Source organism: Antechinus flavipes, chromosome 2 (genome assembly GCF_016432865.1).
Source record: "Antechinus flavipes isolate AdamAnt ecotype Samford, QLD, Australia chromosome 2, AdamAnt_v2, whole genome shotgun sequence".
NCBI lineage: Eukaryota > Metazoa > Chordata > Mammalia > Dasyuromorphia > Dasyuridae > Antechinus > Antechinus flavipes.
In genome coordinates this window covers 206,924,429-207,068,607 of record NC_067399.1, presented here as the reverse complement: position 1 = coordinate 207,068,607, position 144,179 = coordinate 206,924,429, and the positions used below count along the sequence as shown (strand labels likewise).

General features: G+C 35.7%; 1 protein-coding gene across 1 annotated transcript; it reads left to right on the top strand.

Annotated features, from left to right (window-relative positions):
• The first annotated feature begins 39,307 nt into the window (after positions 1–39,307).
• SRD5A2 (steroid 5 alpha-reductase 2) lies at positions 39,308–124,731 on the top strand. Its single transcript, XM_051976117.1, has 5 exons — positions 39,308–39,629; positions 105,983–106,146; positions 109,082–109,183; positions 121,873–122,023; positions 124,568–124,731. The coding sequence occupies exons 1-5, from the start codon at positions 39,349–39,351 to the stop codon at positions 124,632–124,634; spliced, it is 765 nt and encodes a 254-aa protein (XP_051832077.1). The 5' UTR covers positions 39,308–39,348; the 3' UTR covers positions 124,635–124,731.
• The last annotated feature ends 19,448 nt before the right edge of the window (positions 124,732–144,179 follow it).

Sequence of the window (144,179 nt, the reverse complement as noted above, 5' to 3'; positions counted from 1 at the left end):
TATGCTTGTTATATGACTGAGCAATAAGTGAGACTCAGAGGTTATATACTCTTGTCTCAGGAGTCACTCTTCCCTGTAGACCAGGAATTTACATGTTTGATTTCCAGATGATGACTTCTGATACTCTGTGGAAAGATACTCTTTGGTTTAGCTGAGACTGGATCAGAGCAGTATAATTTAACTAATTTAACATAAGGAGAGACTTCAGCTGAAAGGTATTAAAGGCCCTCCTTTTAATGTGAATGGCAATTTTTTCTTTCACTGCCTGTAATTTTTAGTCTCTCCTTTAGTCTCATTTGAAATGACAGACCTTATGAAACAACTAAATGGCACAGGAGATAAAACATTGGCCCTGGAGTCAGGAGGTCCTGAGTTCTAATGCAATATCAGACATTTAACACTTTCTAGCTATGTGATTCTGGGCACATCACAACCCCAATTGCCTCAAAAGGAAAAGAAATGACAAACTCTTCATCTCAAGATTTCAAAGAGTCCAAAGTTAATTTTTAACACATAGAGAGCTGAAAGGTAAAGAAGAAAAACTTCCAGGTGTGGAAAATTACATATATTGTTATTTTTTTTTTCAGTGAATTGATCAGTTTTCCTGAATTTTTCTTTTCTTTTTTTTTTTCTTTTCTAAAAAATAAATTCTTTATTATTGTTTGGGGCAATTACACCTACCCAAACTGACTACTCAGGAGTCACTCCAAATGATGGACAGAAAGAATTTATTAGAATCTCGAGAAGTGGACTGTCCTGGCCTGTGGGCCCGAAAGGACAGCAAAGATACCCACAGGAGGAAAGTCATTCACTTGAAGATGCTTACAACTTTTATACATTTCAGACAAAGAACCCCCCAAATCCCAACCTTTACAGGCTGTGATTGGTTACATAAACCTTTATCCCCCTATTTGGTCAGTGGAATGCAGTGAAAAAGGTGATATGCAGCTTCGGCCACTTAATTTCTTCTTTGGACAATGGAATGCAGTCCAGGTCTCATTTAAAATCACATGACTGGGGCCTATAGGCCTGATCTATTTTAGTTAACAGTCTCTGATCAATATGTGCTTAATCTGTAAGTTCTTCACTTTTCCACACATTATGAAGGATAGTTCTCTGGAAATGGGGATCAGTAGGGATATGAGGAAATTTAAGTAATATGAAAACAAAAGATAATCAATAAAAATCTTTTCAAAAGAAAAAAAAAAAAGGTGGCATCCAGAACTGACACAGTACTCCAATTGTGGTATAGCCAGAGAAAACAATATCCTTGCTTCTTTCTACTGTGTTTTTATTAACAAGATTAAGAGTTTCTGAATTTTTTTGTTTTCCATTTGACAATATTGGTTAATATTTTCCTTTGGGCACACAGATTATAAGATTTAGAGCTAGAAGGTAACTCAGAGAGTTTGTAACCCAACCCCCTATTTTATCAATACATAAATGCACAGTGTACAAAGGCCTAGAGAAATAAAGGGACCAGTCCAAATTCACACAAGTAGACAGGAAACTAGGATTCAAATTTGAATCACCTGATTCCAAATTGTTTTTCACATAAACACTTGTTGACTAGCCAAAATGTTTCCATACTGTGCTTTTGCATATGATATTTTATATTTATTGTATTATTCTTATTAAATTTAGACCATCATTCTGACCTAATGAAATTTTTTTTTTTTTTTTGCTTTGGTCATCTAAGGTGTTAATCAGACAAAAAACATTTATTGGATGCCATCCATGTGCCAGGCACAGTACCAATTGGGAAGGAGGAAATAAGCATTAATTAATGTGCCAGATGTATGCTAAGCGATTTACAAATATTATCTTATTTGATTTCACAACAACCCTGGAAGGAAGGAATGTAATTAAATTCTAGGAATACAAAAAATAAAGATGAAATCATTCTTGACCTTGAGGAATTTATATTTTAACGTGGGATACAGCAGGTACCTCTATATAAAATATATATAAAATGATCTCAATGTAATTTTGGGGAGAAGAACACTAGAAGCTGTGTGTGTGTGTGTGTGTGTGTGTGTGTGTGTGTATGTGTATGTGTGTTTGAGAGAGTGAAAGCAGGAAATCAGGAGAGATTTCTCATAGAAAGTTACATAAGTTTTGAAAAAAAAAAGATCCCCTTATTTTTTAAAAAAACATTTTTATTGTTTATTTTTTCCTGGTTATATATGTATATCCATTTTTAAAAATACACATTTCTTTATGTATCATGTTGGAAGAGAAAAAATCAGAACAAAAGGGGAACACCAGGAGAGGAAAAAAAAAAAACAGAAGAAAAAGAAAAAAGTAAGCAAAGCATGTACTGATTTATATTCAGTTTCCAAAGTTCTCTCTCTAGAAGAAGATGGAGTTTTCTAGCCAAAGTTTATTGGGATTGCCTTGGATCACTGAACCAAGTTATTCATAGTTGATCATCACACAATCTTGTTGTGTTATTGTGTACAATGCTTGTTTTGCTCAGCATTAATTCATGTAAATCTTTCCAGGCCTTTCTAAAATCATCTTGTTCATCAATTTTATAGAACAATAATATTTCATTGCTTTCACATACAATAGTTTATTCAGCCATTCCTCAATTGATGGGCATCTACTCATTTTCCAATTCTTTGTTACCACAAAAAGAGCTGCTACAAACATTTTTGCACATGTAGGTTTTTTTTCCCCACCTTTATGATTTCCTTGGATACAGACCCAGTAATGGCACTTCTGGGTCAAAAGGCATGCACAATGTTATAACTCTTTGGGCATAGTTCCAAATTGTTCTCCAGAATGGTTGGATCATTTCACAGCTCCACCAATAATACATTAGTATCCCAGCTTTTTCCACATCCCCTCCAACACTTTTCATTATCTTTTCCTGTCATCTTAACTAATCTGAGAGGTGTGAGGTAGTACTGCATTTAAAAAACTTTGCATTTCTCTAATCAATGATGAGTTAGAACACTTTTTCATATGACTACAGGAGGCTTTAATTTCATCATTTGCAAATTGTTCATATTCCAAGGTCCTCTTTCAACAAACCTGTCCTCATGATGTTCAGGAAGGAGTAGCACCTCTGATGTGAGGGCTTGCCTAACCCTTTTCAAGTCTATTCTTCCATTTTTGGTGTCCACCTGGCACTCAACTCTCACCTGTGGCTCCAAGAAACTGTAGTATATACAGCTGACACATCATAATAAAACCATCTTGGCAGACAGGCTAAGCTAAGTTGAAGGTAACCAATAGACCTCAAATCCATCAGTGAATTAGAAGGATGTCTACCCTAATCTTGTAAAGACTTTTCCTGGCAGAATAGGTGAATGAAAGCAATTTGTTCCAAAGGCCATGAAAGTAACCAAAGCAGGTGCTGTGGAGCACTTGGAGCTTAGTCAGACGATGAAGTCATGAAAGTGTCATGACTCTGGAAGAGAGAATGAGGCTGAGAACTTCATTCAAGTGTGCCTCACTTAAATCTAATTCACTGCTGGAGTCAACACATCATCCTCTGATATCACCGTTCCTCTTTGAAAAGAAAGGAACTCCTGACTATAGTTCCACAGATGGGGATGAAGAGAAAGCAGTGCACTTTTAACTGACTCTGAGTCATCCCGATCCCCTTATCATTGGGATTTATCGGGCTTTTCCAGTAGGAGCTATCTGCAGTGTAGAGAATGGGACCAATCCCAGGGTTACTACATTAAAAGAGGGATGGGCCTGACTAGGTCCAAAGATAGCTCCACTGAGGAACTCAGTAACTGTCTTAGAAAATTTTGCCTGGCAAGTTTTTGGTTCCAAGTTCCTAGCCCAGGTATGGCTATTCAAGGGCACATCCACTTGAAAGAAGCTGAGCACTGCTCTCACTCTGTCCTGTTACTTAGAGCAGTAAGGCTTTGGCTATTGGTGGGGAGAGAAAGAGAAAGTATGTAAGCAAGGGTGAGGAGAAGTGGCAGGAGAGAGGTACCTAAGATCAAGGAGACATTAAGAAAGGAGGTCACCTTCTGGCTTTTGGAAACTTTAAAGAACAAGTTCAACTCCAAAGATATGGAAGAAGAAGCAAGATCGCAGATGAGCAAAGAGGCAAGTGAGAACATTAGAAACTCTGTGTGTGAGAAGGAGAGAGACAGAGACAGAGACAGAGAAACACAGAGACAAAGAAAGAGAGAGAAACAGAGACAGAGAGATAGAGACACAGAGACACACACACATAGAGATAGAGACAGAGAAAGACAGAGACAGAGAGACACACACATAGAGAGACAGAGACAGAAACACACACACACAGAAACAGAGACAAAGAAAGACAGAAAGAGACAGAGAGATAGATACACACCGAGACAGAGAAAGACACAGAGAGACACACACACACAGAGACAGAGAGAGACAGAGAGACACAGAGACAGAGAGAAAGAGAGAGAGAGGAAGAGGGAGGGAGGAAGAGAGGGAAAGCTTCTAGGTTGGCTTGACTTTTGGTCACTTTAATGGGCAAGTTCAACTCTAAAGATATGGAAGAAGCAAGATGGCAGATGAGCAGAGAGGAGGCAAGTGAGAATATCTCATAAAGAAACTCTATGTATGTGTGGAAGAGAGAGAGGGGAGGAAAGAAAGGGAAAGGGAGAGAGAGAGAAATGGAGAGAGGGAGGGAAGAAGGAAAGGAGAGAGAAAAAGAGGGAGGGAAGAAGGGGAGAAACTTCTAGGTTTGCTTTTTCCTTTACCCTTGTTCTACAAGTAATGATTTATTGGTGGTGAGGTAGTTGGAGGAGCCAAATCTTTCAAGGATCCAGGCTTCTTGAGTCTTTAACTTAAGAAGAGAGATTGCAGAATAGAATCAATGTACATCATCAAGAGAAAACTGTCTTGTATTTTTATGTGCTTTTTTTCCCTTGATGAAGTAACCCTGAGAGAGGGGAGAGGAGATAGGCAATAATGAGCAAAATGGACTTGTGACAGGAGGTTGGAGGATTTAAGAATAACAGAAGAGAAGGGGAAAGATCAATGAACACTTGAAATTAAGAAATATGAGGCTTTTTTTTTTTTTGAAGAAGGCAACGACCCTCTGAGAAGTCTTGTCTTCCAGGGAATAATCATGTTAATCCCCAGGGGCTAACTAGTCAGATATTATCCAGTAAAAGTCAAAAGAGATAAGTAGTATGCTTTGTGACTCTTCAGTGAGTGAGATACTAATTATTCCCTCTCTGAAAATAATTGCAATAGAGAGGGCAGTGATCTTTCTGAGGTATATATTCAAAATTAAAAAAAAAAAGATTCTCCTAAGAATTTTCAAAACTGACGACTATTGACCATTTTGGGTGTCAAAAGAATATTAGAAATTGTTGCTAAAAATTGCAAAATCTGAGACAAGATACTTAAGATCTTAGAGAGACAATGTTTTCATCACATCTACAAATTGTAGGCAAGGGCTTGAGAACTGAAAAGCAGTTTTGGGAAATGAACAGTCTGCTACAAAAATGGAGTCTAAGATTTGGATTTGGATTTATGGGTCATGGTTTAGAATATTAGAATAATGAGTTACTGGTTAGAACTGATCTGGTTTGAAAATTGACACTAGAAATTGATCCTAGTTAGAAAAAGAATTTGAAAAAATATTTTCCTAGAGTCTTCAAATCTAATCCAAAGGGCTTTTAAGTGAAAAAGGAGAAAAAAGGAAAAAAAAACTCTGTCTCTGCACACACACACACACACACACACACACACACACACACACACATACACCCATATACATACATATATAATATCCATCAAATTTGACAATGCAGAGAGTATTCACAGTGTAGGAAGACCTGCAATGGAAGTTCCCATAAATTCACAAAAAAACCCCCAAAATGTTATATAATGTCATTTGCATATATGTGTGCTAATTATGGGTAATGTGTAAGATGCAATAGCTATCTAACTTGATGATACAAATTTACATGGTTGTCACTGGTAGAATGCTTATATGAGCTTAATAACTGATTTTCCAAACCAAAAAATAAAGAACTTTTAAATTAAAAGAAAAGTTATTAAAATTATTTGCATTACTTTCTTAAGTTTAGACAAACAGCAAAACAATAAATCAAACCCTAATTTATAGCGTTTGCTGATTTCTGAAGTATAAATTCTAATGCTGACAATTTAACAATCAGCTCTTGCAAGCCAGTTCAAGTTGGCTCCTTGACTTCTGGATATTTATCGCTAAGATTTGGCAAGATAGAACCCATGACTGGAATATGGCTTTGGAAATGAATCTTATTCAAAAGAAATAAGATAGAAAAGCTTGGAGGAAGGGGAGGGGACTGAAGGGAAAAAGAGAAGTGTGAGAATAGAATCATATATTTAAAAGATATAGAAATGAAAAGAATCTGAAGGCAGCACAGTGGAGAGCATTTGGCTGAAGATCAATGGAAGGAGAAACAAACATGATGTCATTGGAATATATTAAAAATCACCTCTGCAGAACAGAAAATAGATATTTGGGAAACTGATTGTATATCTGCCACAAAGACATGGCAATTATCTGAACATATCCTTGAGTTCTCTTTCTTTCTCTCAAAAGAAGAATAGTTAATTTTTTGGCTCGCCTTAATGATCATCCTATTTTTCAAAAGGCAAAAGGCAAAAAAAAAAAAAAAAAAAAAAAAGAACCAATGAAGACAATTTATGTTCTTGATCTAATTATAACCAACCCCAAAAGACAGCAAAACCTTTTTAAAGCTCCATGTGGATAGGGGTGGAGATTGGAAAAAAAAAAAAAGAGAATTATTCAGGGTGGGTGGGATGCTAATAATGGGCAATAGAGGGAAAGTAGAACTCTTTAAATCTTTTTTGTTGTTTTAATTTTCTCCATCAAAGAGAATGGACTTTGTTCTAGAAAGTACAGAACAAAAATTGTGATTAGGAAATTGATATTCAAGTTAAATAGACAAAGTTTGTCCAACTGTTCTAGATGACGTCCAATCTCCAGGCCCAAGTTACTGGAAAAAAAAAAAAAAAGGTACATATAATTGCTAAGTCACTTTGACCTTTGAAAGATAATGGAAAACAAGAGAGGTGCTGTAGGACTGGATATTAATATCATGCCATATGAGGATCAGAAGAAGGAAGGAAGCAGGCATTTATTAAGTGGTTATTATGGATACAAACACAAGCAAAAAGAAAGTCAGTCTATGTCCTTAAGAGGCTTATATTCTAAGAGGAGGAGATGATATATAAAATGGAACTGAAAAGTGAGTATTTGGGATTAATGAAGATAATCAATGTGGGAACATAATTTTGAAGCCTAGAAAATAAAGAAGACCAGCTATAAAGGTAGAGAGAGACCTGAACATCTTCTCAAAATATAGGTTCCAGGAGGAATTCAAAGAATAATTTGGCTGGTGCCTAGTATAATTGTAAGAGAGTAGTATAAGAAATGGTCATATTCCTCAGGTTATGGAGGAACTCATAATTCTAACTTAAGCAGGTTAGGAATTATTTGATAGGCAAAAGGGAGTCATTGGATGGTTTACAGAATAGAAATTTCATTATGATCTGATCTGTGCCTAAGAAAGATTAGTTTGATACTGAATGGTGTAAAGAATGTATCATAGAAACACCAAAGATAGTGTTACTTATTTAGAAGGCTGATCAAGCAGTCAATCAACTAATCAAGTAGAATTTATAAAACACCTACTAAGGGTCACTAGAGGTTAGCACTATAGATATTAAAAAATGTATATAAACTCTCCTTTAGGAATTTTCATTTTATTGGAGGAGACAACAGATACATATTAAAATAAATGGAAAAAAATAAATACAACGAAAAATAAATATTAATAAAAAAGAAATAGTATGTAATTAGGAAGAGAGAAGACACTAGTATTCAGAGGCATCAGGAAAAGACTGTGTAGCAGACAGTATTGATGTATGATGGTAACAAGGACCTTTATGATGACACTGGTGGTAAGGATGGAAGTATATGGGTATGGAAAATACTAAAGTCTTCATGACAGAAGTTGGTAACAAGATATTGGAGATGAGGAAAAGGAAATAAGGGAGTCAGATAATAGCAAAATTTAGTGGGAAGTTAAGTTCTGTTCTATATCTGTTGAGCTTGAGTTACAAAAGACAATGCAAAATCAATACACTGAAGTGAAATAGAAGTACTAGAAATGGAGTTGCTTTGAGACAAATGAGAAAGACATTTTGGATCAATGATCTCTGAGTTACTTGGCCTTTTTAAAATAAGAAAATACTTTTTGGGCAAGGTAAATATTCCTTTAAGACCTTTAAAAACAATACACTTATTTTAACCTAGTTTGCTTTTAATAGTCTTTTTAATTGTCATTCCTCTTTTGGACTTTTTTCAATTTATGTGGTGCTTTGCAAATCTGCCTACTGTGGATAAGGATTCTTTTCTACTTTAAAAAAGCTTCATACATAAATAAGCCATACACACAAAGATTTAAAATTGGTGGTTTCTTGCAAGTGTGTGTATGTGTGTGTGTGTGTCTATGTGTAAGAGGGAGCAGATTTGGGGTTTGGGGGAGATATTTCAGTCATTCACTCAGAAAGAATAAGCAGTCTTGTGCCAGACACTGGTACTGAGGATGCAAAAACTAAAGAAGAGAGCATATTCAAGAGGAGAAGGTGATCAAAAATAGCAGATTCTTTGGAGAGTTGGGTTGCAGAGAGAAGGTCATTAGATTTGACAATTAAGAGATCATTGGAAAGGCAATTTCAATTGAATGATGAGTCATAAGTTAGATTGAAGAATGTTTAGAAGATAGTGAAAGGAGAGGAAGTAGACACAGTATAAAATAGCAAGTGGACACAGTACAGATAACTTTCTTCAGGATTTTTGCGGAAAAGAAGAGGATGTCTATGGGATAATTGACAGTATTAAATGAGTTTTTTTTTTTTTTTAAGGATGGTGGAAAGTCAGTAGATAAAGAGACATTGAAGATAGAGTGGGGCTATCATAGGGGCAATTTCTTAGAAAAAAGAGAAGGGAATGGGATTCAGAATGCTTGTAAAAGTGTGACTTTGGCAAAGAGAAGGGTGACATTTTTAGGTGTAATAAGTATGAAGGAAAAGATTGAAGAGGAAGAAAGCTGAATGCTGTGAAATGATAACAATGGGAGGTTGTGATGACCTTGTTAGCACCCTGGATACTTTAAAATCAACTGGAGTCAGGATTAGCAAAAATCCTTAATCTTTATTCTTTGTGGAGAAGAGAGGAATGGCCATACGAAATGAGACGAATCCGGCCAGGAGTCACTCTGGCTTTCTTACTCCACCCCTTTTTTCTCTCCTCCTCATCTCCCTATACATGAACAGATCAAGCCAGCACAGAATGGTGCAGTGGGCCATTTTCCAAACAAATGCTAATAGAGTATTGTCCAATTGGTAAGTAGCCTTAAGTGGTTGGACCTCAGTGCATCTGCTCAGTTTCAGCCCATTATAGGAGGTCTCAGAGAATATTTAAAAATTTTTTTTGTGAAGGATGAAATCAGCTCCTCAGGGAATATGGATGGGGGAGGAGGTGATATGAAAGAGTTGAAGAGAAATGAAATTTGAAAATCCATTGTGGAGAATGGGTTAATAAATCAATTAGCAAGGAGTAGTGAGGGTCCAGTTGAGATTAGATAATATTATTTTGTAGTGGACCCAATCAACATAGTGTCATGATTTCCTCCATTTCTGCTCTGCATATGAACAAGAGTTAAAGATACATATGGAAAGAATAAATTGGGTCTAGGGTTTGAGAAGGCATGATTAGCAAAAGGGAAAGAGGGTGAAAGTTTTAACAACAGAAGTTAGTGTTGAGGATCCAGTGGCGAGTAGTTGAAGAACTGTTGTCATGGAGCTGCTTGGAGAATTTGTAGAATGGGAAGGGTAGCAGTAGCAAATCCGAATAACTTGAGAGGGGTCCAGTGAGTCTAGTTGCTTCCAGGGACTGCTTTCTGGATTGGCGCAGATGAGGGAGCGGGTGACCCAGCTCCTCAGTACCATGGAAGGAAAGGATGAGCAGGACCCAGCAGTGATTGGAGGTTCCACCTCAGTCTTGGAGGCTGAAGACCATGACACTGAAGATGAAGAAAGTAACACTCATAACAAAATTTACTCATCTGGACCATCTGCACAAGGATAAAACCCATACATTTTGACAGTAATCTTGAATGTAGTTGTGGAGCAAAAAACTTTGGCTAAATCTTGATAAAAAATATTTGATATATATTGACATCTTGCAAAATTTGTATGTTAGTAAAAATGCATCTGTTTTTACCCTCTTGGCTACTCTGTCAAAGGAAAGTGTTTCTTCTGTGTGTTGTCAACAACAAAAAAAATATGACCATTGTTTGGAAATAAAAAACAGTCCTCAAGGGTGAGGATACTATTCAGTCAGCAAGCATTTAAAGTTCTTGCCCTCAAGGAGTTTACATCCTTTCAAGGAGATATAATATGGATTCCTATGTAGAAGTTCAAGATATCTCTGCATCTGGCATTAAAAGGAACTTCAGAGACTATCTGAGCCAACTTCTTCATTTTACAGATCCTCAGATCCTCAGAAGATCCTCAGAAGAATTAAGAGACTTACTTGGCCAAGTCATACTTATAAGGTGTGAATCCAGCTCTTGATTCCAGAACCATTTCTCTTACAATTGTAACACATTACTTCCACATATATACAAAAGAATTTTGAGAGGAAGAAGAATAGATTAACAAGTGGGGATATAAGGAAAGGCCTCTTGAAGGAAATGGCCCTTAAGATGTACCTTAAAAGTAAGCTAAACAGCAAGAGTAGGAGCTGAGAAAGTAGAGTCTGTGCAAAGACAAAGAAGATGACATATGTATAAGGAAGAAAAAGCCAGTTTAGCTAGAATACTGGATACAAGAGTGGAGAGTCAAATGATCTGCTATAAAAGTTAGGGTGGATCTGTATTGTAACTTTTAAATTAAAAAAAAAATGACAGTATGTCTCACATGGTCTTTAAAATCATCTCAAATAGCAAGTTAGCATTTTTTCATTTTTTCTTTCTTTCTTTCTTTCTTTTTTTTTTTGCTTTTCATATTTTATTTTATTTTATAATAACTTTATATTGACAGAATCCATGCCAGGGTAATTTTTTTACAACATTATCCCTTGCACTCGCTTCTGTTCCGATTTTTCCCCTCCCTCTCTCCACCCCCTCCCCTAAATGGCAAGCAGTCCTATATATGTTAGATAGGTTGCAGTATATCCTAGATACAATATATGTTTGCAGAACCAAACAGTTCTCTTATTGCACAGGGAGAATTGGATTCAGAAGGTAAAAATAACCTGGGAAGAAAAACAAAAATGCAAATAGTTCGCATTCGTTTCCCAGTGTTCTTTCTTTGGGTGTAGCTGCTTCTGTCCATCATTTATCAATTGAAACTGAGTTAGGTCTCTTTGTCAAAGAAATCCACTTCCATCAGAATACATCCTCAAACAGTATCGTTGTTGAGGTATATAATGATCTCCTGATTCTGTTCATTTCACTCAGCATCAGTTCATGTAAGTCTCTCCAAGCCTCTCTGTATTCATCCTGCTGGTCATTCCTTACTGAACAATAATATTCCATAATATTCATATACCACAATTTACCCAGCCATTCTCCAATTGATGGGCATCCATTCAATTTCCAGTTTCTAGCCACTACAAACAGGTCTGCCACAAACATTTTGGCACATACAGGTCCCCATTTTTTCTTTCTAAAATAAGTTAAATTTGAACTTTATTTCATATATAACATATAATAAATGTTATAATCAGTCCCTACCCTAATATGGTTAAGCACTTGAGGCCTTATAATGTTTTTGCCTATAATATTTGTGTGGAACCAATTAATGATGTTAGGGAGGGTATTTTCTAGTTGTTGCTTTGGCTATATATAAAGAACATATTATATCATGCTTTGTGAGTGGTCACATTGTAAAGAGCTGAGGTCCAAAATTCACACTTGACTATTAAATATAGCAATGACAGGACTTTAGGACTCCTCTCTTCTAAACTGAGAGAAATGGAGAAAAGGGGAAACCCTTGGATGACAACCCAAGAAAACCCTGTGCTCCTTATGACTTACATTTTGTGATTAAATCCTTCTATTGCTTTTAGGACACATTTTTAGAGGGGATAACTCTTCTGCCATTACTTCTCAGATGCCAGAGATATGAACTTTAATTTATAAGCATTTGAATTGTGGATTTTGCAAGATCTCATTTGTTAAGGTCAAGCCAGCACTATATTGTAATAACCTGTTGGGGTATATTTCTGTGCCAGAATTTTATAAATTTAAAAAAAAAACATTAATGAAGTTTTTAGAACATATGGGGATGGACTGTCTTCATTTTGTCTTTGAATGTGATAAGCACAATTAAGAAACACTATATTATACTTTTTTAAGTTGTCAGTTCCATGTTTAACATAATTAAATAATTTAATATTAGGGATTGAATATAGTCTCTTAACAAATCTTTGTGAAATGAGTAACTTGTCCATCAAGTGTTAGGGTAAAGGAAATTCCCAACCATTTTTCTTTTAGGTATGGCAGTTATATAAATTAATGTGAAGTATATATGGAGGAGTTAAATGAAATTTAAAGAATTATAGGATTTTAAAGCTTAATGATTATACAAGATGACCATCAGCCTTTATTTTACGTCAGGAAACAAGTCATTATTTTGGTCAAGGTCACCAACACAAGGAAATCAATGTCTTTTTTTCCGTTTTGTTTTTTTTTTTTTCCCAGTTAGTTACAGATTGAGAGATGGAATATTATTGGGCAGTCTAGATGGGAGTGGTAGAGAAACCAAATAATGTAAACTTCTATACCTGTTGTTTTTCTAATTAGGAAATCTGAGTAACATGGTGAATTAACATGTTCTGAAATCTATACCCAAAGAATAGAGAAAGCTCCTGGAATCACAAACCTTTCTTAAATCACTTAAGGTTTATTTGCTTTGGCACTTTTACCTGTTGCTAAGTGCTCTTATATAATAATCAAAATAATAATACCAATTATTAAAAGCCCTTTTAAATGGTACAGAATATATTTTTTAAAAAAACTGATTAGACTTACTTTAAAAGAATGGAAAGGAAATCTAATGTCAAAACATAATGAAACATTTTTCATTTATAGCAATCTTTTAACCTAAAAAAGGATGTCTTCATTCTCATAGAATTTAAATATATATCATTTCATTATATTTAAAGTTGAATATGCAAATTTATTTCTGCAAATTCCAGTGTTCTGGCTTTGTCTAGTATGTTTAAAGTGTGTGTTTTTAAAGGCTACATCTCAATAAAGGTAATGTATTAAAATATATATATATATATATATATATATACATATATATATATATATATATATATATAGTGTTGAGTTGAATTGGTTCTCTCATGGGTCAAGCTATGGAAAAGAGAGTATAGCCCAGTGAAGAGTTGATGGCCTAGAAAAAAACTTAAAAGTGGAAGGAATGAAGGTCATGGGAAGGACAAAGTTTTAGAGTTGAAAGGCATAGGGAAAAGTGGAATAATAATAGATTATAATTTGATAAAGGCATTTCAGAGTTGATGAATGTGGAGGTAGAATACTTGTTTGTGATAGCAAGATCAGGGATAGGACCAAGTTTCTGTATTGATGAGGTAGATTGGAGAAATAGGTCATGGAAGTTGAGTATATTGAGGATTTGGGAAATTAGGATATTTAAGAGAGTATTATATGTTGAAGTCTCTAATTTGAAGACAGAAGTTAGAGTAGAGAGAGAAACTTTGAGTTAGGTACTGAACAACTTGAGGAAAGAAGGCTAGTTGATATATAATGACCACTAAGATCTGAACTGGGTAATATCTTTGGAAATCACGAATATCATCAGAAGAGTAGATGGTAGAGAGAGAATTTGAAGTGTCCCTGAGTTGCTTCTTGTCTCCTATTGGATGAGTGGAGGATGGAGCAAAAACTCCTCTTAAAGCTTTCCATTATAGAGGACTCAGAGTTTTCAGGTAACTCCATTTTCTATCAATGACTCTGCTTGGTTTTGATACCATTTTGTCCTTATACTGGGTACTCCTCTGGCACGATCTCCCCTTTTAGTTTCTTTTTGCATCTTGTCTTCCTCATTAGACTGTAAACTCCTTGAAGAAAGGGACTGCTTTTCTTTTTCTTTTTTGTATCCCCAGTGCTTAGCACAGTGAAATGGTGCAATGGATGGCGTGTTGGGCCTGGAAGACTCATCTTCGTGGATGTGAATTCTGTCTCAGACATTTACTGGTTGTGTTATCCTGGAAAAATCACAACTCTATTTTCCTCAGTTCTGCATCTGTGTAAGTCATACCACTATCTCTGCCAAGAAAATCCCAAATGGGGTCACAGAGTTTGGCAACTGAAAAAAAACCCCAAAACAACAACAAATAAATTTTGATTTAACTGAATTATCAACCAAAGATGGAGAATTCCCTCTAGAACTTAATTTATAAATGATTTTCCAACTTTTTATTGAGGATTTTTAATGAGGGAAGACTTATTTTCTTCTGAATCAAGTCTTTCCATTTCTGGATAGCCCTAAGTTTTTAGGAAGTTTCTTATTACATTAAATCTTCCACTTGCTACTAGCTGATCTACACTTGGGATAAGTAGAACAATTCTAATCCTTCTTCCAGGTGACAACCCTTCAGTTACTTGATGTTAGCTTTCATGACTCCTCTCATATTCCTTTTTTCCTAGGCTAAATGTGTCCATTTCTTCAACTAATTTTTGTACAACATAAGTGGAAGTTTTATTGTCTTGTGTATTTTTTCTGGATGCCTTCTAGCTAATCAATATCATAATTTAAAAAGGCACTCAGAATGAAATATACTACTGACACTATAGTCTGATCATGGCTGAGCATGTGAAACTATTACCTTCCCAACATTGGATATCATGCCTTTTAATGCAACCTGAGATTTTATTAGATCTTTTGTCAACATATCACAATGTTGACTCATACTAAGTCTGCTAAAACCACCAGATAGTTTTCAGACAAAACTGCTTTCTAGATATGTCTCCTCCTCCTCCTCTTTCTCCTTCTCCTCCTCCTTCTCTTCCTCCTTCTCTTTCTCCTCCTCTTTTTCCTCCTCTTTTTCCTTCTCTTCCTCCTCCTCCTCTTCCTCCTCCTCCTTCTCCTCCTCCTCCTCTTCTTCCTTCTCCAGTAAATGTCTGAGACAGAATTCACATCCACAAAGATGTGTCTTCCAGGCCCAACACTTACAGGCAGGAAAGGATTAAGTGGCTTGCATAGATCATAGAGCTAGTGAGTGTCTGAAGTCAGATTTAAAATCAGGTCTTGACTCCATGTCTAGCAGCCTCTCTGTTGCACATCATCTGCCTTTAGCAGATAATTTCAACTCATCTATAAGAATCTACATTTATCCTATTAAATTTCATCTCATTAGATTCAGCCCAACTTTCTATCAAGGCAAAGGTATTTGTGAGTCCTAATTTTGTCAACCAATGTATAAGTAATTCTGAATTACAATAGTATTCCTTCTAGATTTGTGCCATGTGCGAATTTGAATATTCTTACCTTGATTTATAATCTGTTGTTTTCAATGAAAGAAAGTTTTTAACTAAGGCTTCTTTAGTGGTTCTATAATTCTACATATTCCACTGTGAAGCAAAGAATTAATTTTATCTTGCAATGGGAACACTATATGTTCTCAACTTCTTTAGTCAATTGGTCAATTGTGATTGATGTTGTGAGATCAGTAAGTGATGATCTAAGATTGGTTCATTTATAACTGTAATATTTTTAGACAATAAAAGTGATGGCTTGGGACCAAAAACATTGGGTCATGAGGTACTATGAATACAAGTGCTACACATGTATACTCAAGAAACAGATTTATTAGATAGGTGTAGCCCAGTTTAGTGAGCATCATCTATTTACATATGAATGGTTAGCCCCCAAGTTCAGATGGCTTATATGGGAAAGGGAATATACTATTTTCACAGATAAGTAGGTTTAAAAAAATTTATTAAAAAGGTTTTTATTTACAAAACATATGCATGGGTAAATTTTCAGCATTGACCCTTACAAAACTTTCTGTTCCAATTTTTTCCCTCCTTCCCCCCAACTCCCTCCCCTACATGGCAGGTAGTCCAATACGTGTTAAATATTTTAAAATATATGTTAAATCCAATATATGTATACATATTTATAGTTATCTTGCTGCACAAGAAAAAGTGGATCAAGAAGGGAAAAAAAAAAAAAAACCTGAGAAAGAAAACAAAATGCAAGCAAACATCAACAGAAAGAATGAAAATGCTATGTTGTGTTCCATGCTCAATTCCCATAATCCTCTCTCTGGGTGTATATAGCTTTCTTTATCACTGAACAATTGGTTTGAATCATTTCATTGAAGAAGAGAGCCACATCCATCAGAATTGATCATCATATAGTCTGGTTCCCATGTATGTTGATCTCCTAGTCAAACCAGACAAAAAGAATTAAAGCCCGCATTCCTGAAATTAAGTGAGCTATTGTAGAACAGTTGCCAGAATGAACTCCTCTATGTAGCAAAATAGTGAGATGATTTTACAATAGGGGTGAAAAGCTATCGAACTTAATGATAGCTGGTTGTCCAAAAAATGAATTTAAGTTCAACTTTAAATTTAATTCAAGTACTGGTTCTGTTTATTTTACTTAGCATCAGTTCATGTAGGTCTCTCCAGGCCTCTCTGAAATCACCCTGTTGGTAGTTTCTTACAGAACAATAATATTCCATAACACTCATATACCATGATTTATTCAGCTATTCTCCAATTTATGGACATTCATTCAGCAGTTTCTAGACACTACAAAAAGGGCTGCCAAAAATATTTTTTCATGTTTCCCTCATTTAAGATCTCTTTGGGATATAAGCCAGTAGAAACACTGCTGAGTCAAAGGATATGCAGTTTGATAAATTTTTGAGCATAGTTTCAAATCACTCTTTAGAATCGTTGGATCCATTCACAATTCCACCAACAATGTATCAGTGTCCCAGTTTTCTCACTTTCCCTTCAACATTCACTCATTCAGATAAGTAGATTTAGCATGTGTGTTGAAATAGAAACTGAAAATTGGGTAAATTAAGAAAAGCATCTTTAAAGACATGGCACTTGATCTGGAAGTAGAACTTTAAAGAAGCAGAGGTAGAACATTTCAGGCATGAGAGAGTAAGTGTAAAGGCATCAAGATAGGAAGAAAAATGTAATTTATGTAGAAGAGCAATTGATAGCAATAATAATTAACATTTATTGAATGATTTTAAGATTTGTGAAACACTTATCTCATTTTTGTCCTCTCAACAACCCTTTGAGGTAGGTGTTCTTATTACCCCCCAATTTTTTTTATGGATAAGGAAACTAAGAAAGATGGAGGTAAAGTGATTTGTGCAGGGTGGGCAATAAGTGCTTGAGGTCAAATTTGAATTCAGGTCCTCCTGACTCTAGATCTAGCACTTTATGATGCCAAATAATTGCCTTGTACACACACACACACACACACACACACACACACACACACACATCTAACCTCATGGCTTGAGATAAAGCAAATATCTGGGTTAGAATTTTCTAGAAAATTTATATTCAGACAAATGATATAATACTCAGCTTTATGTGGTACAACCAGTAGACAAACCACATATGGATACTATATAACAATGTAAATAGAGATTCATTCCCATGATGCAAGAAACTTACCCAGCATGAGGGAGAGGAAAATGTGTCAAGGAAGAAACATGATCATTCTTGGGATTCATTACCCTTTTATGATTATATACCCTAGAACAGGCTTGGTTGATAAATTATTGATGGCAGATGATGAAAAGTGTCCCTTATTGATACCAGGCTAGGGTGAAGCTAGAAGAGTGGAAATTTCTGTAATGGGACCACAAATTAATGGGAGATTTCAAGTCTTATCTTCCTGATCCTAAGTTAACAGTGGAAAAATGCAAACTTTATGTTTCATCTATATGTTTCTATGGACATTAAGTCTATTTAACCTAAGTGACTCCATGTTGGAGTCTCATCATTATAATTGTAATATCAAGCAATAACTATGACATCAAACAATAACCATAACATCAAAAATATAAATTATAGAATCACCATCACATGTATGTATGTGTATATTATGTTTGTTAACATATACATGGTTAATTTGTAATCTCCTTAGAAAGGTAGATTAGAGCTAAATTTGGAGTCAATTTAAATGCCAAATGGACTCTCTGTTAAAGATAATGGAAACTACTAAAACAGACAAATGAGACAAAATTAAACCTGAATTTTGGTAATTTTAATATGGCAGTGGTGATTAGATTGGAAATGAGAGAAACTGAATGCAGAGATCTTATTCTCCATGGGAGGCAGGCTGAAGAAAAGATAAGAAAGACAAGGCCATTATTTCTCTGTCCTTCCATTGAACTTGTCCAGCCCTAGGCCACCTCAATATCCCATTTCCACTTTGTATTTTCACTTGTAAGAGATCATGGAGAAGCTACCAATATACTGCCTTCTTCTACCCTTTCATCTTCTTTGCTCTTTTGGCAGATGATTTCTTCCCTTCTCTCCAAAGTGAATTTTCTGCCCATGCTCTGTTATCTCACAGCCTTTTGCTGAGATCCTTTCTGCAACTGATTTCCCCCATTAAATCTTTGACTTTAATATTTACTATTTTTCTTCTACCTTAAGATATATACAAGTCCCCTCTATGTTTTTTTGCTTAAAATGTTTAAAATCCAATTTTATTTTATTTTCAGTTTTAAATTCTCTCCCTCACATTATCTCTCCCTCCCAATGTGGAAGGCAAGAAATACAAAACTCATTACAAATAATGTCATACTAGTTGATCAATGGAATAGGTTAGGTTCAAAGGACAAAACAGCCAATAACTTTAATAATCTAGAGTTTGACAAACCCAAAGACCCTAGTTTGGGGGATAAGAATGCATTATTTGAAAAAAATTACTGGGAAAATTGGAAATTAGTATGGCAGAAACTTGGCATTGACACACACTTAATACCGTTCACCAAGATGAGGTCAAAATGGGTTCATGACCTAGGCATAAAGAATGATATTATAAATAAATTGGAAGAGCATAGAATAGTTTACCTCTCAGACCTGTGGAAGAGGAAGGAATTTATGACCAAAGAAGAACTAGAGATCACTATTGACTACAAAATAGAAAATTTTGATTATATCAAATTGAAAAGTTTTTGTACAAACAAAACTAATGCAGACAAGATTAGAAAGGAAACAATAAACTGGGAAAACATTTTTACAGTCAAAGGTTCTGATAAAGGCCTCATTTCCAAAATATATAGAGAATTGACTCTAATTTATAAGAAATCAAGCCATTCTCCAATTGATAAATGGTCAAAGGATATGAACAGACAATTCTCAGAAGAAGAAATTAAAACTATTTATAGCCATATGAAAATATGCTCCAAATCATTATTAATCAGAGAAATGAAAATTAAGACAACTCTGAGATACCACTGCACACCTGTCAAATTGGCTAGAATGACAGGGGAAGATAATGCGGAATGTTGTAGGGAATGTGGGGAAACAGGGACACTGATACATTGTTGGTGGAATTGTGAACACATCCAGCCATTCTGGAGAGCAATTTGGAACTATGCTCTGTGCATACCTTTTTTATGCAAAGGTGGATCATGGTTTTCATTATGAATACATTGGAAGTGTATCTTGAAAAAAAACAAATCAAACCAAAAAAATCCAACATTGTTCTTTCATTTGTTTTTTCAACTAAGTGTTATAACAATTCTTTTTTACTGTTAGCATCAAGTCATAGATGTCAGGAAATAGGGCAGACTAGGAAGGGCCAGGACTAGGAGTGGGGCCAGGTTGATATAGCATTGTGGGCAGTATGGCAAATATTCTAGAAACTGTGAGATGCTCAGCTAAGAAGAGTCATGTGGGTTTCATGAATTGAAATGACAGAGCTGAAGTCAAGGGCTAGAAGCATCAGATCAAACCAGAATGCTAAATCAATCAGTTACGTCAGATCTCTTGAGTCTTAATATTAGAAACATTTCTCATGAGTATCTGGTCCATTCCCTATTCCAAATAGAAGTTAGTATCTTTGAAAACCAATCTTTGAAAACCTCTTTCTAACTTACCTATTTCTGTATTTATTTAGTTTTTTATTGATCAAAACCAGCCAGAAGCCCACTAGCTCTATTCCAGATATAGTGCTCTCTCTCTTTTGCCTCAACCTGACACTTCTGGTTCAAAAATTATTATAGCAGCTTCCTGGACAATTTCTTGATGTACAGTTTGAGTCTGGTACAATCTAACCCCCAAACTAATACTTGAATGATCTTTCTTTTTTCTTTCTTTCTTTTTTTTTTTTTAATAATTTTTTATTGACAGAACCCATGACAGGGTAAATTTTTTACAACATTATCCCTTGCACTCACTTCTGTTCCTATTTTTCCCCTCCCTCCCTCCACCCACTCCCCTAGATGGCAAGCAATCCTATATATGTTAAATATGTCGCAGTATATCCTAGATACAATATATGTATGCAGAGCCAAAGAGTTCTCTTGTTGCACAGGGAGAATTGGATTCAGAAGGTAAAAATAATCCGGGAAGAAAAACAAAAATGCAAGCAGTTTACATTCATTTCCCAGTGTTCTTTCTTTGGGTGTAGCTGCTTCTGTCCATCATTGATCAATTGAAACTGAGTTAGGTCTCTTTGTCAAAGAAATCCACTTCCATCAGAATACATCCTCATACAGTATCATTGTTGAGATATATAATGATCTCCTGGTTTTGCTCATTTCACTTAGCATCAATTCATGTAAGTCTCTCCAAGCCTCTCTGTGTTCATCCTGCTGGTCATTTCTTATAGAACAATAATATTCTATAACATTCATATACCACAATTTACCCAGCCATTCTCCAATTGATGGGCATCCTTGAATGATCTTATCTTAAACCATATTTTCTTTACTTGGAACATGACAAAAGTACTCTATTTATTTGTTCTGTTGCATCTTAATTAAATTGATCAGTATGCTTTTGAAGGCTTTGTTAGATGGCACAGAGAATAAACTGCTGAGTTGGTGTGATCCTAAGCAAGTCACTATCTGACTCAGTTTCTTCAACTGTAAACAGCACCTACCTCTTGGAATTGGTGAGAGGGTCAAATGAGATATTTTTAAAGCACTTACTATAGTGTCTGGTATATAGTAGGCATCTACGAATTGCTTGTTCCTTTCTTCCTTTCCCTTTCTCTCCTTATCTTTCATTTGATATCTCATGAGTTCCCTAATTGGGCAGCTAGATGGCAAAATGGTTAGAGTGCTGGAAGTCTTCTCTTCCTGAGTTCAAATCTAGCCTCAGATGCTTATTTGTTGTATGACTCTGGTCAAGTCACTTAACTATGTTTGTCTCATTTTCCTCCTCTGTAAAATAAACCGAAGAAGGAAATGACCAAGAAAGTCTCAAAGGGAATCACTAAGAGTCAGATCAGACTGAAAAATGACTCAACAAATCCTTAACTCCTTTCCCAATGCAAGCCACATAGTATATATTGAATACATGCTTATTGGATGAATGAATCTGACAAGATAATTTAGCTCATAGTCCCAATCAATCCAAAAGCAAATTTTTATTAAGGGTCTAATACATGTCAACCATCCCAGGTTCTGGGGATACAAATTCCAAAAATGAAACAATCCTTCATTGCCATTGGCTGGCAAACCAAGGGAAATGGATCTTGGGAGTCCCATATCTTGTCAAAATCTTTAACTTGCAGTTATATACTTCATTACAGGAGGAACTCTTTTCATCAATGCAGATTGTAAACCATTAATTCTTCTCCAGGTATCTTATGTGATTCTTGTCTATCTTCTTCCATAGAAGGCCCACAAAGTGTCTACCTGGCATGTTGGAGGGCTTCCTGTAGTTTCTTTTATATTTTATGGACACCATCTGAATATTCACAGATACCATTTGTGATGCCTTGTCTATGCCTGTCCACTGTTATTGCTTCTACATTTTCTCAATGATATCCCTTACTATATTGTCACTTGAACATAGGTCATCAAGGGATCATGCCAAATCCTATTTATGCCCCCCAGGTGCCTCTTAATCTGTTCCTTTTGGATTTCCCCTAACTTTGATTCTTTGAACATTAAATGTTCCAAAATTTGTTATCACACAGCACCATCAGAATATGTTTTCCAAGGATGGATCTCTGCTCTAGGGAGGAGCTTGGTACCTTATTGGTGATAGTTTTCTTCTACAGTGGAGTGTGTGACTGAACAATGACTGTGGAAAATCTGCTATTTTGCTTTGGAGATATGAATATGATGAATTTCCATGTGTAATTTGTAATGGAAAACAAGGAATATGTGGTTAAATTTCCAATAATTAGGACTATGTTTGATACAATCTCTAATAACCACTGACTAACAAATCTCTATCCCCATATTGTCCTTAGTTATCTTGTACCTTTATCCATTGTGAATTTACACATTCATGAAAACTTTTTTCACCACTTTGTACCTTCTTGGTGGGGTGTATTGCTGACCTGAGGGCTGCCAAATCCTTTTCGGGGCTGCTTTCCACTTTGGTGTCCATTTGATCAATCTAACTCTCACCTGTGGTTCAAGAAGTTGTAGCATGTATAGTGACCACACTCTGGTAAACTGTTTTGGCAGACAGGCTAAACCAGGTTGAGGGTAACCAAGAGGTCCCCAATGGTGAGTTAAAAGGGAGTCTATCCCAAGCATGTGAAGACTTCCTCTAGTGGAACGAGCGGATGAGAACAATTTGTTCCAACAGCCAGAAAGGCAGCTGAAGCAGGCACTGCAGAGCTCTTAAAATGTGGTTAGACATTGAAGACACCAAGGTCATCCATTGCTTCTCAAGCCCTCCCCAGTCATCTGGATTTTGTCCTGTCATTGGATTGACAATGAAGAAAGAGTGAGACTGATGATTTCATGCAGCTCTGCCTCACTCAAATCCAATTGATGCATGAATCAAAAAGAACTCCCCTGTATCATTTTACTATTTCTACCCATCTCAAAGGTTCGTGACAACAGACAAGGGACAAAGTAGCAGCTGTGGATACATTAGAAGCTATAGTCACAACCCTGAATACAAGTGGCCCAGACTATAGGGTCGCCTTCTCACTGGAAGCAGCGGTAGAATTTGGCAGCCTCCTGGGTGTTGAGCACTTTCTAAAGGATAATTCTGCTTCCTTCCTGGTGTGAGGAAAGGGCTAGAAAAGGTTCTATAAAAATTATCTGCTTATCCAATCTTCGCCTCTGCAGAGATGATTCCACTCACCACCAGTACACTGAATGTGCACATGCTTATAGACAATACAAATTCAGTAGAACCAAAAAATGAACAACTCTTGTTACAAGAGAATTCAGTAGGTATCGAGGCTGACAAATGAAGGCTAAGTTACTGAAGGCAGTGCCGGAAAGCTGCTTTTCTGGAGTGGCTTCAGTGAAGGGGAGTGCATGAAGCTGGTGGAGCTTTTGCAATCAAAATGAATCTAGTTAACCAAGCTGTGTGCCTCCAAAAGGAGTGAATGACAGGTTTGTGACAATTCAGCTGCCACTTGTAGGAAAACGCCATCCACCTTCATCAATGTCTATGTTCCCACCATGACAAGCTCTGATAAGGTCAAAGAAAAATTTTATGATGACCTGGAGATCCTTATCACCCATGTGCCCAAAGAGGATAAGCTTATAATTCTGAGTGATTTTAATGCTAGAGTAGGCTCAGACTACCCAACATGGCAGTGAGCTTTTGGGAAGAATGGAGTCAGAAAAGCAACAGCAATGATCATTTACTACTAAAGACTTGTGCATGTTATGACCTTCTCATCACTGTGGTGTTCTCTGCTTTTGTATAATATGATGGTTCTCTGGGAGCAGGTTTCTTGGGGAGGTTTTCTGGAGGCAGCCTTAGTTTTATTTCAAAGTAATAATCATCTCAAACACAGCCAGGAGTTAAAGTACAGTCTTTTATTGTCTCTTCCAAAATAGCCCAGTTAGCTTTCTTTGGTTCCGAGAGCTCTTGTTGCTAGTCTTTTGTCTCTGCCAGACAAAGAGCCAGAAGCTCTTTCCAACTGACCCTCGCTGAGACTGAGAGCTTCTTATATATGATCTCTTAAAGGTGTGAACCCAAAGGTTGACTTCTCCTCTGAGAGAGTAGTATTGTGGGAGGTGTAAACTTGGATATCTCCCGACTTGCCAATATGTGAGCCAATGTGTGAACTCTCAAAGGTAAAAACATTGTTTCTATCAATTCTAGTGAAGGATTCTAACACATCACCAACATTCTTTTTCATTTACCTAAATGCAATAAAATACATGGATGCACCCTCGTAGTAAACAATGACATTTAATAGACTATGTGATTATAAGGAGAAGAGACTTATAGGATATGAGAGTGTTGCAGGTAAGGTGTGATACAGAATGTTGGACTGATCATAGACATCTTCTTGAAAAGAAACATTTTTATGTAACAATTCACAGCTTTACCAATAGTGTTTTAATGTGCCTATTTTTCCCACGGTCCCTTTAACACTTACCATTTTCATCTTATGACATCGTTGGCAATATAGTGAGTGTGAGGTAATTTCAATTTGCATTTCTTCTATGAAAGATTAGCAATTTTTATATGATTGTTGATCATTTGTATTTCTTCTTTGAGCATCTACTAGTAATATCCCTTCACCTATTTACTGGGCAATGGCACTTGCACTTAGATATTTGGTCAATTCCATATATATTTGGAAAATTAGAACTTCATCAGAGAGATTTGTTATAAAGATTTCTTTCTGAGTCATCAGGTTTTAACATTGCATGGCATTGATTTTGTTTGGTCAAACTTTAAAAATTTTACACAATGTTATCTTTTGTAGTTTTCTTTAGCATTTGATTGTTAAAAATTTCTCTCAGTTGTGTTTATATGTTACCTCTTTTCATCCTCCTAATTTTGCAATTATGTGACTTTCTCTTTGTATAGAATATTCATTTGGAGTTTATTGTGGTACACAATGTGAGTCCAAACTGAATTTCTGTTAAATTCCTTTCTAATTTTCCCAGAATTTCAGTACAGTGTTATTCAAGAAATAAGTGACTATTTGACGGATTTATCATTTCATCATAGCAGGGAACTGGAATGGAAATTTCCTCCACCAACACAATTCTATGACTCAATAGATAAGATTTAAGGAGTTGCCTGATGTTCAGATAAATTAATTGATTTGCTCAAGGTCATCCAACTAGTAAGAATCAGAAAACCTGGATTCAAATTCTTCTTTTGTCTCTTACTATCTTTGTTATAGTTGGCAAAGCACTCAGTTTTTCTGAAACTCACTTTCCTCATTTGTAAAATGAGTGCTGAACTAGATTACTTCTCAGATTCCCTCTGGCTCTTAATCTATGTTCTCAAAGCATCAAAGATAGAGTGTAATTGTTTTCCTTAGTACAAGCTTAGGACTCTATCTATCAGGTCCTTCACATGATGTATGCCTAATAAAAATTTGCTGAATCATTGAATTGAAGGACTTTGTGATGTATTTTGTCTATTCACATATCTTCTTTGCTTAGATCTTGGGTTGCTGCTGTGGTCTGCATAGGTGAGCTTGCTAAATGGCTCAATTATGTCTAGGCCAGATATTATTATACTGGGAAACAAGGAACTTTAGTTGGCACAAATATGATTGCCATTACATTTGTCTTCCATGATGAACATCTTGTATCTCATGACTGACTGTCATTTTGGAGTTAAGTACAACCTTATTTTTCTTATCCTAGACTTTGTTGTTGAGTCATTCAGTCATATATGACTCTTTTTGACCCCATTTGAGGTTTTCTTAGCAAAAATACTAGAGTGGTTTGCCATTTTTTTTCTCTATCTCATTTTACAGATGAGGGACCAAGCCAAGCAGGGTTAAGTGACGTTCCCAGGGTCACAGCTAGTGTCTTAGGGTAGATTTGAATTCAGGTCCTCCTGACTCCAGATTTACTGTACCACCTAACTGCTCCTGATTTTATATTTCATATTTCCATTGGTATAGAACCAATGACTAATTTCATAATTAGAACTTTTAGTAATACTATTAGATACATGAGCTTACTTCATAGAGACCTAGCTATTCATTATCTAGTCATTGTCTTTTAGTATAAGGATTTTGACTAGTTTTTTATTTCATTTGCTTTATTTTTGGCTTTCCAACATAATTTAAAGCACTTTAAGAACAGGGACTATCTTCTAATATTCCTACTGTCTTACCTAACAATTATGAGTTATACAATTTGCATTAATGTATAACTTCAAGGAAGTTCTACAAATCTTCAACAATGTGTTAATGGGTCTATCTTCCAGCAATTCTTCTAACATAGATAGTTGACATTTCCTATCATTTTTGCCACTTTTCAGGATGTAAAGTAAAACCTTTTCAGGGTGTTTTAATTTGCATTTTTCTTATGGTCATTTGAAGCATTTTTTTTCTTGTGGTTGTGAATGTTTTATATTTCTTTTGAGGATTATTTGTTTATATGATTAAAATTATCCAATTTATATTTGTAGTTGCTTTTATTTCTTGTTTAAGAATCCATCTCTTACACATACCTATGAGAAATACACAATCTGTTTCTCTTCTAAACTTTTTATAGGATGATCTTTAAAATTTAATATTTAATATTAAATATATCTATTTAGTATATATTGGAGAGTGTGATATGAAGTATTGGTATAAGTCTTTCAGACTACTTTCTAGTTTAATTAGGAAGTTTTTCTCTAGGTAATTTATGTTTTTATTTTATCAAAAACTGGGTTATTGAGTTCTATTGTTTCTGAATCTTCCGTGTCTAATTTGTACCACTGACCTCTTTCTCTATTTTTTAACCAAATAATAGGTGGTTTTGATGACTGCTGCTTTATAATATGATCTGAGGTCTCTAAATGCTATCCTTCTTCATCCCTTCTTTTTTTTTTTTACTATTTTTCTGGATATTCTAGATCTTTTGCTTTTCTAAATGAATTTTGTTATTTTATCAAGCTTTGGAAAGTACCTTCTTGGTAATTTGGCTGGTATAGCATCAAAGGTTTAAATTAGTTTTGGTGGTATCATTTTTGTTATATTGATGCAATAGACAACCAGTCAATATTTGCATTAGAGATATCATTTTGTCTTGACCATTGGGTAAAGATCATATGATTTTTGGTTAATATGGATATGTTTGTCATTTTGTGGAAAGACCACTTACAAGATCTGAAAAGAACCTTGACAATCATCTGATTCAACCAGTTCATTAAAATATTTTTATTAATATCTTTAGTTTTTACATCACCTTTATTTTTGAATATCTTTCTCCCTTGCCCTAACAGTACACCATCCCTTTTGATAAAGAATAAAAATAAAAGAAAAAAATGAAGTTCAACAAAAATCAGCTGTTTGATATATGCAATGTTCTACAACTTTTGTCTTTCATTTCTGCAAAGAAGGGAAGGAAATGTATTTTTTTTTCATTCTTTTACTATTTCAAACCTGATCATAATCATTACACAGTGTTCAATTTTCTTCTTTTTCCATCTATCCTGGCTCCCCATCATCCCTCATATCCCAAGCAATTTCTTTTATAGATGAAGGACCAGAGATCTAGAAAGATGAAATGACTCTCCTTGGAACACTTAATGGCAGTTAGGATCAGAAATCTAGGTCTAGTTTAGTGCTCTTTCAATTTTAGCATTATCACTATCATTAAACATTTATTTAAGCAAATGAAAAATTCTGCACTGGGGATACAGAGAGATCTAAGGCTCAGTCCCTATTTCTATTTACTTTCAATCTAATTGGCAGGATATAAAGAATATCCATTAAAAAAGGACAAATATATTTGATATATCAAATTTATGATTTAGATAATAAGTTCTGCAGAAATTCAAAGCAAAAGGAAGTTTTCTAAGGGCTGGGGGAGAATTCTTGGAGATTTTGAACTTTGATCCTGAAGAAAGACTTTTAAATGGAGAGGAAAGAGAAAGACTCTCTACCCCTAGGGTAATCCACTTGCTATTTCCCAATTTATTTTGTCAAGACACATCAAGAATGTCATATTTACTTTTGAATGTCACCTCTGCAGAAGAGCACTGATAAGCTTGGAGAAGTCCAGTTGCCTTCAGACATCAGGGAGTGGAGAGAGCAGTTTGAAGTCTGAGTCCCTGATCTGGGGGTTATCAGTTCCATTAAAGATCCCCAATGGAGATCCTGGATATCCAGATAGAAGAATGAAAGTACTAAGAGTGGAAAAATGTCAGCTGATAACTTTACAGGAGAAAAGAAGGTAAAGATCAGATGCTATTGGGAAAGGCTAGAGAGTCAGTCTAGAGTAAATAGATTGGAATAAAGCAAAGAGGGCCTTGTTGAGACTGTAATGGCATAAGTCAGCACTCTTAAGTGGCTTCTTTCAGTAGAACTCTCAAAGGAATAGATTCTTACCATTAATTAGTATTAATATGAAGAACTGACATTGAAAGTTTACAAAGCAGTTTTACTTATGTAAATTGTGTCACTTGGACATTGACCTTGAAATGATTGACTAGCTTCAGTATTTTTTGTTTAGTCATTTTTTTAAATCATGTCCAACTCCTTGTAACTCCATTTAGTGTTTTCTTGGCAAAGATACTGGAGTGGTTTGATATTTCCTTCTCCAGCTTATGAGGAAACTGAGGCAAACAGAATTAAGTGACTTGCCCAAAGTCACACTGCTAGTAAATATCTGAGGCTGCATTTGAACTCAGGTCTTTCTGATTCTAGGTTTGGTGCTCTTATCCACTGTACTACCTACCTGTCCAGATTCAGCTGAGGGATTTCTTTTGTAAAGATAATTTCTGTAGACCAGTGTGACTTTCAGTTTACCTTAGAAAAATCAAGATCTGATATTTTGTATATATATAAAAAGCCATTCAGCAAATATTTGTATTAACAATACATTGACCATAGAACAAGTTTCATTCATTTTAATTTTTTTATTTTAAAAAATTATTAAAGTTTTTTATTTATAAAACATATGCATGGGTAATTTTTCAATGTTGACCCTTGGAAAACTTTCTGTTTCAAACTTTTCCCTCCTTCTCCTCACTCCCTCCCCTAGATGGCAGGTAGTTCAATACATTTCAAATATATTAAAATATATGTATATATATATATTTATATAGTTAACTTGTTGCACAAGAAAAATCGGATCAAAAAGGGAAAAAAAACCTGAAAAAGAAAACAAAATACAAGCAAACATCATCAGAAAGAGTGAAAATGCTATGTTGTGGTCCACACTCAGTTTTCACAGTCCTCTCTCTGAATATATATGACTCTCTTCATCAATGAACAATTGTAACTGGTTTGAATCATCTCATTGTTGAAGGAGAGTCATGTCCATCAGAATTGATCATTGTATAATCTTGTTGTTTCCGTGTATAATGATCTCCTGGTTCTGTTCATTTCATTCAGCATCAGTTCATGTAAGTCTTCCCACACCTCTCTGAAATCATCCTGCTGATCGTTTCTTATAGAACAATAATATTCCATAACTTTCATGTACCATAACTTATCCAGCCATTCTCCAATTGATGGGCATCCACTCAATTTCCAGTTTCTAGCCACTACAAAAAGACCTACCACAAACATTTTTGTACATGTGGGTCTCTTTCCCTCCTTTAAGATCTCTTTGGGATATAAGGCCAGTAGAAACACTGCTGGGTCAAAGGGTATGCACAGTTTGATAACTTTTTGAACATAATTCAAAATGAACAAGTTTCTTTTAGAAAATTAAAAAAAATAGGCAACACAACAAAAACCAGAATGACTATTTTTAACTTGAGCCATCACTATTTGGGAAAACTCTATTCCTCTTTCCAGAAGGTAACTCCTGCTCTGAAGGGGCTTATCTTCCCTTTGGAACTATGGAGTCCCAACATAGCTCTTGGTGGGTCTTCAAAGGACATGGTTTCTTGCTGGGCTGATCCTTTTTCCCTTTTTGTGGCCATAAAGATGATGCTAATGTCATCCTCTCTCCATGTCTTCTCTTGCTTTCTCTTATGGAGAGTCTGAATTCCTTTAACTGAAACTTGTCTCTGCTGTGTCTCAGTCTGGTGCTAGCTGCTCAGAGAACTTGCCTCCCTATCCTGTAATCATAAAACTAGTTAGTATCAGATGAAGAATTAGAATCTAGAATTCTCCTGACCTCGTCTAGGATTTGATTAGATGTTCTTCCCTCTTGCAATGATTATTTCGCAATCACTCACTATCCACTAGCTCATATTCTAGGCTATTAGAGAGATACAGATAAATAAGGCTTGATCTCTCCCCTAGGGAATTTATAATCTAGTATGGGAAAATAAGAAGGTATAAATATAACTATTTTATGGCAGCATCTGATAAATGTGTTGGAGAAATGAGAGCTTTTTACTTTTAACTGAATATTAAGGGAAGCTTTCTTCCTTAATCCCTCCCTGTTGTGCCCTGACAAGTCCCCAACTCAGGGAAGAAGGGAGGAAAGAAGGAAGGAAGGAAGAAAAGGAAGGAAGGAAGAAGAGAAGGAAGGGAGAGAGGAAAAGTAACTTTTCTCTCTTCCATCCTTTTCTTTCCTTTTCTATCTTCCTTCTCTTCTTCCCTTTTTCTTCCCTCCATCCCTTTCTTTTCCTTTTTATCTTCCTTATCTCTCTCCTTCCTTTCTTCTCTCCCTCCCTCCCTCCAACTTTCCCCCCCCTGACTTCCTCCCTCTCTTTCTTCTTTCCTTTCCTTCTTTTCTTCTCTTCTACTTGTCCTCATTTCTTCCCTTCCTATACTCTGGCTGCCAAACATGAAGACTTATAGATAGGCGTGCTGTCTTATATTAAAAGCCATAAATGTCAGCCTGGCATAGGTACCATTCATTCTGGTCTCCAGTGATTACCTCTTCCCAAAGACAATATATTATGTCTTAAGTCTCTCCTAGCTCCTGCTTGCCTCCTCTCCCACCCCACTACAAGACTGTCCAAGGAGAGAGAACAGCAGTAAATAAAGCTGCAAGACAGCTTACAAGGGTAATGCCAGTATTTTTCCATCCAAGCCTCTTGAGGGGTATAAAACTCTTCTGAATTAGGGAAGGATTGGTCACAATTAGGTCTTTCCAGTTGACTCCACTTGAGCTATCTATCCATAGCCCAAGGTGTCACCACTCCACCTTTCACTCTAATGAAAGAAGACCTCCTTCTCATAAGTAAAATAGATTTTTATGAGGCTGCTGATATTCTTCAGAAAATCCCAAACTACTGTGCAATATTTTGCAATTATTTGCAATAAATTTATAACTGTGAGTGGGCCACATGTTTCCCTTCTTGAGAACCCTTGAGCTCCCTGATGCATTTGAGCAGTACCAAGTATTGCTTAATATAAGAATAAACTTTTTCACAGGATTCTTGGTGATATTTTTCTTTGTACTCTATTGTCACCTGATGAAGTTTTGTTCATATTTCCAGGGAGGATTTTTTTTTTTTGGCAGAGGTTACAATGATAAAAACTGGAAATATCACCTTCCTTGTTTTGGGTGGCTGGGAATTCCAGGGTGGCACAGGGGTAGGGATAGGGGCAGAAAGAAATGCATTCTAATAGAGAAGAAAATATCGAAAATTATGTAAGAGGTTAAAAAGAAGAATGAGATATACTTCATTATATTCAGCCATTGATTTTTGGCATTATCTTTGCTCTTTTGCCTCATAATCAATCTCTGCTTAATATTATGGCCAATACACAGGACAGATAAAGTATGGGGTTGTGGATAGTTCCAGATAATTCTCTACACAAGGACATACTATGTTCATTTTTGTCTTTGAACTCTTAGCCACAAAATTAAGCATCCTGGGAACATAATCACACCAAAATAAAAACTTTTCGATCTTCTCAGCCCTTTTTTTCCTTTCTCCTTTTCCTGCATCATCAACCTCCTAAAGCCTATTCCATCAACTCTGGCCCTAATTGTTTCCTCTCTCTGTGACTCTCACAGGTACCTTTTAATCTGGCTTATACCAGACTGTAAAACACTCAGTGTCCACATGCCTCCAGTTTGCCTTCCTGTGGAGATTTAGCAAAGGAGGGAAAAAGAGCAATAACAACAACAACCAACTCCCCACCTCCCCACCCCCAAACCTTTCATATTTTAATTGAGTATTTGTTCCTTCTAAAACTGCTTACTGTCTGTACCACTTATTTTGCCTGGCACTTAATCACCTCCTTATCATCTTGTATTGTTAGTTTGAATTTTTCTGGAAGACCAGCTAACTGTTATACATTAAATAATTTCTCCCTCTCAAGTGTGTATTAGCATGCTGAACATGTGCCAGGTACTTGATAAATGTTGGAGAGAGAATGAGAAGGGAAGGGAATCAATATTTGTTAAATAATTACAAATATTATCCTGAAATGTTGAGAAAAATAAGGAGAGAAGGGGAAAGGAGAAGATGAAGAGATGTAGAAATAGGAGGTACAAGAGAGGAGAAGATGGATCAATAAATTTCAGTTCCACTTAACTTTTAAAATAGTTATTCAGTTCAAAATACATTGAGTATTTCTTCTGCATAAGATGCTGGCTAGACATAGGGGATGTAGAGTCAAGCACTACTAGTAATTTCCTTTGTGAAGCATACATTTTACTGCAAAAAACAGTATATATCCATGATGAATAAAAAATGAAGCATGTAGGAAATTATATAAAGTAATTTCGTGAGAGAGAGCATGCTAAAAGCTGAAGACACTTGGAGAACTCTCATACAATAGTGGTACCTGAGCAATGCTTTGAAAGAAACTAGCAATCCCAGAGAAGAAGGAGTAATGAGGGAGAACAATCCAGACATTTGGGATCCCTTGTGCAGAAGGGATGCATAAGGGATGTATACATGGTCTTGTATAGGAGATAGCTAGCTATTCTGGTTTGCTGGGAACACAAAGTAAGTAAAGCGACTAATAGGCATTAAGTCTGGAGAGATAGGCAGGAGCCAGACTGTGGGGAGCTTTAAATGCCAGATTAAGAAGTTCTGTCTTTTGTCCTCAAAATACTAGAAAATCACTAAAGATTTCTGAGGAGGGCATTGACAAAGTTGGGTCTATACTTCATGAATATCGGCTTGGCACCCATGCAGAGGATTCAGTGGAGAGAAAACTGGAAGGAAGGAGATTAGGAGACTTTAAGCCAAGGCTTTTTAAACTTTTTCAGTTGCAATCCTTTTTCACTGAGAAAATTTTACCCATCTATATAGGTATGCATATCAAATATTTATTGATAATAAATCATAATTTAATGACCCCCACATTCAGTTACATGGTCCTAGATAAAGTCATGACCCACATTTTAAAAAACTGGGCTCTAAGCAATAGTACAGATGAGACTGTATGAGTGAAGAAAAGGAGGTAAATTCACAATATATTGTGGAGACAGAATTGTCAAGATTTGACAACTGGTAACATTATGGAGTGGAAGGGAAGAAGTCAAGAATGATTCTAGGGTTTTCGAGGCACCTGTGGTGGTCTACTAACATGGCACTTATGCAAATGTTTGACCCTCAGCCAGTTGCTGCTTAATTACTTCCAGCTAACAATAGGAATTCACCATATCACTAGACAATCTATTTTGTTGTTGTTGTTATTGACTAGTCTTCATTATATTGAATTAAAAATCTATTTCCCTGACTTTCTCTGTATCACAATTCCCTTTGTAGCATTACTGATCCTGATTCTACCTTTTTTGATCTACATATAATAAATCGAATTCCTTTATGATATGACAATTCTTCAAATGACTTAGTCATCTTTTCTCCAAAATATTGGCTCAAGAAGAATCAAATATCTATATTAGCTGATTGGGGAAAATATCCTAAATTATAGGCAGAGGTAAAGGAAAAAGAAGTGGAGAAGAAGAAAAAAATCAGAATGAGTGATGGAGGATAATGATGAAAATAGTATAATTTTTAAAAAAAGACTATTGGACCTGGATCAGGAGAGCTGTGGCTTTGAATATTGTCTCCAGTGTTGAATTACTTTGTTAGTATTTGACACTTTAAGTCTGATCCTTAATTATATAATATGGAAGGAGTATAAGATTTAAAGTCAAAGGACTTAAAAATAAAAGAAATCCTGACTCACTTTAGGAACATTTGTTAAACTCTTTGACCTCAGTTTTTATCAACTGTGAAATGAGGATTGGATTCAGTAGTGTGAACATTAAATAGAAATGGGTCCTCTAAACATAAGGATTCCTTGCAGGTACAGTTGCTTAGAAAACTACACAATAACATTATTTATATCTTATTGTATTTTTTTTTCAAATTGTTAATCTAATTAGGAGGCTGTGATGTTTGACACTTCTGGATTAGATGATTTATCAGAATGCTATGATCCTTCTAGTTTTGAACATTGAAATCAGAGCACGTGGGGAAAAGTCTGAATAGTAGGGGATCAATCACTCAAAAGTGAAGAGCAAGAGAGCTTTATTTAGTAGAGAAGTGAGTTCAAATCTTGCCATTTAGTTTCTCCGAACTTCAGCTTCCTCACCTGTATTGTTCAGTTGTTTTTCAATCATGTTTGACTCTTTGTAACTAACCCTATTTAGAGTGTTCTTAGCAAAGAAACTAGAGTGGTTTGCCATTTCCTTCTTTAGCTCATTTTACAGATGAGGAAACGGAGGCAACAGAAGTAAGTGACTTTTTCAGGATCGTATAATTACTATGTATCTGAGATCAGATTTGAATTCAGGAAGAATCATCTTCTTGACTTCAGGCCTACCACTCCATTCATTAGGTGTTCCATTTAGTATGGTAATTTAGTAGATGTTAAAATATTTTTAACTTTTCTAAATCAGTGTTAAGTCTGAAAGACTGCTGGCAATTCCTTGGTCTGTGATAATTCTCTGGCTCTAGTAGAATTTATTGGTTGAATTCACAAAAAAATTTTGAGGTCTATATTTGTATAGATTTGTTGTCTATCAGTCCAGACAGTTTTTTTTTTTTTTGATTCAATCTTGAATCTTAGCCATGAGATAGACTTCATTCAGAGGGAAATAGAATATTTATGACAAAAATCCACTTACATAGGAGTTTTCATGGATAAAGAACATACTACTGAGGACCAATGGTGTTGATGGCAAAAGATTGTGAGTTTCTGATGTATAGAACTCTTGTCAATATGTCATATATTGTTAGGTATTTGATAGGTGCTGAATTTCTACAGCCTACAAAGTTATGTGTTGCACAGTGTCCTTGTTCCATCTACGAAGATCACTATGTGTGGCTTATTATATATAACCCTTTCTGTCATTTCTGGCCATAATGACCTGGTTCTGAAATGCCATAATAAATGACTCCATTTCCTTAAATAAGTCTACACAGAGTCGTTTGTTTGATACTTATTTGTTGAGCTTTTATTGGCTGTTTTCATATAGCTGTTGCCTCTGGGGGCTCAGGGGCCTGTTGATTTCCATCTTAGCTACATCATAGACCCCATCCCTAGAGAAATCATTTTAGTTAACATTTGACAAATTCAATAATACATACCTGTTGTCAGTTTTGACTATTGATTGGTGAAGTGATAGCTGCTTGTTCTAAACATATTTTTGTGTTTTTTTGGACTTGTTCATCAAGTGCTCTAAGAATGTTTATTAACCCGTTTCCTTCTTTTTGAAAAGGAGGTATTTAAGCTACTTTAGAGTAATGGACTTCATATTCTGTTAATATTGTGTGACTATCATAATCATCATCATCACAGCAGAATAAATGAAAACTAAATGAGAATAAGTTGAGGTATATGTCATTCTAGTCTTCCTGTATGCCACTAGAATTTTCCCAAAAAGGATTTTGGTGAAAATAAACTTATATTCTAATACTCATTTAATTATAAAAAGTAGTCATTTTATTTACATACACAATAGTCTACAGAACTTAAAATCATAAGGAATAAAAGGATAGAGTGTTGCCCTTGGCTTATTTCTGTTCCAGTCCAATTACAAAGTTGAGAAGAATGAGATAAGTGATAATGAAAATAAACGAAAATGAAAAGACTGGGTCAAATATAGGCTTCCCCTCTACAACAGATGTATTACTAAGGCACAATGAACTTTGGGGTGAAAAGTAAAGCTGCAATGGGCATTAGAGGAGATAGGATCCTTGACTTGAGTTTATTCATTGTTGTTGACAAGACATAATAGAAACTATAATCAGAGCAGGACTTACAGGTCTGAAGGGGCTGGGAGATTCTATTCTAGTACCTAATAACCCTCAGGGGCTATAGTCTGGAGCCTGTTGGTCTCCCATACTGGGGACAGGTTGTTCTATTCTTCTATCCAATGAACTCTCACAGGAAAGCACTATTCACTGCCATAGTCATTCAGGTTTGCCTCTTTCTGATACATTTAAAGATTGGGCAGATCCAATAGCTTGAGCCAACTAAAGGAGAGGTGGATGGAGGGTTAACAGCTCATCTGAGCTGGTCTAAGAGAATCATGGCAAAGATAGGATGAAGAGTCCAACTTACAAACCTTCATTTTATCATTGGACAATGTTTTGTTACTCAGGTCATCTTATGGGTTTTTTCCTCAGGTAAGTTTCTATGATAATAGTTCATTGTGCCTTAGCAATGAATATGTTGCAGAGGGGAAGACTATATTAGACTCAGTTTTTTCATTTATTATCATTATCATTGTTTTCTTATTCTTCTCATCTTTGTAAATGGGATTCATATAGAAACAGGCTGAAGGCAACATCTTCAAGGGTTGTTGAAAAAATTGAATGCAATGAAATGTTAAGTGCTTTGCAAACCTTAAAGTGCTATATAAATGCTAATTACCAAAGAAATATTAGTCACATAGAGTGAGAAAGCTGTATCCTGTCATTAGTGATCTGCAAGGGCCTAACACACACATGAGGTTAACAAGCAGTGGTCAGTTAGGATGCTAATTGTTATTGACTGAAGAGTCTTCCACTACTCCTGAGAAAGCTGCTGAGTACTTTATGCCCTGTGGAGGTTTAAAATAAAATTGCCTTTCTACTAACTGTGAGTGATTTATGTGTTTTTCTCATTGAGAAGCCTTTGACTGTCTCAGCTCCTATGGTTAGTCTGAGGATTATGGCAGAGTCTGGTAGTGATATTCTGATGTCTAACATGAGAGGAGGAAGAAACATTGCAAATTAGGGTGAGAGGTAGAGAGAGCAGAAGGGGCTGAGGATAAAAGGGGAAAGAGATAAGGTATATTGGGCTTAAAGAAGGAGCTAAAAGCAAAAACAGTGACAAGAAAAATGTTGAGAATCTGGGGTTTTTGAGGGTTAAAATAGCAGAGAGCAAGCAGGGATGGATTTTCATCCTGCCTCTGTCACCAACCAGCTATGTGGCAACTGATGACTAGGATCATAAACTTAAGACTGGAAGGGAAACACCTCATGACCTCAACTTTCTCAATTATAAAATGAAAAGATTCACTTAGATCTTCTCATTGAGGGATTTGGGGCACAGGAAAAATATCGAAGAAATCTAGAGCAAAAAAAATAAATTGGAAAGAAGGGGTAAGAGGTCTTAAGCAGGATTAATACTGGAAAGCTGGGGAGGAAAAGAGAAAAGGGAATCAAAGAGGAAGAGGATGGGAGAAGCAAAGAACATTGGAGGAAACATCTTGAAAGGACAAGGTGGCTGAACAAGGTTATTGGACTAAGGACTATGGGACTTAGAATGGGAATAGTTTTCATCTGTTTGTGAAAGATGAGAAAGAAGCCAGTGGAGAGCAACTTCATTAGCAAAGTCATGTGTGCCATCGTGAAGTGCAGCCCACTGAATGGTGCGTTATGACTTATAGGGAGATCCTCAGAGTTAATATTTCACACCCAGGGCTACCTATCAACTCCACAGGAACCTATGAAGAGACTTAGCAGAAGTATTAAAGGCTAGGAGTGGGTAAAATCCCTCTTATGGGACTTGTGAACTGTTTGCTTTACATTTCTCTGCATCTTCCGAGGGCCTAGGATAACATTCTGTCTATTGAATTTTTTTTTTTTTGAGGGCTGTGGGAGACTGGGGATATGAGGAAGGAGAGATGGAGAAGGATAAGAATTGGGGAGGGGAAGGACTAAAGGGTTTAGGGCAGAAAGGAAGAATGAAGAATGTGAATCTTAAAAAAGAATGGGAAACAATCTGACTTGAAGCAGCAGTAACAACGAAATGAAAAAGCTAATAGAATATGAATGAAGTAGGAATGAAGAGAAGAGAGAAGGATGAGAATGAAGAGGACTGGTCAGAGATGGAACAATAAGTGGGAGAAGTTGGGGCAGTAGCAAGGATGAGGGAAAATAGCGAGAAAGGGGGGAAACAGAGAAAGACACACAGACAGAAACACACCGGATAGAGACACAGACAAAGACAAGAGATGGAGAGAGACACACACAGAGAAAGACAGAATGAGATAGAAAGAGATACAGAGACAGCAATAGGAAGACAGAAAAAAGAAGAGACAGGAGAGAGAGAGAGAGAGAGAGAGACAGACAGACAGACAGACAGATAGACAGAGAGAGACAGAGAGACAGAGAGACAGAGAAAGTCTGGTCTAATCTCTTTTGAGACATTAAGAAACTTGCCCAAATCACACAGGTAGTAAGTAACAGAGTCGGGATGTGAAGCCAGATCCTCAGACTCCAAAGCCATATCATTTTAGAGTTCTGCGCCTCCTCTGGTGGTACCTTTCTAAGAAGAGACCCTATGGAGGAGAGGGGGCGTGTGGTAGGGTAGAACAGAAGCACCGGGGACGAGAGCATCCCTAAGGAGTTTTAGTGGTGGTGGGATGTAAACCCAAGTTCACGGTCAGCATCTTCACCCACGCATTTTCCTTCCCAGCCGGAGTCAGGTTACGAGGAATAGGAGCGGTCTTTAAGTAAAAAAGAAGCCACGAAAGAGCAAAGGGGAGGTGGTTGAAGGAACGAGGTCTCTTCTTTCTTTGTAGTGGCGGTGGCCGAAACTGATGGATTGGAGCCTCGGGGCTTACAAAAATTACTAGGAATGAATCCACTTTCTTCTCCCGCCTCCCACAGTTTCTGCTCAGCTGAGCCAGCAGCCTGGAGAGTGGGTAACGTTCTGGCTAGGGTTACCTCACTATTTGCCATACCCTCCGGACGCCTCTGATTGGGGGCGGGAAGGAGGGGGGAAAATGGAGGGGCGGGGGACCTGGCAGAAGGGGCGGACACGGGGAAGTGTCTCTGTCCCCATAAAGGAACCTTTGGGGGCTGCGCTCCTCACACCCGGAATGGTCGTGAGAGGCGCACTCTCGTGATGCCCATGACATGCCAACTGAGCCCGGTGCTGGCTGGCAGCGCTGTGATGATCGGCTTCGGGCTGTTTAGTGTGCTGTCTTCCAGCCCCTCAAACTATGGCAAACAGGCCAACAGCCTGTTGCCCTTGGACACCCGGTTGCCAGCCCGCATAGCCTGGTTCCTCCAGGAACTCCCCTCTTTCCTGGTGCCCGCTGGTCTGATTGCCTGGCAGCCCCAACCACATTTCGGCTTGCCGGGGACCTTACTGCTTGGCCTCTTCTGCGCTCACTACTTCCACAGGTACCCCACTCTAGCTTTTCCACTTCTTTCATTACCCCACCGCAAGCAACCCTACCATCTTGGGCTGCGTCTTCGCACTCGCGATTCTCCATGACAAATAGTCAAAAGGGGATGAAGTAACTCAATGCGAGTCCCTCTTCAATTCCCAGAAACTTGCATGCATTCAGTCGATCTGTGGGGCTGAAGCATCCCGGGACAGAATGGAGCAGCTGGGGCCAGGCTGGCCAAAGGGCAGGAGAAAACAGTAGCTAAACTCAGAAACTTCTGGCCCCGCCCTCTCACACCTGGCTTCTCCGTAGAAAGAGGCTCAGGAGCCAGGAGTCCTTTTCCTAGAACTTTTCTCTCTTGGAAACTAAGCCCGAGGCAAATCTGGAAGTTAAGCTGTGTGTCTAGAGGTTGGGACTGAAGGTTAAGGAGGGAGGAAGGAGAAAAGCAGACATAGACAGATAGAAAAGGAGAGAGGGAAAAGGGAGAGGAGAAAAGGGGAGAAAGAGCGAGAACGAGGGATGGAATGAAGAGGGGAACGGAATGAGGGCGAGAGAGGGGTAGAGACAAAAAGACAAGGAGAAAGACACAGAGTTTGCATAGCTCTTTAATAGAAATTAAAACTGCCTGATGATGATTCGGAGCCGGCGGAACGCATTCTTAGCCTTCTCACCCATCTTTTATAGAGTCTGGGTGGATCAGTGGATGGCTAGGGGAAAATTTTGGATCTGCCAGCCTGAGATTGTGAGCTGGAGTCTACCAAAAAGCACTCATTGATGCGACATAAATCAAGAAAAAAACATGCAGACCAGAGACCAAGATAGGATTTCAGTGGTGCAGAGAATTGCTGGTTGTACTTTCCTTGGACTTCTTTATTAGAACCAATTCAGTGGGAAATAATGAGAAGTTCTAATTCTTCCTCTCCCCACCTCCCCTCCCAAGCGATCACTCTTTTTTTCAAATTCCCTTGGGGAGGAGAAAGGGGGGAGGAGTGGTTATTGAAAAAAAGGGAAAAAATTTTTTTCATACAGAGGGGAATATCTACAATTGATAAGCTCCAATTCTCTTTGGAAAGAATATTTTCCTTTGAAAAGGAGCTCTGCTTCCTAGTGCAGTTCTCACAGTCAATAAAGGGGGGGAGGGAATTAAAAGAATGGAGGATCAGGGAATAAACAGAGAATGAAAATAAAGATTGAAAGGGTTCCCTGCTATCCCTAGTGCTGGAAAAGAAGGAAAGGGGATATAAAAAGGTCAGATGACTCAGAGAATTCCAAAAAGGAATACTGATCAGCAGAAACAGCACCCTGATTTGCTCAGTCACTGGCATCAAAAGACCCTAAATCTTAAAGGACAATGCTATTTTAGAAAGGAGAGAAAGTGTAAGGTTATTGGGGAAAATGGGAACAATGTGGGCTTGAACACTTGAAAACCAAAATGAGATCCTTTCCTTTACCATGATTTACTGTGATGGACAAAAGTAGGGGTGTCACTGGGACAAAAACAGTTGGGGAATGGGAAAGAGGTCAACAATGAAGAGGATCTGATCCCATTACTGTGAATTCAGTGGACAATTCAAATAAAGATACAGTACACTGGGAGAGGTTAATTTGTCTTTTTGGCCTATAAAAGGTTGAACAGGAAGGTGAGTAACATTTGAACAAGATCCTGAGATAACAATATTTAGTGATATTGCCCCAGGATGATTGTTCTCTGTTGTATCGCAAAACTCCAGAAGGTTAGGAAAGGATGGATGTGGGTGGAACGGCAAATAGTGCAAGGGTCATAGTACATCTATTGAGGAGAAAGTATGTTCTCTTCTGGGACAGAGTTTACCTTGTACTAGTTGTGTGTGGATGTATAGGAGCGTTTTAGCTTATCTGTGGACCTGAGGTTGGCTTGTGGAGAATTTTCTTACCATTCTGCTTTGAAGATGGGGAGGCTGGATGTTATATCTGCACAGGAGTAATTATCACCTTGAAATTATTCTTTCATCACCAGTATAGCTCTTTCAATGACAAATTTAATTTGATAAACTTTTATTTAACATCTATGTGTAGAGTACTGTACCCTTTCTGTAGTTTACTATCTAGGACTTCTAGGTGACTTTTTTTAATCAGTCAAGATAGCATTCATACAATTTAAGGAAATGTTGATCTTTTAAAAATTTTATAAATGTTCTAAAGTGACAGTAACAAAATAACTAAGAAATGAATTTTCAAAAATTGGAAACATTTTAGATAGGTTTTACTTTTTAATTTTAATTTGTAGAGAAAAAGGGACTTAATAGGATCATCTCTTTCTTTTCCAATTTATACTTCATGCAACCGCTGCCAAATCATTTTCTTATTCCTCAGGTTCCATTTTATTCCTGCCCTACCCAGAAACCTTCCATGTCTCCCAATTGTTTCTAGCACAAAATATCTATTCTTTAGCCTGGCACTTAAGGACTTTCACAATCTGGCTCTACTGTAAGTTTCCAGCCTTATTTCCTATTATTCTCCTTCATGTATTCTACATTCTAGTCAAATTGGAATATTAGATGTTCCTCCAATTTAATATACTGTCTCGATATACTATCTCGATATACTGTCTCCTGCCTCTGAGGATTTGGACAGGTGGTTACCCATGCCTGGAATTTACTTCCTCCTCATTTCTGCCTTTTGGAATCTCTTTCTTCTTTTGAGGTTTAGCTTAAGTAATTCCTTCCCCCCCTTCCCCAGTTCATGGAGTCTTCTCTGATTCCTCTAGCTATATAGATTTTCCTTTTCTCAACATTTTCCTAGAGCATTTGGTTTTTGCCTCTGCCCCAGTTATTCACTACTTTATATCATCCTTGTGTATGTTATACTTACCCTCCCAACTTAGCTTGCATATGCACTCATAGGCTGAGTTCCTTGGAGGAACTATTGTTACCTCCATATTCAAAGATGAGTCTCCTAAATTAAAACTCCTTGAGCCCCTATAGGCATGTTCTTCGAGTCAGTTAGTAAACCTTATTAGTTCAAAGCAAAAACGTTCATTAAAATGAAAAAGTAAGACTTGAAAGCTACAAAACAGATTTTTAAAAAATACACCAGCTACAAAACCTTTAGTAAATTTGGGATATACTTTCCCACAAATATACATAGTTTAAATGCATAAAGTAGGCTCAAAATTAGAGAATATACACATGCAGGGGACATATGTGGCCAAAGCAACTCATAATTTAGATACTACAGATCCCAAATTACCTTTCATCTTCTTTGCTATCCTCATGTTGCTTCCACTGAATGCCTAGCTCACTTACTTTGGCTTTGCAGACTGCTTTTTTTTCCTGTTGTTCAGTTCTTAAATGCCAGGATTAATAATTCATAGTCAGTTCCCTTCTCTACAGCTAGGGGTAATGTTCCTTGAAGTTCCTTCTTGACTTGACTCTCTTTCTCTTCTTGTCCCCAGTTAAAGGTTGAATACTTTTGGGAGAGTACTTGTACTATGACTAATTTGGAGAGAGGAAAAGAGAAAAATCATCCTCCTCCCCATTATCATTCCCTGTCCTTCATCACTTGGCATAGGCAAAGGGGATACCAACATTCCATAAAACTACTTTCTGCCTTGAATGCCAATCAGCTTACTTTTAAAGGGCCACCTAGATGGGAGACAGCTGAGATCTTTTCAAACAGGAGGGCCACAATCTCATGAAACATGAAATTCCCTTGTAGCTGGAGAATAAAGCTGGCAACTGGCACATACTGAGGCACACAGTTCTCTGTAGATCAGCAATTACAGACTCTTTAAACCTAATCTTTGTCTAATTACTGTTTCATCACTTGCTGCCATTGACCTTTTCACTTCTGTAAACAAAAGCCACATGATACAGAGATTTATTCAATACTTCTAAGTCAACATAATGTTGATTGAATTCGTGAACATCAGAGTGGAAAAGCCTTTTGATTCCATTCTCATATCTTAAGCATTTAATAGGCTCCACCTAGAAATAAACCATTTTCTGTTGTTCAGTTCTCAAATGCCAGGGTTAATAATTCATAGTCAGTTCTCTACAGCTAGGGGTAATGTTCAGGTAACAAATCTAGGAGTGTAGAACTGTTGTCTAGCTTTATCCTTACTTTGTGGAGTGAGATCTGTTTGTTCTCAAAGTCATTTTTATAAATTTTTAACCTATTTTATGGTGTTTTCTGAAAATATATCATTTTACTTTTTTTCCTTATTGAAAGAGAAAGGGCCATTCAGCTTTCTAAAACCATCTTGGAATAATGTATTTTTTATTGTTAGTATTTTATAGGTTTTTGTTTAGATAAGTTCTAGTATAAAAGTTCACTGGGAAGATGACAGTGAGCAGTGTGATGGACTTGGAATGAGGAAGATTTTTTGTTCAAATCATGCCTCAAAAACTTACTATGTGATCTCTTCCTATCCTCATTTCCCCTGAAAGTTTTTTAACCTACTCATCTGAAAGGTGTGGATAATAATAGCAACTACTTTCCATGTTTCTTATGAGGATCAACTAAAATAACATATCTAAAATGCTTTGAAAGCCTTAAAGCTCTATACAAGTACTAGTTTTTGTTGTTGTTTATATTATTATATAGCAAGACTAGTATTGCACAGATATTAATTGCTCTAAATATCTTCTTCCCAGGAGCCTATTATTGACCAACCATTGAGAGACAAAGTGATTTGGGTTTAAAGGCATAGTCAATCCAACTGGGCTTTATTAAAGCGTAATTTTTCAAAGATACATTTCAAAAATCATGTATGAAAACTATATGAGACAAAGGATCTTGATTGTCCTAGTTTAAAAAAAGATAAAATAAATGAATAGGGAAGAAAGTGAGAAAATTACACTTCAATTTCAGAGTTTATTAGTTCTCTCTCTTTCTCGAGGTAGATGGCATTTTTTTCCCCATCATGAATCCTTTGGAATTGTCTTGGATCATTATATTGCTCAGAGTAACCAAATTTTTCATAGTTGATCATCATTACAACATTGCTGTTATTATGCACAATGATCTCCTGGTTCTTCTCACTTCACTTTGAACTGTATTGGTTCATAGATTTCTTTTTTTTTCTTTTCTTTATTAAAGCTTTTTATTTTTCAAAACACATGAGTGTCAACATTAGCTCTTGCAAAACCTTGTGTTCCAATTTTCCCTCCCCTACCCACGCCCTCTTTTATATGGCAAGTAGTCCAATATATATTAAACATGGTAAAAATATATGTTAAATCCAATATATGCACACATTTATACAATTATCGTGCCACACAAGAAAAATCAAATCAAGCCAGTAAAAAAAAAAAAAAAAAAAAAAAAAAAGAGGGAAGCAAAATAAAACACAAGCAAACAACAAAAAGAGTGAAAATGCTATGTTGTGAATTATACTCAGTTCCCACAGTACTCTCTCTGGGTGTAGATCACTTTTTTCATCACTAAACAATTGGAACTGGTTTGAATCATATCATTGTTGAAGAGAGCCATGTCCATTAGAATTGATCATCATATAATCTTGTTGCCATGTACAATGATCTCCTGATTCCGCTCATTTCACTTAGTATCTATTCATGTAAGTCTCTTCAGGCCTCTCTGAAATCATCCTGCTGATCTTACAAAACAATACAATAATCTTTCAAAATAAAAGAATAATATTCCATAACATTAATATGCCATAATTTGTTCAGCTGTTCTGCAATTGATAGACATCCATTCAGTTTCCAGTTTCTTGTCACTACAAAAAGGGCTGCCACAAACATTTTTGCACATGTGGATCTCCTTCCCTCCTCTAAGATGTCTTTGGGATATGAGGCCAGTAGAAACATTCCTGGATCAAAAGATATGCACAGTTCTAAATTGCTCTATTTACAATTCCACCTACAATGCATTAGTATCCCAGTTTTCCAACATCCCTCCAACATTCATCATTATCTTTTCCTATCATCTTAGCTAATATGAGAGGTGTATAGTGCTATCTCAGAGTTGTTTTAATTTGCATTTCTCTGATCAATAGTGATTTAGAGTACCTTTTCATATGACTAGAAATAGTTTCAATTTCTTCATCTGAAAATTGTCTGTTCATATTTTTTGACCATTTATCAATTGGAGAATAGCTTGAATTCTTATAAATTTAAGTCAATTCTCTATATATTTTAGAAATGAGGTCTTTATCAGAACTTTTGAATGTAAAAATGTTTTCCCAGTTTATTGCTTCCCTTCTAATCTTATTTGCTGTTTGTACAAAACCTTTTTAACTTAATATAATCAAAATTATCTATCTTGTGACCAATAATGATCTCTAGTGCTTCTTTGGTCACAAATTCCTTCCTCCTCCACAGATATGAAAGGTAAACTATCCCATGATATCATTCTTCATGTTTAGATCATGAACCCATTTCAACCTTATCTTGGTATATGGTGTTATGTGTGGGTCAATGCCTCGTTTCTGTCATACTAGTTTCCAATTTTCCTAGCAGTTATTGTCAAATAGTGAATTCTTATCCCCAAATCTGGGGTCTTTGGGTTTGTCAAATACTAGATTACTATAGTTATTGATTATTTTGTCCTGTGAACCTAACCTCTTCCATTGATCATCTACTCTGTTTCTTAGTCAGTACTAAATAGTTTTCATGACCAATGTTTTATAATATAGTTTTAGATCTGGTATAGCTAGGCCATTTTCATTTGTATTTTTTTTTTTTTATCAATTCCCTTGAAATTCTTGACCTTTTGTTCTTCCAGGTGAATTTTGTTGTTATTTTTTCTAGGTCAGTAAAATAGTTTCTTGGGAGTTGATTGGTATAGCACTAAATAAATAGATTAGTTTAGGTAGAATTGTCATCTTTATTATATTCACTTGATCTGTCCAAGAGCACTTGATATTTTTCCAATTGTTTAGATTTGACTTTGTGTGGGAAGTCTTTTGTAGTATTTCTCATATAATTCCTGACTTTCCCTTGGAAGATCAATTCCCAAATATTTTATACTATCGACAGTTGTTTTAAATGGAATTTTTCTTTGTATCTTTGCTGTTAGACTTTGTTAGTGATGTATAAAAATGCTGATGATTTATGTGGATTTATTTTGTATACTGCAACTTTGCTAAAGTTGTGGATTCTTTCTTTCTTTCTTCTTCTTTTTTTTCTTTTTGCTGAGATAACTGGGGTTAAGTGACTTGCCCACACTCACACAGTTAGGAAATAACTGTCTGAGGCCAGATTTGAACTCAGGTCCTCCTCACTTCAGGGCCAGCACTCTTATTCACTGTACTATCCAGCTGCCCCTTTGTGGATTATTTCTAATAGATTTTTAGTTGATTCTCTAGGGGTCTCTATGTATGCCATCATATCATCTGCAAAGAGTGATAATTTGGTTTTCTGATTGCCTACTCTAATTCCTTTATTCTTCTTTTCTTCTCTTATTGCCAAAGCTAGCATTTCGAATACAATATTGAATGGTAATGGTGATAGTGGACAACTTTGTTTCATCTCTGATCTTATTGGGAATGGTTCTAGTTTATCCCCATTACATATGATGCTTGCTGGTGGTTTTAAATAGATGCTATTGATTATTCTAAGGAAAAGTCCATTTTTTCCTATACTCTCTAGTATTTTTAATAGGAATGGATGCTGAATTTTATCAAATGCTTTTTCTGCATTTCTGTTTCTCTGTGAAACCAAATATGTCTAATGTTCTCTTTTTGAGCCAAATTTAATGAGAGTAAGATTTACATAATGTTCATCCCCCTCCCTTCTTTACCTCTTTTATTTAGATCAAATTTTGCTTTGCTTGATCTGAGATCAGGATGGCTACCCCAGCTTTTTTTTTTTTTAACTTCATCTGAAGCATAATAGATTCTGCTCCAGCCTTTTACTTTACTCTATATGTATCACTCTGCTTTAAATGTGTTCTTTGTAAATGACATATTGTAGGATTTTGGCTTTTAATTCAGTCTGCTGTCCACTTCTATTTTATGGGAGAATTCACCCCATTCACATTCATTGTTAAGATGACTAATTCTATGTTTCCCGTCATCTTATTTATCTCAAATTATGCTTTTCTCTTTCCTTCCCCCCTTTCCCTCCTTTCCAGTATATTGCTTCTGACCACCACTTGCCTCAAGCAGTCCTCTCTCTTTACAGCCCTTCCCCCTTTCTTATACCTTTCCCCTATTTCTCTTTTCCCTTCTATTAGCTTTCCCCTTTCCTTTCCACTTTCCCCTCCCACTTCCTTATAAGGTGAAACAAGTTTCTCTGTGAAACCAAATATGTCTAATATTCTCTCTATGAGCCAAATCTAATGAGAGTAATAATAATGTTCATCCCTCTCACTTCTTTCCCTCAGTTATCACAGGTTTTCTGTGCTTCTTCATGAGATGTAAATTCCCTCATTTTACCTCCACTTTCCCCTTTTTCTAGTACAATGCCCTTTCTGCCTCTAGTTTCTTTTTTATATTATAACAATAAAATCAAATTATGCATGCACTCTATGTATACCCGTAACAGAGATACAGTTCTCAAGAGTTCTTTTCTTTTTGCTTTTTTATGCTTCTTTTGAGTTTTATATTTGGAGGTCAACTTTTTTTTTTGTTTAACTCTGGTCTTTCATCAGAAATAAACGGAATTCACCTTTTTTGTTAATTGTCCAACTTCTTCCCTGAAAGAAAATGTTCAGTTTAGCAGGGCAGTTTATTTTTGCTGCATTCCAAGTTCCTTTGTCTTTTGAAATATCAGATTCCAGGCTCCTTGATCCTAGGTGGAAGCTGCTAGGTCTTGGGTAATACTTATTGTGGCTCCTCAGTAGTCGAATTGTTTCTTTCTGGCTTCTTGCAATATTTTTTTTCCTTGGTCTTTTCTTAGTTCTGAAATTTAGCTATGATATTCTTTGGAGTTTTAATTTCGGGGTCTCTTTCAAGAGGTGTTTGGTGAATTTTTAACCTTCTGATTCTAGAATATTAGGGCAATTCTCTGGTGATTTCTTGAAAAATAATGTCTGGATTCCTTTTTTCATCATAGTTTTCAGGAAATCCAATTTGTCTCTCCTAGATCTATTTTCCAGGTCAGTTGTTTTCCCAAGTAGCTATTTTACATTTTCTTTTCTTTTTTCTTTTTTTGGTTTTCTTGACTGATTCTTGATGTCTCATTGAGTCATTCATTTCCATTTGTTCAGTTCTGATTTTTAACGTATTATTTTTTTTATTTACTTTTTAAAGTTCTTTTTGTATTTGCCCAATTGAATTTTTAAATGAGTTGTTTTGTTCTATGGATTTTTTCCATTTCACAAATTCTGTTTTTCAGGGAGTTGTCTTCTTTTTCTATTTTGTAAAATCTATTTTTTAAGGAGTTATATGCTTTTTCCATTTCACTAAGTCTATTTTGTAATGAACTTTTTTTCAGATAATTTATATGTTTCCTTTTCCAAACCCTCTTGCAAAGTTCTCATTTCTTTTCCCCATTTTTCTCCTAGCTCTCTTTTAAGATCCTTTTTAATTTCTTCTAGGAGAGTCTTATGATATGGGGACCAATTTATATTACCCTTAGGGGCTTCATCTGGAAACGATGTGCTTTTAATTTTCTTGGGGTTTGAAATCTGTTCTTACCTTTCACTATAAAAACTATCTATGGTCAGTTTTTACTCATTTTTTTTTTTAAGTTGAGATCTGCTTTTAGGGCAAGGAAAATTGTCTAAACTTTCTCTACAGCAGTGGGCTGCACTGAGTCAGTGCTGAACGATTTCTAATGCTGGGTGGGTGTGGCCATATCTCATAAAATTCTGGCATTTTGGGGTTCACTAGACACATGGAGCCTGCACCTTTCTCCCCTTTGTGCTACCTGTACTGGCTTCTGTGCTCAGCCTGCTTGCACTTGGCATGCCTCACTCCATGCCTGATTGAAACAAACCTTTTCTGGAGAGTTTCGAAATTATCTTCTGCTGTTAATTTGTTATACTCCCAATATTTGTGGGTTCTGCCAGTTTAGAACTAATTCAGAGGCTGAATTTGCTAGTTAGTCTGAGGGTCATGGCAAGAGGTCAGAAAAATCATGTGTTCTCTCTGCCACCTTGGCTCCACCTCCCAGTTTATATATTTCTTGCCATGTTTTCTGAAGCTACCTCCTTCAATTTCTTATAGCACAAGAGTACTTACAATCATATGCCACAACTTGTTCAACCATTCCCCAACTGATGTGAATTTCTTTAATTTCCAATTTTTTTGCCAGCAGAAAAAGATCTGTTATAATTTTTTTCCTACAAAAGATAGATCTTTCTTTCATCTCTTTGGGAGGTACAGACCTAGTAGTGGTATTGTTGAATCAAGGGATATGTACAATTTTATAACTCTTTGGGAAAAGTTCCAAATTATCCTGCAGAATTATTGGACCAATTCATAACTTCCATAACAGTTTATTCATTCACCTATTTCTTTATAGTCATCCCTTACAGCAGTGGTTCTCAAACTTTTGTTCTCAGTATCTTCATGTTATTAAAAAAAAAAAAACTATTGAGAATCTGTTCAAAGAATTTTTGTTCACATGGGTTATATTTATAGCTATTTATTATATTAGAAATAAAAAAAAATTTTGAATTTGTAGATCCTCTGAAAGGGTTTCAGAGACCCCAACAATTCTTTGGACTACACTTTGAGGACCATTGCTCTACAATATTAGTCATTTCAGATGGGTGTGAAGTGGTAGCTTGAAGTTCCTTTCATCTATATTTCTCTAATCAATAGTCATTTAGATTTCTGTGTATCCTCTATGTTTTCTTTTATTTCTTCTTTCTCTCTTTTTATCCTGTCCTTCTTCAATTCTATTGTGCTTCTAAGCACTGCTTCCCTCAACCTACCCTTCCTTTTATCACCTATTACTTTTTTTTCTCTTATCTCTTTCTCCCCCTGTTTCCTATTAGGTAAAATAGATTTCTAACCTAACTGAAATGTATATATAATCTTTTCTCTTTGAATCAATTCTATTAAGAATAAGGTTCAAACATTGCCCACCACATCCTCACTTCCCCTTCCACTATAAAAATACTTTCTTTTGTGTCTCTTATGTGGGAACATTTTCCCAATTCTATCTCTTTCCCTTTCTCTTCCTTTCTCCCTCTCCCCCATGTATCCTTCTTTCTCTCTTCTTCTTCTTCTTCTTCTTCTTCTTCTTCTTCTTCTTCTCTTCTTCCTCCTCCTCCTCTTCCTCCTCCTTCTTCTTTTTCCTTTTTCCTTCTCCTCCTCCTCCTCCTCCTCATTCTCCTCCTCCTTCTCTTCCTCCTCCTCCTCCTCTTCTTCCTTCTCCTTCTTCTTACCTTCTTCCCCCTCCTCTTTCTCTTTCTTCTCTTCCTCCTCCTCTTCATTCTTCTTCTCTTCCTTTTTCTTCATCATCATTCCAATATAATCAAGTCACACCCATGATCCCTATGTAGACTCCTAACTGCCATACTAATGATAAAATTCTTGAGAATTATGTATATTATCTTCCTAAATAAAAGTGTAAATAGTTTAACTTTATTGAGAGCTTTATGATTACTCTTTCATATTTATCTTTTTATGTTTCTCTTGAATCTTGTGTTTTAATGTCAATTTTTCTATTCAGTTTTGGGATTTTTATCAGGAATGCTTGCAAGAACTCTATTTCATTAAATATCTACTCCCCAACAGCCCTCCCATCCTGCGATTATTCTTAGTTTTTCTGGGTAAGTTATTATTGATTGTAATAATGGTTCTTGGGGGCGGAGTCAAGATGGTGGAGAAGGCACACACAACTCTCTAAGCTCCTCTCATTCCCCTCATGACCAACTATTTAATTCAGCCTAAAAAATAACTCTTCACTGCTTAAATTCATGAAGATTAGAAGTACTACAATAGGGATAATGTCAGAAAAAGGAAAAAGGGGAGATAAAAAGAGGGAAACTACATGCGACAATGAGGCAAAGGAAACCTATCATATCTGAAGGAACTTAGAGAGGGAAGGAACATTGTGTAAATCCTGCTCTCATCAGAGTTGGCTCAAAGAGGAAATAATTGACATATTTGTTTTACAGAGAATCTTCTCTCACCTCATTAAAAAGTGGGAGAGGAAAAAGGAAAAGGAAAAAGAGTAATAAGGGAAGGGTGCAAGAAAGGGGAAGGGATTCAAAGGGAGGAGGAAGGGATACTAAAGAGGGAGAGCTGCGTGATGCAAGTGGGACCAATAAGTTTAATACTAGGGAAGAAGGGAAGGAGGGCAAGAAAAAGAAAAGTATAATCTGGGGATATTATGATGGCAGGACATACAGAATTAGTAATTTTAACCGTAAATGTGAATGGGATGAACTCTCTCACAAAGAGGAAGTAGATAGCAGACTGGATCAAAAGTCAAAACCCTACAATATGTTGTTTATAGGAAACATATTTCAAACAGGGAGATACATACAGAGTAAAGGTAAAAGGCTGGAGTAGAATCTATTATGCTTCAGATGAAGTAAAAAAAAGCAGAGGTAGCCATCCTTATCTCAGATCAAGCAAAAAGCAAAAATTGATCTAATTAAAAGAGATAAGGAAGGAAACTATATCTTGCTAAAGGGTACTATAGACAATGAAGCAATATCAGTATTAAACAGATATGCACCAAGTGATATAGCATCTAACTTCCTAAAGGAGAAGTTAAGAGAGTTGCGAGAAGAAATAGACAGCAAAACTATAATAGCGGGAGATCTCAATCTTGCACTCTCAGATTTAGATAAATCAAATCACAAAACAAATAAGAAAAAAATTAAAGAGGTAAATAGAATATTAGAAAAATTAGGTATGATAGATCTCTGGAGAAAACTGAATGGTGACAGAAAGGAGTATACTTTCTTCTCAGCAGTTCATGGAACCTACACAAAAATTGACCATATTTTAGTACATAAAGACCTCAAAATTAAATGCAGGAAGGGAGAAATAGTAAGTGCTTTCTTTTCAGATCACAATGCAATAAAAACTACATTCAACAAACCTCTTAGATCTGTGGAAGAGGAAGGAATTTATGACCAAAGAAGAACTAGAGATCACTATTGAATACAAAATAGAAATTTTTGATTATATCAAATTGAAAAGTTTTTGTACAAACAAAACGAAGGCAGACAAGATTAGAAGGGAAACAATAAACTGGGAAAACATTTTTACAGTCAAAGGTTCTGATAAAAACCTCATTTCCAAATTATATAGAGAATTGACTCTAATTTATAATAAATCAAGCCATTCTCCAATTGATAAATGGTCAAAGGATATGAACAGACAATTCTCAGATGAAGAAATTAAAACTATTTCTAGCCATATGAAAATATGCTGCAAATCATTATTAATCAGAGAAATGCAAATTAAGACAACACTGAGCTACTACTACACACCTGTCAGATTGGCTAGAATGACAGGGAAAGGTAATGCGGAATGTTGGAAGGAATGTGGGGAAATAGGGACACTGATACATTGTTGGTGGAACTGTGAACACATCCAGCCATTCTGGAGAGCAATTTGGAACTATGCTGAAAAAGTTATCAAACTGTGCATACCCTTTGATCCAGCAGTGTTACTACTGAGCTTATACCCCAAAGAGATACCAAAGAAGGGAAAGGGACCTGTATGTGCCAAAATGTTTGTGGCAGCCCTGTTTGGAGTGACTAGAAGCTGGAAAATGAATGGATGCCCATCAATTGGAGAATGGTTGAGTAAATTGTGGTATATGAATGTTATGGAATATTATTGTTCTGTAATAAATGACCAGCAGGATGAATACAGAGAGGCTTGGAGAGACTTACATGAACTGATGCTAAGTGAAATGAGCAGAACCAGGAGATGATTATATATCTCAACAATGATACTGTATAAGGATGCATTCTGATGAAAGTGGATTTCTTCTACAAAGAGATCTAACTCAGTTTCAGTTGATCAAGGATGGACAGAAGCAGCTACACCCAAAGAAAGAACACTGGGAAATGAATGTAAACTGCTTGCATTTTTGTTTTTCTTCCTGGGTTATTTATACCTTCAGAATCCAATTCTCCCGTGCAACAAGAGAACTGTTTGGTTCTGCACACATATATTGTATCTAGGATATACTGTAACCTATTTAACATGTATAGGACTGCTTGCCATCTGGGGGAGGAGGTGGAGGGAGGAAGGGGAAAAATCAGAACAGAAGTGAGTGCAAGGGATAATGTTGTAAAAAATTATCCTGGCATGGGTTCTGTCAATAAAAAAGTTATTAAAAAACCAAAAAAACAACAAATAAACAAACAAAATAATGGTTCCTGCTTTCCAGAGTATTATATTTCAAGCCCACTACTCCTTTAACTTGGAAGCTGCTAAATCTTGCATGAATCCTGAGTATACCTCCTAGATATTGGAATTTTTTTTTCTAGCTGCTCATAATATTTTCTCCTTGACATAAGAGCTCTGGAATTTGACTATAATATTTCCAGAAATTTTTATTTTGGGATTCTTTCAGAGGTGATTGGTGAGGTCTTTTATTTTCTATTTTACCTTCTGGACTTAAGATATGGGATAATTTTCCTTGGTGATTTCTTGAAATACAATATCTAGACTCTTTTTAAAAATTAAGCTTTTTATTTTTCCACAGTTACATGTAAAAACAATTTTTAACATTTGTTTTTAAAACTATGAGTTCTAGATTCTTGCCCTTCCTCCTCTTTCCTCCTCATTGAGAAGGCAAACAATCCAATATAGATCAATATATGCAAAACATTTCCATAATTGTTAAATTATGAAAGAAACCATATATCCCTGACCCTTGAAAAACCCTCAAGAAAAATAAATAATCTTCAGTTATTTGTCTTTGCATGGATAGCATTTTTTCATCATAAGTCTTTCAGAGTTGTCTTAGATTATTGTATTGTTGACAATAGCTGATAATCTTATAATATTGCTTTTACTTTGTACAGAGAACATTTCACTTTGCATCAGCTCATGGAAATCTTTTGTTTTTTAACCTTTTTTTGGAATAAAGTTCTAGAAGTGGTATTGCTAGGACAAAAGATATTGCATAAGTTTACAGCTTTTGGGTATAGTTCTAAATTGCTCTACCGAATGGTTGAATCAGTTTACAACTTAACCAAGAGTTTATTAATGTCTCATTTTCCCCATATACCCACCATTTGTCATTTTCCTTTTCTGTCCTATTAGCCAATCTAATAGATATGATGTAGTACTCCAGAATTGTTTTAATAGTCACTTCTTCACTTACTAGTCAGGTACAACATTTTTTCATATGGCTATAGAGATAGGTTCTTTTTTAAAAACCATAACTTTCATGTAGTCCAATAATTCTTAAATGATCTTTTCTCAAATTATTTTTAGGTCACTTATTTTACCAGTGAGGTATTCACTTTTTCTTCTATTTTTTCCCTTCTTTTGACTTTGTTTTATTGTTTCTTGATGTCTCATAGACTCATTAGCTTCCACTTCCACTTGCCCAATTCTAATTTTTGAGGAATTCTTTTCTTTGATGAGCTTTTTTATTTCTTTTTTCTATTTGGCCAATTTTGCTTTTTCTTCAATAATTTTTTTGTGCCACTTTTACCATTAGGCCAATTCTGTTTTTTTTTTTTTTTTTTTGAGTTTTCTTCTTCAATTTTTTTTTTGTCTCTTTTACCAAGCTGTTTATTCTCTAAAAACAGTTTTTGTTGTTGTTGTTGTTGTTGTTTTTTTTTTGCTTCACTCTCATTTCTTTTCTTTTCTTTTTTGGTGAGGCAATAGGGTTAAGTAACTTGCTCAGTTTCACACAGTGAAACATAATGCGAAGTGTCAAGTGTCTAGAGCTAGATTTGAACTCAGGTTCTCCTGACTCCTTTAATTATTTCTCTGTGCATGGATAGCATTTTTTTCATCATAAGTCCTTCAGACTTGGTGCACTATTCACTGTGCCACCTAGCTGCCTCTCACTCTCATTTCCTTTCCCATTTTTTTTCTTTACCACTTTTCTCTTTTTTCCTTAATTCTTCCAGGAATTTTTGCTGACCTGGGATACAATTAGAATTTTTTCTTTGAGATTTTGCTTATAGTTGTTTTTATATTATTGTTTTCTTTTGTTTTTATGTTTTGGTCTTTCCTGCCCTCATGATACCTTTTTATTGTCAAATTTCCTTTTTGTTGTTTGCTAATTTTTTAGCTTGGTTTTTTTTTTTTTTTCATTTTGAACATTATTTTGTAGTCAGTGTCTGCTTATCTGAAGGTAGGACTATCTCAAGCTTCAGGCTTTTTTGTGTTGTTTTCAGAGCTGGTTCTGGTGATTTACAAATTTTCAGTGCTTCCAAGGTGATGTGATTCAGGGAGAGGTCACTGTTAAACTTCTCTGCTATTTTATCTATGCTCTAATCTCCTGAACCCATAAGTGCTAGTGTTCCTCTTAGCCCTGGAATCAGGTTCCCTGTTCTCTTGAAGCTATATGTGCTAATGAACTTCTTCCTGGGTTTAGAACCAGGACCCTGCTCCCTTGTGACTAACCATCAATGCTCTTCTCTGTCCTGCTATTAGAACTGTGACCCAGAACTGTATATGAGCAATAGAGTTGCCAATAAGGGCAAGATGCTCGTGTCAGTAAAGGGGCCCCTGTAATGTTTCTGATCATTCACCCCCTTACTGAGTCTGGACTGAGAGCTCCAAAGATTGCTTATGCTGCTACTGCTGTTGTCATAACATCCTCTTCCCCATTCTCTGCCCTCTCAAAAAAAAAAAAAAAAAAAAAAGCCCACAGCTGCACTCTAGGTTGATTCCCATCCTGTTAGGTCTGGCCCATATTATCTGTGTAATGTAAGTCACTTAAAAGTAGTATATTGACCCAGATTAAAATATAATATAATCTATACTTTATTGTATATTTATTTTGTTAAATATTTCCCAATTACATTTTATCTGGTTCAATCACTAAGGAATGATATTGGGTACATGGGCCTACTTCTGCTCTCAGAAGAGATTCCTGACATACTAGTCAAATGAACTTTGTCTCCTTAGACCTTTATGGAATTTGAGGATTGGAGGGGACCTTAGCCTCTGTTTAGTACAATCCCATACATGAAAAGATTCTTCATTAAAACATATTGAATAAGTGGTTCCTCAACCTTTGCTTAGAGACCTTGAGGTAGAAGGAATCCACAACCAATCCAGGAATCCCATTTTACTGTTTAATAGTCCTAATTGTTAATAAGCTTTTCCTCATCCTAAGCCTAAAGTGGTCTCTTTAATACTGCTTCCCATTGACTCTGGTTCTCCCCTTCTAAGTCAGACAAAACAAGGCTAATCCTTGACACCTAAAGATAGCTCACATCCTGCCCTCTTTCCTTCTCTTCTTCAATTTAGTCACATTCAGTTCTTTCCCCCTGCTTCTTTGTGTGGAATCTCATTCATACTTTGATTGTGACCCTAAAGCAAGGTTCTTAGTGTTCCCTATTAGATAATAAGTTCTTTGAGGGCCAAGACTGTAGTATTTTATCTTTGTAACCTCTGTAAGAGGCATGTAGGTGGTAGAGTAGATAGAGTCCTGAGCATGCAGTCAGGAAAAACTGAGTTAAAATCTGGCCTCACATACTTCCTAGCTATATCAACCTCATCCACAATTGCAAAACGAAAATAGTAGTAGCCCCATTTTCATAGCAGCTTAATAGTAGTAGTTTAATAATAGTCCCAGCCTCCTAAAGCTATTGTGAGGATCAAATGAGATACTTTTTCTAAAAAGGACTTGTTGGTACATGATAACAGCTATATAAATGGTTTTTCCCCTTCCCCTGGTACATTGAATGTGACAAATTGTTATCAAATATTTTGTTTGAATTGAGCTGAGGGGAGAATGTTATATCAATTGGGACTTAATAAACGCTTGTTGATTGATAGATTGTACAATCCATCCTTTTAACAGATGAGGAAATGAGGTTTCGGGTTTCAGATAGTAAGCAGCTGAAACTGAATCTAAATTTCGTTCCTACAACTCCAAATCCAGTGTTCTTTCCACTCCACTGGAGAGGAAAGTCTTCATCAAGTATCCTCTGGGGACAAAGGTAATCTTCGCAATTAATTGGCTTTGATCACCTTGTAGTATTTTGTGTGCATTATCGTGGTTATTGTGCATATTGTCCTAGTTCTGCTTATTTTATTTGGAATCCAGTGATGGGGGGGGGGGGGAGGGGGAGAGAGAGAGAGAGAGAGAGAGAGAGAGAGAGAGAGAGAGAGAGGCAGAGAGAGTGACAGACAGACACACACAGAGAAACACACAGAGACAGAGAGAGACAGAGAGGAAGAGAGAGAAGGAAAGGGAGAGGGAAAGGGAGAGTGAGAGAGGAAGGAAGGGAGGGGAAAAGTGAGATGGAGAGAAAGAGAGAGGGAGGGAAGGAGGGAGGAAGAGGGAAAAAGAGAGGTAGAGAGAAGTGCAATTATTTTCCAAAATTTGCAAAGTTAGTGGGACAGCTAGGCAGCACAGTGGAGAGAATGTTCACCTGTAAAATAAACTGGAAAAGGACATGGCAAACAACTTCAAGTATCTTTGTCAAAAAAATGCCAAATGAGGGAATGAGCCAGACTGAACAACAATAAGAACAACTATGAAGTTACTGAATTATATATCCAATATTTGAAACAAGGTCTCGGGCTGTCCAGAGAATAGGACTGGCATTTTTCAAAGTGAATTTTGAGGAAGAGCAAGGAGAAGAACACATACAAAAGCAAGTAAGTGAACATGTTTTCAAAGGGAAAATTTCTCTCAACTCTAATTTGCTCCTGAAAATCAGTCATACATCACACTCCATATTACCCTTCAACCCAACCTTATGATCTATTTTCCAAATTCTTTATCTACTTCCTCCTTTTGTCTATGTTCTTTGTAGTATAGGCCAAATATGATCTTGCATCTATCTATTTCTTCTGCCACTGATTTTCATCTGAATGATATCAACTAATTTTTTCTTTCCTCTTACATTTTTAAACATTAATAATTTTTTTCAAAATGTCAGTCCCCCTTCCAGTCCCTTTTAGCTATTCCATTACTTTTAACTAAAGCCTACCTTTTAAAAGCCATATTCAAATCCTAGGTCTCAACTAACAAAATTTCCATGATATCTATGAAGTCAAATTTGCCTCCTTGCAATTAGGACTTCTAATATTTGTTTGTGGATGTCTGAGGCCATGGATTTTATTGCTAGTGCCTTTTCTTAACTTTTATTCTTAATTTCTAGGTGCTTCTATTGCCATTTTTGTATCTATGCTTTGACTATCATCTATGACATTTAGCTTCATAGAAATCTGTAGGCAAATTTCTCCTTCCCTCTTTCATTTCAGTGTCAAGTGATTTTGGTTATATTTGTAAGACTCCAGTCAAATACTAACTTTTAATCTTTGCTGGGTGTAATTCTTTCCTGTTTTGGAATCCATCGGTCCCCTATTCTAAGTCATGGTCCAGAGAGCCAAATCCAAATCTGTAATAACACAGCAGCTTTATATCTTTACTTCCTATAGCTTTCTTAGTTTGCTGAATCCTTGTCTCTGATAGCAGAAATTTAAACAATATCACTATTCAAATGTCTTCAGTTTTTTTTTAAATTCACTTAGTAATTTATTTTTAACTTTATTTGAAAGTTAAATACAAAATAGAAAAAACAAATTTCCATGTGCATAGCAGAAAATAAGAAAGGATTCAAAATATGAAATAATAAATTTTCATTTCAAGAAAGCCTATATAATAAATACTACACATTGTGTTCAGACTTGTTCATCTTTTCTTTGCTTCCTTGTAGGTTTTCTTGTGTTCTTTGCTGGTACTTTTACTTTGTTCTTTTTCCTGTCTTTCCTTCCCTCCCACCTCCCCAAGAAGGATACAAATAAGAAAAGATATATTGATATAAACTTAGATATACACACATAATATATATACATAGATATGTATAATCTTACACACATATAGGTGTATGTGTATATATATATATACACAAATATATTCAAATATATATGTGTAAGGCTGTACTAAGCTTGATTGTCTTCTGTTTCTCTATTTCATCCTTTATAAGTTCAAGTCTTTCCACATTTTTCTAAATCCACCAACTTATCATTTCCTGCACTACAGCAATATTCCAACCTTATACTGTCTAATTATTTTAAATAGCCAAAAACAAAATTAATATGACTGACATATAGTGTAGTTTCCCTATTTTTCTCTTTTGATTAAATCTATTTTAGTTTTAATTTTCTCTGAGATTACTACCCCTACTTTTTTCCCTAATAAATTGTAGTCATGATCATTATTATTATATTTGTGTGTATCACTTACTTCCCTTACTTCTGATTCCTCTCTTTCTATCTGTTATCTTATCTTGCTATTATTTAACCTATCCCTCTTCTAAGGATCCATCTCTTATCCTTTCTCCTCCACTCTTTCTCTCCCTCTTTGTGCCATTCTCATTAATCTGTGCATCTTATCCCATTCTGGTTAATCTATATATCTTTCTATACCCTCTCATCCTATTCTCTCTCATTCGTATTTCTTAAAAATTTAGAAGACTTTTATGTTCTTTAATATATGTGTATATATATTACATATATGTATATACACACATACATACATATGTATGTATGTTTTGTTTTCTCTTTAACCCATATCTGATGAAAGTAGGATTACAGAACTACCTGTCTTCCTCCCCCATCAAATTCCTCTGTATCAGTTCTTCCTTTTATACCACATAAGTGTAACATAATTACTCTTTTTATCTTTTTCTGCATGATTTTTCTTTTTAGAATGATATCATGCTCAAACTTTCTTTTGAATTACTCATCACTAATGACAATCTTAGACATATAGTTTACATTTTCACATATAAAACATAAACAGTTTGTCTTGGATTCCTTATAATTAGTTTTTGATGTTTATGTTATGTATTTTTTTGAATCATATATGTCAAATTTTCTATGATGTTTGGGTCTTTTTGCAACAAAATTCTGAAAGTCTGATAATTCATTAAATATCAATTTTTTTCTTTCAGGATTATATTTAATTTTGCTGAGAATGATATTTTTGGCTACAACCCCAGTTCTTTTTCTCTTTGATATATAGTTTCCAAAATCTGCAGGCTTTTAAGATAGCCAGTGCTAGATATTGATTTTTACTGTGGCTCCATCCTATTTGAATTGTTTTTTTTTTCTTGTTGCTTGTAATATTTTCTCCTTGACCTGGTGGTTTTGGAATTTGGTTATGATGTTCCTATAGGTTTTCTTTATAGGATCTCTTTTGGGTGGTAATTGGTGTATTTTTTCTATTTCTATTTTTCTGTCATTTTCTAACTCTTCAGGACAATTTTCTTTAATCATTCCTTGTATTATTGTATCAAGATTCTTCTCTTTTTTATCAAACTGTGCATACCCTTTGATCCAGCAGTGCTACTACTGGGCTTATACCCCAAAGAGATACTAAAGAAGAGAAAGGGACCTGTATGTGCCAAAATGTTTGTGGCAGCCCTGTTTGTAGTGGCTAGAAACTGGAAAATGAATGGATGCCCATCAATTGGAGAATGGTTGGGTAAATAGTGGTATATGAATGTTATGGAATATTATTGTTCTGTAAGAAATGACCAGCAAGATGAATACAGAGAGGCTTGGAGAGACTTACATGAACTGATGCTAAGTGAAATGAGCAGATCATTATATACTTCAACAATGTTACTGTATGAGGATGTATTCTGAAGCAGCTACACCCAAAGAAAGAACACTGGGAAATGAATGCAAACTGTTTGCATTTTTGTTTTTCTTCCTGGGTTATTTTTACCTTCTGAATCCAATTCTTCCTGTGCAACAAGAGAACTGTTCCATTCTGCACACATATATTGTATCTAGGATATACTGTGACATATTTAACATGTCCTATAACATGTCCCATAAACAGTCCTATGACTGTTTGCCATCTGGGAGAGGGGGTGGAGGGAGGAAGGGGAAAAGTCAGAACAGAAATGAGTGCAAAGGATAATGTTGTAAAAAATTACCCAGGCATGGGTTCTGTCAATAAAAAGTTATAATTATTTTTAAAAAAAGATTCTTCTTTTTGATGATAGCTTTTGGGAAGTCTGATTATTCTTACTTTTTCTCTTCTTGATGTTTCCCAAATCAATTGTTTTCTTAGGAAAAAGGCAAAGAAGAAAAAACCCAACCATAGAGAGAACCAGGTTCATCTTCAGAGAAGGATACTAAAGCACACAAAAAAGCCTCCCCTACCCCAAAAAGTAACATTAAATAGTCACTTGCCAAAAACGAACTCAAAAAAGACTTTAAAAATCAAATGAGAAAAGAATATTACACATAGCAACAACAAGATTATGGGATGATCTACTGCAATGAATTTGGCTCTTTTCAACAATGGGATGTCTCATATTCTCTTCTAATTTTTTTCATTCTTTTACATTTTGTTTTGTTATTTCTTTGTCTCTTATAATTTCAGTGGCTTTTGCTCGCCCAATTCGACTTTTCAAGAAGTCATTTTCTTCCCTAAGATTCTAGATCTTCTTTTCTAGTTGGCTGACTTATTTTCATATCTTTTAGTTTTCCTTGGATTGTTCTTCTTTTTTTACTTTTGTAGTTTTTCTTCAATATCTCTCATTTGATTTTAAGAATCACATTAGCTTTTCAGTTTTCAAAATACATGCAAAGATGGTTTTCAATATTCACCCTTGCAAAACTTTATGTTCCATATTTTTCTTCCTCCCTCCCCTAAACAGCAAGTAATCCAATATAAGTTAAACATGTGAAATTCTTCTAAATATATTTCCACATTTATCATGCTGCCCAAGAAAAAATCATATCAAAAAGGAAGAAAAAATGAGAGTAAAAAAAAAAGCAAGCAAACAAGAACAACAACAAAAGGGAAAATACTACGTATTCAGTCCCCATAGTCCTCTGGATTCAGATGGCTCTCTCCATCACAAGTCTATCGGGAATTGACCTGAATCACTTCATTGTTGAAAAAAGCCTCAAAGAGCCTTGTCCATCACCCTAGATCATCCTCTATTTGTTGCTGTATGCAATGTTCTTTTCTCATTTGATTTTTAAAGTCTTTTTTGAGTTCTATGAATTATTATTTTTTTTTTTTTTGGCAAGTGACCATTTAATGTTACCTTTTTGGGTAGGGGAGGTGTTTTAAAAAACTATTTTCTATATGGTTGGATTCTTTCTTCTTTGCTTGCTCTTTAAAAAAAATAGTAGATTGCTAATATATTCGACTTTAGTACTAAGGTATGGGGAATGGTGCCTCTGGCTTCAGGTCCTTTTTCAGTTCTCCCTTCTGGTATGGAATTGAAAATTAGGAACTCTACTCTCTTGTAAATGCCCGCTGCTTCTGTATTCACCTTGCATGTGCTGGTTCCTTCTCACCCAGGGATGCATCTTGTCATCTCTACAGCTGGATCTGGCTACCCTTATCAGCAGATTCCTTTAATATTCCCCATCTCAGAAGCCTGATTTCCCACATTTAGAGGTGAAAATTCCTGTGGCTGGAGCCTGGAGTTATCTCCCCTAACTAGTCTCAGGCTTTGCAACTTACTGTTTCAGGGGAACTAGTCTGGAGATGTTTATACTTCACACTAGAGTCCTGAAATCTTTGTTTGGATCTTATCTTTCCAAGAGGATCACAATTCTGTCCCAACTCTTGTTTGTTTTTACTGCATTATGTTGACCCTAAAGTGTTATTTTGTCTTGCATGATGTGCTTCAGGCAAGTATTACCAACAACACCTTGGATTTATTATCCATTCAATTTTGAATTAATTTTGGTCATTGAGTTCAGAAACATTATATTTTGCCATTTTTTTTAGACCCACACATTCAGTTATTTGACCTTATATGAGCGTGTGATCACAGTTTAAGAAGCTTTGGTTTAAATATTCACCAACTGTTTAGTACCTATTTTGTTCTCTGCCCTTCTGTTGCAAATAATGCTGTTATGTAACAAAAAAGAAATATGTGACTTAAAAAAAAAAACTAAGAAGAAATTGAGTTCCTAGTGAAAATCAAGTAAGGATCCTGGGGAACAGGAGATGAAACCTGGCTCCCTTCTCTTGATAGAAAGGCAGACACTATTAAAGTTAATGGTTGCATACATTGTCAGAGAAGGTCACTGTATCAGATATTATTCTTTTTTATATGAAAGGATTCAGTTTTGAGAGATTAGGAAGCAGGAAGGAAAAGGAATTTTCAGAAAGGACTGTGATGTATGACACACACACATATATATTATTCATTTGACATATTTCTATAAACATCTTTTGTACATATGAATCTTTATTTTTGAAATTTTGTCAATTTAACTTTAAGATATAGACTTAATAATGGAATCTGAATCAAAGGCTATGCCTGATTTAGTAACTTTTCTTGCATAATTCCAAATTGCTTTCCAGAATAGTTGAATTTTACCAATTCACTTTCTAATAGTAGTAAATAAACTTCTCTTCCTCTTCACAGGCTCTCTAGCTTTGACCATTTATATGTTTTGATACTTTGTCAATCTGATGGGTATTGGTAAAACTTATTTATTTTAAACTGCATTTCTCTTTTTTTGTGATTCATCTAGTTTTCCATAATTTGAATTTCTTCTTTTCAAAACTTATTGTTCATAGTCTTTGAGTTCTTGTTTACAGTATTAGATGATTTGGTTTTTTATATAGTTGTATTAATTACCTAAATATATCATATATAAGACCTTTTCCAGAGATATTTATTACACAGATTTTCCTCCTAGTTTGGATCTTTTTTATTTTAACTGTATTGATTTTTATAGATGCATCTAAAAAATTTTATATATGGTTGAGCTTGTTTATATTTTTTCTTTTCATGCCATGCATGTTTTGAGTTCTTCCCTTATTTACAATTATGGTATTTGGTTTCTCATTTGGGATTTTGTAGTACTTAGTAATACTTTTTGTATTTCTTTTGGAAATATCACTGCTTCATGTGAATTATCTAGCAGTTGTATTGATGGAGGAACCCTGAAACTATCTCTCTCTGACTTTGGGGGGAATGCTTGAGAGACTCCTTGAACCCTTGGAGAAACTCTCCCCTGAGAAAGGGAGAGAGAAAGGTTTGAGAAAGACCCGCCCTAGGGAATGAAGATAAATAGTTTCATTCTGTTATCCTGGAGGAGACCAGCACATCCCCCATTGATAACATTCACTACTGATTACACCCTTTATTGAGTTGAAGACTAGTCAAGGGACACTCATTCAATTGAAAATCTTCTATTCAATTGGAAGATTTCAGTCTGATTTCAACTCCAATTGCCCCCAGCTCCCAGTCAAGATAAAATATGTATTTGCTAGCTCAATTCTTCACAGAGGTCCAAAGCAGGAACATGCTATGCCAAGGAAACTCTCTCTCTCTCTCTCTCTCTCTCTCTCTTTCTCTCTCTCTCTCTCTCTCTCTCTCTCTCTCTCCTTGGCAGAGCTGCCTGCGAAGACCCCCTGCCTGCTGATAAGAAATCCCCTCTTCTCAGTGTTAACACACCCCTGTTTATCTCTATGACAGGATTTCTCTATAACCCTTGTTTATCTTTCTGCCAGGACTACTCTGTTAGAACTTTATTCTCTGTCGGGACCTTGCCACTGAGGAAGTCAGTTTCTTAGCAAAAGCTGATTTCTCAGTTTCAATAAACTTCTTTTTGCCAGTCTAACTTTTTGGATTCATAAATTCTTTTACGAAGAACCTGCATTGACCAGAAGGGGTTCCTACAACTCTCTGTCTTGCACTGAATCTCATCAGTATTAGCTATCAGATTTAACCATTATTACCCTGGCATAAACATCAACATAGCTCCAGTTAGAATACATACAGCTATGTCTTCCTTAGAGGGTACTCTTTAGCAGGATCCACATATGTATTTCACAGTTCCATATTTTCAGAGGTCTTTTTCCTCCCTATCTGAATTGTGTCACATTCTGCCAAAAAGCAACTCTTATCATGAGATTAGATCATAGGAAGTGGGATATTTTTGAAAGAACATTGAATTTGCAGTGGAAAGATCTAGATTCAAATTCCAGCCTTATCACTTATTGGGTCACTTCTCAGTTTCTCAGTTTTCTCATCTATAGGATACAGGGGTTTCAATATTTTAAGGTCCCTTCCAGTACAAAAGTCATGTTTCTATGATTTACTTTTTTCTCCTAGGCCCTTTCAGAATTCTTTTTAAAATTTTATCTTAGAGGAGAAACTAAATAAATACCCACTTCATGGTTGCTCTCACACTGTCTTATATAACAGAGGTTATATTTCTATATTTTCCAAGGTTGGGACTAAAATTTTTATTTATTTCCTCATAGTGTAGGATAATATTTTCTACTGAGAGTATAAGCAGTCAGCTGATTACGTCACCAAATGAAATGGTATGGAGGGAGAAGAGAAGAGAACCCTGGACAAATGCTTAGGGGACATCCACAGTTAATGAATATTACCAGAATGATAAGCTTGCAAAGGAGACTGAAAAGGTGTCATCAGGAAGGTATTCATCCCACCCAATCCTTCTTTGCATCTATAAGAAGAATTGTCATTCACCCTTCCAATCAATGGGGTGCCAATAATCTCAAAGGGGATTGTGCTGGTACAACTGGTCTCTCCCTGTTAGATAATCCCAGTCTGTCTCCCAGAGCTCTAGACTCATTTTGTGATTGGCACTCTGTGTTGGGACAAAATGCCAGAGGCTGCCTCCAAGGCTCCTTTCAGCTAATAATGATACCTGGTTCTAGGTTGAGTTGGTGAGCTGAAAAGGAAGTTGTGCACAACTCTACCAACCAGGAATTTATATCTGATCCAGGCTTGTATAGATTGTATTGGAGCAACCATTGCTAACTTTGCTCCACATGTTGTCTTAAGGACCACCTACCCTACTCTGCTGCAAACCCTGGTTCTTCTCAGTATCCAATGAGGTCCTTCCTTCCATGCTTCAACTCTATAACTTCCAGAAGTGTTTTTTGTCCTTTCATTTGGATCTCTCCTTAACTCCTTTATATCTTGGATGCCCTTCTTTGCTTTCTGACTGATGGCAGTTACATGTGTCTGGGGGATTGGAGGGGAGGATCACAAGTTGATATATCCTGCTCCCAAACCAGTCCTGGATAAGAGTTGAAGGAGATGTGGTCCCTATCCAAAGGGAGGGAAGTCACAGTGTTGCTGGGGAAACAATATCTATCTATCTATCTATCTATCTATCTATCTATCTATCTATCTATCTATCTATCTATAACAGCTGTACAATAATAGAAGCCAGAATTTAGTGATTAAACAACCAGGAGACATAGTGTTAAGAAAAACCTAGGGAAAATAGAGTATCAAGGACAAAGTGACTGACAGTGTCAAAAAGGATAAGGACTGTGAAAAAGCCAATAAATTTGGTAATCAAGAAGACACTGGTAATTGTGGAGAGAACAATTTCACTTGAAAGATTAGGTCAGAAGCCTGACTACAGAGTCAAGAAGACAATGAAAGGAAAGAAAATGGAAGTCATCTCAAGGAGTTTAGAAACAAAAGGTCCCTCAAAGACCCCTGAAGATGGCTTAGTAATCATATCTGTTAGTTTTTCCTAATGTCCTGGGATGTGGTTTGCTGAATTTGGTATCTGGAATTATTCAAAATCATCTTATTACTTTCTTACTATTTCCTGACTCATTTGGAATTTCAACTCCCCATTAGTCATTTTTGTTCTATCTTTTCCAGGCCAAAGGTAAAATGGAAAATAAAAGTTAAATAATTCTATCTTCTCTCCATTAGAGTTAGAGGACTTGCAACAAAGGTATTTTATATTAGAAGTCCTTAATCTTAGGGTGCCAGAAGCACAAGTGTGTTATGAATATACTCTCTGTCCTACAGAAACCTGGTTGTTAAACATTGACTAGCATCCTCCTAAATAAAACTTTTAGGTTAGATCAGATGATGATGATGAAAACAGAAAATAGATCTGCTCAATTTCTATTTCCTTTATTTCCTTTACAAAAGAAAATGACTTTAACTCTGGAAACGACACAACAAAGCTGGAAGATAATATGGAGATAGATAAATAGTAAATAAATACCTAGCTATTGGTGTTAGATTATTTTAGTTGTGTTCTACTCTTCATGACCCCTTTAGAGGTTTTTTATTGGGAAGACACTGAAGTAGCTTTCCATTTCCTTCTCTAGACCATTTTACAGATGAGGAAATTGAGGTAAACAGTGTTAAGTGACTTACTTAGGGTCACACAGCTAATGAGTTTCTGAGGAAGTTGAATATTTCTGAACTCCAAGCTCAATGCTCTGTCCCCTGTGTCACCTAATTGCTCACACACTTAGCTGCCATTGATCAATTCAAATCACTCTGCATAGAACTACATTCTTGGAACCAAAAAGAACTGACTCATCTGATTATTAACTTATTGTTCATGACATTTGAACAATTCTGGAAAACAGGAGAGGAGAAGAAAACTGGAGAAAGACAAAAGTCCTGATTTTCAAAAATGTGAAGAGAACAGAGTTTACAAACTAAAGGTTAGCTGTTATGGGCCAAAACTCTATACTTGAAATAAGAATTCTTGCAAGGTGTTAACTCAGTGGAATTGATAAGACAATGGTTATTTAGTTTAGCATGGTGATTAATAGTTCTCTAGTTCAGTATGATTGATTTAATCATAATGGTTCCCTAGTGATATAATGATTGATTTATACTCAGTATACTACATATAAACTGGGACAAACTCAGCCAGAGACAGACTTGGAAGGGGATTGGGAACAAACTGGGGGAAGACAGTGGGTGGAGGCTGGAGCACAAGCCCTTGGACTGAGAGAGACTTCAGGACAGAGACTGTCATGGGGTCCTCCTGCCTTTCTCAAAGAAACCAAGACACATTCTGGAGGACCTCCAGAAAGCTAGCCAAGCCCCAGGCAAGGAGACAATAAAGAATTTAGACTTTAACTCCTGGCTATTCTCCTGGTGATTACTCAGTTAAAAGGAAGGCTGGTTCAAAGACCTCCAGAAAACCAATGAGAACACTACAGTTAGCAAATTTGACTCCATGGAAATTCTCTAAATTCATGAAATTCATGATTTTTTCATGAAATTCCTGGAAAACTAAAAAATCAATCATTAAACAGATGATTAAAACAGCTAGAAAAGGAAGAAATGATTACAAAAAGTCAGAGTAATGTCATTAAATCATACTACCTAATCTAATTTCTTTTTGAATGTGTGTGTGTGTGTGTGTGTGTGTGTGTGTATTCTATCATTAAATTGTTAGAAGAGGGGTTTGCTGACTTTTTACAAAGCTGGGAGAAGGAATTAACATACTATATGAAAGAGTTGTAATCCAAAATAGGACAAATTAGGATTGATCTAATAAGATGAAATTCCATAGGAAAAAAGTAAAATCTTTCTTGTTGCTGTGCATTTGTTTCAATTTTATGTTACTTTTTTTGACCCCAATTGAAATTTTCTTGATAAAGACACTGGAAAGGTTTGCCATTTACTTTTCCAGCTTATTTTATAGATGAAGAAATTGAGGCAGAGTTATATAATTAGAGAATTTGTTGTTGTTCATTTTAGTATTGTCTTATTCTTTGTGAGCCCATCTGGGATTTTCTTGGCAAAGATGCTGGAAAGTTTTGCCGTTTTCTTTTCCAGCTCATTTTACAGTTGCGAAAACTGGAAGCAAGATAACACAATGGATAGACTGCTGAATGTGAAGTCAGGAAGACTCATTTTTTTGAGTTAAAATCTAGTCTCAGACATTGGCTATGTGACCCTGAGCAAGTCATATAACTCTATTTGCTTTAGTTCCTCATCTGTAAAATGATCTGGAGAAAGTAATGGCAAGCCACTCCAAGAAAACAGAGTCACAAAGAGCTGGACATAACTGAAAGTCTTGCACTTGAGTATAAAAAAATTAACATCATAAATATAAGATGAAGATAAGACAGAAGTTTCTCTGTAAAGGTTCCAGGAGTTTTAGTGGATTGCAGATTCAATATGAGTCAATAGAATAATATAGAAACAAAAAAGATTAATGTAATGTTGGATTGGTGAAGATATTCATAACTTCCATGAATATAGTAATGATAATATCACTCTACTCTTTCCCCTTTAGACCTTAACTCTCCATTCAGTTCTGGGTTTAAGAAGGAAGTTGTTAAGTTGTAGAGTGTCCAGAGGAGAGCAATTAGGATAGTAGAGGGTTGGAGTCCCAGTCATAGGAAGATTAGTTGAAGAAAGAAGTCATGTTTAGCCTCGAGCAGAGAAAGCTAAGGCAGGGTGGGGACACTTTACAGTCATCTTCAAGTATCTGAAGGTCTGTTGTATATTAGATGAATTAGACTTGGGTTGTTTGGGAACAAAGGGCAGAACTATCAGGAGCAGTGTATATAAATTGTAAAGAGGAAGATTTTAAAGTTAGTCTAAACTCCCTCTTAGAAGTCTTTGAGAAGAAGCTGAATGACTTTTTATTGGCTATGCTATTGTAAGAATTCCTTTCATTCATGGGTTGGAATGAAAAGTGGCTGAGTTTCCTAGGGAGAAATGACAATGGTTGTAGAGAGCAGAATAGGAACCAATTGAGCCATGATGTATTTTTAGCTATTTTATGGAACTTCGTTATAACTTCCCAAGGTCTATTATTTCTAGGATGACCAAAGGGTCTTGTAATAATGTTTATTTTTTTATTTTTTTTGCTGAGGCAATTGAGGTTAAGTGACTTGTCCAGGGTCACCCAGTTAGGAAGTGTTAAGTGTCTGAGACCACAGGCGATGCAAATGAAATAACTCCATTCATAATGAACTTACATTCTAATGTGGAAGACAACAAGAAAAAAAAAAATATATATATATATATATATAATATATATGTATATTTTGTAATATACACACACCATAAACACAAAGTTAATAAATACATACATATATATATATATATAATATATATATATATATATATATATATATATATATATGAAGTACTTAAATATGAGTTTATTTGGAAGGGAAGGCACTAGTAATTGGAGGAGAGATTTGAGGTAGGCAGGTCCATCAGGAGGCTGTTGAAATAATCTAGGTTAAGAAATGATAAGTTCTAAGAATGATAAGAAGAATGTGGCTGTGTGAATGGAGAGAAAAGATAGGATGTAAAAGATGTAAAAATAGACCTATTGTAATTTGGTAACTAATTAGATGTAAGATCATGAAGAGAAAAAGTCTTTCCTTGAAATGGACCATTTTAATATAATTAATTCTATACTGCCGTTTTGGTAGCAGTCATCAACTCTCCTTGGAAACTTTATTTTTCTCACTCCTTTCCCCCTCCTTTGTTTCTCTCTTGCTTCTACTATTGCAGATGTGGAAATTAACTCTTGAAAAATAACTTTATAAACATCTTTCTCTTCCCTCTTGTTTCAGTTCAGGTGTGACCCTATACAATGCCTTCTTTAATAATTCCACTTGAAAGAGGATCATAATCCTTTTGATTACTTTGGCTCTCCTCTGCTCTTATCTTATTCCATCTTGTATCATGTCTATTTGTGGACTTGTATTCACTATTCCTTTTCATATGTTTAGATTGTCACCTACCTGCCCCCAATAAACTTATTAAATTAGAAAATTCAGACCAAATGATAGCTGCTAGCTCTTGATAATGACTGTTACCTGTTTCTAACATATTAGAAAAAGCTAGAATGGATGAGGGGAAAGGAAAAATTCTTTGAAATTACAGTTCTTGAGAGAAATTCCTTGGATAGGACAGAATGAATGAAAAAGAATGGAGGGGGAGGGGAATGGATGGCATCACTGTGTTGGTCAATGTCTAATTTGCTTTTTGCCTTTATTTTGGATCCTGTGAGCAGAGTTGAACCAAGTTATAAAGAGAAATTGAATGACTATAAATAGTCCTAGGCTTGAACATTTCATAACAATGATTGCATTTATCGGGGGAAAATATTGTTTTATAGTGAAACAACTTCTATGGTTTGGAATAGTGGTGAGCTTTGCCTTATAGACAATGACATTTTTTGAAAGGAATTAGAGAATTCAATTAGAAAATATAGAGAACTATATTTATATATTTATAAAACTATATATATATAACTACATATATATACACACACACAGAGAGAGAGAGAGAAAGGGGGGGGCAACAGTGGCTTCCTCTTAAAGGATCAGAAACTAAATCTTAAAAAATAATTGCAATAATAATGATAATGATACATTTATATTATATCTATGTACCATGTACTGTGCTAGATCTCTGCAAATATTTCATTTGATCATCACAGTGACTCTGAGAGGTAGATGCTATTATTATTACCATTTTGCAGTTAAAAAAACTGAAGAAGATAAGAGTTTAAGTGATTTGTTCTAGGTTTCATAGTGTCTGAGGTTAGAGTTGAACTCAGATTTTCCTGATTCCAGGCCCAGTTCTCTATCTACTGCATCACCTAACTCTCCTTATATATTTCAGAAGTCTACTCTACAGAAAGCAAATCAAAATGTAAAAACTTACCCTAGAAGGTCAAACTATGGGTTTAAATTCAATTAAATTTAATAAGCATTTCTTAAGCACCTACTGTGCGTCTTGGGGAAAGAAAAATAAACACACCACATTTCTCCCTTACCAGGAAATTGCAATCTAGAGTTGTTGGACACAGAGGTCCTCAAACTACAGCCCACAGGCCAGATGCGGCAGCTGAGGACGATTATCCCTCTCACCCAGGGCTATGAAGTTTCTTTATTTAAAGGCCCACAAAACAAAGTTTTTGTTTTTACTATAGTCCGGCCCTCCAACAGTCTGAGGGACAGTGAACTGGCCCCCTATTTAAAAAGTTTGAGGACCCCTGGATTCTGAGAAATTAAAATGAAGAGAGTAATTGGGAATGGTGATTGTTTTTTTTTGCAGAGGTATAGTCTTTCCGAGACAAGGGGTAGAGGATCTTTTGGCCCCAGAGCTGAACTAAAGACTCCTGGGGGCACACATTGAAAGAAGGATGTGAGAGTATGATTGGTAGAAAAAGAATTCAGAAGATACTGATTGAAATGGGAGCTTCACTCTGAGAAACTGCATAAAGAAGTGAATACCTAAAGCAAGAAGAAAGCTGATCATAAAGTTCATATGGACAAAGCCTTGGGATACTAACCTAATTGGAAGGTTAAATGGTTATGACAGAAACTTGGTCCTGCTGTCAAAGAGAGATGTTGAACAGTGACTCAAAAGATCACACAATATTAAATCTGGAGTTGGAAGGGTCTTACAGAACTGTCTAGCCCTAGCCCCTTAATTTAATAGTAGAGATAACTGAGTTTCAGAGAACTTGAATACCAATCCAAGATCACACAGGAAGCAAGCTTTAGAGACAGAATTTGAACACAGTTCTTCTGATACTAGAGCTTATGAGTGCTCTTTCCAATATATAATTTTATTTCTATACTTACCTAATTTTGTTTGAAGACTCAATCTAGGCTTCTGAATAAATTTAGCATGGCTAAACAAGGACAATGACCTCAAGGTTCAAGGATAAGGGAAGTGGCCACTGGCTGGGAAAGATTTTTTGGATGTTTTATATTTTATTTTGTCAAGATATTTGATTAATTATCAGCAATGTATTTGTAGTTTTAAGGTCTCATGACTTATTTCCACAAATATTGATCATGATGTCACTATGATTTTTTTTTCTGAAGCAATTGGGTTTAAGTGACTTGCCCAGGGTCACACAGCTAGGAAGTGTTAAAAAGTCAAATCCTCCTGACTTCAGGGATGGTGCTCTACCCACTGTACCACCTACCTGCCATGCCACCTAGCTGACTTCACTATGATTCTTTAAATAATACCCAAAGATTGCTGTAAATAATTTATCATTTTTGGTGGACAGCTTTCTAGTGATGAGCCTCTGCCCTCGTAGGTAAGCTGGCTCTCAGATGATAGCCTATCACTAGAACGACACTGTCAGGATTTCCTTCTTTGTGGTCTGCTGAATTGTATGTAGTCTGTCTGCTAAGTGACACAGTAGATAAAAGTTCCTTTCCTGGAGTCAGAAAAACTGCTTTTTTCTGAGTCCAAATCTGGCCACATACACTTACTAGTTGGGTCAATGACACTATTGCTTTTGGTTTTACTTCTGTTCACCTTTACTTATTTCTTCACACTGATATATCTTCTAAATATACCACACTATTCGGTCCCATTTCTTACCTATCCTGTTTCATTTGAATGTAGCTGGGAAGATTGATATCAAAGAAAGGATAGGACGATTGATCAATATGGATGGAACAATACTTTTAAAGAAAATATCAATAGTATTTTATTTTTCCAATGACATGAAAAAATAGTTTTCAATATTCATTTTTGTAAGATTTTGAGTTCCTCAGTTTTTTCCTCCTTACCTCCCCCTTCCTCAAGACAGCAAGCAATCTGATATAGGTTTTACATGTACAGTCATTTTAAATGTACTTCCATATTAGTCATGTTATGAAAGAAAAATTAAAAAAAAAACCATAAAAACCAAAAGAAAAATAAAGGGGAAAAAAAGATGCAAATAGTATACTTAAATCCATATTCAGTCTCCATAATTCTCTCTCTAGAAATGGATGGCATTTTCTATCTCATCTATTGCAATTGTCCTGTGTCACTGTATTGCTGAGAAGAGCTAAGGCTATCTATCTCATTTGATTATCACATAATGTTGTTGTTATTGTGTTGAATGTTCTCTTGGTTCTGCTTGCTTCACTCAGCATCAGTTTGTGTTAAGACTTTCCAAGCTTTTCTGAAATCAGTCTGCTCATTATTTCTTATAGGACAATAATATTCCATTACAATCATCCACTCAATTTCCAATTCCTTGTCACCACACACACACACACACACACACACACACACACACAAACTTCTACAAACGTTTTTGCACATATGGGTCTTCCTCTCCCCCTTTTATGATCTCTTTGGGACACAGACCCAATAGTGACGGTGCTAGATCAAAGAGTATGCACAGTTTTATAGATTTTTATATTGCTCTCCAGAATGATTGGATCATTTCACAAGTAAGCCAAAAATGCATTAGTGTTCCAGTTTCCCATATGCTCTTCAACATCATTTTTTTTCTGTCATTCTAGCCAATCTGATAGGTATAATGCATTTCTTTAATTAATAGTGATTTAGAGAATTTTTTTCTTATGACTCTAAATGGTTTTAATTTCTTCATCTGAAAATTGTCTATTCATATACTTTGACCATTTATTAAATGGAAAATGACTTGTAGTCTTATAAATTTGACTCAACTCCCTATATATTTTAGAACTGAGACTTTTTCAGAAACACTGGTTGTAAAAATTGTTTCCCAGCTTTCTGCTTCCCTTGTAATCTTTCCTGCATTGTTTTTTTTTTTGTGTGTGTGTGTGCAAAACTTTTAAAATTTAATATAATCAGAATTTAGATTGGATAATACTAATGAATAATGGAGGTAAGAGAGAATAATTTAACTTTTATTAAGCATTTTTCTCCCATTCTTTCCAAGTTAAATGTTATTCTCCTTACAGGAAAAAAAATAAAACTTAAATAAAAGTTAAATGATAAGAAATATAGAAAGTTAGTATTTAGGACCATGAGTTTGAATTTGAAAGCATCTCTAGATGTCATTTAATTCAAATCTTTCATTCTATAGATGAGGAAACTGAATCCCAGAGATGAATTGAATTATTGAGGTCACACATATTGAAATTAGCAGAGCTAGAATTCTAAGCCAGGCCCTTTGATTCATAATCCAACACTCTTTTCTCTTTGTTGCTTCTTGAACTATAGTATATTAGGCCCTCTGTTCTCTACTATCTCACAAAGTATGTCCAAGTTTGTGTTTGTTGCTTACATGACACTGTCCATCCATCTTTTTTTCTACTGTGTCCTCCTTTTGCTTTGATCCTTCACATGAGAGTCTTTTCCAATGAATCCTGCTTTCTTATTATATGGCCAAAGTTTTTAAGCTTCAGCTTTAGTATTTGATCTTCTAATATATGGTCTGAAATAATTTCTTTAAGTATTGATTGATTTGACATTCTTGCTGTCCAAGAGACCCTCCAAAATCTTTAATACAACCACTTGAAAACTTGGATTCTGCCATTTTCCTTCAAATTCAACCCTCACAGCTATACATTGCTATTTAAAAACAAACAAACAAACAAACAAAAAATATAGCTTTGACTGTATAGACCTTTATCAGCAAGGTGACATCTCTGCTATTTAGTATGCTGTCCAGATTTACCATAGTTTCCTTCCAAGGAGCAAGTGTTCTTTTAATTTCATAGGAGCAGTTGCTGTCTGCAGTAATCTTTGAGTCCAAAAATATAAATCTGATAACGCTTTCATTTCTTCTTTCTCTATTTGCCAGGAAAGTGAGGGGATCACTCTTAGGGTTTTTAAATCTTAAATGTTAAGGTTTTTAAAATTAAGCTTCCAGCTAACTTTCACTCTTTTCTTTCACCTAAATCAAGACTTCTTAATTCCTCTTCACTTCCTGCTTGGCCCTCTACCCCTTTCCCTTTTTCAGTTCTGGAAATTATTAAAATCAGGATTGCCATTGCTACTAGAAAAGGAGAGAAGGGGAAGAAAAAAATAAATTTACATAATAACTATTATACATATAAAAGGAATAGCAAATTATACATAATAAATTTGCAGTTTCATGTGTAATCAACTTTTAAAAATTCTATGTTATGTAAATGCTTGTTTTATTTCTTAAATGAAAAAAATATTGACGTTGCTACTAGAAAAGTAAGTATTGGAAGCTTGTCAGAAGCAGAATGAGTTAGATCTAAGTCACTTTAAATCCCAGAGAACAAAAAGTTATCTAGGGTCAGGGTTGTAAGTTGGAAAGGAGTTCAAATACCAGTCAATAAAGGAGGACCAGGTTTGCAGATGGTTAGCATCAGAGAGAATAGTTATGGAAACTAGGTTTTTTTGTTCATAGTCCATTTCCTACAAATTCTGAGAGAATGAGGAGAAAAGAGGCAAGGCTTTTTTTTACGCCTCAGCCCAAGTGCCTCCTTTTGAGTTTATCCAACCACTATCATCTTGCCATCTAAGATTTCCTTGTGATTTCTGTACATATCTCACATGTTGTTTTCTTCATTTCTCTCCTGGAGAGACATCAGCACTTTATGCCATGTCTGGGTATTTAGTTAATGTTTAATAAGTGTTTGATTATTGATTGGAAAAGCTAGATAATGAACAGTGAAATGAGATAAGCCTAAGGAATGGGAATGTGAGCATAGCTGAAGTATCATGGAGTACCAAATATGTCTAGGATACAAATAGATGAACAAAGTAAAAATCTAGTTATTGGAATGATGGTATTGAAATAAGATATCAGGCAAATAGCAAAGTTTACTTGGTATTATCAGTTAAATTACTGATTTAGGGACTCATACTGCTAGGAGCATGATTATATTATAATTATATACAATGTATTACAAGTTTACAGCAGAGAGGATTTTACAAGAAGATATCTAGAAATATGGGGACCTTCATCTTGTTAGGTCATTTCTGTACTTCCTACCCCAACAGTTGTTCCAAAATTATCTGAAAACTATAGAAAATGGAAAAATTAAATATTCCTTCAAATAGTGAGTTGAAAAAAGCTTTCAACAAAGAATCTCTCACTATCTATTAGCCATCCTTGTTGGTTCTTGAATCTTCCTTTCCCTCCTTTGTCCCACAAACGATAAAATTTCAGTAGAAATCTAATTATCTGGGAGATTAAGGCAAAAAGCTGTCTCCTCAATCACCCACAGAATCAGTAGCTATTCCATCAGAATTTTCACAGATGCTCCTTGATATTTATGACATTCCTGCTTCTATGCTGCTTTTCAGACATGTGACAATAGCAGATTATGGGCAGATTTATTTCATGGGAGTGGCAGCCTGGCTGAGATCCACCATTCTTATACCAGAATTCTTGTTTCTGAAATTAACAACTGGCTAATTCATCCATTTCACAAAGTGGAATTTGGCATTATGGAACTAATTAAAGGTCTTGGTAGTTGAATTGGTCTGGATCCTTTCTCATATCAGTGGTGAAGAGACAGGAAGAAAATATGATCGAATTCTATAAGTCCATATCAAATCCTGCTTTGAAGATCAAGTCTGGATTGGGGTGAGGGGATGAGGAAGGTGGGTCTGGGCCAGAGAAAGTCTGATTTGCCCTTGGCTCATTTTCTTCTCAGAGAACCCAAGGATTCTTTACTAATTTTTAACAAGATAAAGGGATTTCCTATTAAAATGCAAACTCTTTGGGTTCATATCATCAACACTTGGCATTGAAGATTTTGATTAAAGATTGAAAAATTGAGATTTTGGTTTCCCATAGGTAGTCTTGGTTACCTAGTCTGATCCATCAGCTCCAGAACCAAAGCCACGGCCTCATAATTCTTCAGCTCTTCAGACTACAGATGACTAGGGCCTAGTTGACACATGTTGGCACAAAGATTGGCCAAAATACCATCACATTCTGGAATGAGGAAATGGGATGGTGGGAAGGATGGGGGATGATGGGAAGAGAATGGGTGACTTCAATTCAATAATTTCTACTTTTGTATTAGACTTCAGTCTGCACACTTTCTATGAGCTAGATTTGCTTTATATTCAAAGTCATTCTTGTTCTAGTTGCTTAAAACACCTGAATTACTCAATCATGAGTGCTGATTACACGGTGAACCTTTCACAGGTTTTTAGCCTGGATTGTTGCTATAACAATTCCTGGTTGGAGTATTCCTCTGAGTTGGTTCCAGAGGCCATTCAAAGAATGTATGGGGATGCAAAGAAAGACAGTCACTATTCTCAAGGAGCTCATAGTCAAATGACATAAAAAGAAATATATGGAAACAAAATATATGTAGGATAAATTGGAATAATCAGCAGCAGGAAGATAGTAATGTTAAGAGGAATTAGGAAAGGTTTCTTGTAGGTAAAATTTTAGCTGAGACTTTAAGAAAATCAAGGAATTCAGGATGCAGAAATGGAGAGGAAGAACATTCCAGGGATGGGAGATAGCCAGCAAAAATACCTACCGTAAGTAATTGGAGTGTTTTATATGAAGTATAGCAAGGTGACCAGTGTTACTGGATTGCAAAGTAAAAAGAATGGAACTCCTGTGTTAAAAATCAGGATTGGAGTATCGGATGAATAAATAGCTATGCTGCTTGATGACTACACAGGGTGGTACTGGACATAGCCATATGGGGAGGTATCACTATCTCATTGACCCAACAAGGAAATCAAGGAATCTAAGGAATGTGAAATTTAGGATTTAGAGCTGGAAAGGACATTAAACACCATCTATTTCAACCCCTTTATCTTGGGCAGACTAAATTCAATAATTTTTCCAACACTAGAAAGCTAGCTAAACCTTCCCACAATGTTTCATAGTCAGTCAATCTTAAACATTCTGGAAAGAAGCAATTTCATTGGATTATAAGATAATAGAGGTTGAAAGGTCTGTATTCATCAACTAAGAACCTTTTGGGTAAAATCTGCATTTTGAAAGGAATATCTAAACTGATGAAGTAAAGTCCATTTTAGTGTTTGAATATCCTTTATTAGAATATAGGTATTAAATGTGAATATGCAGTTTGATACATTTGATTGGATCTATTCATGAATGTGGGAAGCTTCTCATGAAAAACTTCCTTTTCTGATGTGGCACTTTTCTGTACCTTATCATCATAGACTTGTGTAGGTCGTAGAAAATTAAGTGACTTGTCCATGGTCACAGAGCTGGTAAATGTCAGAGGCTATATTTGAACTCAGGTCTTTTATGATCTGAAGATACTGCCCTTTTCACTATTCAAATCTGTATCACATGTATCTATCATGTCAATGGAGCCTTTCCTGGTTCTGAGAAGTCTTGCTTCAATTTCCACTCATGCTGATAATTTGGGTACCCAGAATAAGATTACATCTCCCCTTAGGGAGTATCCCTGAAAGGTCAGAAGCATTTATTGTTTGAACTCCTAATCTATTTTAACTGCCAGTGATTTTCACTTAACAAATTAGCATCAAATAATTTTCATAAAGAAATACTTATCTTAGAGCTGGCATTTACATAGTGATTTGAAGTTTGCAAATCACTTTATATGTTACTTCATTTGGTCTTCAAAACAATCCTGTGATGAAGGTAGATATTCCCATCTATTTATTTATTTATTTTTTACAGGTGAGATAATTGGGATTCAAAGAGGTGAAGAATGAGTTGCCAAGGGTCACCCATCTAGTTGAGGCAAAATTTGAACTCAGGTCTTCCTGAGCATTTTCAGTCTTCTATCCGTCATATACCTAGCTGCCTTTTTATTACAAAGACATAGCAAGGACAGAAGTTACAAAGCATCATTCCCCCAACAGCTGAAGGCATACTCTTCTCTATCACCTTGGTTTTTGGGAAGAGTGGGTTCAAGCTTAAAGCAGTTTCTACATAGCAGTCACTTCACTGAGTTCCCTTCCAAATTTGGTGTAACCAATGGATGAATTGCAGAAGCTCCCTTTTGGGTGACTTCCAGCTGTTTTGCATCAAACAGGTTTCTCAGGATTTTGCTATTTACCACATGACTTCTGGGAAATCCTGACTTAGATTTTACTCCTAGACTTCTTTTGTCTTGCACATATATGGATGATGTGACAGTCATAACTCTTTTTCCATTGCAGGCAGTTCTTTAAGACCATAAATTTCTAGGAGCTATAATCAGTGAAGAAAGTGTGCACCCCAGCAAATGTGTTTCCATATACAGATAGGAAGATATTTTTAGGAAGATAGTTTACACTTATTTTGATTGACACTGAAATTGTAGAATTAATATTGCTTGAACTTTCCAGGCTTGATAATACTTACCAATAGCATTTATATTTGCAAAGGGTTAGTTTAATTTTAGTTGGCCTATATAAAATTTGGAGATTGAAGTTTTCTCCCTTAATTTTAATTTTGATTGGCAATTTATATTCATCTCTTATAATATGACTGCTCAAATTGATATTTGTTTAGCACTGATATAATACTGTACATTTAGAGACTTCTTAATGATCTCTAAGTTAGCTTGTGCTTGAGACAAAGATATGCTAGATCAGGAAGAGGAGATGGGATTAAATGGGCTGTTTTTTCAAAGGCCTTAAACCTCAGCATGTATCTGGGATAAGAGGGCAAAATCTTTTATGAAATGCTTGGCTCTATCTTTTTTCTGATCTTCAGACTTCTTTATCTTTTTCTCTCTGTTTGCCCTTTTATTACTCACTGTGTTTAATCACTTATTTTGAGCAATTACACAATATGACAACACCTTGTCACACATAGGAGAATGTATTCTCCATTTCCTCCTGGTCCACAGTCCATGCTGTCCTTCCTCACAGGAAGTAACTATTAATGTTCTCACTGTATCAGACAATTGTTTATTGCCCTACAATTAGTGTGAAGGGGGACTTTTGTCTTTTAAGTTGTTTTTGTGTTTCCTCAGCACAGATAGGGCCAAAGTTTAATGCAAATAAATCTTGTCTTCATGTACTCTTCTCTTTTTTCTCCTTCTCTTCCATCTTACTTTTTTTCAGGGTCATGCTTCTCTCAGGTACTCCTTCCTAAACTCAGTCTCTCCTGATTCAGGTGTAAAATGCTATCACGAAAAGGAAAAAAAAAGAATATTTGTTCAGAAACACAGAATATTAGAAGCTGAGTTCTGGTCTCCAATATTGGTAATTTGGAGAATATCCAAGTGAGGGTAACTTGGAGGAAAGGCTTTTATTCCATGTCAAGTAAGGGTGCGTAGAATGAATGTGACATGTTTTGCCTGGAGAAGAGAAGACTCAAGGTCCATGATAACTATCTTCAAGAATCTGAAGGGTTGCTGTGGGTAGAATTGTTTTGTTTGGTCCCCGAGGGAAGCCAGAAATGTGGGTGGAAGTTGAAAGGAGGCCAATTTGGGTTTGATATGAGGGAAAATTTCCTTAGAATTTGAGCTGTCTAAAAGTGGAATGGGCTGCCACAAGAGGATGTGGACTCCCCCTCCTTTTGGTCTTCAAGTAGAGGATTTGGTGACTTCATTTGTATATGTTCCTTTCGTATACGATTTGGACAAGCTGATAATAGAGATCTCTTCCAGCTGTCAGATTCTGTGATTGTGTCAACTGTTCTTGAACCAGAATCCCTTCTACAATAGTACTGTAGAAATGGCCATCTGGTCTCTGCTTAGAGATCTCCACAGAGGAGCACCACCTCTTGAGGTAGCTCATTCTACTTGGGGAAACATCAAACACTCATTGATCTTTGTTCTGCTCTCTGAGACTAAGCTGAATGCTTCTTTTTCTCCAGTGATGTCCTTAGAAGACTTGAAGCTATCTATGTTGTCCTACCAAAGTCTTCTTCAGACTTAAGATTCTTAGTTTCTTCAGCCAGTCTTCATCTAGTCTGTCTAGAGGCAGCTAAGTGACACACTGGATAGATCAGGAGACAGTGTCAGGAAAACCTAAGTTCAAATCCTACCCCAGACACTTAGTAGGTGTATGATCTGGGTGAGTCATTTAATATATGTCTGCCTCAGTTTCCTCAACTATAAAATGATAATAACAGCACTTTACCTTCCAGGGTTATTGTGAGGATGAAATGAGTTAACATATGTATAGCACTTAGAAAACTTTAAAGTCCTACAGCTATTACATGGTACAGGGTGAGGCTCTTCTTTAGCTTATTCATGTTAAGGCATTCAATTACCACAATTCTTTTCAGGAGTATTTGCATTTGAAATAATGCCTAGTTAGGACAATGATTAATCTCAAATGATATAATTTCAGGCACTGTTAAAGCCTAGGTAAGGGACAGGCTTTTAGTCAACAGACTTTTCTGGCTTTCAGCTCCCAGAAGAGACCATTGACTGATTTGGACAGTCAGCCCTGCATATCCATCTGTACACAGGAAAGGGAATGAACAGAGGTGATTTGGATTGAAGTGCAAGCTAATAAAGTAATCATTTTGAGACATGACAAATTACACTCACCAAAATTCTCATCCCCAAGGGCCTCAGGAAACTGACATCACTGTCCCAAAGCTATAAAAGTAAAATCTTTTATTTCAGAGAAAAAGCAAGGTCTTGTGACTCAATAACCTGCCAGAAGAATGGATGGAGGATGTGAAAATGTTTCACTTAGGGATAAATCTAGTCATCTTCACCATTCCCCTGGGGTATTCCCCATCCAAGGAAGGGGAAGAAAGATGATGTACTTTGCTCATCCAGGAAAAAGCTTTGCTGTAGATCCTTGCGGTATTCCTGCTGCTTCTATCTGTTCATAGTGTTGTATCAGTTAAAGCTGTTGTTTCCCAGAGAAGGATTTGTAGGCAGCAGCAGCAACAGCAGCAAAGGTGGTGATAGTAGGAGTATGGTCCAGAAGACCTGGACATTTCTTAGGACTTTTGATACTAGCAATTATCATGGTTAAGACAATGGATAATACATGACATCTCTCTAGGATTCTGTTTCCTCATCTATAAAATAAGGTGTTTGCACTTTATGACTTCAGGTCCCTTCAATTCTAAATCTATGATCTTCTGATCATCCTCTGATCATTATAAGTCAGGACTTAAACCTGGATCTTCCTGATTCTAAAATTGGCTTTCTACCCACCGTGGTACATTGTCTCTCAATGACTATGGAGAAAAATGATTAGGGCAGTGACAATAAGGAAAATAGTAACAACAACTTTTTAATTTACATGACTGCTTTTACACCCAATATCTAATTTAAAAGCCTAATCTAAGATAATTCTTGGTGTTCATTGGAGAGTTAAAAGGGACAAAATTGTGACTTGCAAAAAGTCATAGAATTAGTAAATGATAGTAATATCCCAAAGTTTCAAGAAAAAAAAAAACACCCTGATTTTTCTCTTTCTTATTTAGGAGGTTATTACAGTTGTATAGGTGAAAGGTGATGAAGATTTGAACTAAGGTGATGACTCAGTGTGAAATTACAAAAAGTTAATATGAGATAAGTAAAGTTAGAAATGGTGAGATTTGGCAACTGATTGAATATGTAGGATGAGAGAGAATAAGGAATTGAGAATAATGCTAAAGTTCTGAGTCTGGAAGACTGGAAAAATGCTGGTGTCCTTGACAAAAATATGGAAGTTCAGAGGAAAGATAGATTTGGGATGGAAGACAATGAGTTCTGATTTGAATATGATGAGTTTGAGTCATTATGGGTCATCTAGTTAAAAATATCCAATAGAAAGTTGATGATGTATGACTCAGGAAAAAGCTATATTTGTAGATCTGGGAGCCATCAGAATAGAGAAGATAAATTAATGAGAGCTGATAAGATCACCAAGTAAGAATATACAGAAAGAAGAGGACCCAGGGCAGAATACTGCAATACATTCAGAGGTGGTACACTATGGATGATGAGCCAGCAAAAGATATTGAGAAGGCACAGTCAGGCAGAAGAAAAACCAGGAAGGAGAAGCATCACAAAAACCTAGAGGAGAGGGAGTAGTGAGGAGATGTGGCCCACCATGTCACATACTGTAGAGAGTTGAGAAAGGATCAGAATTGAAGAAAAGACCATCAGATTTGTCTATTAAGAAGTCATTGGCCATTTTGGAAATATTATAATGAAAAAATGAAAAATTCGGCCCCCAAACTAATTATTGTGTTTATACTAGTTGGTTTATTTTGTTCAAATAAATGGATATTGCCTTAGACCAACTCTAGAATACATTTTGTTCTGACCTAATAAAATACTCATGGTCTTAAGTGTATAATCAAACTTTTTCTGCATGTAAAATGTAAACTTACATAAGGATAGCAAAGGTGGCCCTCACTTTTGAGGCTTCATTAGTGTCTTCTTGGGACAAGCAGATCTGCTCAAATCTCATCTTCAGAGGAGCCTCTTCTATTGAAGGGACCACCCTCCTGAGGGCCTTTTCCTGTACTGAAGACAATCCATCCAGAGCAACAGTTCTCAAAGAGTGGTCCAAGAACTACTAGATGTCTCTAAGATCCTTCCTGAGTGTTTGTAAAGCCAGAATTATTTTCTTACTCTTTATTAAAATATTATTTATTTATTAAAATATTCTAAGTATTTTAGAGTTGTTAATCTAACAACTTTAGATTGTTGAGTTTTGTTAACTCAAACACTTGAGTTAACAAAGTTAACTCCTTTGTTAATTTGTTAGTTCCTTTGTTAATTAATCATGATGAAGCTACATTTTCTTTATACAGTTAAAACAAAATAACACATCCCAACAGATTGAATGTAGAAGCAGATGGAAGAAACCAGCTGTCTTCTATTAATCAGATATTAAAGAGTTTTGAAAAAAAATACATAGAATAATTCTACTCTTCTATTTTTGAAAATGTACTTATTTTTCATTAAAATATATTGTTAACATGTAGTACATTTATTATTCTAAATAGCTGATAAATACCGATTTAGAAATTTATCCATTTTAATTTCTAAAATTGCAAATTTGATATTTATAAAACACATTTCAAAAAAAGCTCTTTGGGACATCCTCAGTGATTTTAAAGAGTGTAAAGGAGTTCTAAGACCAAAAAAACTTGAAAACTAACTGCAAATCTAGAGGGAAATACATCTTTCTCTGTATTCTTTATCTCACTTCCAGCCTCCCACAGTTACTCACAGTATCCTGGAACTATTAATGAAACCCAACGTCAGCAATACCTAGTCTGTATTTCTGTAAATTCATTCAAATTATAAGCTGTGGCCTGATTAAAAAATTTGAGGGTTTTCTTTGGGAAAGAATGCTCTTATTGATCAAAGGGCAGTTGTGTCTCTTGGGAGGGGATGGATGTAAATTTGTCTTGGTTTAAGTAGAACTATTAAGTAGTCAGCGTTTTTAAAAAATGAAATAGAAGCCTAGAGTTGGTTTGCCTTTGTATCCCCAGAACTTTCCACAATGCATTGAACATAAGAGATGTTTATAAATGTATGTTGAATGAGCAAACAAAGGAATGGTATGAAAATGCGGTTATTATCATGAAGCAAAAAGACATTGTAGCATAGTGGAGCAATGACTGGCCTTAAAGTCTAGAAGACACCAATCAAAGTCACATCTCTGACACACACTGTGCTTCACATCCCTTAAACACCTCTTGAAACCACTGGGTTATAGAACAGATATCGAGGTACACTGATAGTTTTCTTATTATCATTTCCCTATAAAATTGAAACTATGTGTCCAGACCAAAAAAATGTAGAGAAATAGAATAAATCATATAAAATGTTCTTCCTCCAAATGTGTAAAGGGGTCTACATCATGGCCAGGATGGTAGTGTTTCAAGTTGTAGTAGCAAGGAAACAATCCTTGAAATTAAAGCAGAAAAGAAGAGCTAGAAAGAGTGTGTGGAGGTAATAAGATGGTGAATATGTTATTTTAATCATGGAGAAAAACTGGAATAGAAGCCTTTATCATAAGCCACAACAAAATACAAAAATTAAAGGAAGGAGCAGCTGACAGGTGAATCTAGTGTAGCCTTTCCTCTGGGTTACTTTGCCAAGTCATTAGTCCTAGTTTTATAGGTTGGCTCCATAGCAGATAGCTATTCACAGATTCAAGGTACTCTGTAGGACTGCATTTAATAATTTACTATAATTTAAACTATGATTTACAAGTCTCTATCAGTGTACTTACCTTTAATAGTCAGCCAATAGACACAATTAGTTCATAGCAAAGGCATTTATTAATACAGCACAATAAAAACAGTATCTACAAAACATTGTCCCTATAAACCTCAGGCAAACTCTCTCATAAATATATATAAACTTGGAGTGATGTATTAGGGAACATATGTGACCAAGAAAACTCTGGTACTGCTCAGCCCTCTTTTCATAGTAGTATCATGCATTTTTGAGAGTAGCCTTTCTTTTGTAAGGGTTATTCATGTGGGTTCCCCAGGCTTGTTTTTCAGTGTAGCTTGAATCCTGTTTGCTAGAGCTCTTTCCTTTTTAAAAAATGATTCTTTCTTGTCATGGGTTACACTCTCAAAGGCTGATTCTACTATTTCTTCCTCTAGAGTTGCTAAATTAGCTTTAAAAAAAAAATTAAAGGCCATCAAGAGACATGGTCTATACTTTGCCAACCAATAGCAAACTACCTTTGCAATTCTACTAGGGAAGCTTCTTCACATCTCATAAAGGGATAAAAAGGAATAGATGAGTCTTCATACTTTATTTCACACATTAGCATCTCATTATTTCTGTTCTTTCTATGATTTTATCAACAAGGGATAGTAGATTGGGAGAGATGGAGAGTAACTTCTCTCTCCAAATTTTAATGAAATAATGGAATGCTTTTAAAAATCTAAGCCACTAATATCTTCTACAAGAGAGTTGAATGGGTGTGCCAAAATCCAAATAATCTGAACTGGTTTGATTCCTTATCAAACAGTAAAATTATGTGTGCATTGAACTTCTCCTTTTCCTGCCTTAATTTGTGTATGCCCAAGAGTGGGAAAAAGAATACTGCTGAAGGAGAAGAGAAAGTGGGAGATGCTGGAACCCAGGAGTGCACAAAAGCAGCCTTAGAAGGAGAAAGTTCTTTGTATATCCTTCAATATGAATGGAGAACCAAATCTCTTTGGGCTAATTCAGTTGTCCAGAGGCATAGGGTAGTAAGTAAAACATCCCCTGCATCCTCCCTATATTTTTGCCTTTCTTTTCCCTTAACCTACAGGTTAGGGCTGCTTTCTCTGTTTTGCCTAGAATGGCATTCATTTTTGGTGCTCAAGAGATGTCTAGTTTCAATAGAGATATTTTTCATTCATCCTGGTGTTTTGAGATCTTTGGAGTCTTTTGCTAAAAGGCTGTCTTTAAATATGGAAAGAGAGATTACTCTTATTATTCTTTTTTATTTACTCTCTTAAAAATGGAGTTCTGCTCTTCAGAAAATAGATTCCTACTAGTTATTACTTTGCTTCTTCAAAAATGAATGAGATAATGTGCCTGCATCTTTTTTCATATTGCATACCCGTGGTAGAGGATTGCAGATTAAAAGAAAGAAGAGTTTGGTTCAATCTACTCATTTTAAAGATGAAAACCTTGGGGCCTAGAAAATTTAAAGTGATTTATTTCAGGATAGTAAGTGGTACTTAGATTTTAGATTATCTAGCTCCAAATTCAACCCTCTTTTCACTGTTCTTATGCCATCCTTAAGATCCAGAAATGGTTCATTTTTCTCTTTGTACTCTCATTGTCTGATTGATAGTTGTCATTTGATACATGCTTGTTGATTGATCCACTCCTGAGCACAACTTTACATAGTAAATAGTAAATGGTTTGCTAGATAGGTAAGTATGCTCGATGGGACCACTTTTCAGAGTTAAGACATGCTGTCTCCTTGTATGTAGAAGCCAAAGTGAACAATTGAAGCAGATGTCTAAATAATTCAGGTCTACTTCCCAGTTCTCCACTCTTGAAATGGCCATATAATGTAAACACATCTCTACTCATCCTTTGGATTTCTTTCATAGAAATAAATGGCTAAACTCTCTTCTTTTTACTTTGTATGAATAGGCACAGTGTAGGAGCCAAAGCCTGTCAGTGTTTTTCTTTATAAGGAGTTTATTACAGGCAGTTTTGAAATTGTATAAGATGTAAAGGGGCCTTCTTTGGCATCAGGTCTTGGGAATACTGTATAAGGCTGCCCTTTGTCAGCTCTGCTTCTCTGCCTGCATTATGAGAAACCAGTGGAAAACTATCCTTCAGGTCTCTGTGTTTTCTGAATCAAGATTCTCAATATTCCCAGAAGAAGCTGAATATTATTAGAAAGTCAGGTCCCCATTGTATCAGCATTTCTATGTTCTGCAATCTGAAAAATAACAGATCAATACTATGTAATGATTGTTGGGAGTCATTAATTACAGGCACCATAAAGCTGAAGAGGGAAAAAAAACTGCCACAGGCTAACAAGTTATTGCTATTTTGTGTTTTCAGTATTATTTCATTTTCTAGATTCCTTGAATCTTCGTCAGCCACTGAAGTATATATAAAATGGCCATGTTCAAGTGTGAAGTTTCTCATTCTGGAAAAACTGCTTATCTCTTTTATGTAATTTGAGTTGCTGTGTACTGTTTCTGATAATACACATAAATTATATGGTTAGGACTTACTAGTTAACTCAAATAACCTTTTGTGTTCTCTAGGCATATGTTGAGATTACTAAAGATTAACAAGAACCCAACAACCCAAAATAGCACCTATTTTGGAAACCTAGGAAATGTGATATTTTAGCTTCCTTACAAATGGCCAAGATTGCTTCCTGATTGATTCAACCAGCCAGCCAAATCAATAGGGCTGGACAACCTTCACCAATCTAGATTGCCAAGTCATTGTGATGTTAGGTCATCAGACAGAATTTTCATATGTAACAGGCCAATTGATCAAATTAGTGATGCCACGAAAGTGATTTCTTCAAACTCATTAGGCCTTGAGCACCATCGTGTGGTGTTTGGTTGAGCTAGCTCTTGTTAGAGGATGTTCATATTGAGTCTAGTTGTGTTGGAGCCATCAGTCCCCTTTTTTTTTCTCAGAAGCTTGGGTTTGTGATTGAGACAGATGCACTCCATAACAAATCAGAATTTACTGAGTTTTGCCAACTCTGTCCTTGGTCGTATAGATAATTGTGTACTTCAAAAGATCCATAATTTTTAATCAATATAAATTCCTGTACTCTTTATAAACATTGCAGTCCTTATCCCAACTCCCATTTGTATTGTCAGATTGGGAACTCAGAGCACAAAGCTGGCTACACTTCCCCTTCATGGTCTCAGGGTTCACCTGAAGGATGAACATTTTTTCTCATGTTATTAGCTTGAATTCTTATTCAAGTGTATTCTCTTCAATATCTGTTGCCATTTTTTCTCTTTAATAACATCTAATCAATACCAATTAATATATCCTCATTATCTTTGATACTATTGATTAGTGCCCTGGTATCACTTAACCAATTAACATCAATTAGTTTTCTTCAAGGGATTTTTACTGAGAAGACATAGCTAGACAGAAGTTCAAAAACATCCCCCTGAACCTGAGGGTCACACTCTTCCCTATATCCCTTTGGCTTTTAGGGAGAGTGAGCTCAATGTTAAAGTTTTTGCTACAAAAATTTTACCCCACCGAGTTTATTTCCAATGTGACACAGCACAATAGATGAACAATTCCATTGTTTTAAGGACACCATATATTTACATCATTTTAATTCAATGATGGGTTGGAGCCAATCTGATCACTTCTTGGGACTATTTACATTTGAAAATTAAGATAAACTGAGAGATGATGATCTGAGCATGATCACTTTATTAGTTAGGCTAGCAATAACTGTCTCCTCTCAAGGACCACAAATACTAAGGTAGGATTCCTTAGCCTTCATGTAATTTTGGGAAGTTCAGCAGAACAAACAGAGTTGGGTAAGTGGGGAAAACAATGTAATTGACTACAGGACTTGGGAGTGAGGACAACATGGTAACCACCCTTCTCTGTCATAAAGATGCTTGATTGACTTATAAGACCCATCTGGATCCTGAGACTATTAATAATAGACCACCGACAGCAAACTCCCTGATTTCTAGGAAAGAGATAGAACCTTCCTCAATTGTACAAGAACAGGAAAGGACAGTTAATATATCTCTTTGAGCTAGCTTCAGAACTTAGAGGGAACACCAGATATTTTGGCATTTTCCTAGGAGTCAGAAGTGAAACAGGGACCATGTAGATAAGGTTTTCCCCACTTAGAGGCTTAAAGCATTTTGTGTTCCTAATTTGACCCCAACTAAGAAACAGAGGGCAAGTCATGATGGTATTTTGCAAGCTTTCTGACTTGGCAGCCAGTTAAAAAACCTCTCTTTGACACACAAATTCCAACAAGAAATAAGTTAGAGAATATTCTGAAGTAGAAAGCAGACTTTTCACTGCTCTTGAAGAAGGTTCACCAAATGTGTATGTGTTCCTCTTGATTGGGTGACCTCATTGGTTGGTTCCCTCATTACATTTCCATCATGCATACTAACATGCTGTACTTCAGTTGATAGTTTTACAGGTTGTGTTGGTTAAAATTAGATTGTCAAACTTTCTGGGCAGTAGTCTTTTTGCTACACTAGGCCAGATTGATTCTTGGAGGATCTTTTGTCCTTTGAAACTGATACCAGGTTCTTGAAAGTGAGGTCATCTCCAAGTCCAGCAGAAGCTCTAGAAGGATTTCTCAACGTAGAAAGGTTTTGAGCATGGCTAAGCATCAGGGTGACAAGTTATTTTAATATGCCAATGGATCTTATTATTTTTGTACATTTTAAAATATTTATTTTGAACATTGTTGTTATATATTTTATTTTTATTATTTGGTACCTATTCTGAATGCACTATATATATATATATATATATGTACGTATATGTATACATATATGTATATATGTACATATATGTATATATGTATGTGTATGTATACATATATGTGTGTGTGTATATATACACACACATATATTTATGTATATATACATATATCCTGTCTCTCCCACATGGATGTAAGTTCCTTTTGGGTAGGAACTATTTCTTTTTTTGGCTACATATCCCCCAAGGCCTTCATAGTTCCTGGATAATAGTAGCTATGTAATAAATTCTTATTCATTGATTGATTTGTGATCTCACTGATGCAATTATTTCTTCTAATGCGGTAGAATGCTATATATCTACATATCAGAAAGAACTGGCAATTCTAAAATCAGAGAATTGATAGCAAATAAGACCTTTAATATTGCCTCTGTGACATGGGCAAGTTATTTAAAGTCTCTGGGCCTCTATTTCCCTGTCTGTAAAATGAGGGAGTTGGACAAAATGTCCATTTTCAATTCTAAGTTTGCATTCCTATAACTATCTCAACCTGTAGAAGTCATGTTCATGGCCTTTTGTTAGTCTTCTATGGTGGGTCTATACAATTTAATGGGAATTATCAGGTTTTCTTTATATTGGGGAGTTACAATGGAGGCAGGAAGTTATCTATCAGTCAGCCCTTTCCCTCACTAAGCCCACTTTCTTTTCCTGTGATCCATGTCTCTATGATTTCCACTGAGCAGCTTCCCCCATTTAGATCTTTGCTAGTGGTATATTGCAGTCAACTTCCCCCTCCAAGGCCCATGCCACATCTGCCTCTCCATTGCCTTTTGGGTGACCTATAACTTTAATTGCAACAGAAATCTCAATTAAACTTGAAGACATAAAAGCTCAGTTTGCAGCAAGAATCACAAAGAAAACAGAAATATATATGCAGCTGGGAAATTCTCTTATCTCTCCAGATTTCCCTCATTTATAGGTCATTTTAAAGCTCTGTTGTTCCCCAGTATGAATTTACAATTTCCTTTGAAGCCTCTTTGCTTGCTGTTCAGTTGATGGCTCCATCTAAGGCTGTGTATGGCTGCCTGTCTCCATTGGGAGTTCATGAGGTGGTGGAAAAGGCCCTGAGTTTGGAATCAGAAAATATGAGTTTGAATTCTGGCTCAAAATACAACCTTCCAAAAAAAAAAAAAAAAACTCTTACTGAGTGCTCTTTAAGAAATCACTTAATAATAATATTTAACATTTGTTTATATGACACTTAAATGATGCAGTGGTTAAGAGCAAGGAATCAGGAGTCCAAAAGAGCAGAGAGGTCAGCGTTCAAATGTTGACCTTAGATACTTATTAACTATGTGATTTGGGACAAATTACTTAATCCAAAGAAAGAAATGGCTAATATCTTTCCAATAAACATCAACTAGTCCATGGAGTCACAGAATCAGAACTGACTGAACAGAAACAACAATTTATTTGTATAGCATTTCTTACTCTCCTTCACTGTACCTATCCCCTTAGTTATCTGAAATGGACAAAGGACTGGCCTCCCCTCCCTTCCCTCAGTCTTAGGGCCTGGAGCAGAGAAGGGTCTGCTCAGCTAGATTAGGGGACTTCTTTTGCACTTCAAAGTGCCAGATCAACAATGCTCCCAAGGATATCTGTTCCATGAGGGTGGTCACCTAACCCTGATCTCTACCTATGTTAAAACATCTGCCATTGTATCTTTTGTCTTGTAAAGTGGAATCACTGTTTAATATCAAAATGTGCCAGCAAGGGTGAACAAGAATGCTTATAAGGCTGTCCCTAATTCAGTTGTGCACAGAACCATGCCAGAATCCTACTGGAGGTCCATCCTGGCCATGTAGACCATCTAGGCCAGTTACAAATAAATTATTTTTAAATTATGAATTACTATGGCCGTCTTGAATTTTATTGTCTGAGCTATTTCACTTGGAGGTCCCACCGAGATAAGCCTTTGGCTCAGTCTGAGGGCCAGTCCCTCTCCCTGGAGGGCGAAAGAGATTATGGATCCTAGGGATGGCCACCGAGAGACCTTGCTAGGCCTCTAGTATTCTTTTCTGCGGACCAGGAGAGTGAGACCCAAATTTTGAATTCTGTCCAAAATTGGCATAAAGCATTCTAAAAGCCAGTTCTGGTTATTCTGAGGGGCCCCTGCAGCTGCAGCTGCCTATATCCTGCAGCCGCCTGTCTGGTCTGTTGAGTACTCCTGTATCTGTGCAAGTGGACCTAGTTGGACGCAGTGTTTGATGGTGACCCTTGCCGGCTCTTCATGGGACACTATCATAAGAGTCCTGACCTGGTTCTGGAAGACTAGTCTGTATGTATTCTGTGTGATTTGTCTATTTTGTTGGTTGCTGTTGGTTGTGGTCTATGTTCTGTGTGTCCTGTGTGATTTGTCTATCTAAAAGTTTTGTTAAAATTGTGATTTCTAACTTTTAATCTGTTGCACTAATTCGTAAGCAAAAAGCAGCAACAGGATTTAAAAAAAAAAAAGTAAAAGGTGAAAATGGAGATCTGCGTGTGTCTGTGTGTGTTTGTTTACTTCATATTTTGTGTTCTGTGTTTAAAAGTTAGCAAGCTTGTAAGAGATAAGAATTCAGCCTCTGTGTTGCAGGCTTAGAAAATATCAAGAAGTTTGAAAAATCTTTTTCTCACCCTCTCTCTGTCTCTGGCTGACTGAAGCAGCCTGTGAGAAAAAGGGAGAAAAGGGAGAGAAAGGAAGAAATAAGAAAAGAAATAAATTTAAAAAAAAATAGATTGAAAAGGATTTGAAAGTTTGGAAAGTAAAATATATATATATATTTATGAGCAGTGTGCTAACATTTAAAGAAAAGAAGTTTGAATGGAATATCTAGGTGAAGGCAGAGAAAAGCACTAAATGGGCTTGTAAGTTCACAGAAACCCCTTTGGATTCTGGAAGGGAAAAAGGGAATTCAAGGTGAAACAAACTTCTCTCTGGGGGAGGAGGTCCTGGAAAAAGTTCCTAGTCTGTTTGCTGATTTAAGAGCTTTGTTAAGTTTTAAGTACAATGATTTAGAAATCTGGGAATTGGTTAAATTTTTGTTAATTTGTAAGTGAATGGAATTGGCTAAATCTTTCCTGGAAGGAATTTCACTAAGAATTTTGAGATGATTCTGAAAAGAAAAAATTGTGAGAAATGATTATGCTATTGTATTTGCATGCTAGATTTGTTTATTTTGAGTATAAGATCAAATTTTTGATCTTATTTGACTATTTATTTGACTATTGATAACTTCCTTATTAAAAAGGAAGAAAGAAAAAAAAAAAAAGAGAACAATAGAATTCCAAGTTAGCCTAGGCTCGGTCATGGAAGCTCTGCCTAGAGATGCTAATTACTGTCAGACAACATTCAGGTAGAATAAGAAAAAAGCATCTGTAAAAGCCATGTATTAGTTTGGTTCAGAGTTTGTTACCTTCTGAAATATACTGAATTATTTGTTAATATAAGTTATATTTTAAATCCAGTTCTGCTGGACATGTGTGGTTTTTATGGAGATTTGGGCTATTCACTATAGTGTGAATCTTACAGGTTTTTGAAGGAAAAAGGAAAGAGGAATGCAGGTGATTTAGGAAGGACTGATTTGTAGGGGAAATTAGAGGTTTGCATGGTTTTAGGAAAGTGAAAGAAAGACTTTTGGGAGTAGATGAAGAGGTGGGGGAAGGAAGGAGATTGTTCAAGTATGTAGCCAGGGAGAAAGAGAAAGTTGGAAATGGGTGGATTTGGGAAGAAACCTGATGTTGGAAAATTGATGGGCTAAATCTTGAAAAGGATCCCCATGTAGGAAATTGAGTGGGGAACCTGAGGGAAGTTTTTTTGGGGGAGCAGGAGTGGGGGAAGGGTGGCCACATGGAATCCTCTCCTTCCTTCTCCTCTCTAAGTGTGTTCCTGCCGTTTCTTTCTTATCAGATTACAGCCAGTGCAGCAAACTGTGATTTTTAAGGACATGCTTACTTTTAGGTTAATTGATTGAATATTTGTTTCTTTGATACATAAAGGTTTTCTTGGTTAAAGAAAATGGTCATAAATATGATCCATACTTTGGTAGGAATATTTCTAAAAGTTTAATTTCTATGTTGAAAACCTTCTTGAATTCTTTATGTGGAATTGTATAAGTTTAAATTTATTGTATTGGGTCATTCTGAGGTTATTTAAAGCGCCTCTGAACATAATAGTTTTTTTCTTTGTCCTTTTGAAAATATTTCTGTTATGGACAATATGCAATTTGGGATATTTTTCTATGTATTGGGTATTTTAAAAGCAAAATGATTTGTATGTATAATGTTCACTCATGTAACATCTACTTAGATATGATAATTGTTCTAAGTTGTTAACTTACTGAGACAAAATAACAAATTCCATTAATCAAATTTCTGATAACTCCTAAACAAAGATTTACCCTAATCTTATAGTAATAACAGAAAGAAATTAGGTTAATTGAGTGAGTATTTGTTTTTTTGATACATAAAAGTTTTCTTGGTTGAGGAATATGGTCATAAATGTGATCCATACTTTGGTAGTGAACAAGATTAAGTGAGATCTTTCAAGACAGTTGTGAAAATCGAGTAAGGCTTCATCTATTTTAAAGTTTGAGTAGGCCTGAAGGACTTTAAGCATTAAGTCAAGGGCATATTTAAAGTGTCTCCTCCCTGCTATTCTCCTAAGGGCATACTTAAAGTCTCCTCCCTGCCATCCTCCTAAGGACATACTTAAAGTCTCCTCCCTGTTATCCCCCCAAGGGCATACTTAAGCCCCCTTCTTGTTATCCTCCCTATTTCTACCAACTATAGGCAACTGTGTACTTATTGGTCAAGTTCAATTTCTTGGGTAGTTCACGCATTTAGAATGTAAGATCCTCAGCCAATAAAGATGAGGGTCAGTGGTGGGAGGGAGAATTTGCCTTAGGGATTTAAAACTTTGACCCTGCCCCCTATGGTGCTTCCTCCCTTCCATTGTCTGCTTTATGGGTGGGACGCCCGATTCTTGGGAGAACGTATAATAAACTTTGCTTTGCTTCTAGAGCTCTATCCAGTCTTTTTATTAATGGTTTCTGACCCACACAGGGGTATAATTTTTTGGGCTTAGAGTTAATTAGTTAATGCTATTGGGAGCTTTAAAGCTCCACCCTCTGACAGTTACTGGGACAATTGATAAGCAGTTAAAACTCAATTGCTTATGTTATGTTATAGTTATGTTCTTGCATTTTTCCTTCTGTAACTGATCTCTCTGATCAGAGCAACGGTCAATAGAAACTGTTAATGCAATTCAATTATGTCATGCCTTGCTATTTTCAGTCTGGTCATATGTAATCATTGTATCCTAAATACTTGGGCAACTAAGTATTTCGCCGGGTCATCTGTCTGTTACTGGATATTGGTGTTTTGTTTCTTTAAGGTTTCTACATGATAAGTGGACAATTAACAGGGGTCTGTGAGACCTCACTGATGTTGCAACTTGGGACTGCACCCCTTTGCGTGGCCTGTAAAGCAAACTCATCTCTTCACACAGGAAACTGCTGGCCAATCCATTTTGGCCTCCTCATAGTTTGCAGCAGTCTGGTGAAGTGAGTCTTTCTATCTAAGACTGATTTAATCTTTATGTGTTAGATTTGTGTTTTTTGTTCTAGATTTTGGTCAAATCACAGATATTGACTTGCTTCTGGAACCTGGATAAGCTTTGATCAGCTTTGATTGTCAGCATGACACACCCACTTTATCCATAGAATGAGATCCTCCTATCACTTCATAGCCTGAAGCAGCAGTTTTATTAAATGAGACCATGGACTGGACCCTGCATCGAATGTACTTTGGACTGATATAAGGGACTTTGGGAATGGTTGATGACTGATTGTTAAACCTTGTCTGGACTATCTATTACTGTGTGTTTAAGATTTGGGATGGGATTTGTTAACACTGTGTAACTGTTGCTGCTATGTTTGAGGGCTTTTTAGGAAATGCTACTGCACTAGTCTGTTATGTATAGGGATTTTGATTCACTCTTGGGATTTAAATATGGAATGGTCATTTGATAATTCCTTTCCATGAGAGGAAAAAAAAGGGGGAAGAAGAGATAGAACATTGGGGAAACTGGTGTATTTTTTTTTCAAAATACCTGAAAGAATGGGAACCCCTAGCTCCTATTCACTTTGCCTTAGGCATTTCTGCTCCACCCCCTATCTCACTAGTTCAGATTGAATTTGGATGCTTTAGTTTTAGAATCCCTTATTTTGTTAAAATTGCCCTGGCAGACTCAGTTTTGGGGATTATTTATTTATTTTAAGAAAAGTTTTAGAAATCAGACACCTGTCCTGGGACTGGAAGTCTCTCTGATCTGTTTTTCTTCAGTCCTATAACCCCAGTTCATTAATTAGTACCTCAGCATTTCAAAAGACCTTGTTTGATATCAGGCATCTAAAAGTTTGGGGTTTGCCTGCCATGATGGTCTAGCTGTGCATAAACTACTCTGCAATCTGATCCTTTCTGCAAGCCCTGTCTGTTTCTCTGGGCTGGGACAGGTGAAGCTACTCCAAGCCTTGCCTTTCTCTCCTGGAGAAGTCTGCCCCTCTGAACGGGCTTGAGCCCTTGGCCCTCCTGCTCTATAAGCAGAGACTGAGTTAAATGCACAAATGACCACAGACCTAACTCACAGTGAACTGTCCATCTCAAACTGGATTCTCTGGCTGAGATGGTGCCTCAACTATAGAGGACCTGACATGCTTGCAACAGGGAGCCTTTGTACTGCTGTTAACTCTGGGATTATCAGGAAGAGATTTGTCCTTGCATTTTTCTAGTTTTATTTAATGTTGGGCCACAGTTCTCTTTAATTGTCCTGACTCAGTCTCCCTAATTGGTTCTGCCTCGGTTTCCCTAAATTGTTCTGTCTCAAGTTTCCTTAACTGTTCTGCCTGATCCCCTTAGTTGCAAACCCTGTTTCTGGTTCATTAAGGACTGAGGGCCATTTGCTCTAAGGTTATAAAATGTTAATATGAGACTCAAGATAAGGGGGAGTCCAGATTTCCTGGCTCCTATGAGAATGTTCAGTGTCTCCACCATGCTATCAGAACCAGATCCATCGTCTGTTCCCACTCTCTATGTTCTGACCCTGACCCTGCTTTGGTTTACCCCTGTGGTTGTACCATGTGTGTGTATACATGTCATTGAGAACTCATATTAACCACTGGATACTTTGAGAATAGAATCCTGTCCAGTCAATCAAACTCTCCCGTTGATAGAAGGTTGGGAGCTCTCTGAGCTCTGTCTTGCCTCAGTCTCTCTGGCATTACGTTTGCCTTGTTAGTTCTCAGGTCGATGCAGACATTTAGGACCCTAGAGGGTCTCCTTACTCATCTAGGAAGGTCAGTGGGCTCCCTGGCAGAAGTTATGTTACAGAACCGCCATGGGTTAGATGCTCTGTTCATGAAGCAGGGGTTCTGTGCATGGCACTGGGAGCATCTTGTTGCTTCTATGCAAATCGGTTGGGCGTCATTAGGGAATCTCTTGCTTCCTTGTGTAAGTAGTTAGATGACCTGGAGGCCAGTTGTGAGGCTTCAATCAGTCACTCTATGACTGGCTGACCACCCTCCTCAGGAGATACAGGCCCAGTCCTCTTGTTCCTTTTCCTCCTCCTCATAGCTCCCTGTATAAGAAAGTGCCTCATCTCTCACATTCAGGATCGCATACAGACCCTGGAACTTTTTGCTCTTAAGATGCCTTATTCCCGGTTGGCCTCAGATGAGTCACAACTATGAGCATAAAAAGGGGGGAGTGAAATGGACAAAGGACTGGCCTTCCCTCCCCTCCCTCAGTCTTAAGGCCTGGAGCAGAGAAAGGTCTGCTCAACTAGATTAGGGGACCTCTTTTGCACTTCAAAGTGCCAGATCAACAATGCTCCCAAGGATTTCTGTTCCATGAGGGTGGTCACCTAACCCTGATCCCTATCTTTTGTCCTGTAAAGTTGAGTTACTGTTTAATGTCAAAGGTGCCAGCAAGGGTGAACAAGAATGCTTATAAGGCTGTCCCTACTTCAGTTGGGCACGGAACCATGCCAGAAACCAACTGGAGGTCCGTCCTGGCCATGCAAACCATCTAGGCCAGTTACAAATAAATTATTTCTAAATTATGAATTACTATGGCCGTCTTGAATTTTATTGCCTGGGCTATTTCATTACCAAATCTTGATAATTCCACCTTTTTTCATTACCTTTCCCATTCACTACCTCCTGTTTTCTCCTACAGTTACCACCCTATTTTAGGCCCTCAGAACCTCTCTGAATGATGACCATTACTGCTTTATTGTTCTCTCCACCGATTTTTTCCCTCTTGCGAATCTATTTTCCACCATTTGCTAGAGTGATTTTCCTAAAATTGCTCTGACTGTGCGATGAAAATGTGGAGCTAGAGTTGAAAGGGAGCTTAAAGACATTATAATGAAATCCTCCAATAAGCCCGCAGACCTTTGATCTACCCTCTAAATGCAGCAATCTTTCTGCCATATCAGATGGTTTGTAAAAGTTCCAGAATCATACATAAACTTATTTATTTGGCATTCAAAGCCTTTTAAAATCTAGCTCCAAATTGGATCTTCTTGCTTACACAGGACAATCAATCTCCTGTTTCCTTGCCTTTGAACAGGATGTCCCTTATGCCTGGAATATTTACTCCTCACCTTTGCTTATAAGGATTTCTGGCTTAACTTTTTAGGAGGAACAAGATGAAAGGAGAGAGAGAAAAGAATAAATAGTGATTGTAAAAAGAATTTTGAAGCAAGTTTCTCTGATAAAGCCTTATTTCTCAAACATATAGAGGACTGAGTCATATTTATAAAAAATAAGAGCCATACTCTGATAAATGATCAAAAAAATGATCCTTTTTAAAAGGAAGAGGATCTACATGTACAAAAAAATATTCAAAGGAATTCTTTTCACAAGGCAAAGAATTGGAAATTGAGGAGATGCCTATCAACTAGGGAATGGCTGAATAAATTGTGGTCTGTGATTATGATGGAATTATTGTTCTATGGGAAATAAGTAGGATGCTCTCAGACCTGAAAAGTCCTCTGTGAACTCAAGTAAGGTGAAATAAGGTGTGTACAAAGTAGGAGCAAAATTGTAGGATGATCAGTTGTGAATGACTTTTCTCAGCATACAATGATCCACAACTACTCTGAAGGAGGTGTGATAAAAAAAATCCTATTCACACCTAGAGAAAGAATTGATTGTGTCTGAATACAGATTGAAACAAAATCTCTCTCTCTCTCTCTCTCTCTCTCTCTCTCTCTCTCTCTCTCTCTCTCTCTCTCTCTCCTTTATTTTTCTTGAGGATTTTCTTTTTTTGGGTGGTGCTTTGAATAGCTTCGCATATGTTTTCTTAATGTGGAGTGGGGGGAAGGGAAAGAATCTGCAAATCAAAGTTTTAAAAACAAATGTAAAAAAATTGTTTTAAATATAACTGGGGAAAAATAAAAATATTAAATAATTTTTTAAAAAAGGAGTCACTGATTTCCTTCCCAGTTTATCATGAGGTTCTTCTTATTATCCCTTTCCTACAATCCCTACTGCTAGCAATTACCCACTGACTTCATATTTATTTTCTATGTTTTTGTATTTACCTTGGCAAAATGTAAGTTCACTGAGCGCAAATAGCCCCTGCCTATGTAAAGCTGGAGAAACTGAGGCAAAATAGAGATTAGAGAGTATTTAATATTTTATTTGAAAGGGAGAGATTTATTGGGACCATTGGATCCATGGTTTGGTCCCAGGGCTGAATGAGACTATTGTCTCCAAGAATCCAACAAACAATGTGAGTTCTCAATGACATATATACATGTGCTCAGATACAGGGGGTAGATTGAAGCAGGGGTGGAATCAGGGTGCTGAGAGTTGGAACGGGACTCTGACAGGGTTGGGTGAGCCACTGGAGATGGGGATGATATAATGGGGGGAGGCACCGTGGAGATGGGGAGAAGGATCTTGATAAGACGGTATCTGATATTCTGATAGCTTGGAATGGGGAGACACATTCTGATATCCTAAAATATAAGATCTTTTATTCTTATAAAATATTCTGATTAAGAGGGAGGAGTGGTTTTGCAGGATCGAGTAGAAAAATTATAAACTAAGGCAGAACAATTAGAGAAACCGAGGCAGGACAATTTAGGGAAACTCCGGATAATTAGGGAAACTGAGTCAAGACAATAAAAGAGAACTGTGGCATAACATCGATTTCATTTTTATCTTTATATTTCCAGTGCCTAGCCTATAGTAAGTGCTTAATGAATGCTTGTTGAGAAGTGTTTTTTGATCTTCACAGCAAACTTGTGAGATTAAATACTTTTATTGTTTCCATTTTATGGATAAGGAAACTGAAACTCAGAAAAGTTAAGTAGCTTTCTTAGGGTCTCACGTTTAATGAGTGTCTGAAGTATGATCAGGACTCTTCAAGCCAGTACTCTATTTGCTATGTCATGCAGATTCTCTATCTTTCTGGAATAGCTGAGAAATAAATTGAACCATGTAAATTTTTAGATACTTTCCAGATACAACACCTGAAAGTGTTCTTTTCTTCAACTTTTCCTAGGGAATTTTGTTTTGGATTAATGATACTATCATGCTTTCTCCTTTTTGGAGTATCATTGGTTTATAGCCCCCAGTCTTCTCAATAAAATATAAGTTCTTTGCAGGCAAGATCTGTATCTTATTTTATCTGTACAATTCTTTGTGTGTGACAAGTATTTTTGTACATATAATAGTAAATATTGTTAAATTTGTATGATGGACCTCCTAATTCATTATTTAAAAAATGTCTTATCCTTAGAATTAATTCTGTGGCTATATATATATGCTACAAAGAGTCTTCAAACTAACTTAAGTAGGTTAAAAGAACCATGACACAATCTAGGGATTACACAATCTAGGAATTTTTTTCTCTTCTATAATAAAGAAATGATGGTGAAATTTCCAAAAGATTTTACTTTTCTATCTACTTGTTCCTGTTGTCCTTGATTCTTTTCTCCTGCCACTATAGCAATTTGTTTAGCAAGTTTTATTATTGATATTTTTTATCCCCCTGGGCACAGGTTGGGGTAGAATCAAGATCAAGTCCAGGCAAGATCATTGCCTGGACAGGATAATTGATATGGATTTCTTTGTCCTGGTAGTCATAGAAACTCTGAAAATCTATCTCTTATTCTTCATTCTCCAGACTAATCTCAGGTTCCAGAATAGAACTATCTCACCCCCTTAATAAGATTATCTCTCCCCCTTAGGGTGCTAGAGATACCCCTGTTGTATATAACTATCCAATGTCATCTAATGTCATCTACCAGTATGTTTCCCTAAAAGATTAACAATTTAGTTTTTTAGATTTAGATAATCTTAAAGTAGCCTTTATAAAGGGATATTTACTAAGATGGGGCAACTACATGGCAAAGAAGATAGATCACTGGGCTTGGAATCAGTAAGACTCAACTTTATGAGTTCAAATCCAGTATTAGACATACTCCAGTCTTATTAACTGTGTGACCCTGAACAAATCATTTAACTCTATTTGCCTTAGTTTCCTCATCTGTAAAATTATCTCGAGAAGGAAATGGCACACCACTCCAGTATCTTTGCAAAGAAAGTTCTGTCCCAAAGGGCTCATGAAGAGTCTGTTCATAACAGAGCAATTACAAAAATTTACTAAAATATTAGTAAGAATAGTTCCTTTAAAATAGGAGTTGGCAAATTCTAATCTGTGGGCCAAACTTGGCCCATTTCCTGTTTTTGTAAGAATGGTTAAGCAATTCTTAGTTTGAGAATTATAAAAAAATAAATAAAAGTATGGATTTGGACTTTGGTATGTAAATTGCCATCATCCCAAAAGTCTGTAATACATTCTCTCACAAATTCATAAAGAATTCATGAGAAAGTAGGCTTCTGTTTAAAAATCACAAGGGTTAAAGGGGTTACATAGCTCACGGTCACTTTAAGACCCTTTCTCTTTTATTGAATCAATCATGGTGAACGTGTCTCTGTCCTTGGCTCTTCTTTAAAAGAAGCTTTTTATTTTTATTTTATTTTAAAAGAATTTAATTACATGCAAAGATAGTTTTCAGCATTCACTCTTTTTATTTTATTTTTTATTTATTGAAGCTTTTTGTTTTTCAAAACATGCATAGGTAATTTTTCAACACTGACCCTTGCAAAACTTTCTGTTCCAAATTTTTCCCTCCTTCCTCCCACTCCTTCCCCTAGTTGGCAGATAGTCCAATACATGTTATATATGTCAAAATATATGTTAAATCCAATATATGTATACACATTTATACAGTTATCTTGCTGCACGAGAAAAATCGGATCTAGGAAAAAAAACCTGAGAAGGAAAACAAAGAGAAAGCAAACATCAACAGAAAGCATGAAAATGCTATGTTGTGGTCCACACTCAGCTCCCACATGTCTCTCTGAATGTAGATAGCTCTTTTCATCACTGAACAACTGGAACTGGTTTGAGTCATCTCATGTTGAAGAGAGCCATGTCCATCAGAATTGATCATTGTATAGTCTTGTTCTTGTGTATAATGATCTCCTAGTTCTGCTCACTTAGCATCAGTTCATGTAAGTCTCTCCAGACTTTTCTGAAATCATCCTCCTGATCATTTCTTACAGAACACTAATATTCCATAACATTCATATACCATAATTTATTCAGCCATTCTCCAGTTGATGAGCGTCCATTCAGTTTCCAGCTTCTAGCCACTACAAACAGGGCTGCCACAAACCTTTTTGCACATATAAGGCCTTTTTCCTTCTTTAATATCTCTTTGGGGTATAAGCCCAGTAGTAACACTGCTGAATGAAAGGGTATGCACAGTTTGGTAACTTTTTGAGCATAGTTCCAAATAGCTCTCCAGAATGGTTGGATTTGTTCACAACTCCATCAAAAATGCATCAGTGTCCCAATTTTCCCATATCCCCTCCAACATTTGTCATTATCTTCTCCTGTCATCTTAATCTGACAAGTGTGTAGTGGTATCTCAGAATTGTCTTTATTTGCATTTCTCTAGTCAATAATGATTTGGAGCACCTTTTCATATTTCTCCTTGGCTTTGACGAATACACTACCTCTAGTTGTTTTCATCTCAGGAGGATGATGATAGAATATTAATCAAAAAATGGGGAATTCAACACTCTTTGGATACGTTAAAGTTTGTAAGGTCTTTCTCTAGACAAGGGATGGTGGCAGAAGGATATCCAAGCTGAGACTGGAAGCCAAGATCTCTTTTCTTTTCCCCAAATCAGTTCTCAAGTATTTCTAAGGCAGTCTCAGGACTTTAATGAAACATTGTTTCCATTTGTTTTGAAACTACTTGCTAGATCTCCCTGATTCCAGCCAACTTTATGCTTTTATGTAGGACCCAGAGGATGTGAGAAAAATCTCTTAGCCAATTAGAACATATCTGTCTGGCTTTATCCATTGGTCTTCTAACACTTTTCCTACTTATCTTTGAGTCTCCATTTGGGATAGAAATAATTTCAAGGAATTACATTTTCTCATCACACATTTTGTCTCAGGAAAGTACTTTGTCAGAACTATAAAACAATATGAAATACATAGTTTTGAAATTGTGTGAGATCTAAAAGTGTGCACATTTGTGAGTTACTGGTATTTTTCATAAAAAAAGTTATTTTGTTTTTGTCTTTATCTTGATCATTTTATTGATCTTTATTTATACCACTTTCATTTCTCAATATACTCCTCTCCTCCTTTGCTTCCAATCAAGGAGCCATCTTTTATAGTAAAAAATAAAAAAGAAATATTATTTTAAAATGTTTAGCAAAACTAATAAATGCTTCAGTCAATTCTGTGTTTCACATCTATAGTCTCAGACGGAACATCTCTTTTTTGGAGTCAAACTTGATCATCAGTATGCTTGTGTTTCTATTTTTGTTGTTGTTCTTTCTATTTTGTTATAGTCACTGTGTTGATTGTTTTCTTGACTGTGTTTATTTCACTTTGTATCACCTCACATAGGGATTTCTAGGCTTCTTTGTTCATTCATATTAACTATTTCCTGTAAAATAGTAATAATTTTCTATTATGTTCTTATACTATTGCTTGCTTAGCTAGAACCTCAGTCAATGGGCATCTATTTTATTTTCAATTCTTTGGTATTACAAGCAGTACTCTTACTGTTATTTTGGTAGAGAAGGACCTTTCTTTTAACTTTTGATCTCTTTAGGGTTTATATCTACACAGGATCTCTAGGTCAAAAGCTATGATGTTGTAGATGATTTTTTAGAATGATACCAATCTCTTTCCCTTCTCCATTTATTCATAGCTCCACCTAAAGGGGACTAGTGTGCCATTTAGAAAAGACTCTTTATAAGAGGGGAAGTGATATAATTGAGTTAAATTAAATAAATATTTTAAAGTACCTATTAATTGTAATACACTGTGCTAATCTCCAGAGAAGATAGAAAAGTAAATAATTTAAAAATCTCTCTCAAGTTGGTTATAATCTAGAAGAGCCATACACAGATCTTCATAATGTAAATTATAATATAATAAATGGATGAAAATCATAAAACATTAAGAGAGCAGATAATGATAGCTTACATTTAGATAACATTTTATGGCTTGATAGCTAGATGGTTCAATGGATAGAATGCTGAGCCTGGAATCAGGAAAATTTGAACTCAAATCCAATTTTAGATACTGGCTGTGTGACCCTGGACAAATCACTTAACTCTACTTCAGTTTCCTTAATGTACTATTAAATGGAAAAGGAAATGGCAAACCACCCCAGTATTTTTGCCGAGAAAACCACAAATGAGTCATAAAGAGTTGGAAGGACTGGTATGGCTCAATGACAGGGCTTGAAAACCTTCTCACTTACCATTTTACTTAATGGAGAGATTATCTCTGTATTAGGGAAGATTTCATATAGAAAGTGGCAATTGAAACTTTATCTGGTTGCTTTGATTTTTTTATTTGTTTTTTAAACTTGTTTTTGTTTCTCTTTTTAAATTTTCCTTAGGACATTCATTTACAGCCTTCTCACCAGAGGAAGTCCTTTACCACTCAAAATACTTTTTCCAGGCCTTATTTTCTGTACCGTGAATGGCTTCCTTCAAGGACACTATTTAATTTACTGTGCTGAATACCCTGATGAATGGTTCACTGATGTCCGATTTACTTTAGGTAATTACTAACTTTACTTCAATTCCCCTTTGTAATTCATTATTTGTCACATACTTCTTTCTGATCATGGCCACCATGCACCAATAATCCATTCGCTTTTGAGTTACCTTGCTTTTTTAGTTCTTTGAAGACTGTGATGATCCATAACTTGTAGCCATTAAAATGCAAAAGAAATAGTCTGTTAAAAAGATGGGCTTTTGTTCTGGTAGAAATTGGAGGTTGGAAACAGAATTTTGCCAGTTCCCCAAATTGATTCAGCTGCTCTTCTCTTTCTATTTAAAATATCTACATGTACTCTAAAATCTTTTCAATGTACTTCTATTACACTGTCATCATGTATACTCAGAAGTAATTGTCTCAGACTCTCCTATGTGGAGAATTCCATCAGCTGCATTCTTTGCATACTTGTAAGGACTGGACTCATTGTCCATGTTCTCTGTCTCTGTCTCTCTCATCTCTCTCTTCTGTTTCTCTTCTCTCTCTTCTGCCTCTCTTCTCTCTCACTCCTTTTTCTCTCTCTTTTCTCTTCTTTCTCTCTTCTCTCTCTTTTTGTCTCCTTTCTCTCTCTTCTCTTTCTTCTCTCTTCTTTCTCTTCTGTCTCTCTTCTCTCTCTCTCATTTCCTGTTTCCCTTATTTCCCTCCTTCTTCCTGCTTTCTTTCCTTTCTTTTCTTCTTTGTTTCTCTACCTATCTAGCCACATATCCATTTGTATACATAAACTAAGTAGATAATGAATGCCAGTTGCCTAAATTATAATTTGGAGTTGGAGATCTCACCTATCAGAATATATACATACACATATAAATTAGGGCATATACACACACACACACACACATATAGATATCTACATATCTTTATATCTCTATATAAAGAGATATGTACATATCTGTGTACTAATAGCAGTATATGTACTAATGGATGCTTTCTATGAATTTGCCCATTGAACTTCATATCAGTATTGGTATGTGATATTCTTCATTCACATGATTTCAAATGAGAAAAAAGAAGATGATTGATGATAAGGCAAGAATGAGGCATAATCTATGTATCGCCTATGTATTTCATTGATATTTTTATGATGTCAAGAGAAAGTGAGCTAAAGCAGTAATCTACTTATCCCCATGGATAAGCTGCAACTACAGATGCTTTTAGACAATTATCACATAGGATTGGCAGGTACTGGATTGAACACACACATTCATGAGATCACAGGTCCATTTAAATAAGAGAGTTATCATCTGAATCTCTAAGAAATCTGTTCATATTGTAAGTTATATTAAAGTCTGGCTCAAGTATCAATTCATACTTATTGGACCAAGGATTTGTAGGTATCATGAAGTTCATGGCAATAAGCATGCTAGTGGTATACTTTAGTTTCTGCCAAAGTTTAGCAGAGTGGGCGAATATGCTGAGAGGGAGGGTATAAACTATTATTGTCTGATAGATACTAGGAATTGGATAAAAATATTGTTTTGAGGATTGTCTGAAAATCATAGCATTGTAATTTAGATATGGAAATGACTTTTGAGAGAATTTTATCCAAGTTCTTAATTTCACAGATATAGATGACTGCCCTGAGGTCACATGGGTGACTTGATTCTTAGCCAAGTATAACTTAGGATCATGGAATTATATATTTAGAGATAGAAAGAGTCTTAAAGTTTATCTAGTTCACCCTCACCATTTTATAGATGATTAATTGAGGCCTATACCTATGGAACAACTTACCCAATGTCACATAGGGGAGATTTGAAAACGTGTTCTAACATTATTTGTGGTGAAGACTGGAAGGAAATGCAGATAATTCCCTACCTTTTCAAATCTCTTTCATTCTTCTGTTTACTGACCTGCAATGGTATACCAGTGTTGTGGGTGTATGTAGATCTGGTTGTTTTTGTTAAACTGACTTATAGCCTTCCCTTATATTAGCAGAGTGAGGGTTATTAGAAGAAGTGAAGTTGAAAATGTTTGTGGTTTGCAGTCAGCTCAAGGAGACTCATCCCTACTTTGGCATTTCCCAAACTAACCTGCCTTCCAAAATATTTTTAACTTTATATTGGTATAGCTGATACTCCCATAGGAGATATTTGTGATAAAGATTTATTTTGTTTTTTGATTTATAAGCATGATTTCATTTTTATTAGGAACTCTCAATGCAGAAACTTCATCAAAGGAAATTACCATTTTCTTTGCAGTTTATAATCTTAGAAAGCCACATAGAAGGCTAAAAAGTTAAGTGAGTTGTTGAGAGTCATACAACCAGTAGGTGTGAGAAGCAGAATCTGAATTCAGTTCTTCCTGGCTCCAAAACTGATTCTCTATCCATAATACCATATTTCTTTTTGATACAATTCTCCAGAGATGAAAGGGGAATCAGAGAAAATATTGGAACAAAATAGAAGAGATTGAATTCTCTTTTGTTCTGAAAAAATGCCATACATGGTAAGTATTTTTAGACATGCATAAATTTCATATTTAATATCTGGAAGTGAAAAACATCTGAGAGCAAAAACAAAATTTAAAAGTGCAGGTCTTCTACTCAGAAAAATCTGGATTTAAATCCAACCTTAGATTTTTTAATTGCTTTCTAAACTTGGAAAAGTCACTTAAGATTATCTGTTAGTTTCTTCATGTATTGAGTGGGGCTAATTAAACTTGCTGTAAATGATCATAAATAAATGAGACCCCGGTTTTTTAAAGGTACAGATTAGCTAACTGCTGTTTTCTTGAATCACTCTTTTCATCTGGTTGATACAGCAATGCAAAACATCCCAAAATACAGAACCTGTGATAGTAGCCCTGACTTCTGGGTTGGATTCTGGCCATAGAGACCAATGGGTTTTTAAATATTTTTTTGCAATTATTTAACATACACAAGTGTGATGATCAGGACAGCTTAAATTTCACCTATCTACTACTTATTATTTTTGTTTAGGTATCTTTTTATTTTTCTTGGGAATGACGATCAATATTCACAGTGATTATTTACTACGCCACCTCAGAAAGCCTGGAGAAACCTCCTATAAGATTCCACAAGGTAAAAATGATCATTTTTTTCTTGTCCTTATTCTTGTGGTTTTTTGAGAGTCACACATTAATTAATTAATTGGTTTATTATCAGCAAGTCAGTTGTTCAACAAGAATCTATTAAGTGTCTTAATCTGGGAGGGGAAGACTTCAGGGTTTCTGACCAAATCAGAAATAATGACTGCTATTTAATTCAAAATGAGTCAATCAGGACCCAGACTTTGACCAAATGGGGCTTGGACTATGACCTATAGGTGACCATTTAGAATTAGATTGGTTTTGGTTTAAGGCCTGGTCCTTAAGAAAGAACTCTAACCAGTACATATCAAGATATCTTGGGAAGGTTTAAAAGGTACGAAAGAGGGAAAAAATGTTTTTAAGAAAATCTGTAGGTAAAGGTATGATACCCTATGTGGACAGAGGAAGGAAGGAAGGAAGGAAGGAGGGAGGGAGGAAAAGAGGGAGAGAGGAAGAAAGGAGAGAAGGAGGAAAGGAAAAAGAAAAAGAGAAGAAGGAAGGAAGGAAAGAGAACAGATAGGTGTAATGGGCTGAGGCTCGAGTTGATGCACTGAGGTCCCAAGGATGTGAAGCTAAATAGTAATTGGACCATACTCTATTAATATATATGCTTGGAGAAAGAATGGCCCTGTCCACTCTTTGGGCAAGTCCTGATGTGTTATATAGGAAATGGTGATTTTGGTGGGTGGAGGCAGGGGAGGGGAAAGGGAAGCAGAAAAAGAGATTGCTGACTGGCGTCTTGTCACAGCTACTCACATTGCTAATCCCCTTTCACCTCCGATTCCCTTTCACCTTTGATCCTTTTTCACTTCTACTAAGAATAAAGATCGATGATTTTCCCCTAACCTGAATTCCTGACTCTGGCTGATTTTAAATACACGGTCATCACAGATAGGAGTAAAAATAAAATGGAGGGAAATACACAGGTAGGAAGCATAATTGTGAATGTGAATGGGATGAATTCTCTCATAAAACAGAAGTGGATAGTAGAGTGGATCAAAAAACAGAATCTTATATGTAGTTTGCAATAAACACACTTGATGCAAAGGGACATATACAAAGTAAAGGTAAAGGGCTGAAGCAATATTTATTATGCTGCAACTGAAGTAAAAAAAAAAAAAGGAAGGATAACAATCTTTAACTCAGACAAAGCAAAAGCAAAGCTAAACCTAATTAAATAAGATAAGGAAGGAAACTACATCTTGCTAAAAGTTACCATAGAAAATAAAGCAATATTAGTACTAAATAGATAGGGACCAAGTAACATAGCACCTAAATCTTACAGGAGAATTGAAATCAATTATAGGAAGAAATAGAAAAACAATACTGGGGCGGGAGGAGAAGACCTGAGCTTTCTTCTCTTAGAATTCAATAAATCCAACAAAAAAATAAACAAGAAAGAAATGAAACATTTTGTCCAATTATATGCTAATAAATCTAACAGTCTGAGTGAAATCAACTAGGGACAAAGATATAAATTGCCTAGATTAACTGAACAGGAAATAGAAAGCTTCAATAATTCCATCTTGGAAAAAGAAATTGAAGAAACTATTAATTCTTTAGGAAAAAATTCCCAGGGCCATATGGGTTCATGAGTTAATTCTACCAAATATTTTTTAAAAAATTAATTTCTGTACTATATAAGCTATTTGAAAAAAATTGGGAAAGAAGTAGCCCTACCAAACTACTTTTATGAAACAAATATGATATTGATATCTAAACCAGAAAGATCTAAAACATAAACAAATTATAAGTCAATTTCATTAATGAATATTGATGCAAAAATTTTGAACAAAATTACTTTGTTAATGCAAGGTAATTATAGCAATATATCACAAGGATTATACACTGTGATCAGGTGGGATTTATAACAAAAATGTAGGTTTGGTTCAATATTAGAAAAACATCAACATAATTGACCATAGCAATAAGAAAACCAACAGAAATTATATAACTATCTCAATAGATACTGAAAAAACATTTGGCAAAATATAGTATTCATTCCTATTAAAAAACACTAGAGAATATAAGAATAAAGAGAGCATTTCTCAAAATTAAAGCATATCTATCTAAACCATAGCAAGCAGTTTCTATAATGGGGATAAACTAGAAACCTTCTCAATAAGATCAGGGGTGAAACAAGAATGCTCATTATCACCACTATTATTCATGATAGTACTAGAAATATTAGCTTTGCAATAGAAGAAAAAAGAAATCAAAGGAAGTAGAATAATAAAGAGAAAATAAAATTATCACTATTTTCAGATGATAGGACCATATATTTAGAGAATCATAGAATATCAACTAAAAAAGTACTTGAAATTATTAGCAACTTTGGCAAAGTTGCAGGATATAAGATAAACCCACATAAATCATACGCATTTCTTTAGATGACCAACAAAGCCAAGTAGCAAGAGATAGAAAGAGAAATTCCATTTAATTCTAATTTGCCAATAAAGATGACAATACTACCTAAACTAATCTATTTATTTAATGCTATACCAATCAAACTCTCAAGAAACGATTTTACTAACCTAAAAAAAAATAATAAGAAGAAAAGATCAAGAATTTCAAGGGAATTAATGGAAAAAAAAAAAAGCAAATGAAAGTGGCCTAGCTGTCCCAGATCTAAAACTATATTATAAAGCAGCAGTTATGAAAACCATTTGGTTAAGAAATGGCTAAGAAACAGAGTAGTTGATCAGTGGAAGAGATTAGTTTTACAGGACAAAATAGTCAATGACTATAGTAATCTAGTATTTGACAAACCCAAAGACCCCAGTTTTGGGGATAAGAATTCACTATCTGACAAAAACTGCTGGGAAAATTGGAAACTTGTATGGCAGAAACTAGAACTGATCCACCCCTAATACCCTATACCAAGATAAGATCGAAATGAGTTTATGATCTAGATATAAAGAATGATATTATAAACAAATTAAAAGAACATAATAAGATGGTTTACCTTTCAGATTTGTGGAGGAGGAAGGAATTTGTGGCCAAAAACTAGAGAGATCATTATTCTCCAATTCTTCATTATTCTCCAATTAATAAATGGTCAAAGGATATGAGCAGACAATTTTCAGATGAAGAAATTGAAACTATTTCTAATCACATGAAAAGGTGCTCTAAATCACTATTGATCAGAGAAATGCAATTAAAACAACTCTGAGATACCACTACACGCCTCTCAGATTGGCTAAGATGACAGGAAAAGATAATGATGAATGTTGAAGGGATGTGGGAAAACTAGGACACTAACACATTGTTGGTGGAAATGTAAACAGAGCAATTTAGAACTATGTTCAGAAAGTTATCAAACTGTGCATACCCTTTGATCCAGTATTTCTACTGGCCTTATATCCCAAAAAGACCTTAAAGGAGGGAAAGGGATCCACATGTGCAAAAATGTTTATTGCAGCCCTTTTTGTAGTGACAAGAAACTAAAAACCGAATTGATGTCCATCAATTGGAGAATGGCTGAATAAATTATGGCATATGAATCAATAGATTCATATCTATGAATATTATGGAATATTATTGTTCTGTTAGAAATGATCAACAGGATGATTTCAGAGAGGCTTGGAGAGACTTACATGAACTGATGCTAAGTGAAATGAACAGAACCAGGAGATCATTATACACAGCAACAAGACTATGATCAATTCTGATGGACATGTCTCTCTTCAACAATGAGCTGATTCAATCCAGTTCCAATTGTTCAGGGATGAAGAAAACCATCTACACCCAGAGAGAGGCCTGTGGGAACTGAGTGTGGACCACAACATAGCATTTTCATGCTTTCTGTTGATGTTTATTTGCAGTTTGTTTTCCTTCTCAGGTTTTTTCTTTCTAGATCCAATTTTTCTTTCTTTTTAAAAATTATTTTAGCTTTTTATTAAAAAAGCTTACACATGGGTAATTTCTTTCAAAATTGACCCTTGCAAAACCTTCTGTTCCAAATTTTCCCCTCCTCCGCATCCCCTCCCCTAGATGGCAACTAGTCCAATACTTGTTAAACATGTTAAAATATATGTCAAATCCAATATATGTATACATATTTATACAATTATCTTGATGCACAAGAAAGATTGGATCTATAACTATATAAGTATACAAAACTAATGCAACCACTATTAGAAGGAAAGCAGAAAACTGGGGAAAAAATCTTTATACCAAGTGTCTCTGATAAAGACCTCATTTCTAAAATATAGAGAGAATTGAATCAACTTTTTAAGAATATGTCATTCCTCAACTGATAAGTGGTCAAAGGATATGAACAAGCAGTTTTCAAATGAAGATGAATACTGTTTATAGGCATATGAAAAAGTGATCTAAATCATTTTTGATTAGAGAAATGCATATTAAAACAACTCTGAGATACTACCTTACACCTATAGATAGGCCCACGTGACAAAAAAGAAAAGTGATAAATGTTGGAGAGGATATGAGAAAATTGGGATACTGATACATTGTTGGTAGAGTTATGAACTATGCCCAGAGGCAAAACTTGCAAATCCTTTGACTTATCAATACCATTGGAAGGTCTGTATCTCAAAGAGATCATAAAAAAAGGAAAAGGACCTATCAGTGCAAAAATATTGCAGCAGTTTTTTTTTTTCAGGGTGGCAAAATATTGAAAATTGAGGGGATGCCCATTATTTGGGGAATGGTTGAATAAGCTATGGTATATGAATGTAATGGAATACTATTGTGCAATTAAAAATGATGCACAGGCATATGTTGGAAAACCTGGAAAGATTTGGATGAACTGAAATAAGAAGAAATGAGTAGAACCAGGAAAACATTGTATATAATATTAGCAACATTATATAATGATCAACTATGATTGACCCAACTCTTCTCAGCAACACAAAGATCCAAGACAAGGACAAAGAAGTGAGAAAGGAAAATGATGTAGTCATAACTAGTTAAAGAATTGATGGATCTGGCAACTATAGTTGGATAGAGCACCACCCCTGAAGTCAAGAGGATCTGAATTCAAATGTGACCTCAGACACTTAACATTTCCTAGCTGTGTGACCCTGGGCAAGTCACTTGGCCCCAATTGCTTCTACAGAGAAAGAGAGAGAGAGAGAGAGAGAGAGAGAGAGAGAGAGAGAGAGAGAGAGAAAGAGAGAGAGAGAGAGAGAGAGAGAGAGAGAGAGAGAGAGAGAGAATTGATGGACTCTAATTACAGACTAAAGTACATTTTTTTAACTAACTTTACTCTTTCTTGTGGTTTTTCTTTCCTGGGATCTTTTTCTTCTCTCACAACTGAGATTAATAAGAAAATATATTTTACATGATAGCACATGTATAACCTAGATCAAACTGCATATCTTCAGAAGAGGAAAAGAAAGAGAAAGAAATTTGGAATTTAAACTCTTGTAAAAATGAATGCTAAAAATTTTCTCGTGTATGTGAGGAAAAATACTATTATTTTAGCTTAGAAAAAGAGATTAACTGAACATGCATTATGAAAAAACTAGAAAAATAAATGAACAAACCCAAAATAAGTACAAAAGACGATATTAAAATTAGAATAGAAATAGATAAATAGGAAATAAAAAAATAAAAATGACAAATAAAACTTTAAAAAAAATGTAGCCTCACACACTTACTAGTTGTATGATCCCAGACACATCACTTACCCCTATTTGTCTTAGTTCCTCATCTGTAAAATGAACAAGACAAGGAAATAGCAAACCACTTAAGTATCTTTGCCAAGAAAATCCCAAATAGGATCAGAAAGAGTTAAATCAATTGAAAAATGAAGTCACCAGGCCTCAGTTCCTTATGTGTAAAATAAAGAAAATAACATCAACTTCTTATTAGGATGTTGTAAGAGTTGAATGAGATATTGTATGTAAAGTGCTTTGGAATAATGAACCAATTAACATGAATTTAGTAACACAATGTATTAGGTGCTGGGAATATAAAGACAAAAAAATGAAACAATCCTTACTCTAAGGAGTTTATGTTATATTGGGGGAAGACAATATATACATATATAAGAAGAGGGATGAGATTTAGGATTTCATTGGTAAAGGTAGTACTTAAGTGAGGAAATCCCTTCTACCTATGCAAGTTGGCATCTTTTCTATTTCTTAAAATTTTAATTATTTGCCTAGGTCATTAAGAGGATTTTTTCAGGGTTAAATGACCAACATGTAACAAAGGTAGGCCCTGATCCTTCTAGTTCTCTCTATTAAACGTTACTGTCTCTCATATTAGTTTTTGTGATTATACCCAAAGACCCCTTAGTACATTAAAACTAGATTGTAGGAGGAGAGAATCTTAGTTACACAATATCCTCTTAATTCTAGTTTTGCTCTGCTCCTACTCATCACTCCCTTATTTCATCAAATCCAAAACATTCTTCTGTATCTGAAAGTCTATTACTATTTCCTTATCATGTTCTAACTTATTTTATATTTATTTACATCCATATCTCCTATGAGACTTTTGAACCCTTGAAGGCCAAGACTATCTTAGTCATCTTTGTCTTCCCTTATAATTCTAATTCAATGCCTAGCATGGTGACTAGTACATAATAGATGCTTAGTAAACATTTGTTGAATTAGTTAATTAATTAGTTAGTATAGAAAAACTATAAAAAATACTTTAGCAAGGAATGGCATTGGAAATTCTCATTCCTGAAAAGTTATAGAATTTCAAGGAAAGTACTTTAATAAAGAGGATAAAAAGACTTCAAATTATATTTAAAAATCACCAAAACTTTTTGATATCACTTAAAACATGGAAAAGAAGAACAATTATTAAGAAAGAATCAGAAATATTCAAACTAGAAACTCAGTGTTTGATAAACTCAAGAACATAAATTACTTGCAGAAGATCTCTCTATTTGTTAAGAATTTCTGGGAAAACTGGAAAGTGGTTTGTTAGAATTTATTTTAAACTAGCATATTATACCTATATTACAATAAACTTAAATTGATTAAATTTGAATATTAAACACATTTGGAAAAAATAAGATTAAGAAGAAAACAAAATTAAAGTTCACAGTGATGAGTAGGGAGAGAATTCTTTTTTTTAAATAAAAATATAATTATAAGACAATTTTTATATAAATAAATAGAGAAACCTGGCAAAGATGGCAAAACGAAAGGTTTCAGATTAATGCATCTTCCACTACAACAAGAATTCTTAGGATCCATATCCCCTATCCACATTCTTCCTCCATTTCTTTATTTTTTATATAGCTTTTTATTTACAAGATATATGCATGGGTAATTTTTCAGCATCGACAATTGCAAAACCTTTTGCAATTTTTTTTTTGTTACAACTTTTCCCCTCCTTCCTCCCACCCACTCCCCCAGATGTCAAGTTGATCAATACATGTTAAATATGTTAAAGTATAAGTTAAATACAATATGCATATACATGTCCTAACAGTTATTTTGCTGTACAAAAAGAATCAGACTTTGAAATAGTATACAATTAGCCTGTGAAGGAAATAGAAAATGCAGGTGGACAAAAATAGAAAGATCGAGAGTTCTCTGTAGTGGTTCATAGTCACCTCCCAGAGTTCTTTCGCTGAGTGTAGCTGGTTCAGTTCATTACTGCTCTATTGGAACTGATTTGGTTCATCTCATTGTTGAAGAGAGCCACGTCTATCAGAATTGATCATCATATAGTATTGTTGATGAAGTACATAATGATCTCCTGGTCCTGCTCATTTCACTCAGCATCAGTTCATGTAAGTCAGGGAGAGAATTCTTAACCAAATGAGGGGTACAGATGATTATCAAAGATAAATTAGTTAATTTATATCACATGAAATTGAAAAGTCTTTTTTCCTCACATACAAAATCAATGGACATTTTTTTTCTGGGAAAAAATATCTTACTTTAAAGTATCTGTGATAAGGGTCTAAAATCCTTGATACCCAGGGACAATCAGAAACATTCAAAATCTAGTCATTCCCCAATTTATAGATGGTCAAAGGATTTAAACAAATGTTTCTCAAAAGAAAAATAGCAGACTGTTAATGGATATATGAAAGATTGTTCCAAATCAGTAGTAATGAAAGATTCAAATCAAAATAAATCTGAGATTTTACCTCACTTCCAGAGCATTGACAAAAATGACAAAAGTTGATAAGTTATTTTGAAATAGTTGTAGAAAGGCAGATGCTCTGATATGATATTGGTGGAGTTGAAAATCCGTTTAATGATTCAAGAAGGCAATTTGGAATTGTGCTAAAAAAAATGACTAAAATATCCTTATCCTTTGACCCAGAAAACCTACTGTTAGGCTTTGTGTGTGTGTGTGTGTGTGTGTGTGTGTGAGTATGTATTCATATACACATACACATACATATATATTATGTATGCACACACACAAAGTCAAAGATAGGGAAGAAAGTTTCATATACATCAAAATATCTATAGCAATAGTTTTTTAGTAGGAAAAGTAAAAAAAAAAAAAAAAAAACTACACTCGCAGGAAACAAAATAAATGCCTAGGATCTGAGGAATAGCTAAATACAACATGGTACATGAATGTAATAGATTATGATTGAGCTATAAAAAATGAAGACTATGAAAAAGTCAGAGCAATATAGGAAGAATTACATGGGCAACATGGACATCTGGGCTGCACAGGGAATAGAATGCTAGCCCTAGAGTCACAAAGATAATAGAAAAATAGCAAAGTTGTTGTGAGAATCAAAGGTTGTTATCATTGTAAAATGCTTAACATAGAGCCTGACAAAGAATTAGCACTATATGGATATTAGCTCTTATTATGATTATATAAATGAATTGATGCAGAATAAAATAGGCAGAATTAGGGAAAAAAAAACCAATATACCCAAGGAATGTTGGAATCCTTACAAACTGCTAACTAATTAGAGTTGATCTAATCTTACAAGAAGATGTTTTGGGCAGAACCTGAAACAAGGCACTAAGTAGAACTAATTAGTACAATGCTTGTGTTTACACCTTTACTCATTGGAGTTCACAAGTATGCCAGCTTCACAAAGTAAACTTTGTACCTTTGTGAATTCACACTTCCCTTAAAGCTCTTTGGGCCAGAGAGCACTATGGAGAAAACCCACAATCCCTCTCTTGAAGGAGCATAAATAGAGCTCCAATTTTAATTCTGACGCTAAGTCTAATGCTCTATTTACTGAATCACCTATATGTTGCTTTGTGGCTTGCAGAACTAGGGGAAACATGGGAAGTTGTATTAGAACAATAACATTGTTTAAGGTCAAACATAATGGTCTTCAAAATTGAAAAATTACTAAATTACCTCAGGTACAAACCTGAATGTCATCCATTGCAACAACCTGTGTTCCACTGGAATGGGAATCAAAAGACCAACATTCTATTTGTGAAGCTGGCATACTTGTGAACTCCAATGAGTAAAGGTGTAAACACAAGCATTGTACTAATTAGTTCTACTTAGTACCTTGTTTCAGGTTCTGCCCAAAACATCTTCTTGTAAGATTAGATCAACTTTAATTAGTTAGCAGTTTGTAAGGATTCCAACAAAGGACCACAAAAATGTAAATGAAAATAACAAAATGAAGCCAAAAGGTATCATCTCAAACCTGTTCTCAAATAAAGATGACACATTGTACTTCCCTCTCTTTATCTAGAGACAGGGGGCTATGGATATAAAATACTACATGTTTGTCAGACTATGTTGAAGATAACAACCTTTTAATCCTTACAACAATCCCATGAGGTAGTTGCTACTATTATCTTAATTTTGTAGATCCTAGACTTCCTAGGATCATATAATTAGTATGGGTCTAAAACTGGATTTGCAGAGATGGAAACTATAGGACCTCTTCATTAATTGAATATGAAATTTGAGAGAGAGTTAAAGACAAGGAAAAAAACCAGAAAAATCTATAAATGGATAGATTCCAAAAGGTTATATTTATCATTAGAGGAACATTTGAACAAAAGTGTCCTTTATCATCATTCCAGAAAGAAAAGTCTATTTGGGGTACAACTTTCCAATCTGGGACCCAGCAGAAAACTTGTGTGTAGACTACTCTGATTGAATTCAAATTTTTAGTTGATTTTTAGTCTCAGCTGGAATTCAAGCATATTTCCACATTATACTTTGATAACAGGAATATAGTCAGTCTTCTTCCAAGAGAAAACCAAACATTCAAAATCAATAGAAGCATAATTACTGTACATTAAGCTTTTATAGATCAAATTTTCTTCCAGCAGGGCACTATAAATGTCAAAATAATATGAATGATGTTTTGACTTTTCATATTGAAATTTATTTTCATAACTTGAATGTCTTGTATTTTAATAACTATATGACTAGCTGAGCTGCTATTTTGTAATGGACTTCTTTGAAGGTTTTGAGTCTTCATGGGAGAGAAAGGAATGGGAGAGGAGGTCCAGTGACAGCACTGGAGTCACAGAATGGTCAGTCTTAGGATCAGAAGACCTGAGTCCAGGACTGGCTTCAGGCAAAGTCCAGCTTTATAACCATGGTCAAGTTATCTCATCAGCCTGAATTTCCCATATATCTCAGTTTCCCTTGAAATGGGGGTAATAATGCTTGTATCCTGTACTTTTCTGGTTAGTGGGGAAAGTATTTAATGCATTGTTAAATATTGTGAAAACTCTTTTGCAGCTTAGTTTTATTGTACTTTTAAGTCAGGTTATCAAAGAGACATCTTCATCATAGTCCTGCAGAAAATTAATGATAGAGAGGGAAATTAAAGCAGGACAGAATAAACTCCACAAAAGAGGCAGGAAAGTTCTCATAATGCCAAGCTATTAGACAAAATTTTCAAGGGTAGCAAGCTAATGCTGCTTCTTTATTTTCTGTGTCTCTCAAAGAATATATTACTCCCTGGAAAAAATCCATATCTAAACCTACATTTATACGCACAGTTATATCTATCTTAACTGTTATCTAGAATCATCTATATTTTCAGATTAGAATACATATACATTTTTATGTATACATGTTTTCATATATATGTATCTATTTATATAGTCTATTTATTAATGCACTTTTGAAAATACTATTGCTACTTCCCAATAATAGCCCTATCTCTTTAGAGCCCTTCCTTGTAGCAAAGTATCAAGCAAACCAAACCACAACACTGATATTATCTGGCAGTGAAGGCCTTGTTCTACACCTGTAGTCCATCATTTCTCTGAGGAGAGGAGGGAATTATGTTTCATTCTCAGGAACCTGGAATTAAAATGGGTTTTCCTATTGAACAGAGTTCTGATGCCTTTCATTGTTGTTTTCATTTATATTGTATTAGTCATTGTGTTTATTGTTTTCTTGGTTCAAGCAAGTATTTCCATTTTTTCTGAATAATAAGTAATAGCCAACATTAATGTAGCTCTTCGAGGCTTGCAAACTAGTTTATATATATTAACTTAATTGAGAAAATGAATACTTTACATTTGTTATTTTTATAGTGCAAGTATATTCAAATACATAAATTACTATCACAATTTGTCCAATTCTTTCCCAATGAATGACCATCCACTTTGTTTATATTTTTTGTTTTAGCATTTTTTTTACTTTGAGTTATTTTGATTATATGGATCCTTTACTTCTAACATTGTATGCATGTCTATGTGTATATCTGTTTATGTGTCTCTGTGCATGTCTATGTGTATGTGTGTGCATGCACACGCTTCATTGGGAAAAGGTTAAGTTATCCTTTGGTATAGAATGATTTTGAATAAAGTCTAGACCAATTTCCAGCACACAGCTTTTATGCATGATTAACAAAAATCATAAAAATTGTTGGAGGCAGAAGGAGTAGATGGCAAAAACAAAAACATCAATATATTAAGGATCTGTGATTTCATAGGTTTGTTACATCCTAGACAGGCTCAGCAAGATTAATTGGTTAGTTCATCATCTTACAGCTTGGTGTTAGAGGAAGTTTTCAATGCAGGTTTAACTAACTTCAAATTCAGCATCTGCTTTGGACTACTGTCTTTTTCTCAGACTGAGAAAGGAGAGAAATAATAAGTTTTGTTGAATAAGTGTGTACAAGTATGATTCTTATTCTGCCTTTAGACAGACTGAAATAGAGGTAGCTTGGTGATCTGATGGATGGAATGCTGCGCCTGAGTCAGGATGATCTAAGTTTGAATCTCCTCAGATACTTACTAACTAGGCAAGTCACTTATGCTTTGCCTCAGTTTTCTAAAGTGTAAAATGGGAGTAATAACAGCACCTATTTTCCAGAGTTGTTTTGAGGATCAAATGAGAAAATATTAGTAAAGCACCTGGCTTTAGTAGGTATTATCTAAATGGTTATTCCCTTTCTTTTAGGAAGGGACTGATGATGGTTTGAAGTAGACTCCTTATCTTCAGCCAGAGCCAGGTCTTAGAGCAATTAAAGGTGGAATTTATTTTTGATAAAAATATGATCTCTGAGGATTAAAAAAAAGCTTGGGTTCTGCTAGATTTTAGGTTCAAAAGTGCTCCTTATAGAGTAGAAATCAGTGAAGAGATGTGGACTTCAAAGAAAAGGGTCCTAGCCAAACAATGATGCATGGATTTCTATACACAATTCAGCTCAAACCTATGTTAAGTACATAAGTGTCTATTTGAAGCAGTGTGGGGTGGGGAGGGAAGATACTAATTAGAGTGGTAACTTATTTTGCTGACTTGAATGTTTGCATCTTCTAAATGTAGGAGGACTGTTCACTTACATATCTGGAGCCAACTACTTTGGTGAAATTGTGGAATGGATTGGCTATGCCATGGCAACCTGGTCATTACCAGGTTTGGCCTTTGCCTTTTTCTCACTATGTTTTCTTGGAAGACGAGCTCATGCGCATCACAGGTAAACCCCAGGAGAAAAGGTTTTCTTTTATACAACTTCCCGCCCTCCCCCTTCCCCCGAAATGTACTTATTTAGTTTTCGAAGATGAATATTTGGTTTGATTTAGGACAGAGAGAGGAAATTTGGGCTTTCTAGGTTTTTCTTATTTCTTTGAATATATGGATAACAAAGATTTGGATCAGTATGACAAAGCTCTATCTTTTTGAGGTGAGGTTAAACCCACATGGACAATGGGATGGCTCAGGGGATAGAGCACCAGCCCTAGAATCAGGAAAAGTTCCTATGTTGCCTCAGGCACTTAGTAGCTGTGTGAGACTGAGGAAGTCACTTAATCTTGTTTGTTTCATTTCTTCTTCTGTAAAATGAACTGCAGAAAGAAATGGTAAACCATTCCAAACTCTTTTCCAAACAAAACTCCAAATGGAGTCACGAAGAGTTGGACATAACTTAATAACAACAAAATAACCCTCAACCAAATGGTTTTGAATACAAGCTTTCCTTGATCAAATGTTTGTTCAAAGTGCTACTAGGTGTGTTGGAGAGGTGTGTCACTGGACTCTGGAACACATATGAATTAATGTGTTTGGTTCTAAGTGTCACAACTTAGGAAAGCTCTTCTGAAGCTGAAGGGTAACCAGGATGTGAAGGGTTTTGAGCTTATGCCATCTGAGGACTGGCTAAAAAAAAAAAAAAAATGGAAGTGTAAACACTTGTTTACAGTGAGGAAAAAATTTAGTGGTTCATAATCTTTGACTTCAAGATTTTGAAGAATATCATGGAAAAAGGAATAGAATGGTTTTATTTGGACCTAATATGTAGAATCAGCAGCAATAGGTAGAAGGATTAGGTATGGATTGGACTAAGTTATTTCTTCATATATGAGTTAAGTTGGAAGATCTTTGAAGTCCTTTCTAGCTCCCAGATTCTGTAGTTGTGTTTTGTCGCTCTTAAGGGTGATTTCAATGAATGAAAAAGCATTTGCTAAGCAGTTAATTTATTCCAAAAACCATGTTGAACATTGGGGATACAAGCAAGGAAGACCATTCTTGCTCTTAGTAAGAGGCTTACCTTTTAGTAGGAGAAAATGTTCTTGTGGCTAATGAAACTTATCTGAATCTTATAGAGTAATAAGATAATCAAACCTGAAAGGACCTTAGATTTTTAATATAACTTCATTTTCTAGATGAGAAAAATTGTAATTCTGAAGGGCTGAATGATTTGTTCAGGTAATGTGTAGTACTGAGATTTGAACCTACTTATTTTGACTTTTAAATTAACAAGTGTTAGTGGAGCAGAGGTTAAAGAATCAAATTATAGAGTAAAAGTTATAAAAGTAGGTGTGCTTAAAAATACAGAGGAAAAATCCACTGTCAAGTATAGTGAGACTTTCCTTAATTTTCTAGACATAGTACATCAATCTTCCTCTCAGGTCCCCTTGTGGAATAGAGGTAATTGAGCTCTCAAGAAAACTATGGAAATGAAAATAAACTGTGGCAGGTTCCACCAATCTGGAGACTCTTCGAGTATAGGGCCAATGATAATATTTCTTTTATTTGAAGTCAATTTCATTAATTTCAGAAATTTTAGCATCAGAAGCCGTTTTGTTTTAAACTATAGCCAACTAATGATAATGTGTATTAAGACAGAGAGGGGACTGTGATCTGAATTGAGAGAGGGGGTAGTCATAAAGATGAAATCATATATCTCTGAAAGGAAATTTATGGAAGTAGTTCCCCAACCATGTCCCCACTTCCAGATCACTAACCAAGATCTCATTATTAAGGCTTTATGGGTTTTATTTAGTATTTTGATTCCTGTTCAGATTCAGATATCCCGAGGAGGTAAGTTATTAGTTATTTGGTTAGAGTGTGGAAAAAGTTTCAGATGTGTTTTTTGTTGATTTTAAATGATGTAAGAAGGAGAAAACATAAAGTCATTGTTGTCTGAGAGAAATAGGAAGGGAAGAATAAGGAAAAGATGGCCAAGTTTAATTTTCATAAATTTTATGATAGTATCTTTGCCATCTCTGGCCATGATTATCTCTATTGACTACCTGACCTAGAACAAGCTGACAATTTTTTGTAGATATCAACTCCTCTCTTTGCTTTGGCTTGGTTTATAAGAAGTAGCCATATGGTCAAGAGTCAGAGTGTAGTACAACAAAGCAGAAGATAAGGGTCTAAATAATCCTAGTAGATGCTGTGATTATAGTGCTTGAGGCGCAGCCTCATCCAATCCAACCTTCTCATTTTACAGATGAGAAGATTGAAATTTAGAGACACAAAATGATTTCTCCAGAGACATATAGTCAGTGAAAATGGCAGAGCCCAGGTTCAAATCCAGGTCTTTTGATTCCAAATCCAGTGTTCCTATAGCATTTTATTTTGTGACAGTTAATTATGGAATGACTCCTGAATAAAAGAGAGTGCTTAATTATGTCTTTCACTCTCCTTTTGCATGAGGGAGAAGAATATCAGCATCCTTCATTCATCTCTTGCCTATCACTTGCCCAAAGTACTAATTTATATTTCTTCTTTCATCTAGGTTCTATCTCAAGAAGTTTCAGGACTACCCTAAGTCTCGGAAAGCCATCATTCCTTTCATATTTTAAAATCCCAGATGATAGACAAGAATGGAAAACTTTAAAGCTGCTGAATTTGATAACTGAGTTTCCCTATAAATAATAAAGTTAACTATGATGATGAAAATAGCCTTTATTTTTAGCTTTTAAATTTGCAAAGTGCTTTACAAGTATCATCTTGTTTGATCCTCATAAAAACCCTATAAAGTAGGGGCTATTGTTATTATTATTATTATTTTATGGATGAATTAATTGAAGCTGAGAGAGGTTAAGTAAAATTTACTAGTATTTTAGGAAGGGTTTACAACTTAGATCTTCATAACTCTACATCTAGCACTCTGGTCACTGTGTCATAACTGAGGTAGATGAGGGATTGAATTCACCAAGCTAAACCTCTTAGTCTAATGACTTGAGGCTTGATTATGCCTGAGAGGTGTATCTTTCCATCTTGCAGCTGAACTCAACATCTAACATTAATACCACTATCTTCTCTCAAAGCCTAAATGATTTTCCTTCCTAAATGGCAATTCTTTATAGCTTCTTCTAAAATATAAAAAAACTCTCAATCTCTCTCTGTCTCTCTGATCTCTCTCTCTCTCTCTCTCTCTCTCTCTCTCTCTCTCTCTCTCTCTCTCTCTCTCTTCCTCTCCCTCCCTCCCTCCCTCCTTTCCCCCCCTCTTTTTCTCTTTCTCTCTCTTTCTCTCTTTCTGATCTCTCTCTCTCTCTCTCTCTCTCTCTCTCTCTCTCTCTCCTCTCCCTCCCTCCCTCCCTCCTTTCCCCCCCTCTTTTTCTCTTTCTCTCTCTTTCTCTCTTTCTGATCTCTCTCTCTCTCTCTCTCTCTCTCTCTCTCTCTCTCTCTCTCTCCCCCTCTCCTTCCTCCCTCCCTCCCTCCTTTCCTCTCTCTCTCTCTTTCTCTTTTTTTCTCTCTCTCTGTCTCTCTCTGTCTCTGTCGCTCTCTGTTTCTCTCTTTCTCTTTGTCGCTGTCTCTGTTTCTCTCCATCTCTATCTCTGTTTCTCACTGTCTCTCTCTGTTTCTCTCTGTCTCTGTCCCTCTCTGTCTCTCTCTCTCTCTGTGTCTCTGTTTCTCTGTTTCTCTCTGTCTCTGATTCTGTCTCTTGGTCTCTCTCTGTCTCTGTCTCTATGTGTCTGTCTGTCTCACTCTCTCTGTCTCTGTCTCTCTCCCCTCACCCTCTCTCTTTCTCTCTGTCTTTCGGTCTGTCTGTCTCTGACTCTGTCTCTGTCTCTCCTCCCCCCCCCCTCTTTCCCTTCCTTCCTCTTTTCCCTCCCTCCATCTCTTTTTCTCTCTCTCTGTCTGTTTCTCTGTCTCTATCTCTCTGTTTCTCTCTCTGCCTGCCTCTGCCTCTGTCTCTCTGTCTGTTTCTCTGTCTCTGTCTGTCTGTCTATCTCTCTTTGTGTATATAAATGTATATATACATAGATATGTAAACCCATACATACATGGTATTATACTCTTAATGGCCCAGCTTCAAAGACTTATTGGATAAAGCAGCCCCAATTCGCTCTTTTGATGAAATTTTAAAATGAAATTGACAGAATTAAAAACATTTGGGATCCCAGTGCCCCCTCTCCTTCCTCCTCCTCCTCCAAAAGTGTGTGTGTGTGTGTGTGTGTGTGTGTGTGTGTGTGTGTGAAGGATAGAGAGATCACTACCTCTCATCCTTCTCTACTTGAACATTTCAAAGATCTATGATTTCACTGACATGGATCTGTTTTCCATTATTGAAAATCAATACCCTTTAAAGACTTAGTAGCTAATCTTCTTGGTTGCTTTCAGAGAGGCAATATGGGACAGTGAATAGAGTGATGACCTGGAAAATCATCTCTGTTATTTGCTAACTATGTGACCATTGTTAGCTCATTTAACCTCTGATCTCAGTTTCCTCATCCATAAAACAAGGGACTTAAACTAAATGGCTTCTCTAGTCCTTTTTTTGTTCCATGAAAGCAAATGTTTAATTTAGGGTACCCTTTGGAGAGGGGCCTCTAGTAGATTTTTGATATTGGGGAGACTTGAACTTTTCTAAAAGGCATTAAGTGACCATTAGCAATTTGCCAGGAAATCAGAATTTTAGCAAATGACTGGCAATCTTATAAATTTCTTTTGAGAAATGAGTATGGATCTGGGGGAATCTAGTGCCCAGAGCAGGCACTCAGTCTATCAACAACATGAAGATTTGGTGAGTCTGGAAAAGGTGTTACTTGCTGGAGAAATGTCCAGGCTAACAAGGGTTTTGTTGTATAATAAATGTCTCTCAAAAATATTGCTGTTTCGTGGCTTTGGTTGCATAAACAAAAAAAGTGCACAAACCTCTGGAGAATATTGCATAGTTGTTGAGCTAGGATTCCTTCCTCCCACATCCACACAAACCAAACACATATCTTGGATTGTTTTGATGTAGCTTCTTTCCCTTACCATCTGAACTCCCTTTTTCACCCCTTGTGGAAATACCCCTTGGAATTACACTGAGTCTAGCTCAGAGGCAAAAAAAAAAAAAAAAAAAGCAAAATAAGTTAGTTATCTATTGAATGAATTAGATGAGAACTTCTAAGGTCCCTTTCACCTCCAAATGGTCCTAGGAGACTCTGTTTTTGGTTTCAGTTCTTGCTGTTGCAACCATTTCTATGGTGCATTTTGGTACCAAAAACTTCAAAAAAAAAAAACCCTCAAAACAAAATAAACAACAACAAAAAAAAAATCCAAACTACCTTTCTTTAAACAATTTTTAAAATGGCCCTCCCTAAAGGACCCTGCTAAAAACATTATGCTTGTATATTTTAAAGAATTCATGATTTCTTTGATGTGGGTACTTCTTCCATGGATGCAAATCTCAATCATCCTAAGTTTTCTCAACCCATGACATTATTGTCTAGATGTTATCCCTGACCTGTGGAAGTAGGGTGGGATAGGATATTTTCCCAAATGGAATTCTGGGCTTAAAGGAACTTAGATTCAATTCTGGGGGAACCTAATCCAAAGAGAAAGGATTCAGATCTTTTATCAGATATTCTAGTTTATTATGCCCCAACTCCAAGATTCTAAGGAAACATTTTCTAAATAAAATTTAAATATGGCTTATGTCTAGGTTCTCCCCAAAGGGATTATTAATAAGGTCTTTATTAGAAAATTTATTCAGTATCAGGTATTCCTATATGTGAGAGAGGACAGTTATTTATTTTCCTCAACTACACACAAAAAATTCTTAAACCAAAAGATTCATAAGGATCTATTAACACATACATTAAACATGAAATCCTTGTAAGACTGCTGAACAGATATTCAGCCCATTTGCATCAGATCTATATTACCCCAGCAATTCACATGATGTTGATCTCCTACATTTTGCTTTCTCCCTGAAAGGAACAGCTGGAGAACAGTTGTAGGAATTACCTTCATTGCCAATGAGGGCTGGAAATGTTTATCTCTCAGAATTGTTGTTCACAGATCTGGTCCAAAAATAAAAACTATATATTTCTGTGCGTCATTTTCCTTGGCATCTATAAAATAAGGAGATTAATCTAGGTCAGGAGTTTTAAAGATGGAGTCCAGGAATTTGGTTTTTTTAATGACATTTTTTCTCAATTTCATGCAAAAACAATTTTTAACATTCATTTTTTAAAAATTTGAAGTTCCAAATTCTCTCTCTCCATTTATCTTTCCTAAGACAGCAAACAATTTGATATTGATTTTATAAAGGAGCTTGTTTTTAAAGATTATGATTATTTTATTTTTTTATGATTTCCTATAATCCTATGTGTTTTATTTTCTGCATTTAAAATATTATTCTGAGAAGGGATTTTTACAAATCACTAGACTGCCAAAGAAGACCATGGCACAAACCATTTAAAAACCCTCAGTCTAGAGGGTTATTCTGCTCCCTTCATTTCCAGATCCTGTGATTGTCTTAAAACAAGGTCATTGGATTAGTCAATTTCTGTACAATTATTGGATGCTGCCACAATTCATATCTGTGAATTTAAGATAATGAGAGGCTATTTCTAATCTGAACCATTTGGTGAAGGTGGCCTAGTTGTACCAGATCTAAAACTATATTATGAAGCAGTGGTTACCAAAACCATTTGGAATTGGCTAAGAAATAGACTAGTTGATCAGTGGAATAGGTTAAGTTCAAAGGACAAAATAGTCAATAATTTTAATAACCTAGTGTTTGACAAACCCAAAGATCCCAGGTTTTGGGATAAAAATTCACTGTTTGACAAAAACTGCTGGGAAAATTGGAAATTAGTATGGCAGAAACTAGGCATTGAGCCACACTTAACACCATACACCAAGATAAGGCCAAAATGGGTTCATGATCTAGGCATAAAGAATGAGATTATAAATAAATTGGAAGAGCATAGGATAGTTTACCTCTCAGACTTGTGGACGAAGAAGGAATTTGTGACCAAAGAAGAACTAGAAATCATTATTGATCACAAAATAGAAAATTTTGATTATATCAAATTGTTAAGCTTTTGTACAAACAAAACTAATGCAGACAAGATTAGATAAACTGGGAAAACATTTTTACAGTTAAAGGTTCTGACAAAGGCCTCATTTCCAAAATATATAGAGAATTGACTCTAATTGATAAGAAATCAAGCCATTCTCCAATTGATACATGATCAAAGGATATTGTAGAGGGCTGAAACTCTTGAATTGTTGCACTGCACTTGAGGCTAACTACTGATTGGACAATACTTTATGGGCTTGTGCTTGGGGAATGGCCCTTCCCACTATTCTGTGCTAGCTCGATAATTGGTGCATACAGAGAATTGTAGGAAGGACTAGGGGGTGGAGTAAGACTAGCCAGGGTCACTTTGGCAGTAGACCAGGAAGAAGGATTCTGTTTTCATCTCCTTCACTTTTACCCTTAAAGACCAAGAATAAAGACTAAGGACTTTTGCTTATCCTGACTTCGGCTGATTCTAAGGTATCAAGGTACTAATGCAGTCATCACAGGATATGAACAGACAATTTTCAGATAAAGAAATTGAAACTATTTCTAGCCATATGAAAAGATGCTCCAAGTCATTATTAATTAAAGAAATGCAAATTAAGATCTCTCTAAGATACCATTACACACCTCTCAGATTGGCTAGGATGACAGGGAAAGATAATGCAGAATGTTGGAGGGAATGTGGGGAAATTGGGACACTGATACATTGTTGGTGGAATTGTGAATACACCCAGCCATTTTGGAGAGCAATTTGGAACTATGCTCAAAAAGTTATCAAACTGTGCATACCCTTTGACCCAGCAGTGTTTCTACTGGGCTTATATCCCAAAGAGATAGTAAAGAAGGGAAAGGGACCTGTATGTGCAAGAATGTTTGTGGCAGCCCTGTTTGTAGTGGCCAGAAACTGGAAACTGAGTGGATGTCCATCAGTTGGAGAATGGTTGGATAAATTGTGGCATATGAATGTTATGGAATATTATTGTTCTATAAGAAATGACCAGCAGGATAATTTCAGAAAGGCCTGGAGAGACTTGTATGAACTGATGCTGAGTGAAAAGAGCAGGACCAGGAGATCATTATATACTTCAACAACAATAATATATGATTATCAATTCTGATGAACGTGGCTCTCTTCAACAGTGAGATGAACCAAATCAGTTCCATTTGTTCAATAATGAATAGAACCAGCTACACCCAGTGAAAGAACTCTGGGAAATGAGTGTGAACCACTACATGGCATTTGCAATCCCTCTGTTTTTGTCTGCTTGCATTTTTGATGCACAAGTCAATTTTTATCTTATTTCAAAGTCCAATTCTTCTTGTGCAGCAAAATAACTGTATGGATATGTATACATATTATTGTATTTAACATACACTTTAACATATTTAACATGTATTGGTCTACTTGCCATCTGGGGGAGGGGGTGAGGAGAAGGAGGGGAAAAATTGGAACAAAAGGTTTTGCAATTGTCAATGCTGAAAGATTATCCATGCATGTATCTTATAAATAAAAAACTATAATAAAAAATAAACTGAACCATTTGGGGAAAAAAAATCCAAACCTCATTTTTAAGACAAGTACAACATGATGAGCCTTATTCAATCTTTAATCTGTTTTTGATTTTGAAGAATTTGCAGTGTCAGGGCCATTATTCTGAATCTCAATTCAAATTACCTAAGACTTTTAACTATTGCTCTAGCTTTGGATATAGATACTAGACATATAAGAGACTGATATAAATGCACTTCCAACTTAATGTGTCCAAAAATTCATTACTCCTCAAATCTATTCTTCAAACACACTTCCCTATTTCTTTTGAAACATTGCCATTCTTACTGTGCAAACAGCTAGGCACACAAATTTGGAGTCATTTTAAATTTCCTACTCTCTTTCACCCTCAAAGCCAGTGAATTGCCAAGTCTTGTTGGTTCCACTTTCATATTTCTCACATTCTACTTCTGTCTAGATGACACAGTGCATAGAACAGTGCTCATGAAATTAGGAGGACATAGGTTCTAATCCTATTTTGTTGTCATTGATTTATGTCTGTCTTCTGATCTTTTTTTAGGGTTTTCTTGGCTGAGGTGACTTGTCACGTCCTTCTCTAGTTTATTTTACAGATGAGCCAAACAGGGTCAGGATCACCCTCTAGTAAGTATCTGAGGCCAGATTTGAACTCACCAAGACTGAACTGACCTGTGCTCTACTCACTGCACCACCCAGTTACCCCTACCACAGACATTTATTATTTGTGTGATTATGAAAAATCATTTAACTTCTTTCCCTACTGCAGCTATTTTATGTATAAAATAGGAATTATTTATAGAACCTACCCCACATGGGGTGAAGGACAAAATGAAATAATATATAAAAAAGGCTTTGCAAATTTAAAGAGCTGTATGTATGCCAGTTATTACACTACTGTTGCTACATGGCCAACATCACCTTTGTTTGGATCATTTCCATAGCCCCCTCATTTTTTCTCTGTCTCAAATCTCTCCCCTCTCCAATTCTTCATTGTCCCATGTGTCAAAGTGATATTATAAAACATAGGTTTAACATATCACTCTTCTGTTTGATAACCTCCACTGACTACCATTAGTATCAAATTCAAATATCTCTATTTGTCATTTAAAACTCTTCGCACTATGGCTCCAACATTTAAAGGCTTATTACATGTTATTACCCTTCTTGTAAAGTTTAGCAAAAATAGTCTCTCTCTATTGTCATTTCATTCCCCATCTCTGTACCTTTGAATAGGCTGTTCCCCAATCCTGAAATAATCTCTTTGCTCACCTCCATCCCCCTAGTTTTTTTTTTTTTCCAAATGTCAGGTTAAGGACATTTTTCTAATGACTGTCAGCTACTAGTGTTCTTTCTCTGAAATAACCTTGTATTGATTTTGCAAATATTCTATAGATGTATATGTTGTTTTGCTATTTGAATATAAGCTCCTTGAAGGCAGGAATAGTTTGTTTTTATGTTTGTATCCCCATTATCTTGCAAAATTTGGGCATATAATCAGTGCTTAATAATTATTTCTTGATTCATTATTTGATTATAAGGCTCAGAGAAGTGATGTGATTTGCCCAAATTCATACAGGTAGTAAGTAACAGAGTTTTGATTTGCAACCAAACCAGAAAATTAGAGTTAGAAGGGAAATTAGAGGTCATTGAGTCCAACCTTCTCATTTTATACATGAGGAAATTGAGACTGTGTGGGACGCAAGAGACCCCTACCCAAAATGACTACTCAGAGTTCACTCAAAGTAGAAAGCAGAAAAAGTTGTTTATTATAACAATTCATGAGTGGTGGGCAGTCCTCCGTAGAGATAAAGGGAAGTGAAAGTACTCACAGTAGGAAGGCCAAAGAGTCAGTGACTACACACCATTTTTAATAGGTTTTGTTACAAGAGATGAAACCATAAATGAGAAAACATTAAGACACATGGGGCCTCTTAATTGGATATCACTGCCAAAAGAGATGGGAATGGAATGTTTCAGTTTCCCTGAAATTACCTGTTTTCTAGGAAATATATCAGCAGATAATTAAACTAACAGTATTTAAACTAATAAACTAAATGATGTCAAACATTGATAAATGTTATCAATTCAGGTTAAGTAAATATGTCTGTAACTGGCCCAGGTTTAAGTAAATGGAGCCCTAAACATATTATAGGTCATAGGGAGATACAGAAATAATGAAAATAAAATAAGGAGAAAGCATTCACACATCCCTGTAAATTCTTCATCTCATCTTTCCATTCCACATAAGACCCAGAGAGTTGAAGTGAGTATGTCATATAGCTAGTTTAGTGGCACAACTGGGATTCAAATTCAGGTTCTTTGTTTAAGATTTGTTTATTAATTCTGGCTCTGTCACACCCCACCTGTGTGTTCCTTAGAAAATCATTTCATAGGTTTAGAAGAATTGCACATGTTTAACCTATATTGGATTACTTGCTATCTAGGGGAGGGAGAAGATGGGGAAGGAAGGAGAAAAATTTGAAATACAAAGTTTTGCAAGGGTGAATGTTGAAAATTATCTTTGCATGTATTTTGAAAAATAAAAGGCTATTATTACTTAAAAAAATAAGAAAGTAATTTCACCCCTGAGGCCTTAATTTCCTGAGCTATAAAAACAAAACAAAACAAAAAATGCAATTATATAAAAATAAAATCTGAAATAATCTCAAGGATCCTTTTTGAAACTTCCAGTATAATACCTCAAAAGCTTCTGTGAATCTTTGCAGACACTTGACTGTTCTTTTAATAGGAAGGAATTAAAAAAACAACTTGGCCTCCTCCAAAGGGAAGAGAAACATTCATGAATACATTTTTTCCTTTCCAGTTTGGCTTTTCTCTTCACTCAAATAGATTATGGGCTAGGGTCCCTGAGGGGAAATAAAAAGGATCATTTAAAATGTATAACAAAGTCTTCTGGAGGAGGCTGTCATTGTTTTAGGACTTTTTACATTAGCCTATAAAAAGAGAAAGAGAACGTTTGGCCAAACGGTCATGGTGTTTATGTGTCTATGTCTATGTGTGTGTGCTAGCCTTTTATGAGTCCATTGAGCAGACTTAATTTCTGAATAAACTTATATAGTCATTTCCCCTACAAGTCAACTGAATTATGAAGGTGTTCAACATTTGTGTATATGTGTGTGTTTCACCCTCTCCCACTATTCCTATGGAGGATATTTGATAGTGAAATGACTAGCGGGGGCTAATTAAATGCACAGCCCTCTCTTCTGACTACCTTTAGTACTTACTCTTGTTTGAAACACCAACTTTCGCTCAGTGGAATCCCAGTTAAAAGTAATTTTCTATCATCTTCTTTGTGGCACAGTTGTCCGAGAGGTTAGAACAGGAGAAAGATAAGGTGAGAGGTAGGCTAGAGAGGAAGATGTGTGTGTCTCTGTGGAGCTAGGAGATAGAAGACTTGAGATAGAATCTCACCTTTACCTTTGTGGCATTGGGCAAGTCCTTTGATTTCTCATCTCCAAATTGAAGCAGTAATGTCCCACTTTAAATGACTATGGAGAAATTCAAATCAGAGTAGAGCCAGCTGCTACATGTTCTGGTTAAGTGAAATTATATTAGGAAGGGGGTAGACAAGGAGATTTTCTCCTCTAGAATTTTGCCTGAGCATCTGTGACCACAAGAGATGATCCGTGAGAGAAGGGTTTGGGAGACATGAATACTAGGGTGGTATTGGGGGATAGTGGCAGTGAGGAGAGAGAAGACATCACTGTGATGAAACTCCTAGGAAAGTGTGCAAACTTAGGCTACACTGGATGTGCTGGGACAAGTCAGATTGCATCTCTCTAGATATAGCACTTAATGAGAGAATTAACAAATTCTCATAGATCTCATTCCATAGATCTGGTAATGTATATGAAAGCAATTTATAACTCAGAAGTGCTATGTATTTAAATATAAGCTTTTATTATTAAAGTAAGTTTCTGGGGAACTTAACACCAGAGGATGACAACTCTTGCCCTATGACTATAGAAAATATTTTTTTTGCTCTGTTCTCTTCCTTCTGGGAGATAGAATTAGTCTCTTTCAAGCTCCTGTTTCATGAGACTAGAAACAAGGAAAAGGCTGGGGGGAGCCCCAGCTTTAAACATAAGCCACATGGCAATGCTTTTATTCCTGGGAATAAATAATTTAACTGCCTTTCTGTCTGCTCACCTCATAAAGATGGTTTTAAGCCATATTGCAAACCAACAGCTGGAAACAAGATGGAATTGTGTAATGGGCTCTGAAAACTGGACAACTGAATCCAAGGTTAACTGGAAGATACACAAAGGCAGCTGAACAAACAAGAGTCATCATCATTTGCCACTTTGCCTTACCTTGTCATAATCTCTTCTCTACAGCAATGACATCTTTCATTCTTAAGAATGGATGCTTCCCAGAGGAACCATTGAGAAACTCATTTTCACAAAACCAAACTCACTTCCTCCACTCCATTATTGACCTCCTAGCTTTCCCAACTAAAATCTCACCCTCTATTGGAAGTTTTCCCTAATCCCTCCTAATTTCCGTGCCTTCCCTCTGTTAATTATTTCCTATTTATCCTATATATAGTTTGCTTCATATAGGTTTGTTTGCATGTTAACTATCTCATTAGACTAGTGAGCAACTTGAGGATAGAGACTTTTGTTTTGCCTCTTTTTGTATCCTTGGCCGGTAGCACAACGCTTGGCACATTTTTATTATTGTTGTTCAATCTTATTGAACCCATTTGGGTTTTTCTTGGAAAATATATTGAAATGATTTGCCACTTCTTTTTCCAGCTCATTTTACAAACAAAGAACCTGACAACTATAGGATTAAGTGACTTGCCTAGAGTCACATAACTACTGTCTGACGCCATATCCTCCATATCCTATCTATAAACGGATAGATTTAGACTAGATGATCTCTGAAATCCCTTTCAGCTCTAAATGAACAATCTTATACATTAAAACCTTCTGGCACGGAGAGACCTGGGCTTCCCTGCACTGCTCCTGTGCTAGACTGAGTCCCCCCATTGTCCAATTAAGAAAGACCTTTCCTGAAGTTTTTCTAAAATATCTTCTGGTGGAAATTTGTTACACTCCAAATTTTGTGGATTCTGTCAGATGCTTGATCTATTGTTGATATGAGGAAAAGCTCAAATCCTTATTCTCCACCATTTTGGCTCTGCAACTGGAAGTCAGCATTTATAAAGCTCCTACTGTGTGCCAGGCATTGTGCTAAGCATTTTATTACTATTATCACATTTCATCCTTATAATAACCCTGTTAGGGTAGGTGCTTTTGTCCCCATTTCATAGTTGAAGAAACTGAGGCAAACAGAGGTTATGTAACTTGCTTAAGGTTACAAAGCCAGTTAGTGTCAGAGGATGGATTTGAATTCAGACTCTCTGATTTTAGGAATAGCTTTATGCCTAGTGCTTGAGACAAACTCTGAAGGAAATTAGGAATTCTGAGAGGTTGTGGACAGATAGGGGATGGATGAGATAAAGATGAAGTGTCATATTTAAGGAAGAACAAATGGACCAGTTTGGCTAGAACATATTAAAGTGTAATTAACTTGGAAAAAATTGCTGGTTAGTTGTAAAGAACTTCAAATGCCAAATGGAGGAATTTGTTTCTGTTCCTAGAGTCATGGGTTTAATTATAACTTCTTTGTATATGACTCACAGATCTATGTCCAGGGGGAGCTAGATGTCATAGTGGATGGAGCAGTGGCTCTGGTGTCAAGAGGACCTGAGTTCAAATCTGACTTCAAACATTTAACACTTACAAACTGTGTAGTGGGCAAATCACTTAACCCCAATTGTCTTCTAACCCCCTCACCCAACAACAAACAAACCTTTGTCCGTCTATTAATCTCTCTCTTGAGCTACAGTTTCACATCACCATCTTATTATGGGACATTTCAAAGCAGGTTTCTCAGAGACATCTCAAATTCAAGATATCTGAAACAAAGCACATTGCCTTTTTCCTAAAATCCACTGCTCTTCTGAATTTTTCTAATTCTGTCAAGAGTACTGCTACCCCTCCAGTCCCCCAGTTTTGCAATGTTGACAATATTCTTGCATCTTCTCTCTCCCTCTCCCTTACCCTCTATCTCTCCTTAGTTGCCAAGTTTTGTCATTCCTGTGTTTACACCATCTCTTGCACCCAATACCTTTCTCTACTCACATATTAGTATACCTTCATGGGTTCTACTTCCATTATTGCAATGGACTTCTAATTGGTCTCACTATCTCAAGTTTCTCCCCTCCTCCTTATTCTTCACACAGATGCTGACATGATTTTTCCTTAAATATGGACATGGCCATTTTACTTCCCTACTCAATAAACTTCAGTGGCTCTCCATTGCCTCAAGCATTGTCTCCCCTATGTAAGCCTTCTTCACTTTTGCCTGACACACTCCATCTTTTTTTTCAAGTTAGGAAACTTCTATTTATTTTGATTTATGCTGCATATCTGTATACATAAATTTTGTCTTCTTCTGCACAATATAATCTCTTTGAGAATAGCAGTTATTTTATTTTTTTTGCTTTTGTGTCCTGCAGTTCCTGGCACAATGCTTTGAAAATTTTTGTTGTTTGGTCATTTTCATTTGTGTCTGACTCTGTGAGCCTATTTAGGGTTTTCATGACAAAGTGTTTGCATTTTCCTTCTCCATTTCTTTTAGTGTATGAGGGGATTGAGGCAAACAGGATTAAATGACTTGTTCAGGGTCATCTAGTAATAAATGTCTGAAGTTAGATTTGAACTCAGAAAGATGAGTCTTTCTAACTTAAAGTCTAGCATTCTCTCTTCTATATCATCTTGTTGCCTTTCTGTCATATAGTAGACACTTAATCAATGCTTGTTCATTGATCATTTGATTTAATGAGGAACAAATGGAACTTGTATAAGAGATTAACATTGTAATGGAGAAAGGAAGAATGAAACAGTTTAGGGTATATTCACACAAAATATGGGATATAGCTTCAATCAGCAAAGGAGACTGAGAAGTGATCATAAGGGTAGAAGAAGAACTAGGAGCATGTACTGTTATTAAAAATACCAAACCAGTATTCTAGACATTTTATATTAAATTATTCTTATGGGAGTACATGTAGTATTCCCCTGATGAAAGCAAAACACCTTTTTTTGTTTAAACTTTTGTATCCCCAGAGTCTATTTTACATGCTTAAAAAACAGTAATTGAATTTCACTTACTTCAATCTAATAGACACAGAATTTCTGAATCCAAACTTTCTATGGAATCATTCCCACAACATGCCAGACAAATGGCCATCTAGTCTTTTATTGAAGATTTAGAGCTAAGACCTCAAAAATCATCTAGCCCAATCTTTTCATTTTTCAGATGGGGAAAATCAGGTTTAGAGAGGTAAAAATGACTTGCCCAGGGCTATGTTGACTAAGTACAAGAATCAGTATCTAAAATCAGGTCTTCAAATTCCCAATCCAGCATTTTTTTTAAACTTTGTAGTCAATCTCTGGTGGTAGAGTGGTGGTACTGCTGGTAGCCTATCCATTACCTATGGAGGTAACTCATTCCACTTTTTGATATTTCTAATTAGCAGGAAGATTTATTTTTAAGGGAGGTGACTAGAACTCTGGACCTGTAGTAAAGAAATCCTGAGTTCAAGACTAACTTCAAACATTTAATTTAGTCATCTATAAAATGAAAATAATAATAACTATCTACCAGGGTTGTAGTGAGACTCTAATAAGGGAATAATTATAACTATTGTATTATTATATGTATATAATTGTTAGCTATTATTATATCAAGCCTAAATCTTTCATTCTGCAATTTTTAGTCATTAATCCTAGTTAAATTCTTCAGCTTTAAGAAGAGAAATTTGATTATCTCTTCCATAAGACAACCTTTCAAATACTTGAAGGTAGCAATCCTCTACTTTGTCCTCCTGACAAAAATATATTAACCTGTGGAGAAAATGGTTTCAAAAGAATAACAGTAAAGTAGAATGCCCTAAGATGTTTAGTACAAAGGATAGATAGGCTGGGCCAAATTTATTATCAAGAATTAAGTCTGATGCTGAGTTCTGATGAGTGGAATAATAATGATTGGAATTTTATATCTGCAAAACTCTATATGTGATATCATTTGATACTCACAAAACTATGAAATAAGCAGGGCATATTATTAGCCTTATTTTACAAATGAAGAAATGGAGGCTAGGAGAGAGAAAATAATGCTCCAAGTTCATTGGGGCAGCATAATGTACAGAATGCTAAACTTGAAGTCAGGAAGACTTTTTCCTGAGTTCAAATCCTGTCTCAGATACTTACTAGCTGTGTTCAAATCATCTAGGCAAGTCACTTAATCCTATTTGCCTCAGTTTCTTAATCTGTAAAATGAATGGAGAAAGAAATGGCAAACCACTCTGGTATCTTTGCCAAGAAAACCCTCAAAGGGAATTTCCTCTGACAGACAGGACTGAAAAATGACTCATTAACAACATCAGCAACAAAGCCATATTGCTAGTAGGGTAATTGAGTTCAGAGCTGGAAGGGATCTTAGAGTTCATTGGTGAGTGAATGTATTCAAGAGATGGAGAAAGGAATGGCAAATCACTCTGATATCTTTTCCAAGAAAACCCCCAAAGGGAGTTTCCTCTGACAGACAGGACTGAAAAATGACTCATTAACAACAGCAGCAACAAGGCCATATTGCTAGTACGGTAATTGAGTTCAGAGCTGGAAGGGACCTTAGAGTTCACTGGTGAGTGTATTCAAATTCACCTAATTTACTATAACCACTATGTTCCACATTCCATCAAGCTTGAACACCTTGATTTCAGCAATGCTCTTCCCCTTCTGGCTTTCCACCTCTGATTCCCCCAAGAATAATCAAATCAAATTAAAATTACCATTACTATTGAAAATTGAAATGAGAGAGAATGGGGAGCAAAAATGTAGGGTAGGGGAAAGGAATTTTCAGGAAGAATTGTGGTACTCTAGTAGATAAGGAACAGATCAAAATTAGGAAAACTTGGGTTCAAATAACCTTGACTTCACACACAATTCCTTACTCTCCAGCCCAAAATTGCCTTTACTGGTCTAGGTATTCTATCATCCTTATTATCCAATAATCTTATCATTATTGAAGGCAGGGATTGCCTCCCTTTTTTATTAGCATTAGCTATTAGCATCTAGCAGAGTCCATGACATATAGCAAGTACTTAATAAGTCCTTGTTCATTGTTTCATCATCTGAACTAATCCTTTTATTTTAAATAATGAAGAAACTGATGATCAGAAAAATTACATTCCTTGTCCAAAAGCATGGTCATTCACATTCAGGTCTTCTTACTTCACACTCAATGCTCTTTGTAAGACATCAACTCTCTGACTTCTTCCTAGCTTTTGTTTATGTCACAGATTATCTTATATATACATACATATACATATACACATACACACACACGCATATATACATACATATAACATACACATTACATACACATATTCCCTACATTTTTTTTTTTTTTTTTTTTTTTGCTAAGGCAATTGGGGGTAAGTGACTTGAAGCTGTGTCTGAGTGTCTGAGACTAGATTTGAACTTAGGCCCTCCTGACTTCAGGTTTGGTGCTCTATCCACTGCTCCACTTAGCTTCCCCTATTTGCCACATTATTAGCAGGAGAAAAAAAAGCTGTTATTTCTCTAGCGAAGGCATTGTTGTTAACTCATTATTTAACATGAGGGAGTTGGCAAGTAATCAATGGTAGAATAAGAAAAGAGATGCTGAAGCAGATTGAGTTACTGGGAGAGAGGAAAGAATAGGGAAATGTTGGAAATTTCCAGGAGTTTTACTACTCTAATAATGGAGAACTAAACTCAAAGTAAAAAAAGATTTGGGTTCAAATCTATATGGGCATTTACAAGTTGAAAGACTCTGAGCAAGTCACTTCATTTCTCTGAACCCTATTTTATTCTTCTGTATATTGAAGATAATAATAGTACCTATTTCACAGGATTGCCAGGCTCAAAAGAGATGATGCATCTCATTTCTCAAGAGCTTTATAAAATTTAAAATGTTACAGAAATGTGTTGTTGTTGTTATTATTATTATTATTATTATTATTATTATTATTATTTTCCTTCTTCTCACCCTCAGTGATAGTTTGACTTGCTCTGGCTCAGCTTCAGATTTTAGAAAAAGAAAATCTAGAAAAAAAAGTTGCTTTTCTTTTTTTTTTTTCTTAAATTAGAAACATTTGCACAGCATTTGACAGTTATCAAAGAAGATTCATATGTAAAACCTCATACTTTATAAAAATCCTGTGAAATAGTTAGGTTAGATATTGTTATCCCCACTGACAGATGAGAAAACTGAGGTCAAAGAAGGTAATATTTAAGGAACATAATAGCTACTTAATTTATATCATGTTTTAAACATTGAATAGGACTTTATGTACCTATAATTATTTCATTTGATCTTCATAATCTCCCTCTTGGGTAGGCATTATTATCCTAATTTTGTAAATAAGGAAACAATCTGACATTCAATGACTTGCCCAGGGTCACATAGATAGTAAGTATCTGAGACAGTATTCAAACACAAGTTTTTTTTTTGTTTGTTTGTTTGTTTTTTTTTTTACTCTAAGACCTGTACTCTAGCCTCTATGCTACTTAGTTACTTCTAAGATGGTCCACTTTGGCTAGACTGTTAAATGAGTGGAGATGATTAAGATGAGAAAAAACTAGAAAAATAAGCTAGCCCAGATTGTGGAAGACCAGTGAATATTTAATGGTTGTTGAGAGGTTTCCGTCATGTTTGGCATTTTGTGATCCTATGTTCTTGGCAAAGATACCACAGTGGTTTGCCCTTTTCTTCTCCAGCTCATTTTACAGATAAGGAAACGGAGGCAAATAAGACTAAGTGACTTGCCCAAAGTCACACTGCTGGTAAGTATCCAAGCTTAGATTGGAATTCAGGTTCTTTTGACTCTAGGATTGGAACTCTATCCACAATACCAGCTAGTGGTTCCAGTGAAAATTACTTTAGCTAACTTCCTGGTTTTACTAAGACCCAAATCAGGAGTCCTCAAACTACAGCCTGCGGGCCAGATGCGGCAGCTGAGGATGATTATCCCCCTCACCCAGGGCTATGAAGTTTCTTTACTTAAAGGCCCACAAAACAAAGTTTTTGTTTTTACTATAGTCCGGCCCTCCAACAGTCTGAGGGACAGTGAACTGCCCCCTTATTTAAAAAGTTTGAGGACCCCTGCAAAAATCATCCATAATTTAATGTGTTCTCCTAGACTAATGTGTTTTGTTTAATACTTTCCTTCCAGCTTTATTATTTTAAAAATGTTTTGTTGATGCATTTTGCTAATTTCATCATAGATGCTTCCTATTATTACTTAAGAACACCCTCAGAAACAGCTGAAACAATAAATGCATCTGACACATGTGTGACATTCCTTGTCTATCCATCCATAGTCTATCTTCTGGGTTCAGATCTTGCCCCTGATACTATGCTTGTGATCTTGGAAAGACCACTTCTCTCTTTGGGCCTTCGTTTCTTTTTCTATCAAGTGAGGATATAGACTAGGAAGCTGCCTTCCAAATCTAAATCTATTAATACAGGTCACCAGATGATCAGCTCAAAATACAGAGACATTTTAAATAGCCTATGGGCTCAGAGAATGCTGTAGTTTAGTACAGAGGTTTTTAACCTTTATTTGGGCCAGTGATTCCTTCCCAGAATAAAGTTTTTAAAGATATAATATCTATGGGAATACAAAAAAAGCCAAGTACGTTGGCTACAAATATCAAAATCAAAATATTTTCAAACAAATTGATAAATCCCAAGTTAAGAACTTCAAGTTTGGGGGACCTTTTTCTTCCTTTCTTTTTCCTAGCTAAAATCTCATCTACAAGAAATCTTTTTCTGTCTGTCAATTATCTCCCATTTCTCTTCTATGTATCTTATTTGTAGTTTATAGGTTATATATATTGTACATATTGCATTAGCTCCTTTGAGGTCATTTGGCCTTTGTATATCTCCATTATTTAGCACAGTGCCTTGTAATTAGCAGACACTTGACTATCCTCTTGACTAAGAGGTTAGATTTGTAAGAGGTTACAAATCTTGACTAAGATTGGTTCTCTGGAACGAGGTTATCGAGAGATTTCTAAAGTTCTTATCCTAAGAATTTTTAGCATCCTTGCTATGGCATCAGACCATATTTTGAGCCAATTCTATAGTTTGAATGTCTCAGGGAAGCTTTTCCAAAATGAGGCCATGGCCTTCACAGGGTTAAACTGTACTTATTAAGAAATGTTGACTTCTACACTCTGGAATTTTATTCTTGGAAGACAGTCTTATAAAATCTAAATTAGTTCTTTCGGGAGAGTAGGTTCATTGAGTAGTAGCTGTGAGAGAATAATCCTACAATCCACATTGGTGGGAAGGGGATAACAATGGTCTAGGTGGATACTCTCAAGGCCTTACACTCTAAGGATAATTGTTCTGTGATGATCAGGGAGAAAAAATTGGGATGAAGGAGAAGCTATACAAATAGGACTTGAGCTTAGTTTTTTCTGATTTGGATACCATCTCTTCACTGAAATCACAATGTTTTTCAGTTTCCATCAATACCATCACTATCATAACATATACATGGGGATTATATTTTCTGAATAAAAAATTCAGAAGGATTTTTTTGGTGTGAATTTGCTTACCTGAAAAATCTTACAAAAGTATAAAAAATAAAACAACGCCATAAATTTAACACATGGAAACAGAATAAGATGCAGTAGAAAGAGTGTAAGATTTGCTGTTAGAAAAGCTGGGTTTCAATTTTAGCTTTGCCAATTACTATTTATTTAATGATTGGCAGGCAGTGGTAATAATAGCACCGACCTCCCAGGATTTTGGGAAGATCAAATGAGAGAGTATTTGTAAAGTATCTAGCACATAGTAGATATCTAATAATAATATTTCAGTTTCTACTGTAAAATGGAGGGAGGTACTCATCAGTTGGGGAATAATTGAACATATTAAAGTATATAAATATAATGGAATAATATTGGGCAAGAAATGACAAAAGGGATATTTTAAATGAAACCTGACAAGATTTGTATGAATTAGTATAAAATGAGCAGAATATAGATAGACAGATTATATATTATATGACGGAAACCTCTAAACAACCATTAAATATTCACTAGTCTTCTACAATCTGGTCTAGCTTATTTTTCTGTTTTTGCTGTTGGCCTTTGAACCAGTTTGTAGGCAATGAGTTTCAGATTCATATAATAAAGAGAAAATAAAAGGTACTAGTAGACATTAGGACTAGGGGGAAATGTTAGCTCATTTGTGAAAGTACTTCTTTCTTGGTACAATCTTGTTCCATTATATTTGTATACTTTAATATGTTCAACTGATGAGAACCTCCCTCCAATTTACAGATGTGGAAACTGAGGCATTATTATTAGGCATCTCCTATGTTCCAGGAACTTTACAAATACTATCTCCTTTGATCTTTGCAATAACCTTGGAAAGTAGGTGCTATTATTATAACCCTCATTTTATAGTTGAGGA

Coding starts and splice junctions, on each gene's coding strand:
- SRD5A2 (XM_051976117.1), top strand. CDS start 39,349: ATGCCCATGACATGCCAACTGAGCCCGGTGCTGGCTGGCAGCGCTGTG. Junction 109,184..121,872: donor CTCCTATAAGATTCCACAAG/GTAAAAATGATC, acceptor TTCTAAATGTAG/GAGGACTGTTCACTTACATA. Junction 122,024..124,567: donor CGAGCTCATGCGCATCACAG/GTAAACCCCAGG, acceptor TCTTTCATCTAG/GTTCTATCTCAAGAAGTTTC.